Source organism: Lepisosteus oculatus, chromosome 11 (assembly GCF_040954835.1).
Source record: "Lepisosteus oculatus isolate fLepOcu1 chromosome 11, fLepOcu1.hap2, whole genome shotgun sequence".
Taxonomy (NCBI): Eukaryota; Metazoa; Chordata; class Actinopteri; order Semionotiformes; family Lepisosteidae; genus Lepisosteus; species Lepisosteus oculatus.
Genome location: NC_090706.1, coordinates 4,891,408 through 5,035,586, shown reverse-complemented (window position 1 = coordinate 5,035,586; position 144,179 = coordinate 4,891,408). Strand labels below are relative to the sequence as shown.

Below are 144,179 nucleotides of genomic sequence, written 5' to 3'. Positions count from 1 at the left end.
ACCAGTCTAAATATGTCTGTTCACTGGTGTCTGTGCCCTATTCCCTACACCATTCTGGCTCATCCCACAAATGTGTGATGTGTCTGGATAGTTCGTTGGAACGCTTGTCCAAAGACACGATCAGTGTTGCATAGGTTATGCAACAATTAATTTTACTCCAGTGTACAGTATCAGCTCAGCCAAGAATGACCAACGACCAATCAGAATAACCAAAATGCTTAATAATTATTAAAAAATCTATATTTTATTTTACAAATCCATGCATAAATAGTGTGATAAATTTCTTTTGATGCTCAATGTATACATTATGGAACTTAGGATGACAAATTTAGGGCCCAATTCACAGGTAATGGTTCCAGAAGGGTTCCTGGTTTTAGTCAGGATAAAAACATACAGACTCCAGTCTCATTTGGAGCCCTGTCTACCAGGCAAGACAGCTCCTCTATTTTCCAAACCTATACTGTACATTAAAGAATGAAAAAACTTTTAATAGTTGTTTCAGTTTGCTTACAGAGATATGCTGCCGACCAACACTCCTGTTCTTACCAACAAACATTTCAGCTCAAGCACATTTATTATATGCAAATTGCACTAATTGGCCCCATGTGAAAATCCTGCATTACAATCACTTTATAAAAACACAACTGTCAGTCACAGTTGAAGTAGCTACAATTTGAACTACCATTTTGGCTTTAAATTGTTTTTTTGGGAAACACGTTGTCATTGCTGTTTATTAATCGACTTCAACGAAGTAATCAAACCACCCATCACCAGAAGGGTATTTTTCCTGGTAATGGTCACGGCCACTGGGAGTCGATCCCAGAAGCACATGGAGCAAGGAGGGACAAAACTGTGGACAGGATAACAGTCCATCTTAGGACACACACATGTGTGTGCACATGTACACACTTAGAGACACTAACTTAGCAGGTCTTTCAAAAGTGGCATACATCAATATTCAAGAGTTAACTAGAGAGGTAATGTACATAGTGGCCTGCATATATATTTATAAGGAACACGTAATAGGTTTATTCCATGCTAAAAAGAGAAAAAAGAAAACATTTCGGCCGTGGAGCCTTCTTCAGGTGTGTCAAGAGTTCTTCAGGAGTGTCATGACACACCTGAAGAGGGCTCCGCTGCTGAAATGTTGTGTTTTCTTTCCTCTATTTTAATCATGGAGTAAACCTGTTACTTGTTCCTTTGCAGCCTATGCTTGCTGACGCAGCTACCCACCTGAACATATATATTTATATATACAGTATGTAAGTCTAATACAAGTGCAATACAGGACAGTTTAAGTACAGTATTAACAGTTTTGAATTGCAATATAACTTGTATTATTGGATATTTATAATATTTGATTAGAACACATTGTTTTCTAACCCCTTTGCCCGTGCATGTGTTTATATTTTAGATGATTGTAAGCAATATTAGCCATATATGAAAAAATAATTTGACCACATATGCTGCATTGACAGATATGGTTGATTCTTGTTCAGTTCATTATAAAAAAAAAAACATTTTAGGAAAGTATATAAGAATAATAGTATTGATGAAGGTTGAATATAATCATAATATGCAAGACCCAATTGCTTTAAAATAAACTAGGTTGAAACTCTTAGATAGCACTTAGATGCACCTGCATACAAATACATTCGCAGAAACTACTTTATTAAGTGTTGGAGTGATTAGTTTTCTGCCTTCAAAGGGCTGATTCTCAATTAAAATGAATAACACAGACAAATGTATCATCTTGAAGCATTCATCTCAGTTCAGAGACTAATAACCAAACTGTCTTTAAGTCTGTGAAGAGGATGAAATAAGGTTTAAAAATAAAATGGAAACAAAGGGTTGCTTTGCTTTTCAAACATTTCACTAAGCACATATTCTGTTTTGCATTACCTTTCAACCAAAATTAAAGAGACAGATAACTCTTGAGTTGCACATGCCTTAGAATACTTTATTTCAACCTGCAGTGCAGGATGAGTTCTATAGCCATCATATTGCTCATCAGAAATCAAGTTGTTTTTCCAATTGTCAATGATGGCAGGGAGCTGCTAGCTGTAATGAATAACTGGCTCATATTGTCTGGGGTTGGATGAAGCAGTTCCTCGGCTTTTAGCATACCCTGTTGCTGGAAGAGTGCCAGAGTGGGTAAATAAAATCAGAAATGGCAATGGCAAAAATGTATTTAAAAAAAAATCACTAGCATGGTGATAATCACAAAGTGGTATTTACACAATTACCAGTTACTTTTGTGCTTTCCAGAATTTTTATATATGTATGGATGGGATAAATATAAAAGTCATTTTTCACAAATAATTATTAAACCCATTCTGGCATAATTTCAGGCCTTAAAGGCCCATGGGGAATTGGGGGCAAGGGCCGCCATTTTTCTTGACCATCCGACACTGGAGGTGGAGGTGAAGCGATCAGCATCACACTCCAGCTGGCCTATTACCCCCGGAAGGATTAACCCCCGGTACTCATTCGGAAAGCAGGCTGAGGGGACCTGGGAGCTGTCTGGAAGGAATTAGAGCAAGCTACATCACCTGCCCCTACCTGGGATTGAACCCAGGACCTTCTGGTCAGGAGCTAGATGCCCTTGCCATCTGAGTTACAACAGCTCCCATAAAGAAGATGAACCCACTCTAATGTCCATTTTTATCACATTTTTGTCATTCCAAAAAAGTCCTCTAAAACATCAACATAATCTGTTTTACCTCATTGCAGACACACCTTACAATATACAAGTTACAAACAAGAGGAAGACATCTGGCTCACCTAGTGTGTCTGATTGCTAGTGGCCTATTGATCCAAAAAAATGTCTGTTGTTTCTTGAAAAAAGCCAGGGTATTAGCTTTTTTCAACAACAAGGCCAGAGTAGTCTGTTCCATACTACTCCTACCCATTGTGTAAAAACTTTTTGTGCTCTTGATTTCAAGTCCATGGTTTCTCCATTTTGTCCCCTTGTTTTCGTTTCACTTCTGAGTCTAGCAAAACCCACCGGGTTGATTATGTAGAAGCCTTCTCAAATCAAGTCTAATAAATGTGCAGTTATTTTAAGTTGACAGTGTAAGATATTATTTTGAGCCCAGAATCATACTGTAAATGGCAGGTCTTCTCAGGAAGAGAATGTTTTAAATGAGGCATTATTTGTTGCCTAACAGTCTTTAATTTATTTAGTCAATACTGCCTTTGATAGAATACTATTAAGACTAGAATACTATCCCCTGGAGATTTATATTAATAGTGTATTATACCTGTAATACTTCTATGCCTATACTACACAACTTTGGCATTCTGTGATGTGTGGTAGATTTATTTCCTTGGCATGCACCCAAGTCAAATATTAATTTAATATATTAGTCATTTCCTTTTCATCTTCTAAATGTTTGCCGTTATCTCTAAAACACCTTATTAAATTCTTTACTATTCATTAGTTGTTTTGGTTCAATTTCTGTCTCTTTTAACCTTACTAACATCCTGCTTTTCTTGTCTGCAGTTCATTGTATAATTCCTTAGCCATGTGATTTTTTTAAAATTGTTCAATAAATTTTTTTCTTTCTACCTACAGTATGTTTTCTCACCTGATTTATTAAATAATTTTTGCCACTACTTTATAGGCTTACTATGGGATATTACATTTTTTAGATGGTTCATAAAATATCTTATAAAACTCTTTTTAAAAGTTATCCATCTGCACAGATCTGGTATCTTTAAAAAAGTAATAAAAATAATAAAAATTAGTTAAATGGTTCTCAAAAGCTTTTTCTGCCCTTTCATCACAGGAAATAAAACTAATCCAGTGACGTACAACTCAAATTACATGTCTCATGAGTTGATATAATAAATATGATATTTTATTAAAAATAACCTTGCAGAATAATAGAAGAATTGGATGCCGGATGGCTAATGGTTTCTTCTTGCACAGTGTGTTGAAAAGAGGAGAGACTGTTGACAGATATATTCACAAGCTAAATCCTGCTAAACCTTGGTCTTTGTTCTTAACAAGTGCCATAATTCAAAAAAGCTGATGCACCGGATACTTTTCTGCAAATGTTTGTAACTATCCTGTAGTTAGTAGATATTGTATATCTGTTTTAACACAGTATAAGTTGAAACTTGATCCCTGATTATTTCTTCTTAATGATGACTCACTGAGCGGTTATAATACAATGCAATAAAAACGTTATTGGGTTTAACAACCGCAAAAATATCCTTAAGGCTTGGATTGAACCTGTTATGGTCACATTGCACTGCAAGCTAATTGTGTTTATGGACATAATTCATCTTGTGCAGTCAAACTACCAGATTAAAGGAATCTGGTCTCTGCTTTTCTGCTCAAGCATCTATTGTAGTGAGCTATAAGTTAAGCATTTTTACTTTTATTAATTTAAAATGTTTGTGTATGAACTCCTTGTATATAGTTCTTTGTGTTTAGTTTTTTCATGCCTTTCTAATTAAAAATAACCTGTTGATCACAAAAAACCTATACACACGTAAAATCTGACACACAGATACATTGAAGAAAACAATACAAGCACATACTGTAGATGTGTGAATGAAGTGTATCTAGGTATTAGGTTTGTCTTTTGTGAAAACTGTAGTAATTTTATTAGCAACATTACAGCAAATATGGTAATCATAATATTTAATGAAAACTTTAACTGACCCAGCTATGGTGAGTATACTGTATAACCCACCACTGGATCCACAGTGCTCACAGGCTGAAAATTACTGCTGTAAAGCTATGTCATATAGTTGCTGTCTTGTTATACTGCTGCCTGCAGATTATAAAATTCTGCCAGAGAGTCCATCTTGGTTCTGAAGTAACATGGGAAACGTTTATAAAAGTCACAGCACTGTTCTCTTGAAATTTTAGCTTTGCTCTTTCAGAAAACAGCAGTTCATTAGCTAATGCATTTTAGAGATGTGTGACTGAGTTCATTAATTTCTGAAAACCATCTGAATTGGTTAAACATGATTTACTGCATGTGTTTTACAGATAGCCAAGAGCCTCATAGGCCAGAGTTGGAATATTTTGGTCTTATAAAAATTTGACTAATAGAAAGGTTTTATGTACTGTAGTGAGCTTTTATATTATTTAAAAAAACACTTGGCACTATTAGAGAAAGGATGAGCTGTTTATGGTACTCATGAAAAGAGTAAACCATTTTGCTTTAATCATCTGAAATAGAAGGAATAGTTAGGAAGAGTATATGTATACTTACAAAAAAGACTTTATGAAAGCAATTGCACAGCATTTTATTATTAAGTTAAAACCAGATGTAATAAAATCTGTTGGGCTTATTTATTTATGAAGAATTTATAAAAACAAAAACATTTGTTTGGCACTGCAAAATTCTACAGTCTGAACATGAAAATATTTTTTTTAATTATGTCTGATCGCAAGCAGGTAAAGAGTAGGTTTAAGTTAAAGCAGTGATCCTTTAGGGTGAGACACAGAACCTTATTGTAACTAGCCTGTCACTGACATGATCATGATTCTGTTTTGTAAGCAAACAGAAGAGTTTTATATTTAATACAAGATCTAATGTTACACAGTCAAAACATTCAGTGATATTATTATTCAGATTTAATCATATCCAGAGTATCAATAGAGAGATTACACATTCTCAGTTTATCATTGTGAAGACCTAATAGTTTTCTGTATTTACGCAGCAAAAGCCTAGATGCATTGCAATTAAATTTCACTGTAACACATATACAGTATAAGAAGATCAGCATACTGTAGAATTGGTAAGCAATTTAGAGAGCATGGCAAGGTCTCAAGTAAATCATAACTATCACAAATGAAACTTCTGTATATTAATATATATATACTGTATTAATTCCAATTTAATTTCAGAATGTGAGATTGGGAGTCTGTTGGTGTTTCAAGCTTTAACTCACTCATGTCAGAATGTCATCCCTGACGGTTAACAATAATTAGATACAACTAAACTTTATTAAATCTGCATGTTTAAAATCATTCATCAATCTGTCATAGCACAGCAAGCCCCTGTACAGCTTACACGGGTGTTTAATAAAACACAAGCCAAAGAAGGCTTACAGAAACCAACTTTGTACATTTTCAAAATAGCCCCCATATTTAGGGGGAAATCTCTGTTCTCGTTTTGTACACTGAATTGTGAAATCTATCGTAACACTATCGCAACCAAAGGGCAGGTTTTGTTTTATGACTTTTCAATTGCTGTTCTCTGAATTAGAAATTCTCTGAAAAATGTAGAGGATCGGCAACAGCCAGCACAAACCCAAAGCTGTAAAGTGACAGACACCCCAAGCAAATAAAGGTGACAATGACATATAGCTCTGAAATTACTTTGGATGCTCTGTCAAGCACAAGGTATAAATCGGATGATGTTGTAAAATGTTCTCTCAGGAATGATTGCCATTTGAGTGGCATTTCCCATTTCATCAAGCCCCATGGATGGCTGTAACTGTGGAAATACCCTCATGGTCAAAACTTGGCCTGTGTTTATGTGCCTGTAAAAACACAATTTGCATTTTCAATCTTGTCCTTCTTCCTTTAATGTGGCTAAAGGGGCCTATATTGTGCATACGGGCAGCAGAGGAAGGAACAGGTAGCGAAATAATGAGCAGAGGCCTAACAACATGGAGAGTAAAAGCGCTGTTTCTTCTGCTTCTGAGGGCTCTGTACAAATCAAGTTTGGTTTTCATTTTCATTGAGAAAAAAGTCACCTTGGCTTCCCAAGTGAATTCTCTAAACAGTGCAAAGCAGAACAAGAGGAGAAAACTGGGGTTTGGTATACATCTGTTTGAGTATTTATAAAAAGGTTTAAAAGGTAACAAAGCTCATTTAATTGAAGTTCCACAACTGTTCACCTGGTAAGAAAAATTGACATGTATATCTGTGATGTTCTTCCATAAAAAGGTAGAATGCCTAATAAGGATTATTGCACTAGTAAGCATGAAAGCACATTTTAACAAGGTTTTAAAGTCTTAAAGACCATTGGACCTCCTTTTGATTTCTGGATACTTCTATGCGGGCATCAACAGCTTGTCTGTACTCAGACACACTTGTCTCCTGTTGGAGATGTCTCTGTCTTTTTGTAAAGAATGCAACAGCCCATGCGAAACTGAAGGGAGGGTACAATTGTCAAAGATACAATTGCACATTTTTCTGCAATGGCCAATTGTGGACAGACAAGTCTTTGAAAAAATCTGAATTTATTTGCAAAAAAAAAAGGTTAGAGTGGGGACCATCTCTCTAGTACACTTTGTCTGAGGCAAAACTTCTTGTCGCCTATTGTCTGAGGTAGTTGTCACGGATGTCGGAAGGGACGAACTGTGGAATCGCAGGAAATCGAAAAAAGACCCTTTGCGTAGCGGCGAGACGGGGGTTAGCCCGGGCTCAACTGTTTGGGAAATGCCGTATAGAAACCTAAGCCCTCAGGTAGCGGACGTGGGGCGACCTGGTGCTAGGCGTGTCTCAGGACACCGAACCTAGATGCTGAGTGAGGAAAACGTGACCCGGAAATATTAGTAATAATTTATCATTATTATAATTATAATTAAAATTAATAATAATTAATTAATTGATTATTATTATAAATATAAAACCCCAGACAGAGACACACCGGAAAGACAAGCAAAGCACAGGAAACTAGGGACAGGACAGAGTAGGAGAGCCCTCTGGCTTTAAAGGGTGTGACAGTAGTGACACCCCTGACAACGTGCATTTAAATGATGCTGTCTTTCTGGCTCACAGTGTGGAGTTGTTCTATCTGATTTTCTCCTTTTACTTGAAAAACATCCGTTAGCAATTAGAAAACAGGAGCCATCATGACAATTGTTTAAATATAGGACAAATATGTGGACAGTTAATTTTCTTCTCTAAGTGGCACAGGAATAAATTATCTTAACTCTTAGGTTAGTAATTGGGGAAATTCATCATTCTCCGGTGTAAGGCACGACTGTAAAAATGAGAAGTAAAGAGCACACTGAATCCCGAGTTTATATTGTAATGTAATGTGCTGAAGACTGAATATTTTATAATGCACTTCCAGATTCTGTATTAGAAATGGAAAAGGGGCTTACATAAGATAAAGGCAATCACAACGAGGTAAAACAAAAACCAGAAGGAAATTGGTTTGTCCATGTCCAAAACATTATAATACACTTTAAAGCCTTTAGAAAAACAAATGTTGCTGCATTATTGCAGAATAATGTAGTATTTTCTACATTGTAATTTTTCTACTGGATGTACAATGGGTTGTGTTGAATACATTTCATTGCTATTTGCAATTCTATTGTATCCAAAACTTTAATACTGGTACTGAGCTTAATTAGCCTAAGTTATTTTTGCAAGAATACAGTATTAATGTATTAATGTGGCCTGCTGAATTAAATTTCTGATACTGTGTAAAACTCCATTTTGAATAAGCATTTTTTCTTTTGAAAGCAGTTAACATTAATCAATATAATTAAATAAGCATTGGCATTGGCAAGTCCAATTGGAAAAGACTGAAGTAGAGACATGCAGTACAGTAGCAATGAGAACACTATAATATGTATGTGAAGAATGAAAATGTCAGGTTCCATCAAAATACAACTTACAAAAAATGCAGCTTTAAAATTCAGGAGGACAGAACTTGACAATCAAAAGATGTATGTGATTTATATTTTTTGAGTGGTTCCTTGCTTAAAAGTTACTTTTACTGCAATTTGCATATCTGCATGAGATCTTCTTGCATATACTTTAGCATGTTTCACAGAACAAGTTCAGTTAAGTTGTATTTATTCCTAGTGCAAGCAAGCAAATTGAACGGAAAGGACACAGTGTTGTCCAATCTAATTTTCCAATAGAATTCAAGTAGAGGTTAATTCTATGCTAAAAAGTAAAAACAGAAATGTTTTGGTGGTTGAGCCTTCTGACTCCTGATGCCCACACAGTGATGCAGCTCTCTACTCGAACCTTATTAGAATTCTCTAGCCCACACAGGAATTGAGGACAGGGCCTGTTTTTTTTTTTTTTTTTTTTTTTATACACACTTTTAGGGGGATTTCAAAGGGTAGAATATAATCTTATTGGACACAATCAGGTCCCTAAACATGCTGGATGATGGATGATCTTAAATGTACAGTATGTTTCAAGAGCATGTAACTTTGACGAAGAGGATGCTTGAATCTGCAAGTGAATACATATCATTTGGGTGGGCACATCTGAAAGCAGTTTACAACAGGAACCCACTACAATAAGAGCCACAAGTGTAAAATTAACAACACCAGCTTTGGTTTTTTCTTTCCACTTTTATGAATGTATATTCACAAAATGAGAATTTCCTTGGGGAAATCTTTGATTAATATTTTAGCCTGTGCCTGCAGATGATGACATATGAAAAGGAAGTTGATGAATAGACTAGAAACTTTCCCTTTTTTATTCATATTTCTTAACTTTTAAAAAAATGAAAAGTTTCATGTGTTAGGGACAAATTTCTTCACACTGAAATTTGACCCATATTCTCATTTTCTGCCCACTGTTATTCATGTGAAGCAGTCTTCTGCTGCTAAACATTAGGAAGCTGAAATTGTTTCAGGAGAACCAATTTCATCTTGAGCAAGCCTTACAAAACAATAAGGTTGGCGGGTACAGAATTAGACTACCTTAGAACACAGTACCTGGCTTTTTGCCTTTACCAAAGTAATTAGTAGATTGAATTAAGATTAGTGATCCATGTCTAATCAACGAAAGCTCTAAAATCCAGCTCCCTTCCCTTCCAGGCATTAAACTGAGTCAATGTAGATTTAAAGGTAAAAATTTCAAATGTAAGAGGAATTCTACAGTAAGTTAACCAGGGGTTCTCAATTCCAGTCCTGTTTCTTAAGTTACATGTTAGCTGAACTAAGGGTTCAATAAAGTAACTGAAAGCTCAGCAGCAACACAAACCAGAACACTGGAAATGAGAAGCCCTGGTTTAATCAGCTGAGGTTTTGCATCATAAGGGAATTGTGGAGATGTCATTTTGGGGAGAGAGAGTACCCACAATGTTTGATTGCATGTCGTTTTGCAATGCTTCTGCCCGTCTGTTGTAGAAGCTCTTCCAGTTGCTATTTTATCTTTTCTCTTTTGGAAAATATTGCTAATCTTTACAGCTTTCAAACATCAAGCCACCTTCCGTAACTCATTTGTTGTTGCAGATGAAGCGAGCACTTCATTGCCTACTTGGCTTCTATAATTTGTGGTTTTGCATTTTTAATACACTGCGTGGCCGTTCGCTTTGTTTGTGGAGATTAACAATGTCATAACAGCAACGGGGATTCTCGTCCACAAGTGGATGGGAGTGGATTTTATTTTTACCTTTTTCTTGCTGCAGCCATGCAGCATCTCCTTGGACTGGTGAATACTGGCATCTCAAAAGACCGAGCTTTCTGCAGAGGGAGAGTTCAATGCATTCTGGTTCCCGAGAGGTGACATCACCTTCTTTAATTGGCTTGGTTCCAGCTGAGGGCTGTCACATGTACAGCTGCAGGAACGAAAGAATAGAAAAGAGCAGATGCAGGAATATTCGCTGTTATGTCACATCAATATAATACATTTTTTGAAGAGCCCATCAACGATCAAAAAACGGTTTGATGGCTCGTTAACAGTATGAATGGTCATGTCTTCAATCGATCAGCTGGAAGTATTGAACCATATATTACATTTTTCACTGGAGATGCTGTACCTTTGTTCTGATAGGGAAGCTGAAGGCTCATGATCTTAATGAGCTCCAGCTAGGTTAGAATAACGTTAGAGTAAAATCTAGAATGTGGAATAATGCAGAACTAATATAGTCAAATATTTTATATGCATATGTACTGACTTCCTTATGGAAAATAATTGGCTGGGTTTTGAAAATATTCATGTACTGGTATATATATATATTACACTGGTATTTAGTCCTGTATGAAAATGAAAATAAATTGTAAAGTGTAGTCTAGCCAAATGTTGGAGATACAAGCAAAATGCACATATATGTAATGTATAAAAACAAGATGACAAAGCATATTGTTCCATATCGCCATCATCACTGAATGTAAAGATGTATTTAATTCATAGTTTACAACATTTAAATACACGAACAAATACACAATTGTAAGTGTCTGGGACATTACCTGTAGCATCTTCACACAACTGTATTTTTTTCTGTGCATGAAGTCATAATGCAAAAGAGTACATTAAAAAATGATTTCCAGTAATGCCTTATTCTATTTCAAGACTATGCTGAGTGAGATGTTTTTTATTTGTATTTTCTGCATGGGATGGTATAGTATCTCCTTCCTAATGATATTCATTGCAAAGGATAGCAGAGATACCTTCTTTTCATCTGTGGTTGAAACTTTTTTTATGCATTAGTTAAAATTTAATCATCTCACATTGATGTTGTTCATATAGAAGTCACCCCAGCTAGATCGGTTCAATACACGATTCACTAGCTGGTGCATATTCTGCTCAGCGGTTCGACAGACATAGTGAGATTATTTTCACAATCCTGCCTTTAGTCACGAAAATTAGCACTGAGTCTGATCGGCTGAAAAAAGGCAGCTGCCACCTGCTTCATCAATCTGTTTCACCTTTAACAGGGCTGCTGTATGCAGGAGGGAGACAAGGTAAGACAGAAGGTAACAGTAGTTAGATATGTGATGAATTTGCTTTTGTCACCCAGAGCCTGTGCAGGTTTAGAAACTCCTTCTACTATATAGGTAATGAAGACAGATGTTAAAACACGTATTGAACTGGATCTCTTTTCCATTAGCCCTCTATCAAGGTTAATAATTGATTGTTCAAAGGTGCAGGGTGGGGGGGTTGAAACACAGTGATCCTGAGACAATTGCAAAGGGATTGTTGAAGGTATAAGACGCACTCAATATTCATTTCCCAAATCTCAATATATTTCTGTCAGTTTCAGAGAAGGAGACCTTTCCCCAACCCCTCCCCGTTTAATCCAAAAAAAGGGACAGAAATAAAACACAGTATTGAACTTGTGCTTGCATGGCATTGATTGCATTATACTGCCATCTACAGTAAAACTCAGAATTTCTCTTCAAAGTGTACAGTATGTTTTCACATCAGAACTTACAAAAGACACAATGCAATATGCTCAACACCAACTAAAATAAAGAAAGAGCTATACTTAGAGAATTGTATTTGAGATCAAAGAATCACATAATGGTGATGGCAGTTCTTTTGTCACAAGATAAGACTTTAACTGCTGCTGTTTACTATTTTTTGTGTTTTTTTATACACATTCTGATTTTTAGATTTTCACATTTTGTGCTGTACATGATTTTAGGTGTTTAAGATGGATATTTCTTTCTGAATATATGGTAAAGAAAATTTTGCAGTTAAATCTGGGTCCACAATCAAATTAACTTTACTGAAATGTAATTTTGATTTGTTGGAAAGATCCTGTGAATTATTCACGGATGCATCGAATTAAAAAAACATGAATCTTGAATTCACATCACCCCTCTCAGAGATAAATATCAAATGTTAATGAATTCCAGTTCTTATTTCTTTTTCTTTACTACCTTAATATAGATGAACTCTTATTAGAGTGCATTAAAATGCAATTGGCTCATTCAGCCCCAATCAGTAGACAAAATGTCCAAACGTTTGGATCTTGTAGGGTCACTAGTTACTGATTGCAACTTCAAGTAAATGGATCAATACATAAATGGATGATTTATGGTTTGTTCATAATGAGGGCCTTTTCCCCCAATAGTTGCGACCTGTATTTTCATTATTGTTTCCAAATTTTTCATCTAGCAGGTTTCCCCTTTCACAAGATAACATCTTGACACCGTGTTCCTCGGCTCATAATTGTTGCTGTAAACCATTTTATGCACTGCTGTCTGCCATTCCCACTTCAATAACACCCGTATCATTGAGTGGCACTGCAGCTAATGACTAGTGCTTTTCTGTTCTCCCTCTACTGCCGGGGCTGTGATGGAAAATCCTTCTGCTTGTGAAGAGAGCAAAATCAATAATCTATTCTATTTAATGGGCTGAGTGTCACGGTAACTAGATAAAAGTGGATTAGGTAACCGTTAGTTGGCAGAGCCCAAGAGCTGGATTTTTTACCTATTTAGTGGGATTGTGGAATTCGAAGCAAAGCAGGAATTTCCCCTTACTATGCCGGTTGTTATCACCTGTGACCAATGTTCCCTCTAGTTTGTAATGGCCTGTGTGTGCAAAATTTTCCCAAAAAAATTCCAGAGACAAAAAACTTGTGCACACTAAACTGAGTGTATGTAAAATTGTAAACCTGAAATTATTTTTGGTTAATATAGTCATTCTTATAGAAGCATAGAGATCCAAAAGACAAGGATAGTGATTCAACGAGCCCAGTAATAGAGACTGAGTGTCGAGCGAGCATGAGCAGGGAGGTGTGAGACTACGAGAGCATCGATATTTTTTTAAGATTTTTTTTTATTTTTTAAATTCAGTTTTCCCTCTTATATTTTCCCTACTCTGAAACTCAACAAAATGTAATCTTCATGTCAAGAAAAGTCTTCTTGTGTTCACAAATTCTTGATTTGAGTTCCTTTATTTATTATTGCACTAGTTCCTCTGAAGACTTGCGCTGTAACTTGCTGTTAAAAGCTGATTTTAAATGTTTTCCTTCCATTATGAAGCTTTGATCACCCATTTCACAAAGTGCAGCTGATGTAGATTTCAGAAAATAGATTTTAAACCACTGGCTTTGATGCCTGTTTGCTTTTTTACATTTCCTTTCGTGTTTAAACCCCTGAAGCATTCAGCTGTTAATTAATCTTTGTGTTGAAATTATAGAAAAAAATTGGTGTCCCGCTTAATATAAATAAAAAATAAAGGTCTGAGATTCTTTTGCATTTCTTGAATTTCAACTTCCGCAATGATCCACAGTGTCTCTGAATTGACAGGATGTGTGCAAGTACTATTTTACATTCATACAAATATAACACCTGCACAATGAAATCTCAAGCAATTAAATGTAATGAAACATTTTCACTAATTGTTTACTTTATGTTAATTCTTCAATACACTGTAATTATACAAGAAATGTATATAAAAAGCATCAGATCTACTAAGCCAAAAGACAGGTCAAGTGGTCCATTGGGCTTTGAATGACTTTTCAGCCCACGAATGCTACATCACTGTAAGAAACTCGTATCAAATGAATCTTAAATCTCTCTCCCCTGTTAGTTCCACAGCAAACTCAGTGACTGACAGGCTTCGGTCTCAGTGGTCCTAGTTGCTGCACCAATTTATTTGGTGCTGTCAGAGCTGGGAGTAGCACTCTACTGAGCCCTAGAACTCCAGAAGGTATGGTCGTGTTCCCTACAGAACTTACAGAATATGGTTCGAATTGCCATCACAGGTGTAGCTCAGAGCACATAACTTGCACAGTTTGTATCAGCGTCAAATCTGGTAGCACAGAGGATAGGAATGCTCCAGAGAGACCAGGAGAGTGAAGTCAATATGTTAAACACCCTCTATAAGCCCCATCACACTTCCCCACTAAAGTCAACTGCACTCACAGAATGAGCGACAATTAACTGATGGACAGCAATAGTGCATGTGAATTGACACCGGTTTCAGTAGCAGAATCCCCATCCGTTATGTATTTACTGGACTATCATATTGTATTTAGGTTTGGATTATCCCAGAAACCTTTCATAAGCATTCATATGCTTAAGAGTCACCATTTAAAACTCACCTTCTCCTCTGGCTCAACCTGTAGAGGAAACACAGCGGAGTTGCTAAAGCTGAGCTGTTTTACCCTGAGTGACAGATTCTATTTATTGGGTCCCTTTGAAGCTGAATTAGAAGGCAGAGTCCTGACCAGGAGGGCTCTTGTAAGGCTCAAAGATGGAGAGACTAAAAAAAGCAACTTGGCAGCATGCCCTGCTTCAGCTTCTATAAACCCATACATCAGTTATTGGGGTGCTTGGACTTGTAACTGAAATTATTGATGGTCTCTTCCAAGCTAACTTAATGAACATTTGTTTTAGGTCAAATGGAGAGTGTAAATGTTTGTGCCTAAGGAGAATGTTATTGATATAAGTCATGTATTGATGACATTTTAGAGCCTGGCAGTCAGTCATTGCAAGGCAGCAACCCACAACAGCTTTGCTCGTAGTCGTCCATAACCACTTAATACATCGTTGTATACTGCATATAAAAACATTTTCTTTCTCTTATCACTGATACACAACAATGTATATACATAGCTGTATTCCCAGTGCCATCATTAATTATTTTATAGATTATTCCAGGTTGGTGATATTATTATTATTATTGTACCTTTGTTTATGGTGATCTCCATTAATGGAAGATGATTACAATTCTTTCAAACCAGCTGAATGTTTTTTTTTTACAATACAATAGAAAACACAAAATAATTTTAAGTATTACATTAAACACGAAGGCAATTGTGGAATAGTAAACATATACAAAATAAAACAATTCACTATGTATTTTAGTAACAATAGAAAAAAGCTTTCAATAAAAGTTGGAAATAGGTATCAATCAGCCATTAATTAGAATATTTGTTAATCTGATTTTGCAAGTATTGCTACACAAGCCTTTTTGTGTGAACTATTAATTGTGTGCAGTATGCTCTTTTTATTGTTATAATTTAATGATGAGCTGCCCTGTACACCATTTTAAGCTGTCCTACATCATATTAACAATGTCCACGAGTTAAATTTGCATATTAATTCTAATTGACAATTTACACAATTACAGTCATGATAAAATTAACTGAAGTCAGTCATTCTAAAATCATTTCAGAACAGAAAACAGTTCAAAAAGCAATGCTTCACAAGCTTTTAGGAAAATTACTGCAGAAAACAAATACTTTTAGGTGAAAGAGAAGGCTCAAATGATTGAGCCATGCCCATTGCAAACTTTGATGTTCATTACAGATTAAAGATGAAATTCTGGAGAACAAAAATAAAGCTCACTTTTAGCTAACACATTATTTGGTAACTAATAAAAGATGGGACAGAGGATATATGATTAAAGGGATTAATGAAGCTGTAAGCACTGATACATTATGTATTAGGCTTTAAAATACACTGTGGCAAAACTTTTCAGAGAGAACATTGTGTTGCTGCCATAGAAACAGCCGCTGATAAGAAGTTCCTAATTAAATTGAAAGTAGGCTATTCTAGTAAAGAGTAGGATGGCAAATTGTTTATTATTTTTCATTTTAATTAAAGAAAAGCAAAAACAATTAATATTATAATTGCATTAGGGCAAGAACTGAGACTTAACTCTACACCTGTCTGTGTTAAATATCTTTTTCTACTTACAAGCTTTGTATATTTTTTTTTAATATTGTGGGACTGAACAGTTTTCTGCCTCTTTGGTTGCCTATTCACTGGCTTTGTTCAAGAAACAAGCTGCTACCACTGCTAATGCAGGATTTATTGTGTAAATCCAGAGTGTAGTGAATTCACAACAAAAACAATACAAATGATGGGAAACCATGAAGAGTAAAATACAAACCAGAGAACAGAGAAGTGGAAGCTACACGGAAACACATTTAAAACTGAGAATAGGTGGCATTTCTTCACCATCTGATCCTGGGATCAGATAACTACAGGATCATTTGGGTAAAAAGACCTCCTCTGCTTCATAACCCTCATTATTTTAAGACAACACATAGTGAGTATGTGGTTCATGGATACAAGTGAGAGTAAATAAAAGAATACCACAGGTGCTCCCCACATCTATGATTCTGTTTACTATTTTCTTTTACTTTTGAGAGACATGTCTATAGCCTGGGGCTGACACAAACTCTGTTTAATCTATTTGGCATCAATCAAACATACACTACATGCTGTATGTTATGTTTTATTTCTCGAAATACCTAAACACTTTTACTACTAGGGGTGTGTCGGAGCTGAGGCTGAGGCCGGGCCAAGCTGCTGTAATAAAATCACCATCGCTCACTGACAGTCCTTAACCTAATGGCCTAGCTGGTTTCCTCTTTGTCTAAATCTTAATGAGGTTCCTTCATCCTGAACTGGCCGCTGCTCCATCCTTCCGAGAGCTCCCATCTCTTTCCCAACGGATCACTGTCTCCCCAGAAAGTGAGTTTGCCAGTGGCAGCTAAACTTTTAAACCTATGTCCTTCTCCGAGCCAGCAGGCCAGTGCTGACAAAAAGACTGGGCTTAGTTCTCTGCCTATAATGTGGAGAAACCTAATAAAACCCATCTACATTACATTCCTCTCTTTTACCGCGTCCTGCAAATACCTGCTCTTCTTCCCTCTCTAGAGTGTCCCTAAGTTGCCTTCTAATGGCTTAAATGGATATGAACAGTTCAGTCACATTAACCTACCTTCACCGATCCATAAGTTGACCTGTTGCAGATGATGTAAGACTTCGAATGACAAGGCTGTTGACTGCTTCCTTTGTTTCAGTGTGCATGTTTCTGTAAATACCGCTACTTAGCACAAAAATTATATCCCTGTACTGCCTCAGAGCTCAAGAAATCAATCCGTAAATCAAAAACTTGCAGTTGTTAAAAAAATAAATACCCCTAGCAAAATATGTTGGAGTAATTGGACTGCAGTGTTCAGTTGCAGTACATCTGTCACAATCAGTGTGCTTCATGTATACTGTGGAATAAATCAAAACAGTCTGACTTTCTTGATCTTCGAAGTCACAAATAGCAAAATGAATGCATTTACATATTTAACATTTACATATTTAGATAAAACATGAAAAGTATTGTAAAACAGAACATTCTACACTAATTGAAATAACACTCATTGTGTTAATTACTCATAACTTTTACCCACATGGAAGTTGGACAACTCTGCACTGCACTGCAATATTTGACTGTGACACGACCCTGATTTATTGGCACAACAAAAACTGTCAACAGCTGTTTAAAGGGAAAAATGAACTCCAAAATCAAGTAGTTTTCCTTCCTATTTCATAGCCAAGCTGAAGAGCTTAAAGAGGTCACAGGAACAACCACTTGCTTAATACCACTGGATCAATATGTTCTCAAATGATCCAAGCCTCTACTTTCACAACACCTTTTGTCAAACTGCCCCACAGGTTCTGCTACATTTCAGTAAAATGGTTGCTTCTTTATTTAACTTAGAATCTGTCCTTTTTTAGTCCCCTTTTTTCTTCTTGAAACCTGCAAAAACCCGATAATGTTATTTATACCACAGAAGAAATCCAACAAGTCCTGTACAGCATGTGTCTTTCAGTCTCCTGCACTTAAATGCCATGGATAGCTGCTTAGGTGGTCCAGTTACAGTAGGTCAATAATTAGTTGTTCGCAGTGGTTACTGTGACAGTTCAAGATGGCTTCAAAGTCATCAGATGTTGTGGTTGTTCAGTGCTGCAGCTATGCACTTGATTTGCCTGCTTAACGATGCCTTTTTGGCAAGTGTGTATAAACAAAGAGGTGATTTTGTTAACCTGTTGTAATAGCATCCTGTTTTCATTACAGCACCAACTCATTTTTTTAAAAAAATGATTTAATCACCACTTTCCTTTCTTTGTTATTTTTTCCCCCCCGAAGTGAACAAAATAGTCATTCACACAGAAGCCTGATACTGTCCCTATTGCAGTACATAAGGAAAAAAAATCTCTCTATATATGTCATTGTACTTAGCATTAGAAGATCTGTGACCTGGAAAACTACAGGAAATGGAATCGAAGAGTGAGACTCCACTTTTTTCTCTGTCAGGCTTGAAACAGATCAGTAACACAATGTGCATCCCATCCCCATAGAAACCAGGAGAGGACAAAAAAAATGGAATGTGTCAGGGTCAAACACTGATATTTCCTTTTCAAAAAAAAAAGAAAATGGGCTAAGTAAAGATTATATCACATAGATCTCGACTGGGAAGGAGTTTGGTGACTGAGATTGGGAAGGGCCTTTTTTTCCTGTAAGTTGAACTTTTGCACTGAACCAGCAGAGCACCCAAGGGCTACTGGAAAGTAATCTGTTACCCTCTAAAGCTGAAGAACAAAATATGCTCCGGTCCAAAACACATTTAGAAGGTTTTTTTTTCATTAACAGCTTACATTTCGCGTTGTGTTTTTCAATCAGTCTGCTTTGCACTGATCAGTAAGTTCTCCCCCCTCAGCTGAAGCTTAGAACAATATAACTGTGGCTTAATTTAGAATCCTGCGCACTAAAATGTTTAGTCTATTTTTGCTTTTCCAAAACCAGAAGAATAATACTCAAAATGTTCTCATGGCTTACAGTGATATTCTGGATTTTTTTCTTTGACTCGTACTGGCAGGCGGCATTGATGTAGCACAACCACAATATCTGCTGAGCCAGGATTCGGTCCAAAGCTATTTTTGTAAAGTATAATGTCTTGTGAATGTCACCCATGGTCTACCAATTACAGAAGAAACATTATTAGAAAGAAGAGGTGGATTGTTTTCAAATAAAAATGCAACAATATTTGCGAGGTATAATCGCTTTGCAGACGACTGCTTTGTATTGCGTACTGCAGGTGTTAAACCTTTTGAGCAGACCAAAGACCTAACATCAGCTGGAGAAAATTTAGAACAGTGAACATCACTGTCGGAAACACAGAATTCAGACACAGTTTTAAGCCTTTCTGTGGCCTCATCAGGATTACTGTATTTCAGGCTTGCTTCTTTTAATAATCCAGGCCCATAGGCCAGACACTGTATGTAATCTAACTCTGTCTCTAGAGTTTTATTTCATCACCACAGCTATCAGGAATCTTCTCCCGGGAGCCACTTCAATATTTAACAACAACAAAGTCACAGAAGTTCGATAAAGTGCTGTAACAGGCTGCATGGTGGAATGACTATGTAGGTGTTAGTTACAGGATTAGTGGATGAAGAGTACTGTAGCTCTGAGAGAAATAGCAAGCAGTATTTATTAAGTGGGTCAATACATGAGAGAAAAGTCAACCACAGGGAAAAGGTTCATGGGGTTCCTACAGCTGAGGTCCCTACACAAAGCCAGATCTTGTAGGATGCTGGGAGATTTACATAACCATTGAATCAGTTCTGCAGTATTTCTTCTAAAACTTACTGTGGTCTATATGGTAAAGGTGTAGTAAAGCTCAGTGAAATCGTGTTAGATATCGTAATGTAGACAATGATACTGGAAGAAATGTGTAAAACCATGAAACAGCAAAACAAAAATAGCGGTCTGTGTAAACATAGCAAAAGCATGGGGATACTGAAAAAGTATTGTACAAATTCAACAATATTCTTTGTCAAAAGTCCCATTAGGTCTCGTAGCAAATGTGGAGTAGTGTGTTATCTGTTTGCAGCTCTAGAAAACTGCAGTCAGACACATCTCTATAATGTTGACATTCCCTTTAGGGTAACAGTACATTATGTTTGTTAAATATAAATCTGTCAAGATACAATGCAAAAGTAAATTACTTGTGCCCAGGCAGCAGAATCACATTTTATGGTACATATTTAACCCCTCACATTCTACCCCAAAAGACATCTGTGAGATTGATTACATACTTTAGGGTCTTTCTTAATCAGCATGGGGTGTATTGTGTGTAGAGCCAAAATAAGCTTGTCAATAGTGAAGTCTGTTATTTGCAGTGTTGCTCCTAATGCGCTGCTTCTCTGTTTTTTATAGCAGAAAAAACTTTTATCTGCAAAAGTAACTTTAAAGATGCATTATCCTGGAGCCATAGAAAGCAGAAAAGAAAAGCATCCAAAGAAAATTTTACAGTAATCCAAAGGTCATGTCTGTTTTCTTGCATTGTAAAGAAAACTCTTTGGAAAAACCAAAGCCGCAGTCAAACAATTGCATTTGATGTCAGCTTTTGCCTTTGCAGAAGTGGTTTCTAGGTATGTACAAAACAGCCCCACCTCCATTTGATAGTTTTGTGCAGATTTGCAAATATGTAATACATAAAGCAATCATGGTGCGAATGAAAATGAATATTCAAAAGCTGTATTACCTGTTGCTTAAGGTGACATTTCTACGGCTCTATTACTTCTTGACAGATGGTGTAGCTTTCATCTTCATGTCATCTATGCATAAAAGCCAATATGCTTTTTGCCGTGGGGGTCATACTTATTTCAGCCAGGGATGAATTAGTTTGGTCTTTGATTTGTGAAGCCCAAACTTAGTTCATCTTTTGAAGAATGTATACGCCTGACATATTCTTTCAAATTCTCCTGCAACAAAATCTGTATATTGAAGTTATTCATTTATACATATAGAGTATATGAAATCTACAGTATGTTATTTTAATGCCTTTAAGAATCAAAGGACTTGGAGTCTAATTTTATAGTCTATTATAAAGAAAGCTACTTCCATAAAATTATATGGCACATCTTTGATATTGTAGTACTGTAATATATATCAAATAATACTGAAGCAGCAACTGAACATTTACCAAATGAGCTGTAAATGATTGTTTCCTTAAGCCAGGATCCAACCACGATTACAAAATTACTGGTTTTAATAGAGCTGTTGCTCGCAGGTTTTTCTCCATAAATCTTGGTCTCAACTTGATCCTGAGCCGGATTTTGTTCTCCTGCCTATCTCTCCCTTCTTCTGGAACTGTTTCAGATTGTTTTGTCCTGCAGTCATTCAATTTAGCTGCCATTCTCTGTTTTGAGGCACTGATTAAGCTTTGATCTGTCCGTTGTATGATTAGTGTATTCTGGATCAGTTCAAATGATTTCTAAAAGATAATCTGTGATGGAACTAGAATTGCTGATGTCAGAGAAAACACACTATGCAAATGCTAATTAATAATGCTCCATGCATGCCATATTTTGTGTGCCATGATTGTTGAGACTTGCTGATAGTTTTGGTATTTGAGACTACAGTATATTGTTTGGTTGTACAGTACTGTACTTGTTTTTCAGTTTTTGGAAGCTTATATTTATGGATACAGAGTTAGTGTAGTTCTGAATTAATTAGCTATTTACCAAGCTATTAAACATCTGTGTGAGCTCATGCAAGCTAAATAAAATCACAGGAGAAAGTTAAGCATTGCTGAGAAATCTAAAACTAAGCTTTTACTGTATACTGTATGTCATTTCTATATTTTCATCTTTTATTTTATTTGAATGTGCTGTGTATTCTGTAAACTATTTATTTGCTAAATAAGATATAGTACCAAAACAGTACAATAATTGTTTTAATTTTTTCATTACTAAGCATTCATAGCAACACAGTAGATACAGAAAGTTTAAACTGTAGATAAACCATACACATGCTATACACAAATGTATCTACAGGCAATGAAAGGGTGTTTTTTAAGTATAAGCATGTTATCAATACAAAACATTTTAATTATAAGTCTTGTATAAATCTAATTAATGTATAATTACATATTTTAATTAGAGGCTGCTGAGAGTTTTGGAAAGTGAAGTCTCAGCAAGGTCTCTTGATTTCCTCTAAGGTATAATGTATGCAAGAAATCTATACTTCTTACAATTTATTTTTCTTTCTAATGAGATATAATTTGTTCTTGAGCATCTGCTGTAAAGCATCTGTTCATTCCAAAGTATGAGATTAGGCATCCTCTATTCAATACATTGTCACTTACAAATTGTCATGAAATCTGTCAAAATCTATTACCATTTTTATTACAAATGTCAACCAAATGTTGCTATGAAATCTGTAATTTTCACAAGCACAGATGGAAAATATGTTTCTGACAAAATAATGCTTCTTTCTGATAACATAAAATCACAAGACATAAAGTAAATCAAAATATATATATACAGTATATGTGTGTGTGCAGATGTATGCAGGTATAAAGCTAGCCAGGTTTTTTGAATGTATTCCTAACAGAATAATAGTTCCATGCGATTGCATCAAGTCACAAAACACAAAAAAAGTCTGTTGCAAAACATATATACTGTATATATATATTGCCACTTCCCTCACCAAGAATGGATACAGAGATGGATTTATGCATAGTTATAAGACTGTTTCTCAAGTTTGTATTGCACTTTAACAGCTGAATATGCGCTGAAAAAATCATTAATAAGATCATTAGTAAAAATCATGAATAGGATGAAAAAGCATATAAAATGGACAATGACAGTATAAAATGGAGTCATGGACAATGATATAATGTTGTGTCAATTGGCATCAGAATCACTGTGTGAAATTTCAGTTGTATTGAACATGATACATAAACAATTATACAATTACTATATATTTATTTAGTTAAGAATTGATTAATATTGATTAATATTCATCGCACTGCTTAATGGTGTGTTCAGCTTCTAAAATGGGTAACGACCTTGACATATAGTTTTGACCAATGACCTGTTGTAAGCTTTTGATTTCTTTGTCCACAGCAATAGCTGTTAAAAGCAAAGGAATCAGTAGCAAACATGTACAGTATATTTCTGTTGCCTGGTTTTTATGACACTACAGAAAAATATAGATAATATAAATCACCCTGTTAGGTTTCCCATTTTTTGCTCTCTATAAAGGCATGCCATAGAACGGCATAACATGTTCTTTGCACTTTTAAACTTGATTCCTTCAATCTATTCCAAGAAATAATTTACAGTACAGTCACTAATTAGGCATTTATTAGGCCGTGAAGCATAAATAAACATTACTCTGTATGTGTTAAATTGTGAATGTAAGTTATACTGTAGGTGTTTTGAGGAACAAAAAACTGTTCTCAGGGCATCCCACTAGATAACACTGATCATTATCTCTGTGATCCTATGCCTCTTTTATTTAAGCCTGGTTAAAGTCTTCCACAACCTGAGTATTTTCTCATAACAATCAAATTAAGCAACTGAGGCTTTTTGCAGGAAATAGGAGGTTAGAAGAGAGAGCCTTTCCGTATTTGTCTAAGTTTTTGTCATTTACAGCCACTGCCAATAGAATGGTGTTCTGGTGTTCTTTTTTTCTGAATTCTGTACTTCGACTAAGCACATTTGTTCCCAATAATGCTTCAGAATTTGACAGCTAATAATAAGTCTTCTAATCATCTTCTACAGGTACATCTCGTTATGCAAAGCAATTCTATTTTTATTTGGAGGATTATCGGGTGCTCCCTGCCCAGTTAACATCCAAAAGCTCCCTTCAGGTCTGGTTTTAATTTAAAACTTTGGAGTTGTTTCTGTATTATAGTGCACTTTTCATTGTGTTTGAAATACTCTGTGTTCATGCCAACAAATACATGGTTTTATCAGGAAAATGACAAAACCTTTTGCTATTGCAAATTAAATGTAAACATTTTAATTAATAGTCATGACGTAAGTAAATCAATTATGTTAGTTAATCTTTATCATCAAGAGGGTTGATCCACAAGGTTGCGCTTTCATGTATTTGGCTACCATGGGAAGCAAGCTGTCAACCCAAAGTATAGGACAGATCAGAAAAAACATGGTGTGGATGATATAACTGGCATCCAGCATATCTCCAACATACCAATGGCACAAAGACATCTCAGTGAGCAGGGCGAATCGGTCCCTTTCCTTTCTTGATTTTCACAGGCTTGACGTTTAAGTTGATTAGATTACCTCATCACCTGTGCTCAATCAGCTCTCTCCCTAATGAGGCGATTATGTGCATCTCCCATGTCCCTCATCCACATCAGGGTCAGTCGTGAATGATCAATGAGTCCAAATGACATCCAAAACATGTAATCAAGATCCCAAATGCATGCACTTTGTTTCTATACTAACATGAAACAGAGTAATACATTACTTCTGATGTTCAGTGAAATATAAGAACTAAAAGATTGAAATTAGTTCAAAAAATGTTTAGTACTTTTAAACAATATTTGAAATGTGAGCTGCAGTTTGTTTAGGCTGCTGTCATTCTAACTAAACTGAATGGACTTGCACATATACCAAAGCAAATTAGGAGTGCAGGTACCTGCACTTTCTCCATTAGCATAGTCACTTTGTTTTGAACATGTCCATAAAAATGAATTTATGAATGTGAATGCTTAGAGACACAAGAGAATGTGCAAAAACATATTTATTCATGACAGTGTTTTTCCCTCCGCTGTGGGAGTAACAAATTGGTAGATATGTGACCTGTGTGTCCCCTGGCTCACGTTCCTTCATCTCAAGGAATTTAACTGTGACTGTGCTCAATTATCTACCACATAATGGCCAGTGCATTAATGCTTAAATTAGCCACTGGAGCAAATTTTCAGAACTTGGGAGCTTTACTGCAGAGTAGGCACGGACAATGTGGAACATATTGGCATAAAGCAACTGACAATTGACTAATCATGGGAGGTCACACTTCTGTTTGACATCTCTGTAGCACCATCTAATTGTAATTCAGAGCTCTTCTTGTCACATACTTCTCTGCTACGTTAATCATGCATTGCCACTCCTTTATAAGGTTGCATTTTACTCTAATTACCACAGCAAGATTCCCTTTGTTAAATAACACAATAGCCTTGATGGACAAAAAGATGTTTCAAGAACTTGCCCTCTTGCATACTGTAGACTCAGAGGACATCCAGACTCTATTAAAATATTGAAGTTTGTTAAATAAACATCATTTTAGCTGCAGCAGTCAAAGATACGTGTCTTTCACTAGCTAACTAAACTAGCAATATTATCTCATCTCGGAACTTCTGTTTTTTATACCATATGCTAGAATTTCCCTTGGGACCATACTATAGTCAGACTGTAACAACATCAAAGTTCAATTATATTTGAGGAATTGACAATGTGAAGCACATATCCATGTTGACAATACGGCAACCTGCTGAAGTCCTTTGGGGCATTTTTTATATAATATTGTAGTTGTCAAATTATTTCCATCACTTGTACTAAAGTGACATTTATAAATTAGGCTAAAATGAGGAAGCAGTGGATCTTAAATTGGAAAATGCATTGAAGTGAAAATAATTCTGCAGGTCTGCATTATCAAACCAAATGACTTGAAATGTCAAATACTTGTACAGTGAGATACATTTTTTTTCCTTTGATGATATCATGTTCACTCATTTCTTCTTTATTCATTTCTGAAAACATATATCTCGGTTTTCCGCCAATTTTAGGTTATTATGTTCCATGATTCCTATATGCCTAAGATGTCATTAGAAAACCTGTCATATCTGTCAACATTACTTGATGTAGAGATTTTTTTCTTTACCTATGTTTTTAAATATGGCATCCTGTAAAGTCATTCTTGAGACAGGAATGAAGAGCTGTGTGTCACGGGAGCCGGTCCTGACTCCCGTGAAATGCGCAGTAAAGACTCTATGCGGATGGTATCATCTGGAAGTGGCTGGAGAAGGGCAAGAGGGAAGACATGGCGAGGATCGGGACGGGATGACAAACAGGGGCGGTGATGGCAGTGATCCAGTGCTGGGGGGGTGTAGCGATCTAGTCCAGAGGGACATCCAAAAAGGGGAATCAGGGTGCAGTCCAAGGTCCAGGTACCAGGAGACCCATCCAGACAAACACAGGACACAGGGATCCAGCAACATAGAATGTCCAACCATTATGGGACCAGGGGCTCCGAGCCCTGGACTCAGATGGTCAGGAGGCCTGGGGAAAAGGCTTTGCCCTTGGGCTCCTGCTGAGCCAGGTGGATAGGAGGGCCTTCAGACGTCTGTCATCCAATACTGAGCCCAGAATAGCGGAGACGCCAGCCTTAAATAGTAGAAAAGGTAACGGGACACAGGTGAAGGAACTAAAACTAACCGGAATACAAAAGGGTAGGAGTGCCCTCTAAAGGAGGGAAGACGATCGTGACACTGTGTCTTTTCTTCCCCTAAAACATAAATATAAATCAGATTCAATATAATTGTTCAGTTTCTTTGAAAAATGCATAAAAAATGGTCAGATAATGTTTTGCTGTGTATAGAGTATTAATTTATTTTTGGAGAACATTTGATGCATAAAAGAGAGACTTAATGAAAACAAACTGAAGTGCAAATTGAGTATTGAGTATTACATCACCTTAATTGGCACCGACTCTTTCTTAGCTGGGAACCCTAGATATAGTCTTAGACTCCCTACTGACATAAGAACACGAGTCACCTAAAAAACCTCAAGGTACACAGAGACACACACCCCACCAGGGGTTCGTTCCTATCACACATCTTTGGTGAGGGTGTTTGAAAAACAACCATTGAAAATTCTCTCTACTATTCAGTGTTCTGTGTTTTATACAGTATATACTACCTCTATACTGCTTCATTGCAGGATCCTTTATTTCCAAGAAAATATAAAGCAAAAGTAGACAGTCATATCAAAGTGTCACGGACTAAGGATTATAGTAATAGAAAACAGTTTTTAGCAGCAGGGACAAAAAGTCTACACTCTGTGTAGAAAACAACTATTGAGTGCTTTCAGCCTTGCTAAAAAATGAATCAGGCCCCTAGTTTTAATTCTCAAAATCATGACAGTACAACGTAAAATGTCTTGACCTCCAAAGGTTTAGCTTTAATGCAGTCTGGGAGACATGAAAAGAAATGAATACTATCATTAACTTTGCAATGTGAGAAAGTAAATACCACCATCTAAGCCTTAGGACTTTGGTATTTCCAAGAAAATGCTCTTAGGTTTTCATTAAAAGACTCAATAGCTCAGTCTAAGGCTTCAAAGATGATATCACGATGACATAGCTCAGGTTCCTGGCTAAACATAACGCTGGCCAGCTACAGTACAAACTCCCAATGGCAAAAAGTTCCTCCTCAATGAAATGAAACTGGACACTGTCAAAGGTTTCACTATTACGAAGATGATACAAATTAATTGCAGTTGATGTCTTTTCCTTTGTTTTTTCATGTGTTCATACCATCAGTTTGGTCCATAGTCTCCTCAGGGCTGTAACTGTCTCAAGATGGATTCCCAGTTTGTGTATTGCTTTGCCAGATCTCCTAATTCTTCAACTGAGTTTATAAACCACTATGCTTGACTACACATCTGTTCTTTTACTAATAGATGAGAAAATGGCTTAAAAATCTTCAAAAGCAACTACTGTAGGAATTTATGAGTTTTCTCCAGATACTTAATTTTGCTCACACCTTCATTCTTGAAAAGAGTAGAGGTGTTACCCCGGCATCCCCAGCCAAATTTCCCATTTGGCCAAATTTCAATCATGGCCTCATAATAATCCCCATCTATGAACTGGCTTCATTAATCTGTTCTCCTCCCCACCGATAACTGATATGTGGTGAGCGTTCTGGCGCACTATGGCTGCTGTCGCATCATCCAGGTGGGGCTGCACATTGATGGTGGTGGAGGGGAGTCCCCGTTACCTGTAAAGTGCTTTGAGTGGAGTGTCCAGAAAAGTGTAGAGCAATTAGCAATTAATTAATAAAAATGGTTAACATTTATCTAATCCTCATGGAAATGTTTAAATGGCTGCGTGAATACAAATGGAAATTATAGTAAAATCATGGTTGGATAATAAATATAAATATGTTTACTTTGCCCCTTTGAGGAAAATCACATTGTTATTAATTTATTGGTACTTTGTTACCAAGTTAATGTAAATCTGAGTGTGTTTTTACATCTTTAAAGTAGCGGGAAAATGCTATAATCTATTATTCTCTAAAAATAAAATAGCTGAATTTGCTGTTAACTGCAACAAAAAGAAGAGGTAGGAGGGCAGTGGAAATTAACTATGTCATAATAAATGTGCTTTTTGTAACCAATATTTGACATAATGGTGCTAGCCTCATGTTTTATTAATGAGAGTGGCAAGGCACAGTGAATGCTCTCTGGACTTGTTTTGCTTTCTTTTCTTTTACAAAAGGATTGACACAGCTAATGATTATTGAAACTCACCTCTGGGAGTCATGGTCCCATTTCATTTGCCCATGAAAGTTTTCAGCAGATGTCTTTTTATTTTAATGCATTAAAAGTTTTGAGAGGAACCCTTAGCAGTCTATCATTCAAATTAAAAAACATTCAAAACATTAGCCCTTTATTTATTTTGGGTACAGGTCTTGTAGTTCCCTTTTGCTATTCAGTACAGAATTTATGAAATAACCAAAATACTTCCAAGATGATATGCAATACAGAGGGGGAAGGTAGCAGAATTAATTTAACAAGAAATTTGTCTCACAGTTTTTACACATGCAGTATCAATGATGAAATTCCTTACACAGAAATGAACCACAGCTCATAACCTGTAACTAAGGTACTGTATGTCATTTTGATTGTTTTTTTTAAAGTTCAAGTTTCTCTACACTGCATTGACGATTTGAAAGAATGCTATATCAAGACCATATCTGTAGGAGGTAGTGCTGTGATCTCTTTCTTTTGACCCTCTCTTTTATGTTTATTTATTATCTCATTATGACAAACAGCTTTAAGTTGATGGAGGCTAATTATTGCTGGAAGAATTAAAATTACAAAAAGGTGATACTAGAGTGAGATACCACTGTTTAACATGTATCAGCCACACTGGTGCCCTTAATGAGATAAAACTGATGGAAGTAATCAGGACCCTGTTAGACCTTATCAGATGTTGATTAATTGGATCATAATAGAAATGCATGACTCTCTTTTGTATGAAAGCTGTTGTATGATGGTGCTGGAGCAGCTGCTGAAAATAAATGCAGCTTATTGGATTAGATCTTTGCAAAGTCTTTGCTTGTTCGAGCAGTCCCATTAGGCACTCTGGAATGCATGTTAGAGTTGAAAACATGTCTCTATGCTAAGATGCCTATGTTTAAAGCTGATTAATTTCTTGCATAATGCTGATTTCACTTGAATAGCTAAAATAAAGTAATGCTCAGGTATTTGCATCTCCATGGGAATTTGTCATACAGTACACCGACAGCGTACAAGCATTTTCAAGAGCATTTTCAAAAGGAAATGAAGGCAGTAGTCCTAGGAAAAGTTGCGGACACAGCAATGGGTGCAGAGATAAGATGAAATCCATATTTCTAATGTTTTACCCAGGTCTATAAAATGACAACTCTGATACCCCTCTACTAATTAGTATTATTATTATTAGTAGTAGTATATTATTACAGAGGTAATAATTCCACCTCTGTTTTCTTTTGCTCAATCTGAATAATTATGCAGTTAGATGGCTTGAGGTACAGTATCTTTGGTCTTTGCCACCAAGAGTGATCTCTGTGGCTTTTCATGCACATATGAGTTTGCAATGTTGTCATTGAGAGCTGCGTCTGTCCTTTATTTGCAACCAGTCCTGCTGTAGGCAGAGGCAATGGAACAAAATGGGGGGAAACTCCACAGACCTCCATGTTCTACATGAATATGCATGTGGTCCTTACTCATCCTGTGGTGATTTAAGGGTTGTAGGGGCAGACCAAACTGATTGATGATTGAGGAGTATAATTTGCAGTTGTTGACAATAGCAGGTCATGATTTTGTTTAGACCTACATATAACTATCCAAGTTCAGTCTACAAAAGCCACAGGTTTTTTTTCCTGCGAGGCAGATTTCATACTTAAGGGCCTCATTTTCTTTCCTTCATACACCGTTTCAATCTATGTCTAAAAGGTTTTACAATTCAACACACCTGATCGATCAGTTCCAATTAGGCTGATGTTGATTCGAAGGAGTTTATCACTTATTTTCAATGCAGTATTTAGTCTTCTGAAATTGCCTGCAACAGAAGTATTGCTTTCTAAATCTAACACAAACTCACACACATACTGTAACACAACCACGAATAAAAAAGTGTGTACATCTTATACGTAATATTTGGAATTCCCCCCAATTTCACTAGGAATAACAATACCCAAGAATTAAGTGTAGTGAAAGGATTATGGAATGTGTAATCAAAATTTGACTTAAACCACTTGATTTTTATTTCATCGCAGGGAACGTCTACTAATTAATTAATAATTTGTACAGTACGTTGGACTGCCTTTCATAAAATAGTGAAAAATCTAACAAACGTTCTAGATTTGGTTCAGTTGTTGGCATCTGCTGTTCTTCAATTCAATCACTGTCAATCATTCTGGTCGTCATCTTGATTGATGCAGGATCCTGGTTTTTGTCACAGATGTAATGGCTTATGTGTCACAGTACACCTGCCTAGTATGAAGTTCCTAAGCTGCCAGTCTCTGAACATTCCCAGTTTCACAAATCCTTACAAGCACTACAGTCTCACATTGCTTAGAAACCTGCAAATATTTTGGGGGGCTTCATACTGTAAGACAAACCTGAGATATTGAGTTATTGTTTTCTTAACTGATTTCAGAGGCTAAAGGAAAGATGATGTAACAGAGGCCCAGACATTGATTTTCAATCTCTTTTTCATTCAGTATTGAAGCAGTGAGGTGAGATTTCAGCTGGGCATTTCAAATTGTCATTGCATATAAAGTGATATTTACTGAAGTGAAATGCTTCTACTGGAGGATTTTAAGGGCTTGAAAAACCTTAAAAATGAAAAGATGTAACAATTCTCCCTCTAAATGTAGTAAATTTAGTAGATTTGGATTCATTATTTGAATTGTGGTCACATATACATGACTATATGTATGTACCTTCCAATTTAATACAATAAATACAATTTCCTTTCTGTTCCACTGGTTTTATTTATATTTTGGCAGAGAAGCCTTTAAAAAAACCCTCCAAAAATGGCAACATGCATTATTCACCATTGTCAGACAACATGACAAGTTAAATTTTCTTCTTCTGTAACTAGTTCCTGTTCAGTCACACTATATGTCACATTGATGATGATGCATTCACTGTGCAGTAGACATAAACCTGAGTTCAGTTTTACATACACACGCCACCCGTCTAAGAGAATGAACTCCTTTCACAATAAGAGGTCAATTGGAGCCACACCAGGGACATGCATCTGTAAAAACACTAATGACAACACAGGCTTGCCTGAGGAATTAAAGAGTGTTGGTCTATGGGCACACTCTTAAAGCACTACAAATAGGATTTGAATGATATGTCACTATTTATAAAGGGTGTATTAAACTGCATTAAACAGTCCATCTTTCCATGATCACCAAGCTGCTTCTTCCCAGAAAAGTCAGCAGCAGCCCAGAGCTTGTCCTGAGACACAAGGTAGGATTTGTGTCCTTGTTCACGAGACACAAGGTAGGATTTAGACCTGGACAAGATGCCTGTCCCTGCTAATTTGTTGTACTACACTATGCAGTTCATAACAATCAATACTAAATAATACCTGATTTAAACATGCAGTCCATTAAAAAAATGGCATATGATGACTCATTTCCCTCTGTGAAAAAGATTATGCACTTTTAAAATAAAACAAATGACATTCCAAATGGCCCAATTTGCAGTATTTTTTTTAAAAAACAACAGCTATTTGTATTTCCCTTACATTTCATAGTGCAAAATTCTGTATTTAGAATTCAGATGCTTTTTAAAACAAGAAAATTACGATGTGTATGTAATCATTATTTTTTCTAGCTTCATATAATAACTTCTTGCCTGCCAAGACTGTTCAAATGGAAAACAATTTCAAAGTGTATCAGAAAGCAAAACTACATCAGACTTTTAGCAGGTTCACATTACATATTAATACTTTTAAGGTTTTAAGGAACCATTTTAACAATACAAAAAAGGGCTAAAATTCCCAATTTCCTGTACATCTCCTTCACCATAATAAAGTATTGATTGGACGATGACAATGACATGTTCCCTCATCACAATGTGCAAGACTCAGTAAGCACATTAGTGAGACAGCAAGCTATCAGTAAGGTTCATTCATCATTTGGTATCAAGATTGATATCAGTTCTGTATATACAAACCTCACTGCAGTCTATGGGAGACTTGGAGTAGGTGTTACAACTAGATCCAGTTAAAGCAGTTGAACTGGTGATACATCTAAGGTGCATTCTACCTGTTGTTTGCCAGGGTAGTCTCTGGCTCCCCCACAACACTGCATTGGATACAAGAAAATGAATGGATTGATGTTTTGCGCATATATTTTAGTTTCTAGTTTTATTAAATAATGATATCACATCATAATTTACTTTTTCTAAAAACTTATTTTTTTTCTGAACTGTCCCACCGCAATAGCTAGCAGAAAATTGAATTTTACCCTTTTGTTCTTTAAAACAATTACAGGGACTACATTTCTGTCCTGAGGTTAAGAATGTGACCGTACTGGCACTTCATGAGGTATTTTAAAATCATTAAATGTTGATTTATATGAAGTATTAGTATATTGCAAACAATGCTGTAAATATCCATTTAGATATACTGGATTCAGCCCATTTAATTACAGTTCAGCTTCACTAGAGTTTGCAGATGCTTGTGAGTTAGAGCTAAATCATTTTTTTCAATTAACACCTGTTACAGTTTAGGTGTGGGGGTGAAGGGGAGAGGAACTGGAGGTCAGAATGTTGTATCCAGCTTGCTGCAAAGATTCTGTAATCACTCTCCAGTTCATGACAGCAAGATGCAGGAACTCTTAATTAGCAAAGCTGTGTGCTTGTAAAGTATTGTTTATAGTGCTGTGCAGGCGTTTTTAAAGTTTAAAGTAAACTGAAATGTTGCAGCGATAGTCTAAGGGTTTATCAAGTATTTCCTTCAAGCGTGTATTTTTGTTGTGTATACACTGTACAGCAAAAATGCTATTTTCAGTCATTGGTAAATCAATCCCATTTAAAACAAATTGTATGCATTAAAGCTGTACATAGCCAATACTAACAACTTTTGAATGATGTATATTTCCCCAGATTGGAATAAAACTGGTTGGCAGGCCTGGTATAATACAAATGATTAACATTTGTATTATACTGTACCACTTTGGTAAGCATGTGTGGTGTGCTTTAACTATTTGTTACCTTCTTTAGATGTTTACCATTTCACTCAAATAGAAGACATATAAAATATTAGGTTGCCAGAATCCATGTTAATTTCAAGAGTTTGCTGCAGTGAAATGAAATGCTTGGGATAACTGTATTTTGCCTGCACAGAGATTTAATGCAGGATGCAATGGGTCTCTGAGCTTTTTAGAGTTTGCAGTGTACACGCTGGTGCAATTATAATAAGAAGGAGTGCTTGTTGTCACCTTTTCATAGAAGAGTACCCAACAGTGCTTTCTAACATGCCTGAAAATTCTGTTACTATTTTCTTCTACTGTCAGTTCCAGTTATGCAAAGCAGTGCAGGCTTTACATGTATGAGTCAAATGACCCTGAAGCTTTTATCTACCTTGAAGCCTTTCGCCTGCCTTGTCTTTAAGTTATCTTCATTGCATACTGTACGTGCTCTGTATAATGTCACAAATGCATCTGAAAATGGGGATGGGACAGTACTACCGCTGCAATACAGGAAACATACTGTAGAGGGACAGTATGGACAGACACATGTGTAAGAGTGGTAAATAGATCCAATAAAACTACCCTAAGGAACTTGTGTATTCCCATGAACATGCCCATAAAATATCTTATGTGCACCTCAATTTTACTCTGAACATTTCAAAACAAATGTTATAATACTCAATACACAGAGAGGCACTGGCATAAAGCACACCCACTGGAAATCTGAGAATTTCAGGAAGCAATATACAACAAAATCTGTTTAACTTTATCCATGCTTGTGCTCACTGTATCATGTTTATGGTATGCATTTCATCTATTTTCTGTGTGTGAGCACTGAATTACCACTTTTATGGCAGACAGGCAGAGAGTGTTGTATTACTACTAAACAAAATTATAATTATCAATTAAGTAGGCATGATGGGAGTCACATTTACAAAAGCTTAATGCAGTAAACACCATTTCAGGTCAGTACCTGGATGGGGGCCTCCTGGGGAAAACTAAGGTTGCTGCTGGAAGAGGTGTTAGTGGGGCCAGCAGGGGGCGCTCATCCTGCGGTCCATGTGGGTCCTAATGCCCCAGTATAGTGACAGGGACACTATACTGTTAGCAGGCGTCTTCCTTCGGATGAGACGTAAAACCGAGGTCCTGACTCTCTGTGGTCATTAAAAATCCCAGGGCATTTCTCGAAAAGAGTAGGGGTGTAACCCCGGCGTCCTGGCCACATTTCCCATTGGCCCTTACCAATCATGGCCTCCTAATAATCCCTATCTATGAATTGGCTTCATTACTCTGCTCTCCTCCCCACTGATAGCTGATGTGTGGTGAGCGTTCTGGCACATTATGGCTGCCGTCGCATCATCCAGGTGGGGCTGCATATTGGTGGTGGTGGAGGGGAGTCCCCATTACCTGTAAAGAGCTTTGAGTGGAGTGTCCAGAAAAGCGCTATATAAGTGTAAGCAATTGTTATTATTATTAATTACATTATGACATCATATTTAACAAATGGAAGTCAAGTAAAAATAAAAAATGCCCACGGGAAGCCTGAGGCAGACCCAGTTCTTTTCTAACAGGATTTTTATTTTTTTCGTGTTTTACAGGTGTAAATTGACCTAGCACAGAGAGGTAAATCCAGACTTTCTTGACATAGAAAGATGTATGTTCTGCAACTGTCCCTACAGAAAGATGATTAACTCAATTGACATCACCATTGTGTTCAGTCTAGGACAACCGTGGTGTCAATGCATTAGTCACTGCAGAAGGAAAAGACAGCATTGACCTCACACCAGCATGTAAGAGAACCTGCCACCCTGTTGATTCTGAGGTTTCTTTCTGCTTTTTTTGAAGAAAATCACAAATTTCAGTGGGAACAGGGTAAGGAGATGATTTCTTTCCCTTTTCAGAGTAACCGCTGACTCTGATTATTTAAGCTGCTTTGCGATGTATTGAGAAAACGCAAGAATGACAAGCCCACATAAAAATTAAAAGGGAGAATCCACGTCTCCAGTCAGACTTCACTTTCTGTTGGAGAACAAATTCAATTATTTATTTGTGCATATACCTCGCCGGGGGCAGAGTACACAATCTAAATGGTAATGCCAGTCTCTGGGAATGTGTGGAGCTTCAATATTTCACTGGCAATAAGTACAACCGATGAGTTTACAACTTCATTATTTTACCTCTTAAGTCATTTACTTATTCTGTGCTAATCCCTTGTACGCCCCAAGAAATAACAGGTAAGCATTATTAGTGTAATAAGATCTAAACGAGGTTATAAATACCAGAGAATTTAGTCACTTCTGTTGGCAAATGATTGCCAGTCGGATAATTATAAGAAACCCCATCTGAGATTAATAGAAGAATGTGTGTAGGGATTCTAGCAAATTAGTCATTATCCATTATTACTAGGGTCCTGGAAATTCTGTAAACATTTTTTGGAGTTGACCACGTGTTGCACTGTCTTACAATGCACTTGTGTTGTAATAACCCCCTATATTAGAGGTTTCCATCCACAGACCTTAAGAAACCTGGAGTCCTTAAAAAGGTGGTTGTGTTGAAGCCAATTCTGCCAAGCGAAGTCTATACTTGAGCCCTGAGGCCCACAACGTCAGCATTTATCCAGGTGTCTCTAGCTTTTAACAGACCGAGTGTTTGCAGCTCCATCCGGGATGGGATGCTAGTGACCCCAAAAGCCATTTATACAGGTGGGGCAACTGGAAAATGTGGGATAAACACACAGGGATACGAATTCACAATCCTGCAGTTCTGGTCGTGTGGAGCCCGTACTCCACTGTCCCTGTTGTTTTATCTCTTTTCTTAAGCTGATAGAAATTTAAAGAGACTCCAAACACCTGCTGGATTGTGTTGCCCCTTGGCCCTAAACCTATTTAATAACAGAACAGCAAAAAGGCTGCTGGGTGTATATGAAAACAGGATTTTTCTTCACAATGGGATTTGGTTCACCGATGGTTCACATTGGTTCTCATAATGAAAATGAATCTAGTAACACTAACTCAGTTTAACACACTCCAGGCCAGGGAAGGTACTGCTGTACTGTACGTTTAAAGGATTGGCAGGTAAAGGTATGAAAGCACATTATGACCGTCATCATTTGCAGTGTCAAAATTCTTAACTTATAATTACTACAATGTCTGTTTTTTGTATATTTTTAAATGTGTGTGTCCTTGTGCTTAAAAGTGTTAATTCTCTGCACGTTTCAGAGCAAATATAGTTTAACCTCGACACTGTTTTCACAATACCTAAATAATCATAATATAGCTGCTATGATTTTTAAAAATGGCAACATTTACTTAAACTATTACTCTTGAAGGCCATTAGTTTGCCTTGGTTCTCCACAGTACGTTATTCTCTTTTGCATTGGAATGAATGCTGAGTTAAATGAGGTACACTAGTGCATTGTTTTTTTGCAAAGAAACCAATCCATCTCCCCGCAAGAAAATGTTACTCTACAATATCCCTAGCCCAGGGGTAAATTGCTTTCATTTTGGAATTATCTTGCTCTCTTTTGTCTTAATGTGACAAGGCTACTGATGAGACTTGTGGGAAATCAATAATGTGCCAGACTGAACTCAAAATTAATGGGAGAAAATCAACATGGAAACCTTGCCTCATGGAATTGACAGAAAACAATTTCACATCTGGGGTTTATCATTTGAAATGTAAGAATTTGTATTGGCCCCACTCTTGGTTTGCTCGTGTTGATTGAGAGTCTTTGACGATAAGCCTATTGTAAATAGTTAATGATGTCTGGCAAGTAGAGAATGAGTCTTACCGATAATGCAGATACTGTGAATTTTTCACATTCAGAATTTGAGAAGAAGCAATAATAAACTAGTTTTAAAAGGAGCTGAAGACTAACAAGTACATCCTAAATCAGGAACAAAATGTAATAAATAATATCACACAATCTTCTAGCAAGTGAAAAAATGAGACAAAAAATTAGGTTTGTCTGTTCAAGAAGCTGCTTAGACTTCTCTGAAAGTGAATTGTTGCCTTACGTTTGAATCTTATTATGTTTGTAACACCAGAAGCAGTACTAATGAATATTCTTTGTAAATTTTATTTTTGCCTTAATGTCACATTCATGTTAAAATGCTGAAATTTTTTTCTCATTTCATTACAAAACGCATTGCTACTTGCACTAAAGAAGAGTTTTCGTTTTATTACCATTGTTGCTGCCTTGTTTAGGAGGTGGAGAATGCTAGTTGTACATGAAAATTATAATTAGCATTAGCAATAATTAGGACATTGAATCATATAAATAAGGGAATTGGTGTTTATAGTGTTATTTAGTATTTAGAATGACTTACCTCTTGGTTTATAACCAAAATATACGGTACAAGAATACATCTTCATCACAAGTCTTCACAGCCTTCAAAGCTTCATCATTCACTAATTCTTTAAGGCACTAGCACTATTTTTTTTTTATTCTTTACAAGGCTAACATGTGAACATATTAATTAGAGCCTCTGTGTCTCACAGAATTGCTTTCTTGTAGCCCAACAGGTTGGAAAGGAACTTTCACAGTAGGTCAGTACTTTAAGGCGTCATCTACCATCAACATTGTGGACTCCAGTTCAAGTGGTGTACTGTATCTTTCAAACTGCTATTCCTCTGAGTCGGTCAGGAGTAATGATCATTCATTTTCACATTCCCTTAAATCATTCAACTATATGGGAAAGGTAATGTTCCTTTTTTTATTAGATAATACAATTATTTAAAATTGAGGCTTTTAATTTGAATATGATATGAAACTGAGCTCAGAGTCAATAAGGTGCCCTAAAAGAGTCTGTGCCTTCACAGAAAGAATTAAAATAAGTATGAAACGCTAAAGGCTAAAGCTTCATCCCACTCTGAATTAGAAAACCGAAGTAAAATAATTCACTGTTTTTCAAGCAGAACTTTCACATTTTGTTATTCAATGTAAAGCAATCATATGCAAATGAATATTATACACATGTAAACATTTTTGCATCCCACCTGACTTCCTTACTCAGTCATGCAAGGTGCCCTCTGTTAATTAAAGAAAATGGTATGTAAAGGAAAATGTTTTTGTTTTGCTATAAGACATATTATTAGTGGGATTTAAGGTCCCTAAGGAAATCTCCTCAGTTAGCTCAATAGATGTGGTGCCAGATATAATTTCCCTGCTTGGAAATGGTACAGTACTCTCTATGGAGTGGTAAAGTATGGGGAAATTAGCAGAGCCAGTATAGGGAGATTGTAGATGGGAAGCATCGGAGTTTCTGCAGTATATTCCAAATATAAAGGAACACTTACATTTATTAAGGGTACATTAAGTACAGGTTACCAAGAACTGAGCCACTAAATAAGAACTATATATATTTTCTTTTTAATGCCATGCTATGAAATTACTTATTCTCCTTAAAATATGAAGGTTCCAGTTCAGGACGCAGCTCAAACTTACTTTGATGTTAGCGACTTAGCTGTTAGTAATTTAACTGTCTATTTAATGTACTGTATGTTGCTGCCTATTAGTGTCCTTTTCTGCAATGTCTTGGGGAAAAGTGAGACCTATTTGATTTCTCACTTTACATCCCTTTTACTATAAAGAACAATGCTCATTAATGTTTTTAAGGGTTTTGCCTAACAACCTTCATATAGAGAAACTATAGCAATACAGTTTTAAATAATAAAAAAGTGTGAGCTTCTCATCACCTTAAATGATCTATAGTGAACAAGTGCTTTAAGTATCCCAGCTTCTTGATAATAATGGACTGGTTATGAACTAGTGATATTTAACTGAGTGGTCAGTGAAAAGAGTGTCTGAGAGTGACAGAATTGGGATAGAATTTTAATGACAGTTAACCAAACAGACTCAAACTGTGGCTTTTTTTTAGGTCCCTGGGTTATTAAGGGAGTCCCATCATTGAATGCCACTTGACAGAGTTATTCTCATGTGTTAGGTGCTCTGTGAAAATAAAATGCTGTATTAAGGTATGGAGGTCTGTTAAAAATAAATTTTTTTAAGGTAAGCCCTGAATTTGAAGGTGAATGTTTGTTATACTGTATATACTAAATGGTCAAAGAGACATCAAGGAGTTGTATAACACATTTAATGGGAAACTCTTTGAAAAGACCAGTCCTGTATTCATTCAAAATCTAGATACAATATATATAAACATATAAATGTCATAGAATGCAGCCATTGGGATCTAGGATGTCAGGAGTATTATGCTGCATGAATTTTTAATAGTATTCTGTGGCCTTTGGTTGATAAAAACAAAACATATGAAGTGTAATGCTGGGACAAATATTAAAGAGAAAAAAATAAATCAGAAATTCATGAGGAAATTACCCTACAAAACAAGTCAGTCAAAGGTCATCAAAGCAAACAGCACTAACAAATTCATAAGAAACCAACAGAACAAGACAGGCATTCCTGCCACCCAAGAATCCTAATATTCTAGTCTTGGCATCCAAAATCTCTCCTGAAATGCAAGTAGCACGGCTCAGTGGAGCCACATATAAATGTAAATCAGGGTGTTCAACGGTTCCAGACCTGCATTTTCAAACAAACTCTTTTAATTAGCTCTGACAGTAAGACTTACTCAATTACCGCTTGCAAAGGTTAAGGCTTTACATGAGGAGGCCACATAAAACTGGGACTGGCTGTTTCACTGAAGGATAATAATTGAATTTACATGGTGGGCCTTGCATGGAATGAAATTTTTTTTTTTCCTAATGGGAGAATCCCACTTGCAAAACGGGATATTTACATTATGTCTACAAGAATTGGGATAAAAAAGTGTTTTTGACATGAAACACAGAGGTACGTTTTGGTGAGAAGAGGAATTGTGAACCAACAGATCATTAAAATGGCATTGAAAGAACAGAAAAATGGGACACATTTCAAGATTCAATTACTGGACAAGACAAAGGAAACACTGAAGTACATTCAGGGGGCGGTGAGAATACTTAAATATGTGTAAACCGCTAAATTTCACAAAAGCTACAGCAATGTTGTATGTTAGTAGAAATTCCACAGTACTGCACCAAACAGCCTTACAGCCTGCTTTCAGTGGCACAGAGCAGGCTGGAGACAGGAGTTCCAAAACAAGACAAGGGTTTTTTTGCCCTTTAGTTTACAGTGGGGGTGGTACTTATTAGCAGAGAGAGAAAGCGGGATAGAGAGAAGACGACCGCAGTCTCCCATAGTGGGACATGTGGCGAAAGAGCAGGAGTGAGGGGACCCTCTTACTGTAGGAAGCAGACACAATCAGGGTCAAAGGTGCAGCAGTGCAGTCCACCAGCAGGGGGAGCAGAACGCTACAGTATACCGATGAGCCCAACAGGCCCTCGATGTGTAAGATGAGAGGGACAAAGCAGTTTCAGATATGAATCGTGAGTAAACAGCAGACAGTTGAAGGCACTGCGGACCAACTTGTCCCTGACGTTGTAGTCACTCATCACCGTTTGATGAGGATCACCACTGGGAGCCAGAGCTCCTGTCAGACACAGACCACCAAGCATCAGGATTGCAGCTGTTTGCAACAAGTTGGATCTAGCAACAGATGTACCGCAATGACTGTTATTACAGAAGCCTTCATCCCTGGAGAACAAGCGCCTGTTTCTTCCTCTTTTTAATTGTCACCCTCTTTAAGTTTGAGGTACCTTTCCAAACTGTCCAAGTTTGTGTTTAGAACAAGCTGTGCAGCTGTGTCCAGAATATTCTCATTGAAAAACTAGCGTTTTCCCCATTACCAAAAAACTTCTTCACATGCATCGATCACACAGTAACGCCATGACCTGAAGAGTTACCCATGTGACAGTCCTTTGATTATACATTTATTGATTGTTCATTAAATAAATCTCACAAACATGCTTGCTGTCATACTGTTTGTAAGATTGCTAATTCATGGCTGTGGTATATTCACTAATTCCTTGTGATATGCATAATTCCATCACTGTCAAGTGAACAGCTGTCCTTTGTCACATGAAACAGTCTGTTATTTCTGAACTTAATGGCCCGGTACTGAAGGCTATAAAATCTGTTGTATTTAATCATCGGTCTTTCCAAATAACCTCCACTAGAAACAAGATGCAAAACACTTGTGCTTTGTTATCAAAGTAATAAGCAGGACAAATATGAGTTAAAATCTGTACTATTCATACATATTTTTTATTTTTTGGAGGTACAGCCTTTGCCACAAGCAAATTAATTTAAGCTTTCTAGGATTTATATTTTCATATATACACACCAGCTGGTTGAGATGCATTTAAATTGTATTCAATCACTGTTTTTTAATAATAAATGAACAAAATACAAAGTGACGCCTCCGATCTGAAGTCTCTCTTGTGCAAAAGATTTTTTTTAATGCTTCATCACGTTGCAAATGCGGCCTTAACATATTTGAGAATGACTTTTTCCATATCAAAGGAACATTATATTAATTAAAATAGCTTGTATCAATGTTTCAAGTCAGGAAAAGCAAAAGGTTACTGAAAATCTATCCGTATAGGGAGTGCTAAGAAAGGATAAGAAAGTGAATACTTGCTGTATTCCTTATCAGAATGTTCTGGAACTGTTTGCTTCCCTAAAATCAAACAAAGTTTACACAACATACTGTAGCTAAAAAGTATACAGTATATTCCTTCACAGAAATGTACTTTACTGAATAGTAAACTATAGGTTTTGTAAGACAAATTTATAGTGCAGTGTATTGATATTAGGTTGATTCAGCTAAGAGAAAATAATTAATAGTTGTATAAATTCCTTCACAATTTATTACAAAATAAAATCAGTTTTATATTTTCAGTTTTTAATGGTCAATGCTTGCGCTTTAACATATAATATTCTGGTGTGTCCTGAATCAGACATCAGCTGCAAATGCGTAATGAGGACAACAAGGATGTGTTGTTTTTTTTAAAAGATCTACATACAAACCTCATAGGAATAGTAAATAGTAAATAAATGTTTGTTTTTTTTCACTTAAATAGATTTTTGAATTTTCAGAAAATGGAGCCAGTTTACTACTTAAGCCAAAAAATAGTTTTACATGGTTTAAATATGTTTATGCTGTGAATTATTGTGATTCAACACGTTTTGGACAATAAAGTAAATATTATTGTTCTAGATCTGGACTCCCTGTTTGAGCATTCATTGGATTGGCTGTTAGAGTGACCCCTGCTGCTTTAAAAGTGGTGGTACATCTGTGATCTATTAACTACAGGTCTTGGGTGTTGGAGAACCACACTCATCACCTCCTAATTCCTAATGTTGTCATGCTTGATTTTATTGACAGAAAAGTACTGTTAGCTTATTTCTGCTGTCTTTGAGCAAGAGTTAACGTGAACTGTAGTTTTGCAAGACATTCATTAATTCCTTTAGCCAGGAAAGCTCTGTTTGTGGCACTTCAATACATTTTTCCAGGCTTATTTATACTGTACATCTTCTCCTTTAAGATAGTGTGGTGATTGTTGTTTTGTGGGGTTTTTTTTTGTTTTATAGTTTTTAAATCTACCTTCTGGACCAATATACTGAAGGAGTTCCCAAACCTGGTAATGGTAGATTTCATTTCAGCTGAGCTCTCAATTACTGTACATAATTGAACTAACCATTAATTAGCTAAAAAGATTATTTTTAACTCTGGGAATTTGGACTTCTTTTCATGTTGGTGGTCTGCCTTTAGTCAATTAAGTCAATTAAGATCGCCAACATTTTTTGTGTAGCAAAAAAAAACTTGCAGAGGTTCCACTCAAGCCACTTGTTTGATCAGTTAAGAATTCAATTAAGTAGAGTGCTCAGCTTGAGTAAAAACCAGCAGGTACGTGGTATAGCTGATCACAGTCTGGAATCCCCAGAGTACAGCACTGTTTTTCTGAGGGGAAGCATAACATTGAACACTGGGTGATAATAGCAAATACTCATGTATTTCGATGAGATTTCTGTTTTGCTTTGTTGGTAAATGACTTTTTAATGATGATAAAGAACATGAATTCGTTAATGTCAGAAACAGAACGGTTTCCTATGTGCAGAAAGGTCATCCTTTCAAGTCCCAGATGGGACTTTTACTGGAAACTAAGACTTTGCAATGGATTTTCTCTCCACATGTTTGAGTGACAAGTGGCTGAGTTGAGATGGACCGGAAAGAAATCCCATAATTTCTCTCACAGGGTTCAAGCACCCTCTCTTTATCAAACCTGTTGTCTGACGGGGGAGCTGCAGGAGACATTCAAAATTCAAAATCGGAATCAGGTACCTTCATTTTTTTCTTTTTGTTTTAATGACGATGAAGGGTGTAAAATTTAAAAAGAAAACTTTACCTAACATCATTAGAGCTTTGAATACTTTTGATCCTCTGAAAACAACATTTTTTTGGCCTGTTCAAAAAAACCTATACTATTCTGCCTGTAGGCACTGTCAGATATTGCATGCAAATACATGACCTGTATCTTGTCCTTCACGAAACAAGTAAGTTCTTATTTATCTATTATTTATTTCTTATTTATCTGCAATATGACATTTAAAAAAAATCATATTAGTAACAGATTACATGTACAGATGTACATCTGTAGGTTTTGGAAAAAAATACAATTTTCTCAAGAAAAACATTAAAATGCTGACAGTCTAAACTGCTATTACCTTTCTGAGACAAATGAGAGTAATTGCATTCATTGAAGATATATCACTGAGTATAAAGATCATGCATTTGTTGATTTATGAACTGGATAGTTCATAACTGATGTGCCTCAGCCGTTTCAAAATATCACTGCAGATGACTGAGATTCCCCAGCTTTCCCTAGAGCCTTAAAGTAAACTTTCAGTAAAAAAAAATGAACTGAAGTTGGAATGATATGAAGCATTGAAATCTGCAGCCACACTTCAGCGATGTTAGCAGTGTTCTTCAGCTTGGGAAACGACAGTAACACCACAGTGCCATCTAGAGGTGTTAAAGAGAAAAATAATCAAATCCCTGGTTGTGATTGCAAGAATCAGAGGTTGTCAGGGGTCCTGGTAGGATCAAAGTTTGAATTGATCTGTTTCAGTTATGGTGCAGTGCTACAGTGTCATGTTGATTGTCAGTTACACATCCTTTTATGAAACCATGCAATTACAGACCTCACAAACGTGATACAGCAAAACTCGCAATGTGAAACATTACGTCAGCACTGAGCAGACCTAGCCTTGCCAAATACTCAAATCTCTGGGATGACATTGAAAAAAATTCTAGTGAATGTTTAAAAAAGCATTTGTTATTAAACTAAAGTTGGTTTGAAATGGAGTCTTTATTTCTCACCCCTGGGCTGCTCTGTGACATGATGGTCAGCACTACTGCCTCATAGTTGCCCCACAGTCCTGAGTTCAATTTCAGATTGTGGTACTTGCTTGTCCATGTGGAGTTTGCTTGATCTTTTCAGTGTCAAACTGTGTTTGAATTATAACCAATCCAACTGAAACTCATTTTCCATGTCAACATGAAATCACAGCTAAGATAGAGACAGCTAAATCAGAAAAACATGAGAATGATAGAACAAAGTGAAAATAATGCCATAACATTAAGGGATAAGTGAAATGTCCTGAGAGGCATTAAAAATGCAACAAATGACATTGGTTACAATACCAAATAACACAAACATACTTGTTGTGTTATAATGCCTCTCAGTAGTGAAGTGTTTTTTTTTAAAAGTCAAAATGTCTTTCCAGAAGAACTCAACCAAAAACAAGTGAGCGTACAGAATTTTCATTTGCATTTTATTGAATTCTTTGTGCATTGTGCATACAGAAAGGAAACCCAAATTCTCTCTCCTCCAGCTGAGCTTTCTTCTTCGTCTGGCTCTGTGGCTAAGGATCTGCACCTGTGGCTGGAAGGTTGCCAGTTCATATCCCACATCTGGCACAGGAATCCTAGTCCACTGGGCACCTGAGCAAGGCCCTTAACCCCAAGTGCTCCAGGGGCGCCGTATAAATGGCCCCGAGCTTCTCTCCCCATCTGTGTGCCACATGGAGAGCAAGTTGGGGTATGTGAAAAGACAAATTCCTAGTACAAGAAATTGTATATGGTCAATAAAGTGATCTTATCTTGCCTTGAAAACTAAATGTACCAGTAACAGGGATTTCTTAGTTGGTTTAGGGGTTATCAATCTAGCCAGCAACTTCAACACACCAACAAAAATTCAACAGTGAAGACTGGGGCAAAAGTAAAATATACCCCAGGACTGCATTGTCATAAGCTGTTTCACAACCGGAATTACATCTATATTCACCTGGTTTCTCCACACTTAGTGGCACTTTTTGCATAAATGAAGGGACACGGAAGAAAAGGGTACCACATAAGACTAATAACTGGAAATGATACTTTCAAAATACTCTTTTCTCAGTTGCTCTGACAGCACCAGTACTCTCAGAGCATAGTAGAGACAAACAATAACTTAGCACTACCATATAAAATGCATTGTATGTCTTAAATCGTACAGTGTTACTTTCAAGTTATGAATGAATAAAAATTTATTGCATTTATGCAGCACTGTTCATCTCAAAGCACATTGCAAATTGAAGTGCAGGACCCACCAGGTGAGGAAATGAGAAATTAAATTAGTGGCAGAGTTTATGAAAGCCTGATTGTGCAAGCCCAAAATCAGACTTATCCAGGGCACTAGTATTACAATTTCTCTTATGAAATAACTGTCTATACTGACCAGGTAATCAGGACCACAGTTTAATGTCCCATTCGAAGGATTTCTGCTTCTGCAGTACAGTGTACCTGCACGCCATGATTAAAAATCTGTCTTCCTGGCTGGAGATTGCTGGCTAAAAAAGCCTGAGGATGCTTGTTGAGCTGCAGTTGAGGGGTTGTGTTTTGTGGAGACTGGCACTCATGTCTCATGTCTGCCAGCAGCAGCAAAAGACACAAGCCCTGACTGACAACTTGTAGGAGAATAATTGATTGACTGTCTAATATATCAAGGACAGTATATTCTAACTGGCTTACCAATCAATCATTTGACTCAGATTAGTAAAATTGTCTGAGGGAGGGCTCATTTCACATCCATTTTGAAGCCTCTTCTGAAATAAGACCAACTTCTTCTCACCTTCTTTTTGTTGGCCAATCCTGTTTCTGTTTTTTAGCCTGACATTTTTCTCTGGATTCTCAATGCCAGATGATCCAGTCACTCATAGCGGTGTTCAAACCTGAGAAGGGAAACCAGAATGAAAATAATATTTTTTTCCAAATGTTTCCAAGGGATAAGATATGATTTCTTTAAAATTAGAATGAAACTGTATATATCAGTGCTAGAACTTAATTGTATAAGATTTGTTTTGTCTCAATATCTTTTTTCAAATTAGAGATACCGCTGAGATGAGGGTTCCCTTGTTATTCATCAGGGTAAGACTTGCAAATCCAGTAACAAATTAGCATAGGTATTGATTCACCTTTTTTATTTCCCTTCAAATGGAAAGTATGCCCCAAAGGAGCAAATAAATAAAATAAATAACTTTAAAATAGCACAGTTTATAAGCATATTTAAAAGAATTTATCATAACTTTGATTTGTCCTAAAACAAAGATAAACCAAAATGACAATATTAGGCTAGAGTCCATGCTACATGAAACCTCATCATTTTTCTTACATTGCTGTGATGTTTTAAGTGTTAGATTCAACTGCTCTCTTATGCATGAAAACACGACTCTGCTGGGTTTGATAAAGAGAATTTACAATTTCGCTTTCTTGAGTATGTGGGTTTTATCATTCTAGAAACAGGATGCTATAAATAGGGACAGCTTATATAATTATTCCGAGCGTGCAATATAGTTTGTTTTGTCGAGGCATATCTAAAATTGTCATAAAAAGAAGCTGAAGACTTCTGAGAGAGAATTTTCGTCTGACAAAACCATGTTGGCTTTTCATAGTTGACTGCTACAGAAGTTAATTTCTTCGTCTCTGTGTGAACACGTCACTTTAAGAGCGTACTTAGTCCTCAGGTGAAAGATAATTTTATTTACACCCAAACCCTCACACAAAAATGTAACCAGCACCTTTCAAAAGTGTAAGGAATGAGTGCTGTGTCTTAGGGCTTATTCAAAACTTGTAAAAAGTGGATTTGGACACTAGCAAGCAATTAATCCCTGACCTAATGCATCTCAACTCTATCATTGAACGTTTAAACATGTCTGTGTGGAGAACTGTGAAAAGTCTGATTTAAGAACTTTACTCAAGGCACAAATGGTGTGGTTCTGTTGGATCTTCCTTTTCCTGACACATTGCTCTGGACACATTCCTGACCATAAAAGCGCCATTCATATTCATAGATTTAATGAGCTGCATACTATATCATGTTATTGCTGGATTTCGGAATTCTGTTTCTGTTTCTTCATTCTAAATTCAATGTTAGTGTCATCCCACTTTGAAGCCTGTCTGGCATTTCTGTCTGGGAGTTTCTTATAGGTTAATTAGGTCTTTTTTCATAATACACATTGTTGTGAGTTATCGCATTAAGTTATAATAAGGACCCCAAATAAAGGTCTGTGGGATGTCTTTCATTTAGCTCAGTGAAGGAGGGGATGTAATGCTCGGGGCATGATCATGCAATTGAAGGCAGACTTGTATCACCCTTGTCTTTTCTTCTTCCTTTATTCCTCCCACATTTCAGCTCGAAGAATAATGTGATCCCTGCTGGGCATCTCCACATCGACAAAGGCAAGCCTAGAAGTGATTTTTTTCTTATGATCTTAAACAGGTCCACTTGATAATAAAAGGTGATGCCACATTAACAGATATTTATACTTGGTACCAAGCTTAATTGCCATTATACTTTTTGACCACAATATTATAGATGCTGCTGTGTTCCTTGTTTTCAGTAATTGTTTTATAGTCATATTGGGAGTGGTGAAAGGGAACATACTGTACACTGGGGAGAGAGCTACTCAGTCAAGCTGCGTGTGCACAGTATGTTAACAGTATATTGTAGCTCTGTACTGAATAATGGTTAAAGAAGAATAGTTAAATTGAAAGACAGGCATGGAGATTGTTTTGGAATAATTTTAAAATATGTCCTGCAACACTGAATAGCTGAAGAGCTTCTTCTCTTTCTGGGTTAAAGTTCTATGTTCTTGCAGTACATTATATCTTGATTGTTGTTGAAAAAGCAGATTTCTCTGAAATAGATCTAATGTAATTTTCTTTTAAATAAAGAGCCAAGTTTGGACTGAATCCTGAAACTGCAATAGACAGTAGCAAGAGACATTACAGACACTTCCTAATCTGAATTTAATTTAATTATTGTCTAATTGTTTATACTGAAAAGGAAATGAATGTCTCTAATTACTGTGGCGTGTCAGACAAGTTGTCTATGAGTAGCCTTGTAGGCTCAGTACAATCAATTTTCTTATGACTAAAACAAGTCATTTGCATGCTGAATCAATAGATTAACTTAAAGTAGTGTTTCAGTGCTCTGTCTTTTCCAGGAGATTCCTGATAGGAAGTACAAGATCCCTCCCACACATGTACAGGCACACTCTTTTTTAGGCTTAGCCTTTGGAAACCTTAAACAAAAATGTTTACCTTTATTTAACTGAACTTCACAGTAACAAGCCCAATAAATCGTGGTGAATGATTGTTTAAAAATGCTGCCCTTCTTTGTTCTCCTGAATAACGCAGTACGATACAATAGTACAGAGTAAAAAAAGGACATATATAATCCTCAACAGCTACACACTCTCCTGGATTTGGATCAATCACTGCTTTAATAGAATCAATTAATGTATTTGTTAAACATGTCTTTAGTGATATAAATATGTTAACAGTGTAATGATATATATATAATGTTTAAAGAAATGGAAAAGTATTCTAGTGTCCTAATGTTTTAGTACTAACATTCAGTCATCAAGCATGTTGCTGAAGTGTTGTTTTAATAACTGAAAAAATAGATTTCACATCTGAGTGCTTGTCTTCTATTCCATCCACTTGTCAGAGGCAGTGATGCCTCATCTGTAGCTAAGCTCTAAAATGATGTCCTTGAGAATCAGCTTGCAGTTGTTAGTATCTCGTGTTTGTTTAGGAAATACACCCTGGATCAATCAAGGTCACCGGTCACACGTATTCTTTTCAGTCTTGGCCGAGCCACAACTGAACTCTGTGGAGTTTTGAGAGATGGGAAATCCATCAGTGAAGTGAGTTCAGAGGTTTTTTTTTTCCCAAGACAGAGAGGGGACATGACACAGAGTGCACTCATATCTTCCAATTACCAAACAGATGGGACACACAAATACTCCGTGCTGTCATTTCCTGTTCTTTTTTGCTAATTCCTTCACTCAAGTGTACCTTTCTCGTCTGGGTTATAGAAAATTAAAGGTAGTGATTACCAGTTTCCCCAGTCCGTAGTGCCGATCAGTCACATGTTTTTACACCACAACCTGCAATGCAGGTCTCCAGTTTCATGATGTGTTTTTTTTTGTTAACACTAGCAGAAACAGAGCATCGGGGCTTCATCACTGGCTTGTATCTTTGCCTCTGTCTCTCTCGATGAGTCGTATATGAGAGACAACTAATATTTGAGCTTCTGGCTCACAAAGTTCCTACTTCACCACCCTCTGGATTGATAGATGAAACAGATCAGAGCCTGTGATTATGCCATACAGTGACAAGCCAAAATGGGGAGGCAGACACATACATGAAAGCTGACAAGTTACAACACCGAAACAAATTTAAGGCAGTGTAAAGTAGTCTGACTCATTTTATCCACCCTTTTTCGAGATACTCCCACAGCATATTTATTGGGTAGTCTCCAAGCATTTTGCCCCAGGCCATTGAAGGTAGGTGTATGTGTGTGTGTAATCATTTAAGTGCAGCAGTGCAAAAGAAGAAAAAAATGACTTAATTAGCAAAGAGATAGTTATAACCATTACATGCCTGTTTATTAACTTAATTTGTGGCATTTCTTTCTCCTTTCAAAAAGACAATAGAGTACTACCGTTCATAGCATCAATTCGAATTTTACATCGTACACAAGCCCTCAAGCTTTCTGATTCATTTCTCAGATGGAAGTGTGGGTAATTGTGGTGTGCAGAGATAACAAAGTTAGGCTTCCCAAGTGGAAAAGATCAAGTTATGCATCCATTCTTTTTCTCTCTGCCCCACCTCAAGAAGGTGCCATTTTACATTGTTCTTGAAGAAGTAAACAGTTGTGCGTTGTTACTTGAAATGTTCTTATCTCAAAACTGTACAGAAACGAAAAGACATTTGTGGAGAACTGCAGGAGACACATGGACAAGCATTCAAAGACAAGAAATAGGTAACAAAGGAAAATGAAGATTTCACGTACAGAACAATGGCTGCTAAAGAGTTAATTCTGCTTCACTTATATAATCTTGAATCTGCTGTACAGTCAATCAAATGCTCAAAAGAAAGCACATCTAAGCTGTAAGTTTAAAGACATTTCCCCTGTATTTCTGCACTGTTCATTTTTTAGAAAGTTGAGACCTTTTCCTTTCCCTTTAGTGTTATTCATCTGCTGGGAGAGCAGAAGGCATAAACAGCCTATTGAAGATCTCTGTCTGTCAAGCTGAGAATAGGAGAGTGTGTCCTAACAAGTAAGCTATGGGATTCTGAATGCATTTGCAGCTGTACAGTATATGTGTAGCTGAAATGCATAAATTTGATCGGAACTTCAGATGAATGTGTACTTTGATGTTAGAAGCGTTAAAACCTACTCCGATATTTCTTCAAAAAGCCAGTGAATGGCAAATAGCAAGGTGCTGAAAATTAAATGGACAGTCAGTTTTAGGAAGACAAGTATGAAAGTGTTCTGAATACAAGTATTTCTCTGAATCTGACAGATGTAATGGATATTTTAAAAAAATCCTTATTTGGTATTCTCAGTCAAAAAACTGGAGATGTGCAGAAGGTAAAACTATCATTTTAACTTCATAAAAAATCCAATGTCTTTGTCAGACAGAAGGGAATTACAGTCCTTCCTTCTGGAATATGAAAAGTAGGAGCGCCCCGCTGTTGTAGAAATGTCATTTCTTATATGACACGAAAAAATGAAGACATGTTCTGGAAAGCTGCTTAAATTAAAACTAATTAAGCAGTTCCCGAAGCATTAAATGTGCTGAGTTTCTGAACTACAACAAATGGGAGTTTAAGTCACTTCAGCCATTAAAAGTGATGGCACCTACTTATATTAATTTCCAGATTTCACAGTGACTTCACAAAGGTCTGTTACAGTTAGCGCTAAGAAAAATACATTAACTTCGACTTCTTTTGAGACAGCAACAAGCGTGAATGGCACCACCTGGTACCATCAGCCTGTGTTTACTAATGAATTAACCTTTAGACATTGTCTTTTTCTATCCCCATTATTGAGACATCTTAACCCTATTTCAATAATTGATTGTGACTTGTCTCCTGAAGTGCACAGCAATGGCATGGTATGCCTGTCAACCATGGGCCACATTTCACTTTACTAGATTGAGGCAGAAAAGGGTCTTTCAGAACTGGTTACTGCCACAAAAATGGCTGAAGTGTATTAAATCCTTTCTCCGAGGTGACAAAGCCCTGTGCCTCCCAACAGTCACCGCACAGAACGCAGTGTTGCTGTCCATGGTGCTGAATATGTTCCATAAATGGCTTGGCCATGAGGATTGCAAATATTTCCATAGTTTAATTCGCACAAATCAACTGTGGAATGAAAACCGAATGAAATGTTGATCCGGTTGTGTCTTTGAAAAGGGGAAAAGACAACATGGATTTAATAATGCTGTCATGAAACATAAATGACATAAATAAAACTCTTGCTGCGATGCACCCCGTTCAGCACCATCTTGACAGGCTAGGAACAGCAAGTGTGGAGAAGACCTGCACCAGTTTTGGAGTCAGACAATGTTATGATAAGCGTTTGAAAGATGACACATCCTCCTTTTGTTTTATCTTTTCCGCTGGTTACAGAGAAAGTCATTTTCAAAATTGGGGAGTGCTCCTGAATTCTGTCAGCAGATTCAGTCAAAGTCACCATGAGGTTATAGTGTTCTATAAAAGCAAGTCATAATCAAGCATATGTCTAGATTTATAAGGTTCAGTTTCTACAATGCCCCCTTTGATGGAACTTGCCTGCAAATAAAAGCGTTTCAGTGTAAATGGTTTTAAAATAGATCTCCATCTCACCCTAAGAGGCAAGAACATTCCAGCTTGAGAATAATGGTATTGATTTATTGATTTATTGTTCATCAAAAAGTAAGGGAACAATTTTCCATGCAGTGAAACTAATATGATCATTTAATGCTAAAGAGACACGTGGAAAAGAAAAATAGTCCTCTGGTAAAAACACCTTTTTGTCCAAGCAAGAAGTGATTTAATATTTTAAGAAACGTAAACCACACCCTAGCAGAAAAATAAACTTAGTAACGAAAGATGTGTTTTGATGCAGTCAGCAAAAAGATGAAAAGCGACAGCAGTTCTTTTATTGAAAAGAAAGCCAACACTCCCCGTTGAGCACTGGGCACAGCCTTTTTTCTTCGTGCAGGTGCAGCCCATCAATTTGCTGCCAGTTTACAACCAAAGCAGATGTTTGGATTTGGGAAGAATAAGCTCAACTGCCTATGCACATATGTTGTCATTTCACCAGCCTGACTTGGTGAGTCTTCTAAGGTATGCTGGAGTCCCAGGGGGCATATTAAACCTGTGAGTTATCATCCCTTTGAGTAGTGTACTTTTCCATTTTCAAACAATGCATACCGTTTCTTTCCCTTTTTGTTTTTCAGCAATGCTTTTACTGAGTATTATGTCTCATGATAATGTCTTCCCTCTTGAAGATGCACTTCCAGAAGTTTTATACAACACCTTTGCCCTCTGTTTTGTTGGGATTTTGTTGTTAACTCAAAAGCTCTCTTCCTCATTCACACCAAGGAGAGAATGGTAATAACCTGAGCATTGATTCAGGTGAATATTAGGGACAAGATCTATCACTGATTTTTCTAATCCATTTTTCTAAGGTGAGTAATCTTCCATTCAGCATGTGATTTGATTTCATGCCAATGACATCATAAACCACATACTAAATACAAAAAAACACGTAAGAAATTATAAAATTATACGACTTTCAATAACACACAGAGCATATTTGAACTGAAAATTAAATGAGAAATGGGATTCTTAGTTCTATATAACAAACATGAAAGCAAGATCATGAATTCTGAAGGCAAATTAATTATGCTAAATCAGGCAGAAAAGAGGTGAATACACAGTGCTTAATAACATTTGTTTATAATATAATTGTAAATCCTTAGTTTCCCAAAAGAAGCCAACTTTCTGTTATGATTTTACCTGATTGCACTATCGCAAATTTGGTTTCTATCTATGAAATTAATTCATAGCTCATTTTGTGATTTCACTTTTTGATGATGATGACGGCAATATTAATATCAGAATATTAAAATTAATTATGCTAAATCACTTTTATATCTATAAATCACTTAGGTATAGTATGTACAGTAATATGGTGTTTATTTAGAGTCAGCATTTTAGTACATACAGTAATAGAGTTATGCATCAATTAACCTGATTATATGGTACCTGTTAGTCATTAACGTTAGTCATTAAGTCAAAACAATGCTGCTTTCTCTCCTGCTTTCTGCTGGTGTGTTTTGTGTTGCATAGGTCCAGTTCAGAGGAAGCAGGCTGTCTTTGGCTGCTGTATTTCCAAATCAATTTCAAAACTACTTAGAACCTTTTATCTTGGAAGGGAAAGATGCTCATTATTGTACACTACATAAAACAAAGGAGGCTTCTGCAATGATACTGAATGTTGTTTCTGTCAAGTGATGATAAAACTTACCAGTAAGTTATGCTTGTCATCAGTTTGTGCGTGTATTTTTTTAATTCACAGTTTCTGGACAATATAAGTCTTAAACTCTTAGAATTTGAATCAGTGCTGGGAATTTCATCACCTGGTATGTCCTCTGTCTTTAACAAGCGTGACATCTTTCATAGGATGTTGTGTTACAGTTGTACAATGCACATATATAACCTCATGTTAAAATATTGTTTACCATTTTGATCAAGAACGTACAAGAAAAGATGTTGCACTTTGTAATTAGTTACAAAAGATCAACCAGAGGAATTCTAGGACATAATGGAAATGCATACCTTGACAGGTTAAAAGAACTCTTTTTAGTCTTGAATAGAGAAAACTACCTTAGTCAAACGTTCCTCAAATCCACTGACAAACTAAAGTCAAACTAGAGAACCTTTAGAATCTACAGCAAAACATAAATAAAAGTAACAGGAAGAGAATTTAAAACTTCGAACAGAAGGCATTTTTTACACATAGTGATATGACATGCTGCAATATTGAAGGTAACACTCTTGCTTCTTTCAATTAATAGCTCAGTGAGATGCTTGGATGAATTAACTTCTATATTAAGAACCAAATGAGTTAGACAGGCCAAATAACCACCCTTTGTTTTTAACCGTTTTGATATCCTTATGTTTTTAAAAACTTCCAAACTTTTGTCGAGGGTTTAAAAGTGTGTGTGTTTCATAGTGTTTGAGAAAAAATGTTTCTTAAGAAATTGTTTCTTCACATAGAGACAAAAGGTTCTCTTGCATTAACTACATGTTTGTTTTCTTATCAGTGCTGCAATGCATAACCTTCCAAGATATCCAATCCTTCTTTTCTGTTCATGTCCTACTTATGTACTCATTTGATATGGTTCCAGAAATCACTCCTGGTAACCACTGGCAATTTCATTCTTTCTTAGTCCAGTATAAGGGCCTTCTTAAAGCATTACTCTGAAGGTTCGAAAGACATTTTAGAGATTAAAATCAGTCTCGAAATCAGCTCTCATCCTGTACTGGAAGTTTACTTCATGCTTCATTAGGGGCTCTTGGACAGTTTTTGCTTCTAATCTGATCAAAAAAACAATGAACTATACTGCAGCTGAAAAAAGAACAAAATTGGTGAGTAAAGCTTGTTGCTTAGTTACTCAGAAAAGTACATTTATATACTTCATCCACAAAATAAGGCTACAAACAAGCTGATATGCCCATAAGTAGGGTACAAGTATTGATAGTGAAACAAAGTAAGTGTGTTGTCTTTATTAAAATGATGAGGTAATAGTGAAAAAAGGCAAGGACAACTAGAATGCTCAAAGTGATCAACACACCTCCAACAGAGCCTCAATCCAGTAGGCCTTATACAGGAGTAAGCAATTTATAAAAACATACACTATGTGAATCTATCATGTTGGTAAATCAATTCCTTCAGTTAGGTCAGGAATGCCCAAGCACACTCCTTAAAAGATTCAAGTCATTTTTTAAAATTCTTAACTGTGCAAATCACCTGCTAGGTTGGTTCGTGTTTAGAAACTGACGATTAAGTGAAGGTGACCCATTGTTGGATTGTGATAGTCCAGGACTGGCCAGCCCTGCTGTAACTTTACAGATTAATCAGTTCTAAAATGTTTACATTTCTCATCACACATATTATGACCAGACAGACTTTCTGAAGGGCGGTGCAATGTTTCTGGTGTCTTCCTTATTCTGAATCTAACCTCTCAGCAATAAACCTCTTGGACGGTGCACTGTTCAGATGCAGGGAAGGAATTGAATTGCCTACACTGGAGCTGAATGGGTTGTTGTTAACACATGTTGTTTTTGCCATTCGCTGGCCAGATAAATTCAGCAATGTTCTTTTTCAAAATTGTCTGTTATTTCATTAGAATTACTGTCTTAGGCCTTTATACAAAAAACAGGAATACTCTCATTGACATATAAAGGTCCTTATTTCTCTGACTCCCCTGCCATTCCATCACAGAATTCAGATTTTACTTAAGATCTCATCTAATTTCCAACAGATCTCTAAGGAGGATATGCTTGAGGTTCTGAATAAAACGTCTTTGCATGCTAAACTACATTGTAGGATCTCTGTTGTGCACATAATCTATCATTAATTTATTATTTTCCATTAGCTCCATTTCACTCCCACTACACTTTTCATCCCAACTACAATACCTGTAACAAATTAATTCTAACTAGTTTCATTTGGAGACATAAGCAGCCAAGGGTTCAGCTGACAGTCTTATGTGTTTCAGAGCTGTATAGTGTGGCTGTGCCTAATTTTAAATACTACCAGATGTTTTTGTCATCTTCAAGCCTTGTTTAATTAACCTTATTTTCTTATTGTTTTGTGTGAGAATTTCCATTTTGTATTTCTGTATGTTTTTTTCTTTTGTTTTCTTCTTTGAAGCTAAGACAGCTTTTCTCAAATATCTACAGTATCAATCAAGAAAAATGCATCCTAATAAAGGCACTGTGCAGCACTGAATTTTGTGAATATACTGAATGTTTCTTACACTGTTCCCTGTCAGGACTTTTTTACATTTAAATTGGATTGCCAATTACTTCTATTGATCTTAATATCCATCTTAATAAAGTAAGTTTAATTCTTCAAAGTGGAATTCCATACAGTATTTAAAGTATTTAAAGTCTCTCCTTCCTAGCAAAATAAAATGCATGAATGTGCCTTATTGTAGTTTTACGCAACTTGCAATTAAAAAATATATATTGAATTTCTATTCCAAAAAAATAACCAAAAGGCTATATTGCAGAAAGCTAAATGAATAAGCAAATTAAAATGAGGCTGATTAACAACCTTTTGTACAGAGACAACACAGGCATCAAATAAATTGCATTTAATTTTCCATCAGCTTGCCATGGAAAGCAAAACTGAGCAAGCTGCCAATTCGCTGGCATTAAAGATAGTGCTTAATGAGCATAAACTACAGGAGCCCCCATAGGAACTGGGAAATGAAGAATGCTAGAGTTAAAAGGCCAGAATGAATTTTTTATCAGCCTGTGATCTGAAAGTTTTGTTGTCAGCACCAGAGACGGGACCACGGTCTGCATTCAAATAAAACCTCTGAAAAACTAGTCATTTAAAACACGCTCATGCAAAAATGTCAACTTAGAAAAATGATCAAGATGTAGCTTTAAAAAAAAAACGGCTGTGCTACTGGCCCTTGTACATCAAATGCAGGTCTAAGTGTCAAATTAGAGTTACTTGTACTTCAGGCTGACATAGCATTTGACACAGCTGTAATATGTTATACCTTTTGCTTTCCATACACACATTCCTTCTCCTCATTTCAGCTCTTAACCTTTAGAGTTAGCAAGGCAGTTTTAAGGGAATAGGATTTGGTCACAGCATTTGAAAATCACCGCATAAATTCACAAACACGGGGGGAACTGAAATAGAGAGGTGGGGGGATTCTTTTTTTGAAGTTAAGGGTTTATTGTGGGTTTTGTTTTTGTTTTAGCTTGTGCAAGAATGCATCCCCCAGTGCACTCCAGGCCTTTATAGCAAACGGGAGAAACTGCTTTAAAAATTGGATCTCTCAAAGTGAATTCTGAGAAAAGACGGGTCCGTTCTGCCTGACCTTGGAGGTGGTCAGCTTAATCCCCAGCTGAGCAAAGAGAAAGAGGGAGCTTGATGCTACAGCTGGGTGACCTTATAGTGTCATTCAGAAGATGGCATGAATCTTGTACATGGAAGAAAGGAGAATAAACAGGTCAAGGGCTGCAGGGTTGTTCAGTATGGCTGAGGTAACTGCAAGCAAGAAGATAAAAATTCTGGTAACACTTTACCATGAATAGCTGTCAATATTTAATTCAGGGGAATAGGGGACGTCTTACACATAGCCCATGAATACATTGTGACTTAAAACACATTATCTCCACAGGACTATCTCCACAGGACTGCCCCATTTGTAATGGTATTAATAATATGCACACATTGTAAAGCATTACTAAAATCCCTCTTGCCATCAGAGTTCTGAAAAGCAGTACAAGAAAAAGTTTGCAAACCCCTTAAAATGTGTCCGTATTCTCGTATAAAGTTTCCTTCTTTACAATCCCTGACAGATCCGTACTGTATTTAAAATGAAAGGGAAAAGCCTTCTGTTGAGAAGCTGTTCGCACCTTGAGTGGAAAAAGAAGACTGGGAAATTGGAGGAGGAGGGTGTTGCTAGTCATCTCCTCACAGTCTTGTTGATCAGTCTAGCTGCTCCTTCAAGCCCAGTGCCCCAGTCTTCCGGTTCCTGTATACTGAAGGAACTAAGCTCAATATCGCCTGTCTGTCTAGCAATAGCCTGTCACACTGACCTGCGATTTAATATCTTCAAAGTGCTTTCTGTGATATTAGATAAATATATTTATCTCCATGTCTTTTTTTTGTAATATGATGATAAAAAATAGAACTTTCATTACAAAAAAAATAAAATCGGGGGTTAAAAGCCAAAGGAATCATTTAATATTATTTCTAACCTGAACTATGCTGAATAGATTACTAGTGACTTTTATCATCATTGCTTTCCCAGATATTGTTCAGTTTTGTGCCATGGTCCATTGTACCTATTCAGTTTCTACAAAATCCCAGCTCTCATTATTATGACATTCCTCTGAAGTTTTGCTTTGAAACTTTAAACTGACTAATTCAGTATTATTCGCTCATTTCTGAAGTTTACAAAAACACATCCTAAACTGAACCTTTCCTTTAGTTTTTTTTTCTTTTCTGTCACTTAAAATAGACACATCAAAAATTTCCCTAGACAGCTTATCATTCTGAATGATGAATGCCAAGGAAAATATTATGCACAGAAAGAAACCCAGGGAAGTAAAGGCAGTGAAATGTAAATATTCTACTGAGAGCATTACAGTGCCTTTATTTTCAAAGGTTCTCTAAAGTCAAAATGTTAGAATGGCACAAATGCACAAAGATTTAAAAATGCAGTTGGGTTGAAGACAGAGAGCAGTAATGGGAATGCTGTGTAGGTGCCCTTACAAAGCAAAACCTTTTAAAAAAACTCTGACAGGAGTGGAGACAGTAGAATGTTCCTGCAGGTTGCATTTTAGAAAAGTTTTCATTGTCATCTGCAATGATACAGTCCTTTATGGAACAAAAAGCCTACTCTCCTTCAATTAGACCTCAGAAAATGGAAGATACCCCTGGTTAACAATGAATACAAGCTAAAGATCTACAGTATTTGACCCGATCTTTCCATCACAACTATATAAAATTATTTGCTCTTAGCTAGGTGAACCATAGCTTTTCTAGAATGGGTATAATGTATATGGTATTGCTAGAAGCCTTAAAAATCAATGCAATAATAATCCATACTAGAAAGTCTAAAACTTGTAATTTTACCATGATTCATAGAATAATATTCTACTGTGATAGCAGCAATTGTGTATGTAGTGCATTGTTATATAACCCATCTATGGGATTATTTCAAAGAGAAGTACTGTATAGATTATTTCTTTGCAGAAGTCTTTTTGTTTATGTGTTTACTTGACATTCATTATTTTCTTTTCTTTTCTGAACTATTATTCATTTGTGCAACTCATTGAGGCAAATAGTAGTTCTGAATTTTAAATACACATTGCCCAACTTTGTACTGTAGCTGTACAACCTTGTTTTACAAGAATTTGCAGAGCATAGAATATTCTGACACTACCACTTATGTGCAACTCTCTAAATAATGAGACTGATCCATGTAGCTCACATATGTTTGGCCAGTCTATCCCATTTTGCAATTAGATAATTGAACTAAAGATCTCATCCAGGTAGCTTGTTTCACACTCCCACAAACCTTTAGATAAAAGTGCCTTCTAGATAAAAGTGCCTCAAGTTTAAATGCACTCCCACTTGAAAGTGAAGCAAGTTCCGTGTGCTCATTCAAATATTTAAGACTGCTTCTAAATTGTTTGAAGGCATACACACACAAAATAAAGAACCTTCCTATCCTTGCAGTGGAAAGTAGTTCAATGCAATTGAGTAAAAATGTGACATACCATTCCTTTATGAATAGTTGAAACCCATAAGAAATAAGGGTATGCCTGCTTACTGGCTTCCAGACTGCTTTAGTAAAACTGGAAAAAGAGCCTAGGTCTGCTGGTGTGCTTGAGACATTAGAAAATAACACTTGAGAGGCATAGTGACTCAGGATAAACAAGCTACTATTGCTAAAGGAATATCTGTACCCCTGTGCCCCTCCTTGTTTCTGCAGTTCCTGCTCTGGTGCGTGGGGGTTCCATGTGTCTATATTATTGCTTTTCCTGAAAGCCTTTGTTCATACTCTCACAGACTGATGGAGAGATTGAAACGTGTTTTAGTGCTCTCAGCTCCCTCCTCTGTGACGCTGTCATGCAGGACTCCATATCCTTCATGAAACAACAAGTCACAAGCAGCTATGGCCCAGATCTTATTGGATGCTGTTCAAGCTCCTTAAGTTTAACGTCTGATGCAGTAACGGCATAGGTAGACTCCATGAATGGAATGCTGAAGCAAAAGCACTTGGGATTATTTCTAATGCAAGTACCTTCTTATGGTGTGTGACATGTGTGGGTTAACAGTTTCCCTACAATAAAAAGGCGATGATCTTCTATGGAGACAGTATCGTTCATATAATTTGCAGCACAAAAAATGTGCACTCGCTGCCTGTGTGTAGGCTCTGATAATAAATACATAGAGTATTCTCTTTTGTTGCATTCCAGATTCTGGGGCTCTTTTCATACACCTATGACATATCCTAATTCAGCAGGAACGAGAGTGGTAGTTTAATTTAACGGTTCACTGCATCTGTTAGAAACAGGCCATGAATATCTACACACAGAATGAGTGGCACGGCGTATTTTTGAGTCTTACAAACAAAAAAAAAACCACAGTAAAAGACTCCAGAGAATATGTTTAGGCTCCCAGTAGCGAGAAGTATACATTGTGTGTTTGCAAGGAGGCTAAAGCCTTGTTATTATCCTCATAATGCAATCACCTGGGTGTTATCAGTGTATTAATGACAACAGAAGGCAAGCCAATTCCCTGCCTTAATGATGGAGCTGGCGGTGTTAGAGTATGATTAGTTACTGATGTAGGTTTGTGACTCTGCAGCAAACTAGTTTCAGAATGACAGATGAGTAGAAAGAGTATTTAGCCAGCTTCCAGATTCCATAAAAAAATATAGATGGCATACAAAACACTTCACCTGCAGTACATTGAGCTTTGCCAAGACTTCAATTACTGTCTTATTTCTGGACAGACTGCTTGCCTGCATAGGTGTTGCTTGTGTTGTAATGGGAAAATGACTTCTTCTATGAGGATGATACCGACATGAGTTGAAAATAATTAGTAGAAAATTGGAACAGGCAATCTTCTCTTTTCATAACATTTTTAGTCTTGCAGAGAAACATACAGATCAGGCAACCAAGAGAGACTTTAGTGCCAACTTTATACAACTGTTTAAATTTTAAAATATGCTGCTAGACATTAGATGACCCCTTATGAAGATGTATTTCCATATAGGAGTTAAAGTTTGAATCTATCAGTCCCCATTCTCATCTTCCAAAATAAAACCCAGCTCCCTCTCTTCCAAGGACAAAAACATAAAATGACTTATAGAGCAATACTGCCCCCCACTGTTCACAAAATATTTAAAATTGTATTTCCTGTCTTCTCAAGACAGGTACTGGACAGTATACTGTATGCTTGTCTGTGCTGATTATTTTAAGGCTTCAGCACACAAGCTTGGTATTTGAGTATAAAAAGTATTTAAATTATAAAAAGATTCAAGGCATGGATTAGATTAAACACAAAATAAAGACCCCGTTACAGACTGTGATGCATATTAAATATTTTCAGGCACTTATAAATTATGTTTTGAAGGAAGGAAGGCAGTCATTTGCTTTTGTTGTTTTTATTAAATGTTTTAAATGTTTACTGTAACCTAGAAAGGTATAACTATTTTTGTTAGAGTGTTCTGACAATTGTCATCTCACTAAACACTAAATACTAATCTTGTCTTCATGTTAAGATACAGTACACCTAGGCCCATAGTTCTTAGATAGATAAGATACTTTATTGATCCTGTGAGGGAAATTGCAGTGCAACAGCAGCTTAACACACACAACACAGCCACAGTGTAACGAATGACACAATAATAATACTAATACAATACATACAATACAATCAGTACAGTGAGAAATGCACTAAGAAGAGTTACTCACAGTCCAGAACACACAAAGAACAAACCAGAACAGAACACAAAAAGTTGTATTGCACAATATGACCATAAATATAAATGTATTGCACAGGTCCCTGGCATATATTGCACAAAAACGGTTGTAAACTGGAAAAACAAAAATTATGTTCTTGTGAAAAAAATACTAAAATGTGCAAATAAATAACAGGCCAATCAATCCTATTTGCCAATCTGAGGATCTCATCCAGCCATTTCTTAAAAGAAGCCAGGGCAGTGATTTCAACCACATGGCTGGGTGACCTGTTCCACACTCCCACAGCCCTCTGGGTAAAGACTTGTTCAGTTGTCCATCCTCTATTTCATGTTTAACGCATGTCTCTATAGATGTCCTTTGGGTTGACTTTGTGGATGTCCTTGAGGATTATGAATACTTCGATCAGGTCCCCTTTAAATCTTCAACCTTGAAAACTAAAAAAGTTCAGTTCCTGTGCCTGTGTCGGATATTCATTTAAGCCCTGGAATGTATCTAGCTGCTTTTCTCTCAATTTTTTCAGAGCAGTAATATGGTGCCCAAAATGAAGCATAATATTCTACTCCTTTAGACACATATCCTAACATTGTACCCAATTTGTTTAATGCTTTTCTACATTGTCTACTACATGTAATTGTTGTGTCACTATAAACATCTCATTTTTTTCATAATTAAAAAAGCATTAAGGTTCCTTTAATCTGGAACTTGGTAGCCAAAAACAATATACAGTACTGTGTACTTTTTCTTACCAGCTGAAACCGCCATGAAGTTGACTCAAAAGATTTACTGAGCTAAAGTTTGCTTCATCGCATTTGAGCCTAGCATGCCAAGAAAATTATAACTGTAATGAAATTTTATCCCATGAAGCCAACTGCCTGGTAAAACCTGGATACCTCCCAACTCTTCTTTGATTGGGCCTGTTTTTTGTTTCCCAAAAGATGCTGAGTTGTGTTTAACGTGTTCTTCAACTGCCTTTCTGTTATTTTACACAACAGAATCTCTAGTCTCAGGAGCTCATTAAATAACACCAACACTACAACTCAAGTTGCCTGTTCTTGGAACGTTTTTTTTTGTCAGTTTCTGCTGCTCTGCAGATGTTCTCGTGTTCTGGTATCTGAATGTTCAATGGTGACTTGACCTCAAGTAACTCAAAGTATGCCCACATACTTGGTGTTGGCTAGGTGAGTTTAACACTTTAATATCCGATAGAAACGTTTGCTGTTTAAAACCGTTCACATCGTCAGTCAGAGTTAAATAAGATTATCTCTTGGCTGTACGCTTAAAGATGAAATTTGCATGTCCTCTTTTATTGAGTTCTGTGTGCGTGAGAGAGAGAACAAGTACTCTCCATTATTCCTGTTGGTGTTTTTTCTTCATTTGCATTCCTCATTTGCATTCTGAAAAAAAACGGCTCCCAGGAAAACACCACAGTCTTTTTGAAAATGTTTTGCATGACAGGAAAAGCGAGGGAAGAAAACGGGAAGCGTGCAGGCACAGCCTGTTAGTAATTTCCTTCAGGAAGTTGTTCTCCCAGTTCCTTTCACTCGTGATGCACGCTTGGCTGGCTTGAGATGCAGCTAAGACGTTGAGATGAGGCTTTAACTCTGGATGAGTCCTTTCCAAACTCAAACGTTTCCAAAAATAACCTCCAGCATCTGCAAAACCTACGCAGCGTCTCATCTATTTTCTTTTTTAAAAAAAACAAGCATTCCAGAAATATGTAAAATTAAATTCATAAAAAATATGGTTTGTATTATTTGCCAGTGTGGGACATATAGTATACGACAGAATTGTGCTCTTAAGGCCCAACTGGTCTTTGTTGAGAAAGCAGGTAAATCCTATTGATTGAACTGAATGGCTGTACAGATGAGAAAAACAGATGAGAACTGCTAGCACCTTAAACCCCCTAAGACTAAGCACATGGTATACTGCTGGCCCCCATATGTCACCGAGCAGTACATATGAGTGATGAGACAGTGGAGCACTAAGAGGAGTGTTATCTGCTGTGACAGGCTTTACTTATAATGGACATTTCAAAATCTGCCCTGTCTTGCACAATCTAGGAGACGCTCTAAAGACTAAGTCATCCATTTACTGTGGCTCAAGATGGCAACACAATCATACTTTGCTCCTCCACTTATTTTTATCTTTGTCAGGAGGACAACTAATTTGTGTGGGCCAGTGTTTCCCTGGAAAAATCTTTCCCTGCACTGGCTTTCTTTCGTCCTGTTTCCTCTTTCTAATTAATGGTCAAGATTAAAAAACAAAGAAATGAGGAGTGCTGTATACCCAAAGCCGCCAATGGCTGCCTCAGGATTCAGAACTGCTTTGCAGGACAGCTCAACATACCACAACAATTTTCACAGAAGATTTTCACACCCTACGCCCTTCGTCAAATAGATTTTGACACAAGTCATGAGCACTAAAGTAACTCACCTCTGGCTTTGAAGCACAGCTTTGGAAGCAGACACAATGCAATTTTGAGGGATATATTGTTAAAATGTATATATTTTGACAAGCCGTGTCATCCAGAGCTACAGAAATGGGATTCTGTTAGTGCTTTTTACTGTGCCCACAGGCAAAGGGCTTCAGCACTGGCTTAAAGTTGAAACAGCACCAGGACGAGGCAATATTAAGGATCTGCTGAGCCCTATGGGAGTCATCGTTCCCTTTTTACCGCCAGTGAACTCACTCGGGTGCCTGACCACACATTTACAGTAGGCTACTAATACAGGAGAGGAGTCATGGCATCTCTACGGAGTATCACAATGTAAATATTTCTGTAATTTACAGTATGATCCAGTGGGTCTGTGACCAAACACTGGAGTAGCTGGCTGGAAGAGAACCAAAAAGTAGCAATCCCTACAGAAACAGCTCTGTGATATTACTACAAAATGTTTTATTTGTTCTATTACACCATTGGATAGGACATTTGTGACCAGCTTCCCTCAAGTTGTTAATTAAGTCCAATTATTTGCCTGCACATACTGAGTTCTGTTGTTAAAGTCCCCCCCAAACCAGTCTCAGGTTAGAGGTCCGGTGCAGAAGCCTGTCACGATATTAGTTCCCCCTCCTTAAGGGTGCTCCAGCCCTTTTACTTAAGACTTTATTCTCTGCACCTGTTCCCTATTCCCAGCCCACCTTAAAAGCCAGGCGCTGACGCTCATCCGGGCTTTGCAACTGATTTCCATATCGTGCGAGTCCGGGACCTGAAAGCGCCTGGTTCCGTTAAGGTTTTAACCTCTGTTCCTGTTCCTGTTCCCTGTCCGCCGGTTCCGACCCGGCCTTCGTGGTTTTAACTTCGTGTTTTGATGGATCTCCTGGTTTTGGACTTTCTCGTGTGTTTTTGGATATTCCCTAAGGACTTCTCTTTTGGATTGTTCGCCTCGGCCACGCCTCCCCCGTGCACCAGCGCACCTTGGACACGCCCCCCTGTCTTCAGCCCCGTTTTCCTGCATGACGTTTCCCTAGTGTTTCCCCACTGCGTCGGACTGTGTCGTCCGCATAGGGTCCGGAAAGAACTGTTTGTTACAAAGCCAACAAACAATAAACTTTCTGTCCTTTGGTGTGGAACGTGGAATGGCATCCTGAGAAATGAGAAGAAAGAACATATCCAGCAATTAATTAATATTCCCCTCCTCCACTTTCCTGCAACAGAACAGCTGTGATGAGGTGTAATGTGGAATCAGTTCTTACAACATCTTGTTATGAGACGGTCATTATTTCATACCTTCTGAAACACAGCTACGACAACAAAGGCCCTGTTACAGTACTAGCAAGTGTTTGCAACTGAATAAAAGGAACACCACATGAGATCTGGTGCCATAATTGGGAAGTAAATTTCACGGCCAGCGCAAATAGGTTGCCACCCCCAACACTGGGGTCAAGCTTCGCATTGCTAATGTGAATCCAAGCTCTTGCTTTGTGAATGGAAATGGACATGACCAGTTAATTGTGCATTTTTCAGCAAATTGTTTTCCGCAAGGAAAGAGAAAATCCAGTGGAGGCTTGATGCCGGGGTTGAGGACAAGAACTATGACATTTAAGTGTCTTTTTCTATCATCTTAGCTGTAGTCACTGAGGCTGAGCGATGCGTGGAAACAGCATCAAGAAGCAGTGCAGCTTGAGAAAAACATTAGCAGTCTTCATTGGGGATATGGGCTCCAGCAATCTGCAGCTGTCCCCAGTCCAGACTGATAGCAATCACTTTCATCTCCTCCACTTAATCAAAGTCATCTCTGAGACTAATTATAGTCACAGCTACAAGCCAGAGCCCTTGCTGAAAATAATGATGGCACTGCCTCTTAAAATGGAATTAGGGGTGCCTCAGATTTTCACGAAAAAAACATCCGCTAAACCACAATTTGATTAATTTACTTTGTACAGGGCTTACACAGTGTGTGAGTGGCACTTTTTTAACAAGAACATTTTTTTTTCTTATTGCTCTCCTTATTTTTCACAATCTTTTCAATTATTTTCAGCCTGGAGAAGCAACAGAGATTAATCAAGACTCTATTTTATTTTTTTTTTAATTGTCCTCTTGAAACACATCCTCAGCACGATTTCAACAGCTGACTATAATTAAAATTCTCATTATTAGGGACAATGATAGTAATCAGAATTATCTCCAAGTAGTCCCTAAAATAACTGACTTTCATTTTTTTGCACCTTTCAGGGTGTTAAGAAAGTACTAGAAAATCATAAACTGATTCTGGGTGAAGCTTAAATAAAGTTAGAAACACCAGCTCTTTTCGTATATGAACCATTGAGAGATTTTGCTACAGTAAATGTATACAATAATGTGAATAATATGGGATGGATTAAATTTGCATTCATTTTCTAAGATTTTCTCACTGACATTAAACAGAGGAATATATAAAAATAAAATTAAAATTAAAGCATGTTTCTTTAACTTGCAATGTGTTTAATTAGGGCTGAAGAGCAAGGCAATAGACACTAATGCCTGCAGGATTGCTGTGTGGAACAGCAGCTGGATTTAAATCTCCTTCTGTTAAAGAATTAAAAAGTTTACCACTGAGACACAACCACAGTTACTTTCCAATGAAAAAGTTGCAGATTTACTTGTCATGCCATTTGGTGGAAAACACAGATCATGCAATCTGCAAAGAATACAGCGTGTTGTAAGTTCATCTGAAAGCCTACACTCTAAATGCATACTAACACATTTACCTCTCAACACATAATGCATGTAGAATCCAGGACCTCAAGGGTTGGCACCCATTTCAAGACATGTGGACAAGAATTTGAGGATTACTGAAGGCAAGGACAAGCTTCCAGACTACAGCTTTGAGGACCAGAGGTAAACAATGTAATAATTGATTACAGTTCTAGAAAATCGTTAATAAAGGCCAATGTATCTTGCTTTAAATGTGCTTTGGGTAATTTTATAATGCATAGGTGAGTAATTACTATGGACTGAATCTTTTTGTTGCACAAATAAATGTTTTCATGCCTATAAATGTAGTATATTCTGAGTTTAATATAATGATTAAAAAAAATGTTTTGCACCCGTGGACTCAGGTCAGCTGGGTAGTGGGTTCTAAAAGTCTGAGCTGGAGAAGAAAACCAGCAGGTATTCTCCTGATTGAAATTCACCACGCAGCTCAGCCTGGAGCTGGAAAAGCTGTCGAGTGTCTAAACTGCCTAGCAGCTCAGGCAAAAAAAAAAAACAGACAATCCGAGTTTTGGATTCCAGTCATCTCTGCCACTGAAATGAAAGTGGTCATGAGTAATTTGGGAGCACCTAGCTCTGATAGGGGTTTACCGGACCGCTGAGCACCGGGGTCTTCACGGACCTGTGAGAGTCCACATTCAACTTCCTTTGCCATCTGCTCCACATGACGTTACACCAGGGATCTCCGACCCTTGTGGTGGAGTGCCCCAATCAAGCCGGCCTGATAGGTCACCTGTTTTTTTAAAGATTATGATTGTTTTTACATATTAAACCAACCAAGCGAAATATCTCACCAGGGAAGGGAACTCCAGTTCATAAGAGCTGAAGAATAGTTTGATTTTTGATTTTGATTTTGATCTCTAAATTACTTAACTGAATAAATCATTTGAAATATATAAATAGCTGAATTGCAGTTCTCCAGGACCAGGATTGGAGATTGCAGAACGCATTGAAACACAAAATTGAAATTGTGCGGTAAGCAGGTGAGTTAAACCACATCTGGCTGACAGACTGAGGAATCCAAGAGCAGGACCCAGCGTAAACTCGGAGACTGACGAGGAAAGTCAGGAACTGCAAAAGCAGGATGGGAAGTGCAAGCCAACTCAGATAGCCAACCCAGGGCAGAAAAACAGTTGCAGGTGGCACTGATCTGTATGCAACTTTAATGGGTGATCCAAGCTGTGTGTTTTACAGGATTTCATGCTGGAATTGTAAATTGACTCCACTGATTCATGGCTTCAGTGAAAGCAATAGGAGAGACGGGGAGATTTCCTTCTGAGATGCAGGTTAGGAATGCCCAGACACTGCCCGGTGTGGAAGGATAACTCAATGACAGAGCAGCAGATCAGTGGCAGAGCAGGAATTAGATTTCCCGGACATGATGGAATTAGCACCTGTTAATTGCAGGCAGGTGGTTGGGACAATCAGTCCCAGTGAGTCCCAACAGCCCTGGAAAGTGTTCGACTCCTTGTGAAAATGCACCTGGTTTTTGAGGAGACTAAGAGAAAACTCTGGCTTATCCAGGCATAACAGAAATATTTATAAATACTTAAAACATTTATCTCTAGAAAACATTTGGACACACTGTATCTCTGAGACAAGATGAACGAATAAGGATAGCATCTGTTGGCGACTGACCAAAGTGACTTGCCAAACTTTTTGAATTATTAACCTAAAATATTCTGCACCATCACAGCAAAATTGTACATTTAAAAAAATAAGGTGTAAAGCGGGTTAGTTTTATTACACTGTCATGTTCTTCAAAGATGAAGACAATTGGTCTGCAGGGATGAATAAAGGGATTCTCCACAGCTTGCACAAAACATTAATAATCCAAACATTTCTCCCCTTAAATTTATAAATACTCTAGGTTTCTTTATGAATTGCATTGGGAAGTGATGTATGTTTGGAAATTCAATAAAAAGAAGAGAGTCACATTGGCATATCAGGCAAAACCAGTAAAACATACAAATAATGCATTGAACACTGCAAGGCATTGGTGATCTGAATGTAAAGCATAAAGAGATAAAACTGTAGACCAGGCCACAGATTCGTCCCAGGGTCAATGCAATTCAAATGTTCGACATCCATATGAACTGAGCTTAGTGATATCAGACAACACTGTGTTCAAAGTAAACTGGATGAACTGGATGGTTTCAACACCTCTCCAGCATTCAATATTTAGTACTGATGTTTGCCAATGGAAATAGGATTCTTGTTGGACAACATGATGGAAACCCTCGTTAAAATATTACCATGATCAGTAACAGCATTTTCACAAGAGTGTGGTAAAGTACAATAAAATAATGAGACTTCTCAAATCATGGGAAAAGTGATGGAATCAAATTGAAGCACTGGGAAAGCAAATAATGTGATAAATGTACTTAAATGTGCAATATTGCCATGCAGATCTACTATGTTAAACATCTATTCAGAAAATAGTCCTTCCTTCACACGTCTTAGTGGGGTTTTCTCAGAGAGATAATTTCAATGATCTCCTCAGTTAAGACTCTGCCATCAAGGAGACAGATATCAACTGGCAAAGTCAGTAAGCAGTTCAGACTACTACCCAGGATCACCTCAGAGAGAGAAAGAGTAAGAGCAAAACATCTTAGGACTTTGAAACCATTCAATGACAACAGGAGCCGGAGAAGAAAGACCAGATCAATAACCCACCCAATCCTACTTCAGAACACATGATGACTCCAAGGCTAACAATCTTAGATTGGCCTCATCTGCCTTCTCCAGACCAACAATGGACCATTACCATGGGCTATGGGAAATGTCAAGAGACAGAAGTGTTTTGATGGATGATGAAAAATCTTTTTCCAGTTTGGCGGTGAAAACAGAGATGGTTGAGAAATGGTTTTGACCTATTTCATTAAGATCAACGGGAATCATTTCAAAGTTTTTTGTAACAAAAGTGCAATTAAAATCATTGAAATTCTAATCAATAAATATAAGTATTTCTATAATGTCTAATGCTAGATAATATACTTATAAATCCTTAACTATTAATATGTTTTTGAAAGGGAACTGACTGTATTCTCAAAATGTTTTGAATGTCTCTCCATTTGCTTTTCTCGACTTTTTAGTGTTAATCAGGTAATCAAGATCTTACAGAAGTATTTTTCTTCAATTCTTCAGCAACACTTGCCTTTTCTGTCCCTCTTTAAGAACAGGTGAGCTGCTCAATGTGTTCCTCTCTCTTGTGCTTGTGGATAATGGATACAAATTCCATTACAGTGATTCCAATTTCAAACAAAAGAAAGCTATGCTAATTACCAAAATGTGAGAGTAGGATTAGGGTGAATTTTTAAGTAATAGAATTAAATCAAGCAGCAGTTTGAGATGAGTTTAACTTGTTATTCCTGACAGAAACTATCTGAATGTATTATTACTGTAAGTACCCTCTTTCTAGCGTATGCACAAATATTCAGATATTACACAGCAAGGGCCAACATGTACATTCATACAGTATCTACTGAGAATTAAAATAATTTAAAACATTTTGTCTTTTTTCCTTATTTTGCTTGGTATATATCCTCTACAAAAAATTGAAGTTACTTCAAGCAATTTTTTGACAAAACTTCTAATTGAATTCTGATGTAGTTCAAATATAAAAGTTTTCCTCAGATAGAAATTCACTAAAATGAAAGTGTATTTCTGATGCTGCATAGATTTGTATGTGGGGTGTACATATTTAGGCTGTAAATCCAAATCCAAATATACAAATATCTATTTTAAATGACTCACTTTCTCGGATTTCTTTTGTTTGATTAGAAATAATAATAGTAAACCATGAGGTGGCTCCATTATACTAACCTTTGCCACACTTCCCTGCTATGAATTTATCTTTTAAGGTAATTACCAGTTGTTAAGCACAAAAAAGTAAATTTATACCTTACCCCATCTGTCCAGCTTTCTGTAGTTGCCATAGCAACATGGACGGTGGCTGTTGAAGGCTCCTTATCAACAACAGGGCTGAACTGCGGTAACTTTACTTTAAAAAAGCTTTGTGTTCCAGAATATTATATTCTCTTCTCAATTATTTTAGATTCCTGGTGCACTGATGCTCCGTAAGGCTTGGGTCAATGTCTAACAACTCAAAGGTCACTGTCACATTTGTAAATCCCTTCATCTGTGCGAAAAGAAAAAAAAAGTAAGAAATTAAACTTAGTATGAGGTTCTGATGCAGGGAAATTATTTTTAAGATTAAATTTTAAGATAAGATTGTTTGTACTCAGATTTCTTTATCCTTAGCACAGCTCAAACCGACTGGTAGTTATTAAGTAGTCTTTCTATCAGGTGTTATTATTCTTGTTTTCTTTCTGATTTCTGATGTCTCCTTGGTTGTTCTTTTTAAAGAAAAGCACTTTTAAAGATGCTTAAATTCTTTCACATTAATTTCATTGCATTGCAGCTATTACAGTATGTTAGAAACATCCCCTGTGCTGTTCATATCCACTGCAGCAATATGTGTTACTTGTGCAGCCAAGGGATTATTAAGTGGATTTGCATTAATTGTACTGCAGTATTGGTGAATTAATAAATTATATTTACAAGTTTCAGTTAATTTGGAGTACATAAAAAATACTCTCAGAACTGGGGAAATTCTTTTTGGTGAAAACCTGAAACTCCTGTTTCAAATACAGAATTTATTCAGACAGCAATTACTGAAATTCATGCCACTCTTTTCTAAATTAGTAATATGTTGATCATATTGCCTGATAATGAAAGTATGTAGAAACTTTACCAAATGACCCGATCACGATCTCAGCTATTCACCAAAATAACTCATATCTATATTCTTAGAAAAGCAAATGAATAGGAAGTCATAATTACTAAGCTGAATACCCACACCCAGCCTAGTGTATATACATTAAACATCTTACTAGTAGACTATCATAATACTATTGTATAAGGAAAACTGTGTGTATACATTTAGTATCTTAAGGATCTCTTCATATCAAGGTACAAAGACATTGCTGCTCACAAACCAGATAATATACAAATGTATGAGAAAACATTTTCTTTTTTTTTACCCATTTTCTTTCTTTTACCCATTTAAAATAAAGGAAGGATTGTCTTTTTTAAGGATAGATTTGCTTCAGCAGACTGATGCAAAGATCCTCTCTTTAGCTGTGTATCAAAGACACAGTACACAGTACACAGTACAATTTTTTTATATTGTTACAGCTGTTTTTAAAGATCATAATCTTTTAATTTTTCAGTAGTTAACATCAATTCAATTTGCAAACAATGAGAAATATTTGCTTTACCTTACTAACTGTTCAAAGTAAACATAAAATCCATCATTTATAAAATCATTTCTGTGGTTGGTCTAACGTAACAATCTGAAATTCATCTTCTAAATTGTAGTTGGGTTAAATTATATTTGCAGATGTCACTGTAACTCTGGGAATAAAACTGAAATCGATGTTACAAATAAACATGCACACACAACTAAAAAGACCTAGTTGTTAACTCCATATTAGAGATTTCAAAATTAATATGTGCATGAAGGTAGCACATCACAAATACCACTGACATAACAGCAACTGAGGAGGTCATTGCCGAACAGAAGGCTTAAATATTTTATGAGGTTTGTTTTTTTCAATCACTTTGAAATTGTTAATGGCGGCAGGAGACATAAGGTGTTAATAGTTTTATTTCATTTCCATCCCATCTTCTTTTGAAAGCCTCTTCCAATAAAGGGAAGAAAAATACATAGAGGCCTTGATTAAAACCTTCTCTGGGACCATTTACAAAGGTGTCAAAATACATAATGGGATATCTTTGTAGGTAATGTTGTGTTTAGAAGCAGCTACAGGGTAGGTCTGCTCCAGCATCCTCTGAGTGGCATTTTGATTAAAGCAGGCAGTCATAGTTCATCCTCCACCGATGTACACCACAGCTTCATGCAATTAAAGTGTATATAATAACTGTGCTGGAGAACTCAGAGAAAGATATAAAGGGTTAGGCTGTAAAACATTTTTTGCACCCTGTTATAATGATTACTCATTTATTCTTTCACAGGGTACACAGTGTATCCGACAACTAGGGCCCAGCAGAGGATACACCAGAAAGGGGAAGTCTCACAGGAAGCTATTAACCCCCGCTGATCTGTGTTTCAATGTTTAGGAGGTTGCTTAATCAAGGGTCTTGGCAGCAGAAAATGAAATTGGACTCAGGCCATTGAGCGTAATGAGACACTGTGCTAAAACTGCCGCTATTATGGAGTGGAATGCTCCCCCAGACTGGTGTCCATTTAAGTACATGTATGCATGGAAATAAAAAGATGTACAGTGAATAAAGTACAAGATCTTAAATGGAATTCCTGTTCCAAAATCCTGTTACTGTGAAGGGATACACCATACTTTATATCCTTGTAAACTGGTTAGTCAAGGTGCTTAGTGATTGAACTTTATGACGATTTTGAAATTTTGTACGATTTATCTAGGTTTCAATTAGCACACTGAACAAAGTCAATCGAGAATGATCTTATTGATTCTAAGTTGTTGAGTTCCTTAGCCACCAGCAGGTGGCATGTGTGTATGATTCGTATGAGTCCGTATATTACAATTATTACAACCTGAACCATTGTACGTCTGCACACCTACAGTATCTCTGCTTCAAAACCTGACACAAGACTGTGCCTTTCAACAAACTTGATCTTTCAAATAGCAAACTAAGCAGAGCACTGATTATGCACGAACAATAATGGGTTTAGTTTCTGTTTTGAAAATGTGTCCCATTTCTTCTTCTCATTACTTTTTCTACAATCAGCATTCCACTGTCAGTAGGGTCTAGTACAGCAGGTACTAATGATCTATAGATGTCTTGTTTCTTAATTTAGATTCAAACAATTGACTTATTTCTCACTTTAAAAAATGGAATATCTCTTCTTGCTAACAAAACGTTAACAAGTTTAGATGCTGTGTGTCTATTCTCCTTTTGTTGTGCCTGTAACAACTCCTTCATGTATTACAAACCCCTGCAGTGTAAGAGTGCCATCTGTTGGAACATTTTCATTAAATGAAACAGTTTTTACACAGGAGATGTAGATAATGCAAGGAATTGGGTTTCATCTTTAAAAATCATGATTTAAATTGCTTGGAAATTAAGAATATTACTTATATTCTAGCTCAAGCTATTATATTTTCTAAAAACGAATTTATTTGCGATGTGTTGGAGTATAATTGGGTTGGGGGTTTGGATAGGTTTTAAGATTTGAGTTGGAGATTGACATAAATACTTAAAGGTTAATTCAACTGTATAACAGTCATTCGGAAGTACTAGGATGATAGGAAAAGTTTCAGAAAACAATTTTTTACGAAGATGTAGACATTTGCATATTCTTCCACTGAGGTAGCCAATAAGGTCCGCAGAACTACCATAAAGAACGGCTGTAGCACAGATCAGTGTCACATTTATGGGCTTTGTCCTTAATGAGAGGGATCCAAAGGAGGGAAATACATCATAGGTGTAATGGTCTAGTCACATCTGTCAAAAAGCACTGACAAAGACTGGTACTGTATGCATATCAAATTTTATTTGATGTATAATGTGTAATGTTATCTTAGTGTTCAGTAGCATTTTGTATATTAAGGCAGCTTATACATTTTTAAGTCACACTATAATCAAAACCATCAAACAGTACAAATAAACTTAAAACAACAGAATTGTCAATCATTTTTCTGATATATACACACACAAGATTTGTCTATGAGCCCTTTACCCACACGGGTAGAATGTGATGGTGAAGAGAGGTTCCGATCGCTATACTGGCAGTTTGTCTTTTGACAAACTCCACTGCGACTTACCGTAGGTTATTTGCCCTTTGCTAGATTGCTGTGCCCTTTGCTGGTGTCAGAGTAACCCTGAAACCTGTGGCCACAGTACGCTAGTGACATGATCCACAGGCTCACAGTGCTACAGTAGGTGCTGTCCCTGACACCTGCTCGATACAGTGAGCACAACTTGCAAATTGAAGCTTTAGGACAGGGATTTTTAGGACAGACTTCCTGGAGGTCCTAGAGGCTTGTGGTTTTTGATCCAACTTAGTTCAACACAGTTGGCCGTATTATTTTATTAAAGGCCTAATCTTGATATTATTGATATTCTTAATATCCTTGTCTGAGGTGCTGTACAGCTAGATATAAAAACCCCAGCAAAGCTTCTATACACTCTACTGCATCTCTGCTTAAGAAAATAATTTGGCTATTGGCTGTACTAGCAATACTTCGTGGAACAAAAGCCAGAAGACATCAGGCCCTTGAAGAACTGAATCTGAGAGCCCTGCTCTAGGAATAGACAAGCCTAGAGACAGCAAAAACTACAGTGCTGAAAACACATGCTTTGCTTTGTGTCTTGAGGTAGGTTTACTTCTTTATTTTACTCTTGTGGTTGACAGCTAATCTAGGGACTCCTTTGTTTGCCCAGCTTAGAAAAATATATAGAAGCGCAAGGCCAGACTCAGACAGCCTCTCTCTACCTGGACAGAATGCCAGTCCAGTACAGGACCACAGGCTGCAGAGAAAGGAATGATTTAGAGTGCCGGTCTGACTTAGTCAGCACGTCTCTAGATGGTAAAAAGAAACTAGAGCTCCCAAGCAAAAATAATGCAGGGAAAACATATAAATTCCCAATCAAATTCCACATTCTCAAGAAATACCTTGCTGCCCAGGTTAGGAGCATACAAGTACAGATACAAACATTATTGATTGAATTGCAGCTCCATTTAAGCACTCTAAATATATACCAACTTCAATGTGATTGCTTAAGACTCAGCAGGTCAAGAATATTCCATTTATATTTGTTCAAATCTTAATTTGTTCTCCTAAATTGGTGCTGTTGAAAATAAACCACTGCTGTTACTAAATAAAATACTAAAATACAAAAAAGACATTTTTAATATGTTGCTATTGGCTGTGGTTGCCTTGGTAACACAGCACAAGCCACGGTGCAATTATTTATTAATGTTAATAAGCCAAAAATGATGCCAGCATATCAGCATAGCAGATTTTTTTTTAAAATAGTTTATATGCAACTATAATTTTTCCATTTCGTCTTAAAAATAACATGCCCATTCTCCTCCCCCCATCTTGAAAGCAAACAGCACTCAAAAGATTTTTGCCACATGTAAGATAGAATATGATTAATTAACGAGAGCTTTCGTTGCCTTCTTCTGAGCAGGAGATAACGCCTGTGCATGTCAGTATTATTGGCATTCTTGGCTTTCATTCCTATCTAAAAATTATCCGATGAATGTGAACAGGAGACAGATAAGGTTGTGCAGTGCAGTTCATAAATCAATCTTAGCAAAAAAGACAGTAGATATGAATGGCCTTCCAGCAAGTAAATGAGAGACCAAGTGACACTACAAAGTAATACAATTAACCGTGGTTTGGGAATAAGAGGGGATACCATTCATCATGTGTCAAAACAAGCACTCAAAGCCTATGTGTTGGGAAGCCAAAGTTCTCAAGCCAAAGAAGCTAAGATGAAATCTGTACCAATTTGACTTTTTTTTTTCCCTTTATCGTATATGCATTTTGAGTGATGCGATGAGCCATGAACTAGACCGAACATTAAAAAAGACCCAAAATATGTATGGTAACCTCTTTTTTAACTAAGGGACATGATTTTAGATGTGTAGACGACATACATTTCATACTCTCTATGTTAGCATAGGACTCTCAGTGCCTACTGCACAATGTTAACCTACCACCAGCACATTTTTTGTGGTGCTTATTTGTTATGAACGGGGGAGAGGACAGCATGAGAAGCTGAAGGGGTCCCACTAAAAACTTTCAAAAACTCGTCATTTATGTAGGCAGATGCTGTTAGAATGGCACACTCAGCTAATTGAATAGTTCAGGTAAGGAAATGATAACATTCTGGAATGAAAACCAATACTAGAATTGGCTTGCATTGACCCAGGCCATATCTAACTTGAGCCCCAACACACACATAAACCCATTTTCTTGGGTCCTGCAGGATCACCACAGACTTTTGACAGTGATGTTTTTTTTTTAAAAAAGCAATCTGTTTACAAATCTACCACTTTATGATTGTGTTTGCCTTATGTGAGAGATTATAGAAAGGGTCAAAGCACATTAAAACATCAGTACATAAATAAATCATTCCTGTTCAAAAATGTTCTGCTGTTTAGCTTTTTCGTCCCACTCCTGATGCTTAAAGCAGGCTCGGCTCACACCAGATGACAAGCGTTCCAGATAAAATAAATTCAGGAAGGGCTTCCCTCCCGGGTTCAGACGTGTGCTGTCAGGCATGCTCCAGCACACTATCTGACAGCACACTCAGGAGCACAAAGTGCCGGAAACGCAAATGTCTGATCTCACCTAGGCACTGGCTTTTACAGCAGTAAAAGTGCTGTCAGTGCAATACAAGCCCCAGGTATCGTGACAAGAGACAGCACAACCTCTCTACATCACTAGCAGTTTGCTTTATTGAGTGAAATAATAACAGGAAAAAGCACCAAAAATATCTTTCCACTCCCTGTCCCTGGCTCTCTGTGGCTGAGGTGTTTGCTTGCTTCCTGGTGCAATCATGGTGTGTTGTTAATTTGTATTTTTCATAGTATTTCTTTCCATCTTTCTTTTTGACTCCGGTTTAACTAAGAGCCTCTTTGCTATTAACAAGATCTGAAGAAATGTGGCAGATGAGAGCAGGCCTTTTGGAAAATGTAGCTCATTTAGTTGCTACCAGTTTAAAGATCTGAAGATCTTATCCAGGAATTTTTTGAAGGATTCCTTGGGTCGTGCCTTGCCATCATAGCTGGATAGATTGAGTCTGACCCCTACAATCTGTAGTGTGAAGAAAGGCTCCTTGTGTTCAGTATTAAATGCAAGCGTCTTAATATCTGCTTCTTCTTAGTATTTGAACCAAAGAATTGGTGCAGCATCTGAAGCTGCTGGAAGCACTGGAAATGTGATACCTTGGAGATATACTGGTTGTCACATTTTAAAGACAACAGACTGAACCTGTGTGTGATATATTAAAGCCCACATCAACTATTCTGCATAGCAGCGTAGCTACACTTTTGCAGGGCCAATGTGAATGTGATATTAATATGCATGTTTTTACCATCGTTACACTTACATCCAAGATACATGCCTTAAATTTGTCTACAATGGGCAACGAGGAGATGTTATATTAAATATATTCTAACAGTACTACTTGCTTGGTACTTAGAAAGAACCAAATTGAGAAACTCCTATTTGCCAACGTCTTTAACAGCATGGTTATAATTCTGAAAAACTGCCTAAACCAATCAAGAAAAAAAGTAACGAGATGAATATTCCTTGCATTGTAAAACTGTACAATGCTTGTCCAATTAAACAGAATAAGGTACTTAAGGAAGAACAGTCTCACTTAAGAAATTTAAGGAAGGACACAGTGTTCATGAACGGAATTGGGGGGATATCTGTAATTAGTTTTATTCCATGTAAAATAACTCTGTTCCCTGCCTCCCTCTCTGTCTTTTTGTGCAAGCCCTGCTCATGCGGATCATTCTCATTCCTGCACTCCCCCCAGTGTTGACAGCAGACGGTTCCAGTGAAACAATTTGACACCGTGTTCCTGTTCTTATTATTACAGCACTAACCCACTTTGTGAGCCGCACTGTGGCTCATTCTCTCCTTAATAACACAGGTACCCAGGAGTGGCAGAGCAGCTAATGAGCGTCTTTTTTTTCTCTTCTTTTTTTTTCCCACTCTACTCTTTCTGTTCCACTTTCCTGCTTCTGCATCCCAGAGAAGCCACAAGCTCACCCCACCCCCCCTTCCTTCCCACCACCGGGGGGAAAAAGAAAATCAATAGTCAATTCCATTTCGCAGGCCAAGTGTGACAGGTACTAGATGAAAGTGGATTGGATGCTTGTAAGAAGCAGGACCGTGCAGCTGAGGTTGTCTTTTTCTCAGGCAGCTATCAAATGCATTGAGCCAAGTCTTGCTGTTTTTCCTGATTTGCGAAGGAGGCATTTAGACAAACAGATATAAATATATGGTACAGAGCCCTTGCGGATGTAAGCAAGGGGAAAAAAATAACAAGGCTGCAGATGATGAATGTAAGAACTTGCCCTGAACAAGAAACAATATGCCCTTGTTAGCTGCACTTCTGGACCTGTGTGAACTTTGTTAATCACGTACACTGGAGACAGAATTGATTAACAGCAGCCCTCTAACACACTGGTTCCAATCTATACGAGCTCCTTCTGATGCGTAAACCCTGCCTGCGTTTGCCATCCGCCCCCATAAAACCATATCTCTTACTCGCAGGAGGGCAGAATACCAATTGGAATGATTCCTCTCACTGGGGTTAAATCTCAATTTGTGTAATAAGAACATAAGAAAGTTGCCATCTGGCCAATCTGGTTCATGTGGTTGATGTTAGTTTATGGTCATCAAAGATCTAGATCTTGTCAAATTGCATATCGAAGGATCTGTTTCAAACAACATGGTGGGGCAGTTTGTGCCTTACTGCCACAGCCCATTGTGTAGAGATGCTCTGTGTGTTCATCTCTAAATGCTCATCACCCTAGTACCTGTTTTTACCCGTTTTGAACCAGTCCTGAAGAAATTATGTAGCATGCAGGTTGGCATTGGAATTGTCACATTTTAGGGGTGTCAAATTGAAACTCAGTGCAATATTAAAGCCTGTGTCAACTATCCTTCATAGAAGCCTAACCACAGACAATATGAAAGACATTGTGAATCCAATGTACAATCGGACTTAACAGGCTGCAGAGTTTATAAGTACTGTACATTGCACAGGCTGTGTATGCATCTGTACATACTATACTGTATATATCTTAAAAGTCAAGGCTTTATAGTATGATTATTCTATTTTTTCCTTAATTGTTCTTAATGGATGAATGCAATATAAACATGAAAAGATATTTAATATTTAATGAATTGATATAATTAAATAATAATGTTACTCTGTCAACAAAATATGGTATCAATATTTATATCTAACACATAATGTGTAAAACAATGAATGAATAGACTTGTCTTTTACAGCGCTAAAGTAAAATGTAAAAAATATTACAATTTATACCATACGTACTTGCGTATTTGAGCAATGATTGTAAATACTGTATTTAATTCTTCATTAACAGGTCAGAACTAATTAATCACCTATTAAATGTTTACAAACATTAATACACTTTGCAATAAAATAATTGTTTAGAAAGAACCAACACAGTGCCATTGTAAGAATGAGTGATTTTCATCATGATACAGTGAATGTGCTTCAAAACAGCCCAGGATAGGTGATCACACATATGGTTCATCTTCAGTTGGAATTTTTCAGCTCTAAATCAATACTTTGTGATTGATCTAAGGAACGTGAGCAGCTAAATAAGTCTGGCAGACTCTGTAAACAGTCACTCCTGCAGGAGTGCATATCATATAGATTTTGTTGTTGTTGTACATAAACAATTATGCTTTTGATTTAAACTCTTTGAGCCACAGTTATGATTCATATCAAGACATAAAAAGGTAAAAAATACTAGTTAAAACATCCTGCTTCCCCTATATTAGCCAACCCGTTCATGTAGATAGAAAATAAATATTAAAAAATATGATTTAACAAGATTGAACATTTTATTATATCAATACCTGAATCCAAACCTAGGTATTCTTATGGGAAATTTCATAACTCATTATATTTGAGGGAAAAAATATTTTTATTGTACATAACAATTACAATTACCGTTTTCCTTTTTTATGTTTTGCTTTTCAGTTTTTAATGTTATAAGAGTTTACATTTTGCATTATCTTTGTGTTTTTATCTGTGTGTAAATGCATTTCTAGAACTAATAAGATATTGAAAAGACTATAGAATCCCATCTGTATTGTTGATCATTTTCATTCTATGAAGATGATATCCAAAGAACATTTGTAATGGAATTACACATTTCTAATCTATTTGTCCACTACTTACACAGAAATCACTCCACTCATCAGAAGCAAACTTCATTATGAAAATAGAACATTTCAAATAATTCTAAATGCTTAAAATTATTGTACAGTTATTTCCAATTGCTTCTAACTTGGCCTGAAGTATTGGTCTGAAAATTATCTGTCACAGCTTTGGATTTAAGTTATTTATTGCAAGTTGAAGTAAAAGTACATTAGAAATATCTTGCTTGAGACACAAGACAACATTCATATTCAGAGAGGGGTGTCAAATACAGTGCACACATTCATTGTTGTTTTAAAAGCTGCAAAAAAAATCATTTGATCATTTTTTGATCAAGTTATCTCTATCAGCCAAGTACCAAATTTAATTCCTCTAAAATCCAGATTCATTTCCTGTAGTAATACTGTATTTGTGTTTTTGTGAACTGTCAAAGAGAAGAACCATGATCTGCTCGAATGAAAGCAAAGAACAAGAAATCGTTTTGTGCTCTTGCTCGCCATCCTGTGGTAATGCCGGGACAGTGCATGTTTTTTAAAAAATAATCTGATAAAATGTTTCTCTTCGAAACTCCATGCAGGGCATACATTATTAGCTGAGCTGACAAGTTCCAAAAACCCAGATCTGGTGTGTTACAATCCTTATGAAAAAAAATGTATAATTATTTCACAATCCCATACACATAGACTACGGAGATAGAGTATAAATCATCAGCTTTGGTTAGGCTGCAAAAAAATAGTGGGAGATACATTTAAAGCACTGAATTCCAACCCTGGTCCTAAGGGACCACTGTGTGTCTGTTGCTATTCCAGCTCAGCTCTAAATCTCCAACGTTGATTAATACCTTTAATTAATCTGCTTTCTTGATGGGTCTTTTGATGAGCCTGTTTCTGCACTCAGTCTTATGTTCAAGACTATTCAGTTTAAAGGTATTTGTGGCGTGACCTGTAACCACGTCATATCAGCCTGCTTCTTCTTATTTCTGACTAAATGGCCCTTAATCACTGATCACTTTGTGTTGAACAAAGGTGAGAATACCAGTTAATCAGACTCCTGTAGTTATGGTTTCTCTCCTGCAAAGTCCAGTTGGTTACATTGTAGTTAAAACGCCGGAATTAGAGCAGTTCTGAAACTCTGAAATTTGATATCAATTCTAGATCCCATTTGACCCTTTGAGAACTGAAAGGAAATTTTACAATACGCCCTGTCTCAAAATCTGGTTCAAAACCCAAAAGAGACAGTGGTCCTAGTCCTGGTACTGGAGCAGTCCGTCCCTGGGGAACATTTTTTTTGTTCTGGCTGAGCTCTTCATTATGTAAGCATATTGAACCTGTAATAGAAGTTTTTGTGTTTTCAAAATCAGCTCCAGCTCTTAAACACCAAGAAGTCAGAAACAAATATTTCCCTGCCAGAAGCTGGGTTTCAGAATGTTCTTTATTTACAGTAGGGTTTGTTGTTTCAAGCGGAGACTTGACACAACGGGACTGCACAGGGGGAAGAATGCTTGATGTGAACTGACAGTGTCATTCTTAACGGTACATGTGCTACTGTACATTGCTACAAGTCATGAGCAATCTGCATTGTTCAATCAAGCTCTGCTTGCAACGTTTCTAGGAAATAATACATATAAAGTAGATTACTTTCAAAATTGAGACCCTAGTGGAGATAACACACTTTAAACAGCAGATTCAATTAAGTGTTCAATAAGCTTCATTAATCAAGAGCTCAGTTGTAAAAAAACCCAGAGTCACAGGGGATGTTGTTTGGGAAACATTGTTCTAAAGGCTGGAGAAAACAACACAATAGAGGTTGTGATTGTTTAACTTAAAAGCCATGCTCCACAGATCACTTGTTCTTGAAAATAATGTTCTGGGTGCCGGGTGCTCTGCACCTGTACACCAACACTTGAATGAACAACAGGTCCTGTCTAGGTGCTTTTTTTACAGGTATGCATAATTCAGTACTTACAAACAGGTACATTATTTATATGTAATCTAGTTCTTTTAATTCGGTATACAGAGCCGAGGGGTGAAATACCAGCTGTATTCACACTGCTGCGCCTTAAGCAGACAGGGATATTCATCAAATATTTATGTTTAGTACATTTGGTGTGTGCTTATCCCGCTGAAAAACGTTCATCCAAAAAGGAAAGTACCCGTGGTAGGAAAAAAAAAGTTATTGAATATTTTTAAGACGATGTTTGTTAACATGTAATGTTCTATTTGTTTGCACACATTCACTGATTTGGAAACCGAGTTGAAACAGTGTGTCTTTTTACAGGAAGCTGATGCAAATTAGATAACGACCGCACGTTGTTCAGAGCTGGTGCCAAATGCCAAGAGTGAAACAGTTAAGCTTCTCCAACAGACTGCCGCTCATCGCTGTGCGTCTGGTGCTCTCTCGCGTAATACTCGAGAGTGAACACCCCAGAGTCTGATCGCGTAGACTCGGGACTTTCTGCTGTTCAAAAGAGATCGTCGTTACTTTTTAATTAGTTGAAGAGAGGCTTTACAAAATCATCTGAGAGCTGAGGGAATTGCTGAAGAAACGGTAAAAGTGTAGAGATTTACGCCTGTGTTGTGTTACATATGGTAAGCAGCAAGTTTTTTTTTTACTTGTTTTCTTGATTTCTTGATGTGTGATATATAGTTCTTGATTTTATTTGTCAGTTTAACCGAAGGGTAGAGGAACCCGGGATACAACATGTTCTCGGTTGTCAAGTAGAAGGTGTAGTTGAGAAATACTGATGTCCTACACGTGTTTTGGGTTGCATTGTTGTCATGGTGTTTTGTAATTTATAGTAACACCTGCTGAGAACGTGGGAAGACATTATCGGACTGTTTTGTGATTTCTTTATGTAAGTTTTTAGACTTTTTTTTTTTGGTTATACCTTTACTAAAAGCATCATCAAAGAAGACCGCCAAGCTAACTCTTCGGGAAACGCATTGATATAATTCTGAGTAATGGTCTTTTTAACCACATAAACTTCTCGTCGCCGTTTCAAAAATAACCTGGTTGTCTACGAACGCCAAAAATAATGACAAATTCAAAAGTCATGTGAAGTCGATAGCAACGAACTGAAAGCGGCGCACTAACTTGCGATCAGAAAAGAAAAAAACCTTACTGGCGTTAGCCACAATTTGGGAGTTAGTACGCGGCTCTGAAATAAAATCCGCAAATCCGTTGCAATGGACCATTGGTGTCGCTCAGTGTAATTATATAGAGTATTTAATATTTTTTTTAATATTAAATATTAACAAATCTTAAATGAATGTTAACAGCTGCCACAAGTATTTTGCATTTAACTGAGCCTAAGAATGTGGTGTCTTTCTGCGCTGAAGCTTTTACTGTGAACCCACAAACTGCAGCAGTGTATCTGCTCCATGTAGTCCACACCAGTCCCAGAGGCCAGCCCTCCTACGGATTGGTTGTAGTTCCAGCGTAGCTAACTCTTAATGGAAGAAGCTCTTTGTTTGCACCATTTACAGCAATCCAATTAAGTCAGTGAAGTGTTTGATTATTTAATTGATTACTCAGGTGAAACTCAAGCCAGTAGATACAGTATGTGGGGCTCCAGTACCAAGGCCAGGACCACTTGCTCTAGTAGTGTAGACAAGACCTATCCTTGCCACTCAAATAAATAACTGAAAAACTAGTAGTTCTGGAAATAGGTTTTATTTAAAATCTTTATATGGTGATTGAAGGTTGCCTTTTAGCTCCTGCGTTTCATGCGATACTTTAGATCTCCAATCTTTTGTGTTAAAAAAACTCTCCCGATTCCAACCAAGCAGCATGTTGGATCAGTTTTTAGCTGTTGTGAAAATCAGCACATGTGTGAATCCCCAAGATCAGGTTTGGGGACCCTGTGCCCTAGACTGGCTCCACCTCCTCGGTAATTTTATACAGTTGCCTGCTTGTAACCCAAATATTAACTGCCTCTGCAGCTTAATACTAATTTGAACATTGAAAGTTTCGCAAATAAGCATGTTGAGCTGTTTACAGTCTGACGTTCACTGTGCAGCCAGGGTTCCCTGCTCAAGAATGAGCCTGAAATGATTTTTTGCCTTGAAATGTCAGTAGCCTTTCCAGTCAAGATATGAAGCACAGCACTTGCAAAATGTCGAGGCAGCGCCAGCCTCCTCACACTGGTGGTGATGAAATGGGCTTGCACCAAACAAGATAGACTGGATAGACGTTTTTAAAAGTTGAAGCTTTTAAAAAAGAAATTTCCGGGACTCCAGTACCCCTGAGTCTTATGACAGAACTACTCCTGCTTTGAAAATGTTTTCTATTTCTCTTTTAAAATCTGTAAACAGAACTCTTTTCTACTGGGCACCGATATCTGAATTTACTAGAAGTTTAGATTGTTAAAGCCGATTTTTTTAATCTCATCAGAAAAGGCTTTGTGTGTGGCGTTTCCTTCCTCTTTTCTGAAATCTTTAGAGTGTCAGTGACAGCGGTCTTAGCGCATTTCCTCATACTCTGCTTGTTCACATTCGATAGAATAATTTTCAGTGATAGCTCTGTGTGGGATGCAAAGGGTTGTAGTCGTGTACAGTATAAAGATATAAAAAAAATTCAGAAACAGACTGATTCAAAACCAAGAAAGAAATAGTCATTTTATCTTCTTAAAGAGTCTAGCACTATTTTCCTGTACTTCTTCATTTTAAATTTGGTCAATGAACAATTGAATCAATTATTGTTATTAACATTCAGAATAGGGACTCTGATTTCAAAAGTCCTGTTTCTTATCTGCCCTGTTTATATAATTATCTATGTGGTTAATATTATTATTCACTGTGGAATTCCAGGAAACACTTCTATTTCTTTTTCTAATTTCCGTTCTTTATCAGTTCATGCTGTAAGTGAACTCGGGTCAACTCGAGTACAGCGCATACAAGAGCCATGGCTGAAAAGAGGGGTAAAACTGCCCCTCTTGATTTTGTTTTTAATCTGGGTTCACTCCCTCACTGCCAATGCATTCAGGATGATCTATGTGGCGCTTAATAAGAAAAGACAGCACAAAGTGTTTGACGAAGAAACTTAGGTGTTTTTTTTCAGGGTAGATATTCAGTCGACATATATGAACAATGGAACAGGTGACAGGATTATTAAAGAATAGAAAGTAAACGCAACGTTTTGGCCGTGGAGCCTTCTTCAGGTGTGAGCATATATGAACAATGTTCTTTGGAACTGGGTAGGGATGTAATATAGACTATGTAGTTGGTCTCTAGGACATAGCTGGGCACGGATGTAAAATACAGTATGGAACTGGGCAGGCATGTAATATAGAGTATGGAACTTGGTGGGGATGTAACCGTGCAGTCATGTATTATTGAGTTCACAATAATTGAGCACTGCAAATATCTAGAAATGTAATAACATTGCTTAAAAAGGTTCCTTTATTTTTAATCACTTGCCACCATATTTCATTATGAAAGGTTATAAATCCCAAAAGTAAGAAGTAGGGTAGTGTGGGAGAACTGCTTTGTCACGGTGTTCCAGCAAGAACATATTGCCACACGGAGGATGTGTTGTAATTTTTTACCATAAAAGCCAAACGCAAACACATGTATGTGTATTTCTGCAGGTTTTTTTTTCTGGGGGGGGAGATTAAGGTCATAATTTACTTGTCTTGAGTGGTCAAGCCATCGTATGTCTTGCAATCCAAGGTGATGCAGTGCCGTCTGGATCATTGTGTTAGCTTCCTCATCAGAAACCTACAAACAAAAGGTGACTTACCATAATCGAACCCTAATTAACTTCAGCATCATGAGCACGTCGTCTGTTCTGGGACAGTCAGGGTCCTGGCTAGGTCTAGGAGTTAGTCTTGTGGATTGAAATTAATTCATGGAGACTTTCTGTTTACTAACTCAGCTGAAAGCCAGCATCAAGTGTTGCCTTTGTCTTGTGTGTTGAGCATGTGTGTCAATGGTATCATTTAATCCTGGTATTGGTTTATATAGAAAGGATCCACAGTCCTATGGTCTAGAACAGAAGAAAAGACCAAAAGGTCGTTCTGGTTGTGTTAAACGTAATCTCTGTACTTTTACAGTGGAAGATTTAAAAATGTTTATTAATGCCAGTAAAAGACAGGTGGTGACTGTCGGTCCTCACCGTAAATTAAGTCACTTTGGTCTTTCTTTTCTGTTTAAACATCTTAATACTTCCTGTGTTTTGGCTCCCTGGAGATTTCTATTCATCTTCTCTTCTACATATCCTGAAATCTAATCACAGATCTAATCACCCATTATTTTTAGTTTGAGCTCTTTTCCCACACTAGTTTGTGTGGAAAAAGTAAAATAAAAACTTCATTTAAGTTCACTGCTGGCAGATATTGTCTGTTGACCTCTTCCTCATTTCTACCAAATGCCTTTTTAGAAAACCTAATATCACTGTTGATCACAATTTTAGTCTCAAATGTGCTGCTTTCCAGGATCAAATGGGAAAATAACATGCATGAGCAAGCATTTGTTATGGGAACATCTAAAAGTTTTACAAATCCTCAAAGACATAAACAAAGTAACCCAATGGACTTCTGCAGAATCAACAGTGAATCACAAACCAAGGAGCAGAAATAGTAATTCTGGTGCAGTGCAGATAAAATCGAGATCTGGGGAATCTGTAACAAGACAGCCATGTTGTTCAAACCGATACCCTGGCAATATACTAGCAACCACCTAAGCCAGAGGGACTGAATGGCCTCTGTGAGTTATTGCATCTTGGCCAATAACCAAGGTTGGCCCTTGTGGTGCAATGGAAGATGGGTTCTGATGTCCAGGTCAATAAAGCTTGCTTTCCTATGCAGCATACAAACCACCATCTTCCTTGCAACATGTGTAATTCAGCCTATTTTGTAAACCATGTATATGCTTGTTATGGTTTCAGCACAAGTGTAGGATAGATATATATGTACTCGACAACTTACATTCCATGCCTTTGGTAGATAGGTGTGGAAGTATATACGTCACAAGTTAAATTTTCTTTTACATAAAGATACGAAATTTGCTAAGGTGTGCCTGCTTTTTCGTCTTTGTTTCACACTGTTGGGTTTAATTTAAATTTTGATAGATGATTATATGTTTATCTTGGCCGTTCATCGAGTCAGCTACTTTTCCTGCATGGTGAACCTATGATGTCTGTTGATGCTTTGATGATAAAAGAAATGAGCCAGTGAAGAACAGAAGATGGAGAGGCTCCCAAAATTAATTTGGAGGCAGCTGTTCAGTTATTTTGTTCACCCAATAACTAGTAGCTTTAAACTTTTTAATCGTTTAATCTTAATGGGATTAGATGGTTGTTGAAGGCAGGTGGTGGGGTTATATGGACCTGGATTCCAAGCGGCCAGAAATAGCAAAGATGAGAGTCTAATAAAAATATCAAGATGACATCAGTACGTTTGCAGGAGAAAAGCTGGATGATTGTCGTCAAAGAGACATCCGTGGAATAAAACTTCAAGTTATTGTCGTCACCTCGTCGTAATGATGGTTTTATCCTTTACCGAAATGGTAAGAAGTAAACAAGGATAAACTGTTTTTCTAAGTGTTCCAGATTATGTTTTTATGCTTTGACCACATCAAATAATATGTAAACAGGGAAGGTAAATCTATTTGTACTCAAAAGCACATAACACCCATACACCAGCACTTAATTAATTTCCAATTCTAGTTCTATTGATAGAAATAGAATATTCTTATAATATAATTTTTCTATTACTCTAATAGAACTCCATGAACTTTTTTTAAAAAATGGCTTTAATGCCATAGGTGACTGTCACATGCTTCTCAGTGAACCCTAGTATAACGTGATGTGAGGAAAGGAGACAGAATAACATGTAATGTAACTGTATTTAAAACATTTGGTTTGTTTTGTTGTGAATTGCGATAGGTGTCTGCTTAAGTTGCTCATACGTGTAACCAGCCATTGAGTACACAGGAGCCAGTGGAGTTTTGGGGAAATAAACCATCTCATTATCTTGATTCTACAAGCATTGTTATGCTGAGGTTGCCTGGCAAAAATAACATTGAGCAAGATCCTCTGAAGTAGGAATACAGGGACAAAGGTAATCTTAGGGACAGTGGACACTGAGATATCACAACAAGAAGATGTGAGTAAGAGAAGAACACTGCAGCTTGCCAAAGAAAACAAATGACAGACATTAATTGAGTTGTTATAAGAGCCAAGCTGCTTCAGTTAATGTTTTGAGAACTGTTCATTAATTTGGAGAAAGTTCCCTACAAATAGATCCAAATTAAAAATGGAATTTTGTTTCCTTTTTTCAAAACTGTTCCACAAGTAAAAGATAATTAGAAGCCCCATGAATAATTAGCTTTCACCTTTGGAGAACAAGGGCAGATTCTGAGAAGAGAACTGCACTTTGCAAGGTGTAGATAAAAAGTGCAACTAGGGGAATTCAACTGCCGTTTCTCCCAATCTCCACTTCCACTTCTCAGTTGAAGAAACCGAACCGAGAAAGATTCTCGGTTCACACAATTTAAATACTAACCAATTCCTCTCTTTACTATAAAAGTATACCTTTGGTTGTCTATTCTCAGGCTGAGGCGATATTAGCTTCATCTTGCTGAGAAACAGTGCTCCTTGTGCCGAACAGCAAATACACTAGGAGGCTGGCAAATTCTGGTATTGTGGGTAAAGTTACAGCCAGATAATGATCAGTTTAAATTATTACTTGGTAGCATACACTGCTGTTCAAGACTGTGGTTTTTATTGCATAATATGTGTCTGTTTCAAAACACAGGTAAAAGCATGATGAAAACCATCTTCAGACATGCCAATTGTTGGGCTTCAGAATGTACTTACACAAAGAAACAAGGACCGAGTCCTGTCCAATCTGGTATCTGGCTCACAAACCATGGAAACACCTGCTAATTCTTGTTACGGAAGATGTAATATAATTTTCGTCATTTCTGAAAACAGGTCTAAAGTGCCAGTTGGATCAGTCTGCATGAGTTCACAATCAAGTTTTTTTGTACATAATTAAGTTGAGTGATATGTAGTGATTACTTGGGAAAAAAAGATAGCCACAACAGGTATATATCTATGATGAATATACTGTATATGCAGTTTTATCCAGTTTGCTATTCCTAAATTCTCTTATGATGGAAGACTGTCTTTCTGGCACAGTGGAGTTCTGGAAGGATCATGAGAAACAGAGTGTGAATCCATACAGCAGGCAAGCCACGGGTGGCAGACATACAGCAACATATAGTGTATACAACATTTACTGGTGATGTAATGACTCATGCATATTTATATATTTTCTGATTTTAAACTGGGTACAGATTTTGTAGTCCTACTGTAAATGTCCAGATCACCTAGAGCAGTGGTTCTCAAACTGTGGTACGCGTACCGGCAGTGGTACGTGGAGTGCCGCCAGGTGGTACGCCAAATGACCCTGGAACTGTGTCGTGTGCGCTGAAAAAATCGGAACGGGTTTTCATATTTTGTATTTTTATACGTGTCGAATACGCAGCCTACGTACTACGATACAGTGCACGCTAATATTTCAGTGGACACAAGAGATAATCTGTAATTCTATACCACTCTATAGGAATGCGTGCTACGGACTCAAGTGACCAATTGTATTTAAAAAAAGCTACTGTATCTCCAGCAAATAGGGAGGAAGGAGAATGTGCGTGATTTTGGAACAATGCCAACGTTGTAAACACAGGAATGCATAGAAAAGCGTGCTACGAACGCTGGTAATCTTGTGAGCACAGGAAAGCGTGAAAAATAACAATCAAATATTTGAGAACTGTTCTAAGTTTATTTGAGAAAAATACACCGAGTGTCTCTGTGTTTCTCTTCCATGCACATGAAATAAATACTTAAAATAAACACTGAAATAAAAACGGAAACGTGGAAAAATGCAAGCTTGCAGATTGCTAAAGCAGGTATGCACCACACTATTATGTGTGGAGAAAAAGCTGCTGAACAGCTCGACCTGCTGCCCCCCCTGAAAGACACAGTCATTCATAGAATTATTGAAATGAAGGATTATATGAAAAGTACGCTGACAGAGCGCGTTAAGATGAGTAGATGTTTTTCACTGCAATTAGATGAGTCTGTAGTCGATTTGGCCAATTTGTTGGTTTACGTTAGATATGAGTTTGAGGGTACGTCCCGTGAGGACTTTCTGTTCTGTAAGCCGCTACCAACAGGAACTACAGGAGAGCACTTATTTCAGTTTCTGAATGAATTTATCGAAGAGAATGGCATCGACTGGATAAAATGTGTCGGAGTTTGTACAGACGGTGCTAGAGCAATGACAAGCCGACACAAGTAGTTGCACGAATTAGAGAGGTTGCTCCAGAAATTAATGGTTTCATTGCAACATCCACCGCGAGACCTTTGCCGTCAAGACAATGCCTGACGATTTAAAATCTGTTAAGACTGTTGTGAATTGTATGAAGGCTCGAAAAATTAATTCACATCTGCTTTGCTCGACTAAACAGGCTCACCCCTCTCACTGAAATGGTGCTTTTTTATTTTTATTTGTTGTTGTTTTTTTTTCTATAAAACACTTTGAGAAGCCACCTTTAAAGGCGCTATATCAAATAAAGTTTATTATTATAATATTTATTATATGTATGTGTGAGTGTGTGTGCACGCACGCTCATGTTGGTCATTGAGAATTTCTGGGGTTCCTATGAGATGATGACTTGTAGGTGGTACTTGGATGCTTTGGTTGGATTAGGGGTGGTACTTGGTCCAAAAAGTTTGAGAACCACTGATCTAGAGCAAATGGAAAATTCAAACCTGACCATAGCAGCTACTGGCATTCAGCTCTTCAGAAGTACACACACAAGACGTGATTCTCTTTGCCTTATTTCTGAGGAATTCTTTCATTTATAATTTATGCAAGTTGACTTTTTTATGCCTACTCTAAACTGAGAGACTAGCTGGCCATGTGAAAAAAGACAGCTAAAGAGGAATATACTGTTCTTATGCTGCGATTGATCCAGCTGGGATTTCTTGCATTTTGGAGAAACTAGAAGTTTTTCCTTTAAAGAAAATCTTGTTATCGTTCTGAGTGGAGCGTTGAGCTTGGTGTTGGGAAGATGGTGTAACTCCTGTAATTAGAGCTGAGGCTTTCATTGAAGACTTTGATAGGGAAGCTCAGTCAGAAAGTTCCTTATGCTTAGTGCTTAAAAATATAGCTCACCGGATATTTGTGCTCATGTGAAAAACAAAATGCCTATTCCGCTCTGTGGAATAGCAAGCAAAGAAAGTAAATAAGAGGATGAGAGTCTTATAATGCCAAATATAAGTAAAATATTTTCTTATTTTATATCTGGCAGATAAATTGTACTCTTAGAAGAATTAATTTATTTTCTAAATAAACTCAAGGTGAAACAACATACGTGTTCTAAATGTGCAGGTCTGATCATAAGAATATTCGTTCTATAATCAAACTAACTGATGCCTTCATGACACTGTAGGTTTCATAGGACACCTGTCTTTCTATGGAAAATGTTTTTAAAAGCTGAAAACAAATGCCTGTAGAATGCAAAATAGGGTATTCTGGTCAAAGACGCAACCTGCAAAAGTGAAATATATATTAACACTACGGCGGATTTGGAAAAGACATTGAGTCTTTATATTATGTGACAGTTCCGTGTCTAATTTCAGTATGTTTATATATATGTAACCACACTTAGTGATTGAAATTCCTCTAAATCCACATTGCAAAATTACTACCCTGCCAGTGACAAATACAAAGTGATGTGCGTGTTTTAGAATGCTTATTTGATCTTACATGTATCCCTTTCATTCCACCTCAGCTCCTATACATACTGTAAGTAGCACCTGTTCAGCATGGTACTTCCTCAGTAAACTGCATACTGAACAATGGCTAGAAAATAACAATAGGAATGTCAAGCCAAAAACTGTTTCCTGGATTTCAGCTGAAGTCTTTGTACCGTATGTGCCTTGTGTGCAAGGAACAGCCAAGAGTAACTGAAGAAATGCCTCGTGTGAGATTGGCACAGAAAACCAGCAGAACACAGGACATTTCTCAGCTGTGTGGTTTAGTGTGTTGGCTTGAAAATCTTTATCTGTAAATCTTCTGTGCTTCAGGGTGAAGAAAAGGCAGCTGAGATCTGCTCAAAGTGATAAACGTGCGTGAATTAGGTAGAGGTACAATATCTTGGGGGTCCACATAGTTACCTTTTCTAATTTAAGATGGTGTACAGTAGAAATAAATTTTAAAAAAACACTGATGACTCAAGATGACTTGAGAAGACAGGACTGACCACTTTGCTCCAGTCGCTAAAGACAGTGGCACTGGATTGGTATGACAGAGAGTTTTCAAGGACTGAGCCTTGTTTTCAAAAACAAGCATTAATTAATTGACTGATTTGAAACTTGCCACATATAAGTGACAAATTATAGGATGTAACCCTGTTTTCAAACCATGTGGATAAATTCACTGGATTTGTAGATTTACATATAGAAAGAAATTAGAATGCATGGTTTCCACTTAAAACAAGAAAAAGTAGTGAAATTTAAAATTGCACCTACAGAATTCAAAATATAATGCTAACTTTACAGGGCTTTAGTGATCATTAGCTTTTAGTTCATCATAAGGGTATTTTAGTGAGTGTGCAGAGGGGAAAAATCTAGATGGGGGATGCTTTACAAGTTTGATCAGAAATTCATCTTGATGGTAAAGGTAAAAAACCTGAAACAAAGAGGTGTTTCACTACACAACGCAAGAAAACGTTAGATGTTATCTGTTAACCTCTAACAAAAAGGCGCAGTGGATATTTTGCATTGAATTGCTTAATTAACAAAGCCTAGTGAGCAAAGTGTGAGATGCGTAGATGATAAAATCCATAGAGAAGTGCACAAAATGAATTTGTTGATTGCTTTTAGTTTATTATATTTTCCCCAGTCTACTAATGTCAGCATATGTGACATTTCACCATTGCCAGCTGGATCATCCCAACTGTTATTTTCAGTATCCTGAAAATATGCCAGTAATGTGCTGACCACAAGTAAATTAATGTCTGGTCTTAATCTTCCGATTACAGGACTCAGTTTAGGACTTATTTTTAATTTGGAATTTGAATGTTCTGGCCAAATGTATATATTATAAAGAGTTTTTGAGCACGAACTATATTACTAATAATAATAATAAAAAAAGGACTTCAGGCAGCTTATCTTTCACCAGTAAATACCTATCATTTTATATTCACACAAATCACAAAAAAATGCATTTAAAACTGCGAACAGGTGTGAAACAACCTGCTCAACCATGCAATTAAAGCATAAGACTCTGGCTTCCTTCAATAAAGGATGAGATCCTGAGATCGATCAACTACTAACAAACAGGAAGGAAGGACCAATGATGTTCTTTCTTTTGTAACCATACTTGTGTTCTTATGAAGTTCAGTAATACCTAAACTGTGCTGCACTCCTTGAATGTCAAACAGGAAGAAAATCTTGCTCTACCTCCTCTTCTCATTTTATTAACAAGGCAAGTGTTAATTCTAAGTATTCCGGCCTCATATAAATCAAATTGTTGTTTGGGCTCTGGTGTTAATTAGATCCCTTGGTTTCTCTCTCTTAGAAGCTGGTGATGCTCATGCTTGAAAATTCCATCTGTGGTTGAGTGGTGGTTGAGCCCACATGCTTAACAGCTGTCAAATGCCATGCCTACATCTTGCAAAGAGCAGTTTTTTGCTCTTTGAACATGGAGTATGTTTTCCTTGCTGGTTTTTATATCAAGCATGTGCTAGATGTGTAGTGATTTATTTCTGTAATTTTTGCTTTCTACCTTTTAACAATTAAAGTGTGGGAATGGTGGAGAGGAGGATATGGAACTACATAATAACAGGGCTGTCAAACAGTTGAAAAATATTGCAAGTAATTTTGAGAGTAAAAAAGTCATCGGAGTTAGCAATGCTTTTAATCGTGTTTTGAAAACTAGAAAATCTTCTGTTCTTTCACCAACATAGTAGGAATTCAACTGTCTTTGCAAAATATTAATCAGCACAATAATATATGAGATACTGTATAAATAATTCAGTTCCTCTTCCTTGCCCTTACAGTAAATCCATGGACCTTGCTAAATGCTGCATTCTGAAATCAACACCCATGTCCGTCTACATCATTGCATTTGTACATCACTTTGCATACAGTAAAAATGTCTGCCATCTGAATAAATGGAAATGATTATGCACAAATGGTTTCTCTTTGTGACAAGTAACAAAACTAGATGTAATGGGGATTTATTTACTGTAAATTGACATATCATCTTAAATACCTAAGTGCCATGCCTAACAATTTGTTTTGCCACAGAAATGGGCTTTTAAAGTGTTGGATGATGTGTTTCTACCTGTAGTAGAGAAACAGGGAGAGCTTATGAGAAAAGGAGGTGTGTTTAGCTTGTACCTGTAGACATAGCAGACATGATGTCACTGTTTGAGTTGGCAACTGAATCTCTATGCAAAGAACCAGGGTGTCACGTCACATTTGCTTTTGCTCAGTGAACTGTACCTTTTATCCATAATACCTCAGACACATTAATTCACCCTAATTGCTCTAGCACAAATAAATGTGTACTAGCACTGCTAGGGGTATGCTTGCAATAATAATAATAATTGCTTACACTTATATAGGGCTTTTCTGGACACTCCACTCAAAGCGCTTTACAGGTAATGGGGATCACCTACACCACCACCAGTGTGCAGCCCCACCTGGATGATGCGACAGCAACCAAAGTGTGCCAGAACACTCCCCACACACCAGCTCTCAGTGGGGAGGAGAGCAATGCACCAGCATTCCAGATATAAGAGATAAGCCTGCTTAATTCTGGTTATAGAAAATCAGTGCAATAGAGCTTCTGAAGAGAAATTGCAGAAGTTACTAGTGAGATACTGGCAGCACTTATAACTATGCAGATTATGTGACTCAAATTGGATCATTGCATAGCATCAAGATATCAATATACAATGACTAATTCACTCCCAAAATGAATTCTAGGCCCTTCTCTGTCAGCCGAAATTAGTTTCTAGGACTCAGTTAACCTTATTTTCACAACTTCATGTAGGAGTCAGATGATAAGTTGTAAACCTACCTATGTTGTTTCCTTCTCCTCCCACTCCACATTCTAGGAATTCCCACAGTGTGGCTGTGTAGTGCAGTGCCCCAGGCCACATGTTGAAGTTTTAAGAAAATACGTAATATATCTGGCAGGGAGACTTACGTGAGGCATTCTGGGGATCTTTAATCAAGATCTTGAATTGATAATGTTACATTAATGATGCATGCAAAACGTAAACATATCACACACTGAAAATAAACCCTAGAGAGCAGCTCTAGAAAGCAGCTTTTATAAAAGAACTAGACTCTCCGAATTTTTGCAGGTAAATAAGGCAATCTATGTATCTGTGTGTTAGCACTGCAAGGGATAACTGTAAAATCCAGTCATATAGGGTTTTAGAGAGATCTGCTTCTTGTTCTGTTGTTAGGTAACGTTTTCCTTACAAAAGCAGAGATGGGGTGGAGGAGACTTGCAGAAAGAAAACTGCAAGCAAAAGTGTGGCTTACTGTGACTGTGAATGTTGTAAATTGGCATCATGGAGAATTACGAGTTGGTGTACAGAGGTGAAGTGGCTTCTGTTTGACCACTGCTTGACCACAATGGACTTTTTGACTCAGTGTTTGTAAGCAGTTGTCGGCAGTGCATGACAGCAATTCTTTAAGTCTGCAGGTTAAGGAACATTACCACGTTAAAAAGATGAAAAATAACACTAGCAACAATTTTGCTGTTTTTGTTATTGTTGTTGGTTAAAAAGTTTGAAGGCCCCAACTTAAATGGCATCTTAAACCTCAGGCTCTTGACTTTAGAAGATAATGAAGTTACAAAAACATGTGTGATGGGGAGATAAAGCGAGAAAGTGAGAGATGTAGATTAGCAGAGGTTTGTTATTTTCTGCCTCCTTTGCTATCAAAAGAAGATAAATAAGATAAAAACAGTGTGCAAGCAAAACAACCTTTACCCCGCTTGAGATGGGGTAAACCTTTCTTCTGTGATCACAAAAAATCCAAAATTTGATTCACAGTAACAGCAATAATGAGAATTTCAGTGTCTTAACATGTATTTACTATTGTAAGCTTTCATAAGTAGTGTGGTGTGTAGGTGCCACAAGAGTGTAAGAGCAATGTAAATGTGCCTAGGTGACCATATTTCCTTTCGATATAAAAATCTTGTCTGTTTTTCGTTACCTTATAGAAGTTCTTGTAGTGCCTTGGATTGTGATCATACCTGACACTCTGCAGAGTTTTAATGTATCAGGAGTGCAATTAATTTGATTTTTTTCTCATTGTTTAGGCTTTGGGACCATGGCCTCTGTGCTAAACTTGGATGTTTTGGTTCTGACAATAATGGTGTTTAGCACCATTAAAGGTAAATAGTTTTTGTTTGTTTGTTTTGTTTGTCTTGAGAGGATGTACCATTATACAAGATGAAGTAAATAAAGATGAGTACCTCAAACACAGTCAAACTGTATCAACCTACAGAAAGTTTTTCTTTTTCTATTTTCAGCTTTTTTGTACATTGAGTGTATATTATTTTGCAATAACAATATACACCTAGACAAAACATTTTAGCTGCAATTTAAACTTCTGTTTCCCTAGTTATTTGATAGGAGCTGTGGTGACTAATTTGTTTAAATCAAAATTACTGTAAGACTCGTCAAAACCTCTGAGGCCTTATCCTCAAAATAAAGCCTCTTATTTCGACAGAAAAATACTGCAGTATAAGTACCAGAGTACTGCAGATAAGATACCAGAGAATACAAAATATCACTTGAATTATCACCCACACAAGCATATCTGAAGTCTGGACTCCTGTGAGAGTTCATTTTCTTTTTATACAACAAATACTGGTGACTTTGCTGCATTCTTTCATTTCACTTCATCTCCTATCAATGCACAGTAATAGTTTATCTGAATTATTCAAAAAATGGTCCTTATCTGTTTAAACTTGTCTACTCTTTATTTGCTGTTATGTTCTTTCATAAGTGCTGTTATGTGAGGTTATGTGCTGTTAAAGTGAGGTAATTCTTGCCTTCTGCCATAAGACTGTACAACGCATCCACCTTGCGTCTGGGCAGAGGCCACATTGACAGTGACCTGTTTCTGGACTGAACAGTAAACTGCTACATCTGTTCTTTTTCTTTTTCCCATTTACAACCGTTTTTGTGCAATATATGCCAGGGACTTGTGCAGTACATTTATATTTATATTGTGCAATACAGCTTTTTGTGTTCTGTTCTGGTTTGTTCTTTGTGTGTTCTGGACTGTGAGTAACTCTTCTTAGTGCATTTCTCACTGTACTGATTGTATTGTATGTATTGTATCATTCGTTACACTGTCTATCTATTTAATGCTTGCTTTCGTTTTTAAAAGTTACACTTCTGTGTGAGAAAACAAAAAGCATCTCTGATACACTGAAACCTGTAAAATGAGAAGTGTTGACAAGAACCATCATACGAAAGAACCATTTCACAAGCTTCTGTCTGAGGAAGCGTTACACAATCAGAATTGAAGTAACTTTGGTTTTCCCTTCATGTCAAGAAGTCAGAGCAAGAAGTGTTGTAATCTGTTAACAACCTCTGTTGTTGTTTCCGAATTCGGAAAAAGGTCAGAGATCTTGTAAAGACAAAGCAGCAGGAGTTTTAAAGTTTGGTGGTGATGTCAGGAATCACACAATAGGTTTTCTCAATAACCGCCATATGCCAACAGTGTTGTTGGCACTGTGGAAATTGAAGTATAAATCAGAAGTGAGGAGGCGGCACAGCTCGTGGGTCACTGGTTCAAGTCTGAACTGCTGTGCCCCTTCTGTGTGGGTGTTCTTCTGGTGTTCCAGATTCCTCCCACCTACCAAAGACATGCTGGGTTAATTAGTACATGTAATTCATTAGGACATGTCCCTGGCGTCCTGTCCTAGATGCTGCCCTGCCTCACGTCCTGTGCTTCCTGGACAGGCTCCAGGCCGCTGTGACGTTTACCAGCTATAAAAAAAAATGACACTGAGGGGTGGTGGTGAGGGGACACATAAAACACAAGCATAGTGTCACTTCTCCATTTGTCAAGTACATAAATGAATTTTACAACAATCATTGAAAAAGGATTATTTAATGCAAAATAATATACATGAATACAGTTAAAATAAACTTTCAACCAGAATTATAGCCAGAACTACCTGAACTATTTTTGAAATACAGTATCTTTTATAATATATCTCATATCACTTAATGCATTCAATGGCATGTACAGTAACATCAGTATTGTGTGTGGGTTTCTTTTTTGCCATCAAAGAGTATGAATGGGATTATTAAATGCATTTATGTTATGAGCCTCTGGCCTTAAAACACTGCAAAACATGTTTGCAAATAAGGTTGATGATATTTAAATCTGTGATGCTAGTTGCAATATTTGGCATGACAAGCTTTTCTTTTCTTTCTGCCTGCAACAGTCACAGAAGCATCAGACTGTGCTGATATATCAGTTCAGTCATCTGTGGTTGTCTTGGGATCGCCGCTGAGAGCTTCCTGCGTTGCCAAAGATAATTGCACTCCGATTGGAAGGCCGGATATCCAAATGGAATGGCGCCTGAACAGCATAGTTATTCCAGAGAGTCAGTACATGAACCAAAGTGGCGGAGTTTCCACAGTGCTCCTACCCAATTTCACCATCCCCCGAGGATACCTGTCTTGCTTTCTAATCCTTGAGGGGCAGCATCAGGTGGCTGATGAAGTTGAGATCAGAGCAGGATGTAAGTACATTGTACAGGCAAGCCAATGCAGGCTTTTTCTATTTGATTTCCTTGCTGTCTTTGCATTTGTGTACAGTAACCCAGCTTGCTGGCGGGCCATTTCTGAGGGGGTGCTACAGGAAGATCGTAAACGTGCTTTTCTGACACAACCATCTCCAAGACCATTCATTCATCACCTGACCTCAGGTGCAAGGTATTCAGCAAATCACGGGAGCTACTGATGGCTGAGGCGTCCTTAGCGGACTAATCACACCCCTACCTTCAGGAGTCCTGGTTGCAGACATCTAGTTCAGCCTGTACTGCAACTATGTACCCTTCTGATTGACCAGCTGTTGGTGGAAATTTTTACCTGGTTCCTGGTTTTTAAACATACTGACTACACAGCAAGCAATGTCAATAAGCACAACGTTTAAATGTAACAATGTCAGTTGAACAAGAGAACACTGTAATAAATGTGTTTTTGCATTATCTCAGCTCTGATTTCTGAATTCACAATTATTTAGCATTGCTTGATGTTCTTGAAAAGCAAAACTAATAGTACACTATAACAAGTCTAGTGCCAAATGGAAGGATATCTGTTCTAAGTAATTTGTCTCTGCATCTCTTTCTGCCACATGTATAATGCAGTTCCCTCAGGTTTGTGATTTAGCATATTTTCTTTAAAAGCAAATATATGCAAACTGGAAACTTAAATCATCAATATCCTTTGGATGTTTGAGTTCTCTATCCAAATTTCTTCTCTTGTTCATTGTATTTCATTATCAGATATCAGTTTTTTTTCCTTTTTGTAAAGAGATTGTATAAATATTCCAATCACTTCTCTGTATTTTGTCTGTCCCGACCAAAGCATCACCTTACAAATGCCTTCTAGCCATAACAAGTATTTGCATTGCAGTATTTGTTTCTTATCTGATCTTGAAGAGTATGTTCACATGCAATCGGTCATTCATCTTTCAGACAATGTGTGGAAGCAATAAAAAGGCAAACAGAATGTTAGGATATGACAATGATGTGTTTACAGTTAGGCACAGGAGTCACTTCTTTACACAAAGGGATTTGATTATTTGAAACAAGCTGCTCACTCCTGTTAATGAATCCAATACCCTGTACATTATAGAGAAACAACTGGAACAAATCTTGGGATCAATTAGCTACTTGAAAAAAAAAACAAGCTCTACATTACATCCTCTAATTTGTAATTGTTCTTACAGTATATTGTTACCACTTGTCAGCACATGAATAACCAGCATTCTCTCTAATGAGAAGCCAAGGCTGTAGTTCTGTAATCTGGATAGAGGTCTACACAATAGAAAATTGTCTTGCATTTGCTTCTTATTCCAGATCCTCCTTCAAAACCAAGCAACCTGACCTGCATGACAAATTTAACCAAGCCACCTACATTCACTTGCACATGGAACCCCAGTAGCGAGACGTACCTCCCTACACAGTTTATTCTGCACACTGTTTCAAGGTAAAGAACCCAAAGCTACTACATCTTCCTAATCTCTTCTAGAAGGCCTCACAAGGGGATCTTTTCTCACCTTTAAATAAGTTCAGAAAATATTTGCAAAATCAAAGTAATCAAAGTGTGGCTGGAAGGTTGCCGGCAGAGGAATCCTACTCCGTTGGGCCCCTGAGCAAGGCCCTTAACCCCATCTGCTCCAGGGCCACCATATAAATGGCTGACCCTGCGCTCTGACCCCAAGCTTCTCTCCCTGTCTGTGTGTCTCATGGAGAGCAAGCTGGGGTCTGCGAAAAGACAAATTCCTAATACAAGAAATTGTATATGGCCAATAAAGTGATCTAATCTTATCTTAAAGTTTCTATGTGGGTATGTGGGATGTCATGGTAAAAATTGAGTAAATTCAGGGTAAATGGAGAAATGTACAGCAAAGCCTGATAAATACAGAAGCTGAACCCTAACAAAGCCAAAACATGGTAACATCATGAGAGAACTGCTGAAAAACAGGAGCAGATTTACTGTACTAAGCCTTCATAGGGATTCTTCTTAATAAAGGCATGTGCTCTCAGTTAATGATTGTAATTTTTTACCTTAAACTTTTAATTTGGACTAGCATGGATGTTCCGAATCACCTGTACTACAAAAGCCAAACTAAGCAGATGCATTGTTTTAAATTCCAACCAGTGTTTAACTTGTTGGCTTCTCATTGTTAGGCCTTTTGAAACTAAAACCTTTGTGCCACCTATTGGAACCAACTCCTACACTATTCCCCGCAAGGATTTTCACCTGTATAGCAAAATGGAGATTTTTGTAACAGCAGTGAATGCTTTGGGGAATACTACATCCGATTTATTATATCTGGATCCAATGGATGCTGGTAATCTTCTTCTTTTGTATATCATTTTCTATCTATTAAGAGCTCCAACATACAATTTCTGCAGAAAAATGGATAATGGACATTGATGACAATAAATTGATCAGCCTTTGTGTTCAGTTAATTGTCCCTAGGTGTCTGTCTAGCCCACCTCCAGGATCTTTCTAGAATAATACTTTTGGTCAATGTAATATATTTGGTGTGATTCTGAAACTGTTTCTGAAAAAAGTACAAACTAAATGGGTTTAATTTGCAGATAAATGCATTTGAATGGATCAGTATATGGCTCTAACATTTATGTTTGTTTGTTTCTTTGTTTTAGTAAAATTAGACCCTCCTGTTATACAGAGTGTCCAAACAGACAAGGTAAAATACGGCTGTCTGAAAATTGAATGGAAAATATCTGATTCCCTCTCTTGGCTTGAAAGATTCATTATTGAACTCCGTTTTAAGACAACGGAGAATGAGTTATGGACCACAGACATGGTAAGTTATTATGTCTTTACTAAATATATTTCAAACAAATAATAATTAGAAAACATTTTGGATCACTTGTTGTCTGTAATTATTATATAAATATGGATTTTCTAATCTGTATTACTAGAGCTACGATTGTTGCTCTTTTTGGTCAATATTGAGGGCTCATTATTCATGTATATAATCAAGCTATTCATGAAGCCATTACATTTCTTTCAGCTTGTCTGTGTGTCAGGTGTCAGACCAGAAACAAATCACACCCAGGATTAATAGACAATGCCCATGTGGATATCTGTTGAAACATCTTGCATAGCCATAGGGATTTAATTGTTTCAAAACTACCAAACCCAACATTGTAGTACTTGTAAATGCTGAATTTTAGTTTTCTTTCCTTGCTTCACCTCCCATTATGAACTAGATAAATTCAGAGAGCATGGAGGCAGTCGAACAGTGTGGTTTGCTTCATGGAACTGAGTATGAAGTCCAGATCAGAGTCCGACTGAGTGAAGGATACTGGAGTGACTGGAGTAACACCATTAAAGACGTCACTCCTGAAAAGGGTATGTTTGCTTTTGTGAAGATGAGAAGTGTAATTCTTTACACTTTTTTGGGCACTTTGCTCAAAGTGCTTTACAGGTAATGAGGACTGCCCTCCACCACCACCAAGTTGTAGCCCCACTTGGATGATGAGACAGCACCCTAAGTGCACCAGTACAGTCACCACACACCAACTATCAGTGGGAACTAAAACAGAGTAATAATGCCCCAAAGATGGGGATTATTAGGAGGCCATTACTGGTAAAAGCCAGGGGGAAATTTGTTCAGGACATCAGGGTAACACCCCTACTCTTTTTGAAAAACACCCTGGAATATTTAATGATCACAGAGAGTCAGGACCTCGGTTATACATCTTGTCCGAAGGACGGCGCCTTTTTACAGTATAGTGTTCCCTTTGCTATTAGGGCATTAGGACCCACATGGACTGCAGGGTGAGCACCCCCTACTGGTCTCACGAACACCTCTTTTAGGAACAAGCTTAGCTTTTCCAGGAGGTCTCCCATCCAGGTACTGGCCAGGCTCACACCTGCTGAGGTTCAGTGGGCTGCCAGGTGTGCCTTGCAGAGTGATATAACTTTGCAGTGACAGCAGATACTGCTTGCTGAGTTAACATAGCTGTTATAATTTACAGGAAACAGATTTAGAAATATGGCAGCAGAGAAATCTGAATGAAATAAGTAGACGTAGAGCAGCAAAACTTATTTTAAGAGTAAAAAGAAGTGAAAAGGCAGTTATTCGCCTCGAGCCTTTTTCTAAAATTAAATGACGAGCAGAACAGTGAACTGGCGCACATGCTCTTCCAATTTGATGATTAGACCCACTGGCCATTTTCTTTAATCTTTTCATTCAAGCCACTCAGATGAAAACATCTGACACAACATGCGAAAATGGTTTGCAAGAAAAAATGATGACTTTCAGATTGTTGGGGGCTGTCATAATTCCAATAAGGGGGCCGAACAGTGTTGTTTTAATCTATTTTCACAATATTGTCTGCATTTCAGCTCCCTCAGGAGAACTGGATACCTGGTGGAAAGTGCTGAACGAGATGGAGAATGTGTATCAGCTATACTGGAAGGTGGGGAGATTGAGTGTCTGATTCCTTCTAAACATTTCTTGCTTCCATCACACTATCATAAAGTGTTGTAAAGCTCCGCAGAGCTTAATGTGATAATCACAGTTCCGCGCGGGGTCGTGTCCCCCGCCGCCTGTTCCGTCCCCCACACCTGTGTCCGGCGTAACGCAACAGGGCACCAACCTCGTGAGCTAAAGGAGACCTCCCCCAGCCCAGGCAGCTGAGGACCCTGCTACGCGCAGGGAGGGCGCTGACGTCACCACACCAGCTCCGCTACATTAAGAAATGTCATCGTATTTGTTTGATCGTGGTTTTGCACATGATTTGCCCATTCTTGTTCTGTGCCTTTGTTTTGCTTTGTCATGGTGCGCGTTGTGGTAACTAGTCCTGCTTCGCAGTGGTTCTCCCTGATTTCTGCTGGTTTATCTCTGCAGGCTTTTATAGAGTGCGTAGTGGTGGTGTCTACACAGAAACCAGTTGGGGTTTAAGGCCCAAGAAACCTATAGCTGTAGAGATGCAAGAAGTCACAGCACAGCTCAGTGATTTTTTTTAAATGAGTTTATTTAATGGACAGGCCCATTCTAAAGAGCAAAAGCAGAGATACAAGTGTATCTTCTGCTGTGCTCTAAACAAAATCAGAGGTCATTTTATAATCCAATTACAGCTCTGTTGTGTTATCATAAATGTAAAGACAGACAAAACATGTACAGTATTGAACACAGAATGTAAAAGGGCGTGAATACATACACACATACAGTACTGTATATATAGTTGGTGTAGAACCTCTCACAGAATGCATTAGTAGTTTTACAAAAGCTGTTTGGGGAGTTCCCCTCATCCCAGTTGTACAAAGCTTATTTTGATAGTATGAAGAAAGATGAGTAGATTCGTAGGCCTCACAGATTTCAGGCACGTGTTTCTTCAGCCCACACGTAAAGAAAGCAATCATATTTAAAGTGTAATATGTTTGAATTCTCGCAGCAGGGGTTAGCTGTGACCTTTTAAAGACATACAGTAGTAAGACAGTTTGCTCTTTGACCTCTGAGCAGAATCTCTTGTTCTTTTTGTATTGTTTTTTAGCCGGCCAAGCAGTTCAAAGCCAACAGCCAACACGTATACTACAAGGTCTTTCAAGGACAGCAAAGAATTGTCTGCAATACTTCGGAAACCCAGTGTGATTTCCAGCTGTATGAAGCCACCAGAAAAGTGTACATTACAGCTGTGAACTCAGCTGGAGAGTCCAGGCCAACTCTGGTCAATCTGAACCTCAACAGAGGTGGGGATTTCTTTGGGTTTTTTTGCTCTCACAGGCACATTTGGATTTGGGAAATGTGTAAAGGGGTGCTGTTGAAATAGGGGAGATGATGTGGTGGATGTCATTTCTGAAAACATTACAAAACACAGTACTGATTCAAATTATGTTTGATCCCCTGTGGTCTCTATACTTAAACTGGGAAGACTTGGGTTGAACAGGTAATTTGTGTCAGCAGGATATGATATCAGTCCAGTGATATCACTGTTACGGCTTAAGAACCCTGAAGAGAGAGAGAGAATTTTTCAGTCAGGGTTAAAGCACACTGGGCTAGGGTTTATTTTCCTACATTATCACACCCTAGAGAACAGCAGTTTCAAGGAGGCCAGACAAAGATTGGCCAGGCTGAAATCACCCTCTGTGTAAATTATATAAACAGCATTCTCTAGTTAGAGAAAGTCTTAAAGAAACTATGGTGTAGTAAATATTGAGGAGAAGTTTTTTAATTGGACTGTTCTAAACTGTGAAGAAAAATGGGGAGCAGAGCTAACTGAAAATCATGTTTTAATTGTTTTTGTAACAAATGTTAATCAGCAGGATTTAATTAGGTGATCTGTGTTCAATACAATGTCAGTGAACCTGCTAAAAATAATTTTAAAATGGTGTATTTGTTGCAGTTCACAGTATGTTTCATTTGAGGCTCGGTTTATATTTATATATAGAGAGGACTTGGGCAGATGTGGTCCAAAATAATAAAACATTGTGGTCTAGCACAAACTATAAAAACAGAAGCAAGACAGATGTTTTTTAGAACTACTAGAAATATTCTCAAAAAAAGTATTAATAAAAGTTGACTACAGTGTATTTTGTTATGAGAATTATGCTCATGTAATAAAACTGGTTCAAGTCCATGTGTAATGATTAAAATCTCTAGTGGACCAATCTTCTAAGGTGCCTCAATAATTTCAAGACTCAAGATGACACAAAGGGCAAATGCTACTAAGAGCAATAGATCAGATGAACAAAATCCATATGAAATGTTTCTTGCCTGAAAAGCAATGACAAACTCTACTTGCTTATACCTTTCTGTTGTAGAATTAGTTTTATGGAATCCATGCATGCTTTCAGTGAAACTATTAGTTTCAGGGATCACAATGAGCATACAGTAAAAGGAAGCTGTCAGATACATTTGGCTCTTATAAACTTAGTTTGATGGATTTATTTTAATGCTATCAAAGCCAATGACATCCAAGGCCTCTGATTTGCAATTTATTTTTGATAAAGACCCAGGAACCTTCCATTCATTCTTGAGCTGAAGCAAATGGAATTGTCACTCAGCTGAATAGACAACGTGTTTGTTGTTCTAGAGTATTCTGTCTTCTACATTAATTGCTCAGTTTTGTCTGTTCACAATTAGCTGCATTCACCTGCATGACGCTGGACACAGAAACTGTTAATTATGACTGTTTGGTCTGAATTTAACTCATTTTCTTTTCCTTCAAACATCAGCTCTGGACCCTGTGTTGAGCATGAGTGTTTCATCTTATGAAGACATTGGGTTCTGGGTTCAGTGGGCTCATCCAGAATCGTCACTTCCAACGGATTTTGTGATCGAATGGTGTGCAGTGTCTGGCAAGGACATTACCTGTTCAATCTCTTTCAAAGTGGTGGCCAGTAATTATTCGGAAACCATCATCTCTGGTATGTACCTGAACGTGTAACAGCATACAGTAAACGTAGATTCTTTTGTGTATGGCACCTGTTACAGCACAACACGTGAAGATGATCTTTCACAGCTCAGATTAAGCCCTATAGTCTGAGCCATGATCTGTTCAAGTCATAACCGGCAGTGACTGAGGTTGTCTAAGGGATGGAATGCTGTTGGCCGAGCACCACAGCTGCTTCTTGGGATTGAGCTGGTCTGGGTGTCCTTGACTTGCCAAGCAACAGCAACCTCTCTGGCTTGCCGACAGCCTGACTAGATCATAGGGACAACCGGTGACCAGCTGACGGTCTATTTCCGTTTTAAATTTGCAACATTCGATTCCGCATTCAGCATTTCAGCATGAATTCAGTGGTTGGCTGTTCATGAGCAATCAAATTTGAATTCCTTTTATGTAGAGCATTTCATCTCAGAGGATTTAAGTAGAGGAGGGGCCACTTTCATCCACCACTGACATACAGTCCCCACCTGGGTGAAGGCTTCCTGCCGTTCCGCAAAGTGACAATTTACTTCACCTCATGAATTAAGGGAGAACTTTAAGGAAGCCAGATTGTTCAGCCCGGAGTGTAATTTAGGCAGGACACCAGGATAAAGACCCTAACTCTTCCAAGCAGTGCCACGTGACACTGCCCACATCACAGCAGCCCTGGCCTCCTTATGTAGAGTTTGTTTCCTGCTACAGAAGTATTAGCTTCTGACATGTGAAGCTATGAGGTATTAACACTGCTGTCAACCATGGTGAATAAAATCATCACCCTCAGAAAATCCAGTGCAACAAGCTGCACTCTTCTTACCATCAACACACATTGTGGGGATATGTCATCATAAAATATGATAAAACCCTGGATGGAAGAAGAACAAAAATGATAATCTGTGTTTTGTGTTTTCCCCACAGAAAACATTGAACCCTACAGACCGTACAAAATATCTGTTTATCCCAGATACAAACGTGGAATTGGATGTCCAATTGCTATGGAAGGATATTCAAAGCAGAAGGGTAAGTGCAGAAATAATTGGGATGTATCTGGTTGTGATGTAGTGCAGCAGGGAAAAAAATCCTTTTTTTTCCCTTTTTACAGTAAGTGGAATGTCATGGGCTTCTTCAGGAAACAACTTATTTTAATGTGCTTGTTGTCAATTTTTTATAATAAACAAGAAAGTTAAATCTATTATTGTAGTAAATGTTTTACTTTTTAAGGCACGCAACAAAGATCTCAGATATACACATTTTCCTATGGTTTGTGATGCAGAGCAGGTGCCAGGGATGTAGTTCTTCTGTTTGTCTAGTCTTAGAGGCTCAAGTCCAAACAGTTTTTATTACAGTCATGAGGGGAGCTGAAATGGTTTTATTAGGAACATGGGGTACATCCTTTGACGAGGATTTGAGTCCTCTCAGCTGTTCATAAATGTGACAGTCTGTTCATGTTGCAATGCCTTTTGAGATACCAAGTTGGTCTTGCAGTCCCCTCTTGTGGACAGCAAATAAATTGCAGCTCAACATTCAAAACCAGCTCAATAATGGGGCCATTTTTCCCTGCTTAGGTAATTAATTCACTGTGATGTGGGCAGTTTTCCCACCATGCCACATAGAGGTGTACAAAAGCCAATGTTTACATTTTAGTTACATTATATCATTATTTTTTATCACCTAGTGATGAATATGAGACAATATGCATCTGTAATATCTAAATCCATGTCCAAGACAAATGTTTCCATGGCAGTATAAAGGTTTTGTTATTAGTTTTCTGTTTCTGAGTCTTTACACTTTGCCATAATATTCTCCATCAAAATTTGATTTTCTGTATCAGTGGATAGTGGTTGTCTTTAGTTTTCTTAAATATAACCTGTATCCTGTAACCCCTGAAGGGAGTCTGAATTATAACGTCCAATTATTTTCTCCATCACAGCTCCATCAAGAGCTCCAAAAATGGAAGTCAGGCAAGTCAGAGACACTCAGGCTGAACTGACATGGGATGAAATTCCAGTGGATGAGCGAAATGGAATCATTAGGAACTACACCATTTTCTACCTGGATGAGAGCAACAAGATCAAAAGTAGGTTAACCGGAGACATTACTAGCAAATGTGTTGCTAACCGTTTCTTACCAGGTGGTCTTGAGGGCCTCTATTCAGATAATCACCTTCGGAATCATCAGCCTCTCAAGTTCTTTACTACGGTCATTTTGATGCTTAAAGAGATATACTGTGGAAAACCTCCTGGCCACTCAGGGATGAACATTTCAGACCCCGCGATCTCTTCATTGAGAGAGGACTGTACTGCATTGCCAAATAAAACAGTAACATGCATGTACTTACCAGTCAAGGGGTTTGAATTTCTAGCCCAATCTGTTGTGCACTGGACCACTTAGTTTAAAGCGGTCTACATTTCTGTGTAGGAGTAAAATGTTTATTTATACACATCTTTGCTCTTTCTTCAGATTCTTGGAGTATTTTATCCGCAGTTTTCCCTGCTTGCCTGCTTTTGCTGGTCTAGCTGTTTTCATACTGATCACTTTATCTGCTTGTTTTGTGTAAGAAGCTGAAAACTCTTTTGTTGCTTATAGCTGAATGTTTTTAAGAACTTGGCAGGTGGCGCCATATTCTTTGCAGTTTGTGTTTCTAAATTGAACAAAATCTTGATGAAATAGTGGTGCCAGATGGTTCTTGACAGCAGAAACTCATTCCTGGGAATTAAATCATCCCTTTGTAAACCTTTGATAAACACCCAGACAGTGTTGGTGATGTGTCTGATAAACAGCAACTGCCTGGAATCTACTCCCTGCTCTCCTGCATTATTTTTTCTTCATCTGTTACTTTTAGGTGTGACTGTCCAGACCCCACAAAGTCAACTGATTCTCGATAACCTAAAGCCTTCATCATCGTACAGAGTATTCATAATGGCTAGCAATGATGCAGGAAGTATAAATGGAACAATCATAGCTATCAGTATGAGAAAAATAGGTGAGAATACATTTTTACTCCGTCATCTAATGTAATTTCCAGTGTAAGTGATAAAAATATAATTAGAGAACTTCCTAAAGTGCTGTCATTATCAGGGAGTTATACTGAACATGAACTACAAGACTGCTTGGGCTAGCAGTCATTATTAATGTCCCTGAGACAGTCACAGTCATGCGTATGTGATGAGGTAAGGTTCACACCGTTTCTGACCTACTGTATGTCAGTACAATCCCTAACCAAAACTGAAGTGAAACAGAAGGATCTCCTCATCCTGATCAGCTCCCTGTTTAAAAGGGGCAAGAGTGATCACTGGGAATTTTGTGTATGTTGCAGCAAATGTTAGAGGGAGAATTAAGGTTAGAGCTGAAGCGTTAAGCAAAGAATACGATTGGCAGTGGATTTAGAGTTAAGGTTCCAGACCAGGCCATGTCTGTTAACTGTTCTAAATCAATAAGGATTTTTTTTCAAAACGGGATTTCCTAGTGATGTGGAATAATCTCACAATGCAGATTAAAACTGTATAACTGACAGTCAAATTTTATTTTGACTAGCTTGGAGCAGTTGACATTTCTGTATAGGAGCAAAACATTTATTTTTACACATCTTTGCTTTTTCTTTAGATTCCTGGAGTATTTTGTCCACAGTTGTCCCTGCTTGTGTCGGTCTAGCTGTTTTCATACTGATTACTTTATCTGCTTGTTTTGCAAAGCAAGAGAGGTGAGTTTGTTTAGGTGTGTTGTGTTAGATGTTTGTGGTGCAAACATGAAAAGTCTTCCATCTTCTATGGATTCTGTTGTCCAGTACCATTACTATTTAGCATTCCAAAATATTTGACATAGGAATCATCTCGCATCCAACTTCACTGTTATTTGAACTTAGTTTAAACAAAAGAATGAGTTAAAAGTCTGAATTTTCTTTGCAGAACTATAAATGTACAGATTGTTATGATTTTTTATGTTCTGGTTTCGTAATTGTGTTCAACAATATTCAGATGTTCTAGCTATCTTTGACAGTATGTCAGCATCAATGATTTACCTCTTGTATTTGTTGATTGAACTGTGTCGCTAGAGTGAATGACATTGATGTTGTTGTTTTTTGAAGACTCAAGCTGCGTTTGTGGCCTGTTGTCCCAGATCCTGCCAATAGCAGCATTCAGAAATGGACGCAGAATGAAGCTTTGAAGGTAAGTACCAGTGGAATTCACCATGAAGAGGCATTAATCCTCAGGTTAAGACATGACCTCAAGCCCTGAGTTGGGAGGCAGATTAGTCAAACTTAATACACAAATGCTTTAACCAAGTCTACTTACTTCAAATAAATTAATTCAAAAACTTAACTGAGATTATCATTTTTCAGTAGATTTAAAGTTACTTAAGATGCACTGTATTAAATATCTCTAAATGCTCTAAGTCAATACTATCACTGTACATTAAAATAAATTATGATTATTTTCTCTTGAAGGATAAACGCCATTTCCAGGACTTGCAGGATCCATCGCCTGTCAACATTTCCAGGTTTAGCATCTTAGATGTTTCTGATGATGTGACAGAAAAAGGGACTCAAAAAGCTGGCCTCAAACCTGAAGATGAATGTTGGCAGCCCTACAGCTACACTGGAGACCTAGGAATGCCCATCTGTAGCTCTTCCCACATAGAAAAGGACTGCGACCACCTGCAGCACAAAGACTACCAGAACTATATGGGAGAGCCTTATGCCACTGTCATTTTCAGTGAATACAGAAGCCAGCAGGGCACGACACCCGTCTACCTCAGATCTGATTCTACTCAGCCCCTTCTCCAGGACCTGTCCCCCAGCCCTAAGCAGTATGAGAATCTGTGGTTCAGCAGTGCCAAAGAGGAAGAGGTCGTCTTTCTAAGTAACCATGGAGACGAACAAGAGGAGAGAGTCTGCAGTGCATCTTGGGATGACTTCCCCCTCCTCAGTCGGCTGATGATAAAGGAAGCTAGCAGCCAGGAGGTTTCCTAATTTTAAGAAAAACAAGGGGCCTGTATGCACAAACCAACCCCCCCTCTTAAGGGGACATTGAGGCTGTTTTAGAAGTATGGCATGCTTCATAAGAGGCATGAAACTGCTACGGTTGGTCCGCATTTCCCTAGACCTTGTATGAACAGCAGGTGATTGAACTGGGACCGCTGATTCCCAGATCATTTGTGGATAAAATAGTCAAAACAACCAAGGCTCAAGCTGGAATGAAACAGACTGAGAAGAATATTTGAATTCACTTCAAGGACTTCATTGTACAGTTTAGGGCTATTGTTCAAGCAGGTGCTTATAGAAATTATACAAAAGTTAAATAATTTGCAGCATCTACTTTATTGAAATTAAACAGGGATAATTTTATTTTCCTATTCTGTTTACATACTTTTTGTTTACGGTATTACCAGTCCAAACAATAAGAAATTTAATTGCCCTTAATTAGTAATTGGGGAAAATCAAATTGCGCTAAATGCTAAGATATGTTGCCTGAGATACAGAGACTGGTCTTGGGACAAAAAAACTCATACTTTTACATGTTTAATAAGGTTTTGTATTGATTTCATTTTCTGATGTGTTATGATTTACATTTTCTAATGTTGTCTATGAATGTATTACTTCTGGAGTTCTTACAAAACACACAATAATATTATTCTATTAATTTTAGTCAGTTTATGTTCAAGGATATTTTATTCAAGAGTGAGAGTTTTTATTTTCAAATATTTTAATGCAGTTAATGCAAGGGAATAAAGTCATTGAAATATGTATGGTTTCAACATGTTATATTTGTTTGTTTTTGAACTTGCTCTAAGCAGAATAGCTACTGTGTTTATCTTTCATTTTCACTCTCTAGCTCTTACGACATCAATGAAAGTGCAATATCCGAGCACACTTTATAACCGTGTACATTGTCTTTATTTTCTGTTTGTTAACCTTTTGCTAAAGTCTACTTTATATCACCAAAAGCAGAAGCTAGAATTCCATTAGAACTTACTTTTTTTCCATTTGAAACAGTGCTATTACTTATAATCCTTCTTCTTAGAAGAAAAACATACTGATAGGGCCAACAATGGACCATATTTATCATAATTTCTGCAGCCTTTTTACGTCAGTATACACTGTGGTTTGCTTTTTGCTCATAAAAATGTAAGAAAATGTTTGCTTGTGAAATACAAAAAGGTGGCACTTGTATAATTTGTAACCCTTTTATTTTAAGGTATACGGTAGAAAAATGTGGAAAGGTGAAACCCTTAATGTATTCAGATTCAGTACTCCAGTTTTTTTTTGTTTTTTCCAATTTAGCTCTATTGCCTAATTGATATTCACATATGCTTAATTGGATTTATTTGCACCAGGTTTACATCTATTAATTTATTGCTTTGTAACATACATAACTTGTGATTTTTCAAGATATAAATGCCTTGAAGGATGACTGGAGTGTTTAACCTACAGTATGTACATACCTACATTCTTTTAACTAGAATGTAAACCAGATTTTATTGCCGCATTTATATTTTAATTACTGTTACAGTTGTTTAACTCTTTTTTTTGTGTTGTTTTTTGTAGATATTCTAGCAGTGTTCTATGTTATTTTGTCAGAATACCGATGAAGGTTAATGCACTTTTTACATCCACCAAGTCACTGTTATACATTTTCATTTTCATGTTCTGTTATTGCCGTTCATTTTATGAAGTTTATGTTCTGTTTCTGAGCAGAAAAAATGTTCCAGTTACTTTGTTTTGTTTTTTGATGGGCGATAGGCTAATAAAGCTCACTGATCTCATGGATAAAATGTTGTTTTGTGATTCCGTATTCTTATTTTATTATAGAGATGCATTTTTATTTTAAAATAATGTCTAAAATTAATAAGAACAGGGAAATTTCTCTCATTTAAAGTAACGTAGTGTAACGCATACGGCCACCATTGCAGGTTGTTCGAGCCGGCTTACCAGCGCGGTGACGTCACCGCCCTTCCCTGTGAATAGCTGAGACCACAGCCGCCAGGCTGATGGGAAGTTTCCCTTTAGCTCAACTGGCTGGGTCCTTGTTGACTAACGCCGGAGGCCTGGGTTCGAGTCCCCGACGGTGGGGGGCTGACCTGAGGCGGCAGCGGCGAGGGCGCCTACCCACGTGAACCCTGGAGCATTACAGTAATGACTTTGAACCTGAAATTCGCCGTAGGTTGTATGCGCGCCAAAAAGGCTTTCGTGACCACATTATGTTCAACTAAAGCGTCTACTAAATCAAACAGATTTGGGCAAACAGGTCCCACGTTCTGTTCGGCGGTGCACGCCAACAGAGACTTGACGCAGCAGGTGTGCCGCTTCAAAAGGCGGAGAATTGAACCCTTTCAGGTTACAGAGGTGTTCTTGGTAGCGGAGAAAGATAGATGGAGAGCAGTTTTTTATAAGAGCTAGGGGTAGCCCTTTCTAAAAGGCGCAGTGGGGGGGGCGAACCTGCCAGAGAGCTACGTCAAGGGGTGACAGGACAGTCCGAGATCTGTGGGGGGGCTAGGGGAATTCTACGATGTCAGTAATAAACATATCAAACCGCAATATCTCTCAAACACAACATAAACTGGAATGCTACAGAACCCTAAACAGACAATACACACTTGCCGAATATTTGACCAAGTTAAGAAACGGTAAAAAGAAACAGACCCTGAAGAAGTACAGGCTCAGTGACCACAGCCTGGCCATAGAAACTGGGCGACACAGGCAGACCTGGCTGCCCAGAGAGGACAGGCTGTGCTCCCACTGCCAGCGGAAAGAAATAGAGAAATAGAGACAGAGACGCACTTCCTACTGCATTGCCACAAATATTCTGGGATTAGAGAAACATTCTTCCCTAAATTCAGTAATCTGATCCCAGAGTTCCCACACCTGCCAGAATCACGTGTCCCAATCCTACTGGGAAAGGGAGGTGGGAATTTAGTTGAACTGGCAGCCCAGTATGTGATCTCCTGTCACAGCCTGAGGAACAGTGAGTCTGTCTCCCTATAATGCTCCATATGTTTACAGTATATGTAAATATTTTATGATATGTCTTTTTTGTAAATGTCTGTAATATGTCTGTAGATTTTACTTTATTTTTATTTTTTGTTTTGTTTCATGTTAATTTTATTTTATTTGCTTTGGCAACACTGCTTTTACTCATCGGTCATGCCAATAAAGCATCTTGAATTGAATAAACAGAAAATATTCTGTATACGAGGATCTACAGGCAGGGTCTTCAACAAATTGAAGCAAAACTTTTCACCCCCTATTGAACTTTGGACAGAGTCTACGCTCTCATACTGTGGGTCTGTTCTGAAGATAGTTCAGATAGGTTTATTACTCCAACAGCGTTGAACTGAAAAGCAGAAAACAGGACTCATTCAGGCCATGTCCTGTCACTTTCGAGTGTTATCTGGCATCGTTTGCTTTTCCATTGCAGGCAAAGTCGATCGAGTAACTATTCAGGTCTGAGGAACATGGCTTCCGCCGTGTAGGCTGCTGTAAGGGCGACTACAGCACGTTTTTTATATCACAGTATAACGTTTAAAGGACGCTCATTGGTGTTCGGATAGTTGTTCCTCATAAATAAAACGATGCTTTTAAGCAGAGCTATTAAATCTGCGTCGTGTCTACGAGAATGGAGTTTTATCTCAAGTATAACACAAAACATCTCGTTACTAACATCACCACACGGTGCTCGCTTTGCGGTGTCGGCACGACCTCTATCGCACTGTTTTCATTCCCGATGGACTGCAGCTCAACAGGAGTCTCGCAGTAAGTACTTTATATATATATAGTGACACAGTAACTGTGCCAGAGACTGGATCGCAGTTACAATAATTTGCCGGTTATTACTATAATATAAATATTCGCTTTGCCAGGTTTAATTCGATTAGAAGCGTCCGTACATTAAATAATGTTTAACATTTGTTGGAATGCATTAATCAATTTAGCGTGGATGCCTTTGTTTTAATGTGATTTATTTTAAATTTTACCTCGGTTTGGTGTTGCCACCCTGATGACAGTTAAATAATAAATCTCCCTCTTCTCCAGTAGAGGGCATTCAGGGAACAGTACAGCTCTGTAATAATAATAGTTAATGGGCCAGTAAAGTCAGGAATTATATGGGAATAAACATGTTAAGTGACATGCCAATAGCGTTTCAGTTGTGTTGCAAGATCGCCATTCATATCGCACAGTAAATGTGGATACCCATCGTGGGATATTTATGTTCAGAATGTCTGTTCCTTAGACGTTCAGGAAGAGATGATTGCGAATTACTAACGCCACCCTCAATATTTAAAAGAACGTTGTGTAGAGATATTTCAAGGAATAAAATGCAAGAAACGCGTTATTCGGGGTTTTGTTTTTCTTCCATTAAGTACCAAGTCTGATCGAACAGTTCAATCTAAACCGCCATCAGTTCTAAACTTAGGTTAGGAGGGTAGAGTAACCAAGCCAGGGGATGTCCGTATTGGTACTGGCGCGCTTTTATTTTCTACGTTGGTGTTGGTCAACGAGTGAGCAGACGGTCCGTCAGACAGCAGGTATTCATAGTCTTTGCCCACAGCTCTCACGAGTAAAAGAGTGTGGCAAGGTTTTTAATAGAGGGGGTGAGCTGGTCTGAAGGTTATTAACAGTAATTCCTTGTGTCTGCACTGTCCTTTTTATATATGCTGTGGAAACAGTTCACCTGCAACTGAAAAGCCGCACCAGTTATATTCACAGACTTCTTTTTTTATTTATTTCAGAGGCAATGTATCCGTTGGAAAGTTAGGTGCTGTGAAAAAAAGTAGCGACCAAACTTTGGTGTTGTGTGTAATGGAATTTGTTAACATGCAAACACCATTGTAGTTATTTTGTTCTTCTTGTCCTTTATAAGCTAAAATTAAAAAAAAAAACATCCTGCTTAGGACGATCAGGATGTGGCAAACCATAACGAGTTTCCTCCCTAATGCACACTCATGCACTGGCCCACTACATCAAACTTACAGATCACTGAGGTGCCTCGAAGTGCTGCATAAAACCACTCTGCTCGGAAGAGTTCACAAATAAGTGCTGGGTGCTAGTAATGTCTCAGTTTGACAGATCACATGTTGTTTTTTTCAACACCCTAAAAGAAAAATGTGTGACAGCACTATGGTGTATAACATATTAACAATTTGATCTTCATTGGAGAAAGTATTCGCATTTCTCATTAGGGTATCTCCCAAGGCCTAATCTCTCATCTTGAAATAAAAATGAGGTGCACCCCCTAAAGGCAAAGACTATTTCAGTATTTTACAATGTGATAAGTCTATTGCATTCCAGAAGATGTATCTTGTTAGTCGGTGGGTTTCAGTCTGTTTTAGCTTTTTTCTTTGTTGTTTTGTACTCACCAGATAGCAGCAGTGTTGTCCAGGCTGTACGAAACTATGTTCGTGCTGTCCGAAAAAGGCAAGGTATGTAATTGAAATGCTGATGGTTCCTCCTTAACGTGCAATCTTTATTGCACTAACACAAGGTGTGGCACGTGGTTTCTCAATTTTTCAAGGGAAAGCCATTGAAAGGCAACAAAAGTGTTTAAGGTCAGAACTGATGAAACAAGAGCAACATAAAGATAGATTTATGACTTGGGAGAAAAATGGAACTGCACATAATTGAGGCTTAACCCCGTTATCAAACCAAAGGAGGCGAAATACTCTTAGAATTACAACATTATAAGTGTTTTGCATTTCTCTGTCAGAAATCATATTCTGCTCAGTAAGTGTGTGTGGTTGTGGAAGCTGACATCACACATTCTGACCCAGCATGTCCAAGAGGTGATCATGCTGGGCGAATAGGCCAGCTGAATGGCCAGTCCGTCTCTCTCTCACTCACACACACACACACACAGGACGTTCTGGCAAATGCATGTGGCCTGCACTGTCATGCATACATGCAAGGGCATAATTTTGCACAAAGCAGGGCACAAGAACATTTTCTCTGTGGTGCAGGAGCCATCAATAATAGGTGTGATCTTCAGTAGTCCCCTGTTGCAGCCTTTCTGTCACACCTTCACATGGTCTGCTGGAACATCACAACACAACGTGGATGGTGACCGTCCTTGTATCTGTGTTGCACTCTCTGCTTGCCATCAGAACAGTGAACTGATACTTCTCGTTGAATGCAAAATTGCACCATTGTTGCATTTGTCTCTGTGACATTGCATGGTTGTCCCATGTTAGTTATTGAGTACCAAGCCTTCATCCTTCATCCTGGGGCCTCCATATTATTGTATAAGAGCTGATGTGGCCATCAGTCTCTCCAATGGTGCTGGGTACAGGACAGTGCCAGACACAGAGGTGCCCCATTACTGATCTTGTGCAGGGTGGTGTCACAGCTACCCTGGTTGCTGTTTGTGCAGACCTGTTTTTGAAGACCTTGGCCATTACTGTTCCTGCCTTCAGCATCCCAATGGTCTCTTCCTTTCCTCCTGTTGGCAGCTGTGGCATTTTGTCTTGGCTATAATTGGTAATTGGTTTCACATCCTTTTGTATCCACAGAGATAAGTCAGTGAAATAATTTTACTGATTAGTTTTTGAATGTATACATCTGGGGAATTGTTGAAATCAGAATCATTTGTTGTGTTTTTAATGCCTCTCAATATATACAGACTACAGTGGTCATTCATATAAGGATAGGACTGAAATGCTGAGAGCGTAAGAATATTTTATCTTCCACTGATTCTACCATATTCTTCCATCTGACTCGTTGCTTGTGAAGGAGTAGATTTAAGTTGCAGTATTTCCATTTTGATTGCAAGAGTTCTTGATCATTAAATAGAAACAGAAGTAGATCATGTTTTATTTCACACCTTTTAGACTTTATTTTGATAGCCATTTTACAGATTACATGACCAGATCAGTACAGTACTTGTTTTTGAAAGCTGAAATGTCTTGTGTGCTATCACACTGTAAAAACCTCTTCTCTTTTTAGAAATGGAATGTGAAGTAAAAGAACATTGTGAAATGTTTTAGGCACGTCTTAATGTTTTCAGATAAATCTGGTGCCTTTGTGTCCCAAATAAATTACAGAATATATTTGTGTTTTGCTTATTTTCCCAGAGGTCCCTAGTCAGCTGGATGACCTGCCAGCGACAATGTTGAAAATAGACTATGCTGCTGTTCACATGGCTGAAAAGTATGTCTTAGATTTTTATTGCAGTAGGTATTGAATCAGTCAGTATATAAATTGAACCGCTGACCATTATGTCTGATTCATGAATGAACTTATGTGCAGCTTTACTAACTCAACTACAGACTACAAGTCAATGTATGACAAAATTATGTAAATTTATTTTTATTTTACTAACAGCTTGAAATCAAAACTAACACCTAGTCTACCGTTTAGATTAATGTGAATATGCATATTAATTTATACTCCACTTTTATTCCGTGAAATCAACTCGTATATTTGTGAAACTTTATTTTTCAGGAGTCATCAAGGAGTTTCTCAGGCAGTGGGTTGGTTTTAGTGTAGGCTAAAAATAGTCTTTATCTAAATAATAAATAATAGGCCTGAATAGTACAGTATAGTTAAAATAGTACTGTTAAAATAAATGGCACATACTTCCCACCCTTGTATGTTTTATATAATTGATCTATTTTATCTATTGCTTTAAATAGAGATATCACTTCAATATCATATCACTGTGCTTCACTGCACATCAGTTCTGAATACCTGAAAAGAAAGTAATGAAGTAAAATGTTTTTTCCTATTTTTAACCTAAAATGTATTGACCGACAGGGCTGATGACACAGTTAAGAAGCTCCTTACATTAGAACTTGCAAGCCATGTAAGTACAGTTTATTTTTCTCTTTATGTACTGTAGTTGCGCGGCCTGTCTCAGGCAGTCTTTGTTTCTTTTGATTGTGCTGTAAGTAGCTCAGTTCAGTGCTACTGCAAAAGGAAAACTGTTTCAGTCAGGAAGTATACATTGCAGATTTCCTGAAACAGTAAAAGCTGAATGATTTAAACTGCAAGAGTTACGTTTTTTGTGTTTCATTGACAGAAAGAAAAACTCAGGATTAAAAAGGAGCAGCTGATGGCTAAGGTAAAAAGAAATGAGTCAGACCGAGGATCCACAGAAGTGCAGGGTAAGTTTCTCTTGTGGTATGTTAAGCCAATAGGAAACTGGCTATATTGGCAGGAATGAGAGTCATGTTGGACTGGTACTGGTCTGTTTTATAACAAGCAATCCACCTCTTATTACAACAATGACAAAGAATGCCTGATAGTCAGACAGATCTGCATGCTAAATGTGATGGATTTTCAGATACAACACTTTGTATAGACTGCCCATAAGCTGCTACTTTTTAGTCCTGAAAAATGTCATTCTTGCCGTTTTAATCATTCAGCGTTTACCGTTTTTGACGATCAAATGACGTGCTTGGTTTCTTGTTGTCTAAACTGTTGTATTAATAACAGTCCACGTTGTAACAGTAGAAGACATTGACACACTGTAATTATCTTGTACCACTTGATTGTGTTTAAGATGTCTACAGCAGTGTATTTTCTTTTTAAGTGGAAAATGGTTTTCATTCAGTCCTGTAAATCCTCCTGGTGCAACTGTTGTCATTAAAAACAAGAAGCACATTGGGGTTTTTTAGAAGTTGCTTGTATTTGCTCTAATTTTCCCAGGCATTTTACATTTTTCTTTATTTTTCCCACCTCAGTGGCCGTCTTGACAGCAAAGATCCGTAATTACCAGGAACACTTGCAGTATCACACAAAGGTATAGTGAATGAAGCCTTAGAACATCTCAATTATTTTCACAGTATAATTTTTTGCCACTTTCAGTCTGTTTTTCAGCTGAGGGGGAGCATTTTAGCACCTTCTTACCGCTTGTGTTGCTAGTGTTGCAGATGCTGCAAATGTTTTATGACCATCTTAATACTTTATAAAGGAAGTTTTTAAACCTTCCACTTGACAGTTTTTAAACCTTCCACTTCACAGTTTTTGGGGAACTGCAGCTCCAATTTCTCAGATCAGCTATTAAATCCCAGTAACAAAACTAATTAATTGAAGGAATAGAAAAATTGTACAACTGTCAAATTAAGCATAAAATCGTGAACTTTTTGAAAGACCTTTGAGTCGCCATGTTGTCACAGACCCCTGAGTGAGAGCGGGAGTTCACAAGAATTGTGAAGCGGAGCGGCCCTTCTTGATCACTAGTCACTGTAATGACTAATGTAATGCAACGTATGAGTGAAAGCACAAGCTGTACAGCAGATATTCCACCGCAGAAAGTTTTCATCATGTTCTGCATGCAGAGTTAAAAGTCCTGTTGGAACCAAAATTGAACTTATTAGGTTGCAGTCAATCATCACTCCTTCCTTTGGAAATGTCAGCGATAACAGTTTTGATGTTTTATTAAAACGTGTCAGCATCTTAAAGCAAAGTCTGAAAACATTTTCTTGGTTTGGATTGGCATTACATTTTGCCTTCTTTTTCTTCCTGATGGTCCAATTGCAATGTCTGGGCAGGACAAAGCGAACAAGAGACGGATGCTCATGGCCATCGACAGGAGGAAGAAGCTCCTGAAGTACTTGAGGCGCACTCGCTATGACCTGTTCGAGAATGTCTGTCAGCAGCTAGGAATCACCTACACCTTCCCCCCAGAGTACTACAGAAGAGTCACCCGGCGCTGGGCTGCCAAGAAGGCATTCTGCATTAAGGTCTGAAACTCAGGGATGTGTTGCTAGGTGTTCTTTGTGAAACATAAACTCCTCTGAAATATTTCCTTTTCTTTCAGTAAGGTGTTCACAACTCCAGTCCTGCCGGTGGGCTGCCGTCTAGTGGTTTGATAAACATCTTAATATTCTCAGCACCAAAAGAACTGGAGAACAGTGTTGAACTGTTCCATTTCAGTCAACAGTTGGATTGGTTAAGGACTTAACACTCTGGTGTTCATTGCACCTGAACTGTTATTAATGAGAGCAGTACCTGTCCCCTCTCCCACAAGCTAGCTATCCTGTACCCTGAGCAGCTAGCTCTTGCCAGGCATATAATTCAGATGACCCACCAAGGTCATTTCAGAGGATGCTTGTACCTGGACCGTAGGTCTCCTGGTCAAGAGAGGTGAGAGTAGCTGATTAAAGATCTGACAATTCCAGAGCAGGTTGGCATAAAAAAGAAAAAGTAAATTTAAAATTCTGTTTCTTTCAGGTGAATGACTGACTTTTAAGTTCTGTATACATACAATACAAGATTGTTTTCTTTTAAAACCTCATTGTACCTTTCACAAAGCTGCTTAGACTTAAGACCAGAATGCTTCTGGAGTAAAAACTTCAAAGAGCAGGATGTGGTGTTGGTGGTTTAATGGGAGGACATCCTTGTTTTCTGGCTTTTAATAACTCAGCATAATAGTATGAAAAAAAAGGATTCATCATGTTTTTTTTAGTGTAATTTCTCCATGTTTTTAAACGGCAAGTTTGGAAGAGTGAGATGTAATCACTGAGTGACTCCAGCCACTCGTCTCCTCTGGAGGTAATGATATGCACCTGTCTCTCCTAGGTTTTCAATGAAGTTCAGAAGCAGAAAGCCGCAGAGAAGAAGAGACAGAGGGAGGCAGCGACACTGAAGGAAGAGTCAGCAGACAAACAGAAGGGGGTGGATGGATCGCCCGTTTAGTGAATAGAGACCTGAGGCTGGACTTGGATACTATATTAATAAACCATACTTATCCCACCTACTGACTAAAAGCAAAAAAAAAAAGATGTTTTTCTGTAATTTGCTCATTGATATGAATAATTATTTCCAGTATAAATTTCTGAGTCTGTTTTTTAACATTCTTTTGTGCTATTCATGCCTTTTGGTGTAGAATGTTTCTCTTCCTGTGACCCCATTATTGTTTTGTGTCATATCTAGTAATGTAGGTTTTCTGATTTGATTTGGTGCAGTTTCAAAGAGCACAACAAGAGTACTTGTTACACAAAAAGTCCGATTTAACCTTTAAATATCTGACACAAAACCGAGCACCGTTTACTCTTTAACAGTCAGACACAGGTGGGGATAAAAGTGATAAAGGCATAGGCATATTATACAAGGCAGTCATCTTCCTTTCTGAATCATGTCACTTATTCTTTTAAATGACCTATTTAAGGAACATACACAACACTATGTACATTGATGTAGATGCTGGAATACAAACTTGCATAATAGTGATGAGTTACTTCCCTTGGATTATAGCTTTAAAAATGTTTAAGATTGTTAGCAAGTTTTGGTAAGCAATTCCTGCTTTTTTAGACAGCACTTAAATGTGTTCAAATATTGTAAGCTTTTCAACTGGAAGATAGATTATTTCAATCTGCTGAAGTCAGCTAATTGATATCTCTGGCTACGGTTTTAATAGAGATAATGTGGAATTATTTATACTCACATTGAACATCAAAATCAACTTTTCTCTAATACTTTATCAGGAAACTGTCATTTTACTGAGTAGAATAATGACTCAATTCAGTGTGCCGATTTATATTTTCCATGGGGGTCTAATGTGAATGTCACAGGTTAGCAGCATGTTGCCGTTACATGACACATTTCACACTAGGCTGCAGGACTGAGCTCACCCCACAAGTGTTCATTGGGGCTCTGGTCTTCTCTAGCAGGGCCACCGAGGCCTAGCTGTCCCTTTCTCATCTCGCAAGAAAGCTTGTGAGCTCAAGGATTTGTATTGCCCTGCTGGGATGTTGTCACATCATCCATCGGGATGAGCCTGCAGCAATGGAAGAAAGTGAGGACAAAGAATCTGATCAGTGTAGCTTCATGCAATGAGGTTCTGCCATCGGTAACTGCGGGTGGAGTTCTGTAGTAGCTAGACACCTCTCCTCAGACATTACGGTTGCTCTGAGATATGCAACAAGTGCCATATCACTCTGAATGCCAGAGCCAAATTAATGTTCATCTGGGTGGTCTCCACAAAACCTCAGTTAATCTCTAAAAAAGGTCTTTGACGAGCCACCTTCTCGCAGTTAAACTGTGGTTTAAAACGGTCATGAAAATGGAGCAAGTGTGCTTGGGTGTTCATCTAGGGGAGGTGTTGTGACTTGTGGTCTCCCAGATTGGGTTTTATCGCTGCCTGACTGCATTAGTGCATTTTCCAGCGTACTGAAGATGTCGTTCTCTTGATAAGCAAAGCATACTGGTTCCTTTCATTGTTTTTCTTGATATTCGGTCAATCAGCTTTCTTACTAATGAGGGGATTAAGTGCTTACGTACCAGTCAAAACCACTTGACTGTCTCGGAGTCATGAATGATCAGATATTTAAAATTACGCCAGCATTTACTCAATATCCGAAATCCATATTTTTGTTCTCCAAAACCATATGTGCATAAAAGGTTTCTTTTGATGATTAAAATATTTAGTATATCAACATACTGTATGACACCATATTGTCGTTAAATCTTGAGTGACACCAAAAAGTATAATTTCCTTTTTTTACTGGGTAGGGAGCCAATAGCTTACTTTTGGAAAGAAAACTAAACTGGTCAGTGAGTCTGTGGAACCATGGGACTTTTAAATTAAATTACTGTTTTTATTATCTTGAGTTCTTGTTATGGGATCTCCTTACATTGTGACATGGAACAGCTAAATGTATATACCACAACTTTTGGAGCAAGAACAGCACCTATATACTAATCTCTGCGTCAATGCTATTACATCATTTCCTGTGTTTAAAAGCCACCTCCACTCTGACAAAGTGACAGTATCGCCGAGGTATTTGGTAAGTAAGCATATTTTTTAAGTACCTCGTTTTCTGATTGGTTTTAATTTCAAAATTGACACGTAATGTGAAATTTACTGCAGATTGTTAGCATGAAATTGTGGATTATTTTAGATGACAGCCATTTCCCCTGTCATTCTAGAGTTTTATATACTATTTATCTGAAATTTATTTATACAATTAACTTGAGACCTTCTAAACTTTTTTGCTGTTACTGAATCTCTTCTATAGAGATATGATGATGTTTTCCCTGTGCTTTATCTGAACTTATGAACAATTTTGAATCGGAAAGGGAGAGATATTAGTAAAAGGTTCAATGGTATATTGTATAGGATTTATACATGTAGAAATTACTAAAACATAGATTAACAGGCTCGTGGATGTTGGGGAGTTCTGAGATAAGATATTTTCTCATTATTTGAAAATGATGCACAGTCTGGGGTATCACTATTCAACAAAAAGTGTTTTTTTTTCCGGTTTCCTTTTGATAAAGCAGAGGTGTGGGATTGTTGCCGCACCATGAACAAAACCTTAGTGTCTTCAAAAGTTTTATTTCTCTACACTATTCAGGTAGAATAACTGGAAGAGGAATGATGCAGTACAATGGGAATAAAAGCAGAGGTTTTCCAATTTTGCATTGACCAGAATTTGTATGTTCAATGCTAATGGCAGTTGTTCTCAAAGCAGGAAGTGTGCTGCTTGGCTAAGAGATGTTACAGCATTCAGAATTGCTTCATGTTGCGGGCAGTTTTTGTCACCTCAGAGTTTCCTTTTTGTAGAGCAAGCATTATGTTACTCTTGAAAGACTCCAGTGACAGGAAAGACAATCTCATAATGAGACTTTGCCAGATTAAAGGAGAGAAATAGTTTAGAAATTAGCTAATCAAATGGCGCAAGAGGACCTCCATGTTTAGCTGTAACAAATCTTTGAAGACGCCTATAAGCTCTACTGCAAACATACCGTCTTCTGATATCTGCAGTGGGTACTTTCTCTAGTTATTTATTTTCCATTGTCTTTTTTAACACCTGGATGTCACTGCCTCTTTCTCTGCCGTTTGTAGCGGTCACCATCTTCTGATTAAATGTCAACCCCTGCCGTCACTCAGCAGCCTGGAATCACGTCTTATGGCACCAACGTTCAGACAGGCGAATGGAGTACAGGTCTCTGCTCCTGCTGCAATGACATGCTGGTCTGTAAGTATGGCCCTTTAGCATGCCATAACCCAGAGAAGACTACCAAAGCCACTTGGTTCTTCTGTTTTTTTCATCTCGTGTAAAACAGTGGCCATTAGAAGGTGGTTTTGTGCCCAGTAACTGTATTTGGAGAACATTCAGAGACAGCGATGTTAAGCCATGTTTAGGTGTAGATTCTTCAAAGGGCTGGATGAGGGGGGTGTTTCGTCTACTACACGCTGTCAGCATGGGTTTTTATTCAGGGCACAGATCAAATTAAGAAGGGATGGTTCGCCCTTCTTCACACTGCCCCGGAACAGCCAATGAGCAGGGCAACGTTTTTAAGAAAAATGAACTCTGGCTTTTGCAACTTTGTAACTTATAATTTTCCTTCTAAACTTTGTAACTCTGTTACTTCTCATTTTTACTTCTATTTAATGGAAAAGACAAATGCCTCCTCATTCGTGTTACGCAGTACTACCCATCTATCACACATGGGAGGTTACAAACAAGAGCTGGCTGTTTAGTTCCTATATTGCGGATAGAAAATTGTTAAATAGCTCATTGGTTCCACTGTCTCCTCCAGATGTTTCTTGAATAGTCCCAAGCGGTTCACTTCAGCTAACAGTTTGCTTAGGCTGGCTGGGCAGTTTGTTCTGATGGATCATTAAAGAAATGATGAATACACTATCTCGTGTATAAATAAATAATTGTGCATATAGCATTTTACTAATGTCATTATTTGTTTTCCTTTTAGGTTTTGTGGGGTTTTGTTGTCCTATGGCAGTGAGCTGTTACACCGCTCATTTGTATGGAGAGAATGTGTGTCTGGGTTGTATCCCAGGCGGGACTACAGCCTTAAGGACACACATGCGGCTGACATATGGAATTCAGGTATATGACCCTCACAAACTTGACCGGAGACTGCGGGAAAGGCCTTACAGAAATTCTCACTATGATAAATTCGCGTTGTCGTTTTTTAGACCAACGTGTGCATTGAAACCCATGTCACTTTTTCGTTAGGAGTTAACTGGGGGGACACGAAAGTGTGACGTCGGCGTCTTCAGTTGGCCGGTCTGATAAGACGTTCGCATCATGTGAAGTGCATCACCATCTCTCATTGAGATGGGAGATTAACAGCTTCAAACAGCAGCTGAACTGCAGTCGAGTTAATGCTGTATTTATGGTGCAGCCCTGGTCATTGTCTCATCGTTTGTCGATCTGCTGCAGGGAACGATCTGCAATGACGCGCTCATGACGTGCTGCTGTGGCCTGTGCGAGAGTTGCCGGATGGCTCGGGAAGTTCGGATCCGGAATGGAGAAGTCTAGAGCGAACCTGAAGATGTGTTTTATGTTTTTCATTAAGTTCCTGTCTTCTCTGTCGCACCAGTTTGTGATCCACCTCGGTTTTTCCCGCACATATTTAAGTGTTCTGTTGAAAAAAAAAAAGCCCACTGTCCAAAAAGTGTTCCCTACAAACAATCACGTTTCACAAAGATGTAACTTTATTTTCCCCACTTGTTATCTTGTTTTCCAAGATTGCGGGGGGGGATAAATTGCTAATGTGTTCAAAAACTAACTTAATCGTGTTCATCTTCGATAACACGCCGAACAATGAATTAAGGAGCTGCGGATACCTCCCAAAGCCTGCGTGGTCTTTAACAGCAGTGCAAGCTACAGGTTCGTACATTCACGCTAATAAAGCAATAAGAGTTGAATAAGAGAGCGCGTCTCCTTGCTCACACATCAGCACACAGGACGGTGCGCTCAGGCTGAGCGGCTGTGGCCGCTTCAGTAAAGCCGCTCCTGATTGGCTCCTGTGTTTCGTGACCTGGCAACCGAGCGAAAACCCACGGACGCTTCATCCCACTGACACCGCCAGCGAGCAGGGCAAAGGACCCGAGTGAAAATAACCGGGTTCACAAACCATCATATTCGGCGACACGTTGGCAAGCGGCCAGGCACCTCGCTGAAACCCCCCGTCTTTATTTAAAGCGGACCCCGACACACGAACTGGCAGAAAAAATGTCGATGAGGACCCTGCCGCTGCTTTTTATTAATCTCGGAGGGGAAATGCTCTATATCCTGGATCAGCGGCTGCGAGCCCAGAATATCCCCGCTGATAAAGCCAAGAAAGGTAAAGGCGAATTAAAATGTAAAATCCAGTCGCTTGTCCGCGATCGGGGAAAGGCAAAGGCGACGATATCGACCTGTTTTCGCTCCGGTGCGGTCCCGTCCCCCTGTCTGTTCCGGGTTGCGGGGGCTGCCTGTCAGCTTCACTGTTTGCTGGAAACCACGAATAGGAAAAAAAGGGGGGGGCATTTGACGTAGCCTAAATCACAAAGGCTCATCAATAATAATAATACGTTTACCTAAATAGGGCTTCATTGCAAGCTGAGAGATTTCACCCTATTTTTTTTTTCAAATGTTTTCCCGTGCCAAGCATCGATTAGTGGGACTGCTGCCTGTGATCTGCCTGTTGTGAATACTCACAAGAACTTGATTTCCCCAAGAGAAATTCCTTGCGTTTATACTGGGATGTGGGATTTGTCAAAAATGCCGAGACAGCCGTTGTCTTTCCTCGCACCGCTGTGTATCTGATGCGTTAGTGTAGTGGGTGCAGACAACGTTTGTTGGGTAACCTAGTGTCTCCTGTTGAAGTGGTTATGAAACATGTTTCAAAATGAAGTGGTTTTGTTATTGATTCAATTTCTGTTACGCAGTGCTTTAATTTACTCTTGTATCTTAGATCCCTTTTTTTCTGCTCTCAGGAGAGTGAGATGGGGGGGTCACTTTCAACTAGTTTTTGGTTGACTGCGCAGCCGTGTTCATTTATCTCCTGTAAGCATCCATGATATGTGACAATGCTTTTTCTTCGTTTTTTGTGCTTAGCGAAACGCTTGAGAAAAGCTCACAATAAAAATAAAAAAAGCACCGTTTCTAAACATTTATTTTTGAACACATCTTTTATTTGTAAACGCTCCATGTAGCTGATTGGACAGATGGAGACAGGAAAAGAGGTAACTGCTTGTAAAAGTATGCATACCCTGCAGTAGATGTTTGGAGTGGGGATAGACACTTGAAAATGAACTGTTGCAAAGCAACAAGTGTATGGGCACATGCAGGAAAAGCATTACAGCCCTCTTAAAGTTACACTTATTTTTTTTGTAATTCAAGGAAAATAACATCTGTCCTTAACAAACTGAAAGAATTGAATATTGTTTTTTTTTTAAATGATTGTGAAGGTTGAATATACAGTGCATTGCAAGGGTATTCACCCCCTGTCTACATATTTATAAAAGTGAATATTTTAAAGAAAAAAAAAACATTAATGTTCAAACAGAACATGTTTATGAGTGAAAGAAGTTAAATATCTGTGAAAACGTTACATAAATCCCAAGAACTATAAAATGTCAGTTGCATTTGTATTCACCCCATTTGCTGTGAAAAACCCTAATTAGTTCCAGTGCAACTATTATTTTGACAGTTAGTCAATTCGTCTGAATATGTGTATGATAATAGTTATTCACATGATCTCAGAATAAATTTCTGTGTAACTCTAAGGCCTCACCATCAGATAGTCTTCAACTTTGCTTGAAATTCACCAAGGAGCTTTCAGAACCACCTAGGAAAAAGTTTGGGTGTTAGGAAGAGCATCCTTTTGAGCAGGGTGAAGTCGATAGTCAAGACAAGTAAGCTCTGTTGTGCCAGAAAGGCTCTCCAGAGCAGGTTATTCCTCCAGATTGAGTGGATGGGCAAAGAGGAAGCTGGTGTGGGTTGTGAAGCCAGTGTGGACTTTGAGAGAGCCATGCCCATTTGTGAACAATGTCGCAGTCGCTCCACAACACTCACCTGCGCGGCGAAGGCCATCCCACATCCCCTGTGGAGTCCACAACAAAGTATGGAAGTGATACTGCAGACATGACAAACATTTTTGTGTGGTCAGAAGTGGAAAAAGTTGGTCCCAATGCAAGCATTACATCTGGCCCAAACCCAATACAGTACATCACCCCATCTCAGTCAACACCTTCTCTGCTCTCAGGCAGGGTGGGGGCTGGATGATGTTCTGGAGCTGGATCTCACCAGCAGGGAATGGGAAGTTTTTCTAGATAGAAGGGAAAGGGAGTAAACATGCTTTAATCCACTAAAGATCTTGAACTGGTACAAGGCCATAGCTAGACTGAAGTGTGTTAACAAAAATATGAATGTCCTTGAGTGACCCAGATATACATTGGTGGCAAGGTCTGAAAATTGTGGTCTATCAGTTAATAGCTACCAACTTAACAAAACATGGAAAGGTGATGGCTGAAAATTAAACTATCTCAGTAGGCAAAATTGTTAGAGATGTATCCAAAAAGACTGGCAGCTGTCATTTCACTCGGGTGTTTTCATGAAGTACTGACTCAGGGGGGTGAATACTTATGTAATCACTATTTTTTACTTTTTTATTTCTGGTTGTGGTTTTCATTGATTAACTGAAATATGTAAAAGAAAATTTAACTTGCTTTGCCCTTTGTGTTCAGTTTGAGCATTAAAGTTTTGATTAAAATATTCACTTTAAAAATAATTGTATGCATCAGGTTTTGAAAAAGCACACTGAAATCTAACAATATTATGCAAAAGTGCACTTAGATTTTTAAATGTTTCATTTCGACATTTAGAAAGCACATTTTAAAAGACTTTTCAGAACCAAGGAAAAATCTGATTTTTAATTTTAAAAAAAGCTACTCGTTGTTAGATCTAATTTAAGTTATATGATGTAATTTGAGATACTCTCTGTATAATGTCTGCCATTTTCTTACCTGGGTAAACGCACACACTTACCTACAAATTCATTTTTTATTTTTTATTTCCTTTAAACAGGTAAATAAAGAGGCCCAAAGTTTAGTTTTTGTAGTCCTAGGCCTAATGTTTCCATATTAGTTGGTGCCAGTAAATGATGTATACTGTATAACTCACATTCTGATTGTGTAAATTAGTGGCAAATTATAAGGATATTATAAGGATATTTCTTGCTGTTCTGGAACATTTGCTATAACAGCAATAACAGTAACGCAAATTATATGAAAACTGAAATCTAAAAAATGATACTGCTTATTTTGTAAAGTGAAAATTACCCACTAATTAAAGAAACCTTGATATTTTTACTTCATTTGAAAAAGACAGTATCCTAAGTGATCTGTAAATGTAGTTCTCTATCATGTAAAACTGTATGTGGAAAAAATAGTTACATTTTGAATAAATATGAAATTCACGGATATGTTGTGACACCTGTAACGCACTGTTTTAGAAGGTTTTATGTTTTTTTAGTGCTCTATCACAAAGAATGAGCCTTAAATTTCCATTTTTTTTCTGTCTAAAGTGACACCACCTTGGTGGTGTTAGTTTGGTGTTGTGAAACCTAAATATATCTTCCCACTCTACTCATAACTTCCTCTGCTTGTCACCCAGCTGAGCCTGTCCATTTTCTGTGGTTTTTATCATCACATTCTGCTAAGCAGTATAAGTATTTCCCTGTCAGCCCTGTCACTGCTTTCTGCAAGCTTTCTACTGCTTTTTAATTCCATGCAACATGGCTCAGTACAGATCTTCCTAAACTGGAGGAAAACTGCTCTCTCATTCTGCTGTTGGTGAATTATTACGTTGTCCTATTAAATACATTTTTGCAAGTACATTTGCTTCTTTCATTTTAGTCTGCACATTCAATGAAGGTGCAGCATGAAAAATCGGCTAATTAATGGGTTTTCTTTCATCTATATTTACTTTTTAAGCATTGTGCTTGCAGATTATGTTATTCATCTGACCATTATAAGTAATCCAGTCTGTATGATCTAAGATGTTAGGTGCATAGATTTGGGACATTCTTCATGCACAGGCCTCCCAGAACCTAATGCAGCAACTGTTAAGCAAGTGGCCTCACACACTGTCACCAAAACAAGTGCTCGTTGTGATTAAACACACAATTAGGAAGATAATTCCTTAGTGATGGTGGAAAAGTAGAAATTGTAGTGTGAAGTTTGTAATGACTGTAGATTTTCTTGGCAGAAACCAAGAAAGGATATTCATAAAATAGTTAACAAAAACATATTAAATAAACTGTTCATAGAACATGATCCCAATATCTCATCTTATAACTCCAGATTCAAGATAAACATAAAGTGTTTTCCCTCCCATATGTACAGAGTTTGAAAGGCTTTAAAGCTCAAGTATTGCACGACAGACCATACACTGCTGAGGATTTAAAGGCAGAAAAAGAATAAGAATGTTCTTCAGTTTCCACTGTGTTGATATAGATTTTGCATGCCGATGTGCTTGAACACAGAGGAGGAATTATTGAAAGTATGAATGTCCTTTGCTTAAGTGTAATTTATTATCTTAATTTGAAGTCTGAAATTATTTTAGATGCATGAGTTAAGGTCAGATGAATTAAAAATCACAGTTTATCTGCAAGCATATATACAGTATGGAGAAAGATACATATAGAAGAAATAATATAATTGACTCAAATTATGAAATACTTTCATAATTTCCAGAAAATTACAAAGTGCTTAAAATTAAAAATCTCAGTGGAAACAATTTTTTTTTTTCTTAATTCAGGACAACCATTTCAGTGAAATACTTCTTCCTACTTTGTAGCATGACAATGTCTTTGTTTTTCACTTAATTTTAACAAATGTAATCTGCAAGCACGACACTTGATACGATTTTTTTATGCCTGTGCTTGTAATTTATGTTTTTCTTTTCACTTTTCCCTCTCTAGTTATGAATGACATCATCACTACCATGTTCAATAAGAAGTTTATGGAGGAACTGTTCAAACCCCAGGAGCTCTACTCAAAGAAAGCCCTGCGGACTGTGTTTGACCGGCTAGCTCACGCCTCTATTATGAGACTAAACCAGGCTAGCATGGACAAGGTATTGAGGAATAATATTTAATTGTACCGAAGAATGCTTATGATGGTTTCTCAGTGACTTAACCACGAACAGCACTCTCTCTGAGTGTAGGTTCATTCTGATGGCCCAGATGTTGCAAAAAAAGGATATGAATAATTGTGTACTGATCACAAGGTTGGAGACCTGCAGAAATGAGTGTGTACTATATACTCATTAGTACACCTTGTTTCCAGATTGTTTTCTGGATTAAAGATGGTATCCGTGGTTGCTTGTATATTGTGCTTACCTTTCTGAATTAAAAACACTTCACTTCACAGTTGATTGGTTGGATACTTGCAGAACTATTTCACCATTCAAAACAAAGAAAAATAAATATATTTTCCTTTTTGTGTGCAGCTTTATGATCTAATGACCATGGCTTTCAAGTACCAAGTACTGCTTTGCCCAAGGCCTAAAGATATACTCTTAGTCTCCTTCAACCACATGGATGCTATCAAGGAATTTATCAGAGATTCTCCAAGCATTCTCAACCAGGTGGATGAGACTTTTCGACAGCTCATAGAGGTAAGAGTGATGACTCGGATTTGATGGAAAAATTTAGGATTGCATCAGATTATCACCGAAAAAAGAATTGGTCATTTCTTACCTAACACTTGAGTCTAAGTGTTGGTTCTCATGAGCTGTGGTGTTTCTGTGTATTAATGAGCCTGCGTTGTTTTTTCTCCTCACCTTATTTTCCTTGAATAGATGTACAGCTGCCTTCCAGCTGGTGAATTTCAACTAGTCAGACAAACCTTGCTCATATTCTTTCAGGACATGCACATCAGGGTGAGTCATAAACATGTGCTGATGGATGATTCACTGCACGCCCAGCTGTGTGTTGCATGTATCTACTCACTCGGTTTGTGCTTGCACACAAATGGGTTGTTAATGATTAAAAATCATTAATCATTTATTTAAAAAAATCTAAAATCATGATATTGGTCAATTTGGTGCTTGATAAAAAATCAAGCTTATGCAAAGTCTTTGTTCAACTGAAGGTTAGTAGCCCAGCTTTCACACCTGACTTAATGGGGATCTTGGTAACCAATTAAATTATTATATCCAGTACATCCACACCAAAGAAATGTGCGCTCTGTTAGTAAGTGCAAACAAACAAAAAAATATGCTGAATTTTTTTATGTCTGCAGGTGTCCATTTTTTTAAAAGACAAAGTACAGAATTCCAATGGCCGGTTTGTGCTGCCTACATCTGGGCCTGTTCCTTGGGGAACTGAACTTCCAGGGCTCATCAGGTAGTGTATTCATTGACAATACCCTGCAGTAGGTTACGTTACTCCTTAATGTTCTAAATGAAGATCTTAAACCATGTGAATATCTGAAGGATTAATGGCTAAGGATTAATTGATATTCCTCTGTTATATACTGTATAATAGTTTTGAAAATCTTTGAGCTACATAATTTATCTTTGTGTTTGTAGACTTTGTTTTCCTGATTGGATTAGACAGTATTCTTTGCGGTTAATTAAAGTGTTTGTTTTGACTTACAACACACTTTTTTATCATTAAGATTAGTAATAGTCTAAGTGCGAGGTTTGTTTTTGTGATTTCTTTCTTAGAATATTCAATGGCAGTGGTGAAGAAGTGAAAAGCTTAGAGTTCCCTAGCGGAGGAAATTATACAAGTCCTCTGCGGGAAGGATCTTTTGACCTTTATGGTGAAAGAGTAATTAAACTGGGCACCAACATGTAAGTATCATTACTACATTTACTACTCAAATTAAAACTCAGTAATAATTAAACAGGGATGTAATAAAAATGAGCCTTGACACACCAGGCTCATTTACAGATACAGCTAGAAGAAATGAAGTGCCTGATTGCCTTTGGATGATTGATGTTTCATTCCAGCCCGCAGTGTAACATGATGTTACTTGCTAGTGGTTTTGAAAATGTTTATGCTGCATCTTGTATTACAGGTATAGTGTAAGCCGCCCTGTGGAAACACACATGTCAGGAACATCCAAAAGCTCTGTGTCGCACACCAAGGTGAGATGACAGAGCACACAGGTCCGGACCTGATGTCTTTTTCCAATGTATTTCCAGCAAATGTTAATTCAGAGGGTGTCCTAACAGAAACAGAAAGTACTTCTAACTGTGGAATGGCTGACATGCTCTTTCCAAACTTAATTTTTTGCAAATTTATTCTTGGAAATGCCCAGACATTATCAAATCAATGGAAATAAACTTGTCAAGTGTCGATCCTTTTCGTAATCTGGAATTGGCAATTGCTTGAAATTCAGATTGTGGCTATCTGTATCTACAGAATTGCCCTGATGATCTGCAGATGTACACCTTCAACACTTGAACTTGAGCCTTATTGCCAGTACTGGTACAATGGAATTCTTACTTACAGAAAGTCTCTCGATTGTTAAAAAAAAGTGCATCAAGGCAATATACAAACAAAAAGTAGACACTGTACAAGTCGACAAGTAAACAGTTCAAATGTAAACAATGACTGCAGATGTGCAATAAATAAAATTACAATGAGGTAGATGGTGTAGGTGTGGTCCGAAGGGCATGGCCAAATGTGTTCGCCAGTCGCGCTGCTTGTGGGCTTTTGAGGAATCTGGTGGTAAGTGTCCATATGCTCTTATATCTCTTGACTGAGGGCAGTGGGGTGAAGAGCTCATGTCCGGGGTGGTGACTGGCCTCTGTGATGGCCAGAATTCTACCATAGCAGCGGTCCTCATAGTGCTGTTTAATCTCTGTGAGACCACGGCCGGTGATCTTCTGGGCCACATTCACTGTTCTCTGCAGTGCTTTTCTCTCGAGAGAAGAGGTGTTGCTGTACCACACGGTGATCCCATTAATGAGGATGCTCTTGATGGTGCAGCGGTAGAAGTTCACCAACACAGGTAGTGGCATCCCCCATCGCTTGAGGCACCTCAGAAAATAGAAGTGCTGCTGAGCCTTTCTTCAAGATAATGTCCATGTTCACAGTCCAGGTTAGATCATTAGAAATGTGAATTCCCAAAAACCTAAAGCTGGTGGTTCCATCAATACTGAGTGGGCTGTGAGTCTGCGGCCTGTGTCTCCGAAACTCCACTATTAGTTATTTTGTTTTAAAAAACCTATCACTGACATTCTTTTGACATGCTACAGGCTGTACAAGCTCCACCAAGCCTAGCAAGAGAATTAGTGCTGATTGGGGGAGAGGCGTACTGATGGTAAAGGCCAATCGGAAATTTAGCCAGGACGCTGGGGTTCTGGGTAACAGCCCTACTCTTTTCGAGAAACACCCTGGGATTTTTAGTGGCCACAGAGAGTCAGGACCTTGGATTTAAGTCGAAGGACGAGGCCTTTTTACAATATAGTGTCCCCAACACTATACTGGGGCATTAGGAGCGCCCCCTACTGGTCCCACTGACACCACTTCCAGCAGCAACCTTAGTTTTTCTCCAGGGAGTCTCCCTTCTAGACTCACACCTGCTTAGTTTCAGTGAGTTATCGGTTGCAGGGTGATATGGCTGCTTTAAAGTAATTCCGGAGCTCGTCAGTAAGATAGAGTACAAATTAAAAAAGTGAAACTCCAAATGAAAGGTGAACTGCCTGTTGTTGGGAATATCTCTGTTTCTGAAACTAAAACGTTTGATCCCCCAGGAAAATGCTGCCCCTAATCCTCTTGCAAAAGAAGAGCTGAACCTGCTGGCCAGATTAATGGGAGGTCTGGAAGTCAAGAAGCCTGCAAATACTGATGGAGGGTTTCGGGTCAACTTGTTCACAACAGACGAGGAAGAAGAGTATGTTTTCTGATTTTTCTGTTTTTATAATCCCCGATCACCCAAATATATTAATTCCTTCACATTTACATTAAAAACTAAAACAAAACTTTGAGATGTCTTGAGATAGAAACTCATTTTGTATAGATGAAGGTGCAAGTTAGTATTTTGTTTATATTTTGTAACTGATGTGTGTTGGATTGTGAGAAATGTGTGTTGAATTTATATGTCTTATGAAACCACTCTGTTTTTACTATTTTACTTTTTCACAGGGAAGCTTTGATATCAAGGCCTCCAGAACTTTCATACCAGGTTATAAACATACAAGCTACAAAGGTAAGAATAGCATTTATTACACTTCAAGTTGGCTTTTTAAATTTTTTAACAACATGCAAATTGAACAGAAGTTAGAACTGGAGTCAAAACTATACTACTTTCTTATCCAAACATAAGGCCAACGCTTTGCCCTAAGACAAGCATGGGGAGAGTGAATCTGGAAAACACTGGTTAAGCAAATTCTGTTGTAAAATGGGTACTATTAATGTAGTTAACTAAAAAATCAAAGGAGTCAAAAATTAGCAGTTTTTATTGTATTACATTTCATACCCAAAAACAAGTAATCTAGAAGTAAAAGACCACAGGGAGACCAATTATGAATTGGTTTTGGAGAGAGACTTCCTGCAGTATGGTAATTCCATAGAATTAAGGCTGCAAATGTTCTTGATGTTTCATGTTCTGAGCTAAAGAAAAACAAAGTTAATCAAGATTAATCAGCCTTCTTGTTCTGTGATTGTGCTGTGGTTCCCTGTCGGTGACGATGTCTGTCAATGTCAGGACCAGCATGCGAACGCAGAGCTGGCTCGTATCATGGGGGAGTTCGCGGAAGAGCCAGGACCGGCCCAGAGCCCGGGCAGCAAGGGGGACAACCTGCTGGCCATGATGGATGGCCTGTGACATTTCCCGGAGGCTGCTGGGACAGGAAGACTAGAGGGATCTTGCAATCACCAAACTTTTATTTTCACTGTGCAGACATGACTTGCTGCTAGCCTGGTACCAAAAATGTGAAGAAGTCATTCAGACTACGAGTATAAGGGCGTTTTGTTCGTCATTTTCATAATAGGATTTTTTTTGTACTCTCGTGGGAAAGGTGACGGGGGGAGAAAGAGTAGTGTGCAGGAGTTGTAAGATGAAACCCAGCAACCATGAGCCACTTGAAACAAATATTCAGCCCCTCTCGGTGTGGTTTCCAGGAAGGGGTTGAGATGTTCCCTGATTGGATAAATCAGTTCACTTTGGGGAAGACTCCGATTCACACGGTGAGAGACGTAGGAGCGTGCCAGTTTCAGTTTAGATTGTCAAGTCTTTTGTTTATTTAAAATGGTTTCACTCAGTAGCGTAGATCAGAGTATTCTGACTAACGAGACCCGGGAAAGCCAGTCCATGAGCCCTTTTGACTGGTTTTGGTGAACATTGAAAACGAATCAGCATGTCGTGCAGCTGTATATCCAACTGCTGTGGTTCACGTCAGGGTCAGGAAAGTTTTCATGAGCTATAAAACAATAAGTAGCAACATATGTAATAAAACCAATAGAAAATAGAAACTATGGAACTTGTTATTCCGTAAAATTAACTCCATTATAAGCCTTTTCCTACTGGCGAACACATATGAATGTAAGTAATTACAAATGTAGATACTGTATTTAGAACTTTGTAAGACACTGTGCCGTCTCAACTTTGTTGCAGGCTGAATCCATCTGTACAGTTTAATAAAACTTTGCCTTCTTTTCCATCTGCTGCCGAGACCTGCTTGTTTTAGTTGGGTCTGTTGTGATTTTAAAGTATCTTCTTCATAACAGTCTTTTTGTCTTTTTTTTTTTTTTACACGGATGAGCAATCATGAAATTTCTAGTGAGGGCATTACTCAGTAGATCATGCCAGTAATGGGTAATTCTTTTTGGTGGGACCCTATTATTTTAATGTCAGGTCAGCTGTTTAACCTGTAAAGTACTTGTCTCAGTCACTGTGGTGGCTGGAAAGAAGACATTGAAGCAAGTGAATAGCTATATTGTATATTCAGTGGGTATGATATTACATTGTGAAAATTTCATATCACTGATGTAAAGAGATTTATTTTGCAAAGGGAATATATATACCTGACACCTGAAGAAGGCTTCACGGCCGAAACATTATATATATGTTGTTATTTTTTGTTGTGAACAGAAATACTATTGCTTCATAGGAACTTTATTTTTTCTACTTGATGAGATAGTATTTCTAAGATTCCTGGCAAGATTTAAGAAGTCTGTGTAAAGATGCCTCTGTATGTATACTCTCTTGTTTTCATGTCTATAGGTTTTGTTATTTCAGTGAATGTGTTGTAGAAAAGGGGAACTCAGCAAAGAACACAAGCACTTGTCTTTATCATCCAAAGGAATGGGTCCAAAATGATTTAATCGTATCTAACACTGGATTTTTAAGATTTTAAAGTTAAGTATACATCTTGGAGCTAGAAAATAAACAAGTGGAATGTGACTACTACAATGAGCAAATCTTGGACTGTTGCTCAGATATAAGAAATAGAAGATATAAGGCATTCTAAACATTTTAATGTGTCTTGTAGACTTTTATTTTTAGACTTTCATAACACAGTGAAAACATCAGTGTATCCTTCTGATGATCAAATGATTTTTATAGGGAAAAACGTTTTTTTTTCTGTTTTTTGATGAGGCCCTGAGAATACCTATGTTCTGTTTGAATCTTGTTTTAAAGAAGGTAAGTAAATCTGCTTAACTAAACAATCATTTATTACCTGTGCAATTGCTATTTATGTTTATTTCAATGACTCTACTGTGATTAGTACAGTGAGTTATTTTTTGTTAAGTTATATCGAGATGTTCAATAAACATACATTCATGACTTAATGTTCTGTTTTCGAATTGGCTTAGGATCCTAAACAGATGCTGTTTTCAGCATAACAGGTGACAAGCAATCCACTTTTCAGCACAAACTCCAAAGTATTTGCAGTAAACCACCGCTAGAGGGGGGTATGACTGCATAAATCTTTTTTCAGAGGCGTGACGTCTAATGAAGGAGCCTTCTTTGACATCATCAGTGTGCTAGAAAGACACATGCAAGGTAAATAAGTTTGGGTTTTAATTGTATAATTTCCTTGTGGGCAGATTTTATGATTCGCTTGGTTAATTGGCGCAGGGCGACTTCGAGAACGACGTAATGCAGTAGTGAAACTAGTTTGAAAATAGAACTGCAAATACTATATAACCGAGATGATTAGACTGTTGAAGTAAACTTACTGAACTAGGTCAAGCAATCATTTCCGCGACCTCGTGAATGTTTCAAGGCATTTTGCAAAGCATATTTTTACGTTTTAAAAATGAAAACGTGCATGTGTTTGGGTTTTTTTGTCTGTCAATGATAACCAAAACCCGCGTCCCGATATTCAAATTTTAAGACGTTCGAGTAGCATGCGCAGGCTGCAAAGGGAACAGGTAAAGGTTTATTCCACGCTGAAAAGAAGAAGACTCCACAGCCCGAAACGTTGCGTCTCTCTTCTTTTCAGCATGGAATAAAGCCATACAAGCTACTAAGGTAAAAAAAAAAACCTGTTCCTGTGCATTCAAATTGTAAGCATGGTGTTTTAAAGAACCTTTGACTCAAGTGATCTCCTGAACTAGTTTGCTCCTGGCTTACTACCAGTAGAGACATTTAATATGCAGCACGCACATCACTTTATTGGTACAGTTTAAACTGCGTTTCTTTAGGATTCTCCGGGGGTGGGGGGGGGATACTTCTGCCCTCCTTTAAAAAAAAAACCTGTCACTCGTTCGTACAGAGCACGATGGCGGTGTCCCATTCGATCAGGGAGCGCACCATCGCCGAGAACAGCCTGGTGGTCCTGCTGCAGGGGCTGCACGGCTGCGTCACCACGGTGGACCTCCGGGACGAGAGCGTGGTCCGGGGCCGCGTGGTCAACGTGGACGCGTTCATGAACGTCCGCCTGGAGGAGGTCGTGTACAAGGACCGACGGGGCGGCCTGCGGCGGCTGGACGACTTCTTCGTCACGGGGCGGAATGTCCGGTACGTCCACCTGCCGGACGAAGTGAACATCATGAAGACTATCGAGCAGCAGCTGGAGAAAATCCACCGGGTCAGGAACTTCGGTGGGGACCGGGGAGGGAGAAAGGAGTACCTGAAGAAGACTCAAACGTGACGGGCCGCGACCGAGTCTCGCAACACACTCGTTTTGCCTGGCAAACGCTCAACAGGTGAAACTACCCTGTCGAGGCTGCTGGGATTTCCTGGTCATGTGTTAAAATATCTGTATGAAATGTGATTTTCTTTATAAACCGTGACAGAAGCTATTGTGGTTTTGGATTTGGAGGCCATGCACTGCTGTACAAATGATCTTGTCCTTGTTTTTAAACGCCGTGACCGAGGTTGACGACAACGTGCGGCAGACTGCCTTTTAAGAAGGGCTATGTAGGGTGTCAAGGATATGTTTCGAATTCTGTAAATAAAACACCAAACTATTTTCATATGAAATCCGGAAAGTAAACGCTGAAAGTAAACGCTTGATTTTTTAATGCATTTTTAGGAGACGTTTCTTGCAATAAAACTATATAAAAAGTTGGATGTTGTGGGTAAAAATCAGCAAGGAAATGTCTGCCTTTTTTGCACAAAAAGATTACGAAAGTGTGTTTTGAAGACCCAGAAACTGTGTGAAAATTACAGCTTTTTGCAGGGTTTGCCTACTTTGGAATTAATCCTCCCTCGGAATTGATGACATTTGATTTAATAAAAAATCTTCTTCTTTTCTTGGTTTTATTTTATATCACAAAAAAACGGCTTAATTTAAAATAAGGAAGGAAACAACACCTTGCTGTGTTTCTGAAGGGAGGAGATAAGCTGGGTTTCAGATGCAGTCAAAGCTGTAGTGAGGTAAACACTTTCTTGCTTTGATAAAGCTCACTTGCTTTTCAGATCCGGTGATTGAGTTTGTCATCTTGTCCTACTCCTACACTGTCTTTCCCCTCCCACACCCTGAAACTCAGGCTGCTTAAATGGCTCATTAGGTACAGTGTCTTTGGTTCTGTGTAGCAATACCAAAACCCCCAAATCGATCAGAGATGTTGTGGGCGTCTGATAGACACCCACTGCTAACTAGGTTAGGCTTTTAGTACTTCCAGTAAAAAGGGTGATAATGCAGTATCATCATAAAAAAATATACAGATGTATAACATATAAACTCATTTCTACCAAGAAGAAATGCATTGAAATGTCAGAATATCTAAAGCCTTGCACAAATGTATCACATATGAATTGTTTGTATTTCTTATAAATTGTATTTATTATAAATATCCTGCTGTGTAAAATTTGATATTTTTACTTTTGGAACTTATTTGGAACACTGATGATGCCAGTGTGTATGAGAGTACAGTACAGAGATTTGAACCTGTGAGTGTGGCACACTTTTGTCAAATCAAAGCTCATTCAAAAAGACCAGCTTCTTTTTAAGAGTCGGAGGAATCTCAGGAGTTCCACACATGGAAAATACCGGAGGTGAATGAGCTGTGACCCGAGCCACTTTCTGTGCAATGTTTAAGGACAGCCAAAGCAGTCCTCATCTGATCTGCACGGCTGTTTGGAATACATACAAAGTTGTGCAATGGTAGCGACAACTCTGCACACATTTTAGTGCTTATCAACAGGAAGCATTAAAGCAGACAAATACGATATGCTATGATCCTGTTGACGAAATAGCAGAGACTTAAACAATCTGCTTCTTTTTCCACGTTTGTCTGTTTCATAATCGTAGCAATGTGCACGCACAGAGAGTAAAGATTCCTGATTAAGTGAGTGGTCTTAAATTTACTGTAAATTGAGAGATAAAAAGTAAAACACCATGGATTTTAGGTTAATACCATATGTTCATTTTTAATTTAAGTGAAGAATGATCATTTCTGCTTCAGGGATGTACACCCTAAAATTATATCATCCTGGAAGATACTGTAAGACAATGTTTTCAAGTATTGTGTTCAGGTGAGTTGCCATTTTGTTAGTTTTAAAGATTAAATTACAGTTATCAAAGTTGTTTTAACATTTTTATTTTTACAGTTCTACAAGTTGTAGAAGAGAACTAGGATGTCTCTCCTTTCTTAGTACCCAACATTATACTTTACATTAGGAGGGTCATCATTAGGGGGTCATCACTTTAAAAAGTTTGAAAACCTTACAAATACATCATGTACCTCACAAATACATCTAATGCGAGCCTTCTAAATATTAATTTTGGACAGTAGGTAACATTACTGCAGCAATTTCAGGGAGGCAGGACACCAAAAAAGTAGCAGGATGTTGAACGTTCTGTAGGTTGCGTACTTTGGAAGCTCTCTTGCTAACTCTTATTGTCTTTGGTGTTCAAACTCAGGCAGCTATAGAGATATAGTGTACAGAACATAACATCTAAACAATTATTCACCATTGCTCAGTTTCTATCAGACC

At 37.7% G+C, this 144,179-nt stretch overlaps 5 protein-coding genes across 7 annotated transcripts; all 5 read left to right on the top strand.

Moving 5' to 3' along the window:
* The first annotated feature begins 84,217 nt into the window (after positions 1-84,217).
* csf3r (colony stimulating factor 3 receptor) lies at positions 84,218-114,864 on the top strand. The gene is made up of 16 exons (XM_015348841.2): positions 84,218-84,487; positions 98,257-98,331; positions 100,405-100,704; positions 102,046-102,175; positions 102,880-103,043; positions 103,363-103,526; positions 103,936-104,077; positions 105,077-105,150; positions 106,228-106,423; positions 107,909-108,100; positions 109,018-109,119; positions 110,030-110,176; positions 110,942-111,082; positions 111,703-111,799; positions 112,184-112,265; positions 112,544-114,864. The coding sequence occupies exons 2-16, from the start codon at positions 98,268-98,270 to the stop codon at positions 113,066-113,068; spliced, it is 2,520 nt and encodes an 839-aa protein (XP_015204327.2). The 5' UTR covers positions 84,218-84,487; positions 98,257-98,267; the 3' UTR covers positions 113,069-114,864.
* Positions 114,865-116,523: 1,659 nt separating this feature from the next.
* On the top strand, positions 116,524-123,863 carry mrps15 (mitochondrial ribosomal protein S15). The gene is made up of 8 exons (XM_015348659.2): positions 116,524-116,848; positions 118,456-118,515; positions 120,160-120,235; positions 120,842-120,890; positions 121,107-121,191; positions 121,771-121,829; positions 122,581-122,772; positions 123,611-123,863. Exons 1-8 carry the CDS (start codon positions 116,668-116,670, stop codon positions 123,725-123,727), a joined length of 819 nt encoding a protein of 272 aa, XP_015204145.2. The 5' UTR covers positions 116,524-116,667; the 3' UTR covers positions 123,728-123,863.
* Positions 123,864-125,783: 1,920 nt separating this feature from the next.
* LOC102686673 (PLAC8-like protein 1) lies at positions 125,784-128,713 on the top strand. The gene is made up of 4 exons (XM_006631253.3): positions 125,784-125,817; positions 126,879-127,011; positions 127,748-127,884; positions 128,221-128,713. The coding sequence occupies exons 2-4, from the start codon at positions 126,900-126,902 to the stop codon at positions 128,317-128,319; spliced, it is 348 nt and encodes a 115-aa protein (XP_006631316.1). The 5' UTR covers positions 125,784-125,817; positions 126,879-126,899; the 3' UTR covers positions 128,320-128,713.
* Positions 128,714-128,812: 99 nt separating this feature from the next.
* oscp1b (organic solute carrier partner 1b) lies at positions 128,813-139,449 on the top strand. 2 transcript variants are annotated; one of them, XM_015348658.2, is made up of 11 exons: positions 128,813-129,127; positions 129,981-130,010; positions 133,751-133,905; positions 134,281-134,448; positions 134,632-134,712; positions 135,075-135,178; positions 135,502-135,630; positions 135,858-135,927; positions 137,542-137,681; positions 137,933-137,996; positions 138,495-139,449. In XM_015348658.2, exons 1-11 carry the CDS (start codon positions 129,016-129,018, stop codon positions 138,612-138,614), a joined length of 1,173 nt encoding a protein of 390 aa, XP_015204144.2. In that variant the 5' UTR covers positions 128,813-129,015; the 3' UTR covers positions 138,615-139,449. The 2 variants fall into 2 exon arrangements, with proteins under 2 accessions (XP_015204144.2, XP_006631315.2); XM_006631252.3 differs by lacking the exon at positions 129,981-130,010.
* Positions 139,450-140,614: 1,165 nt separating this feature from the next.
* LOC102693949 (U7 snRNA-associated Sm-like protein LSm10) lies at positions 140,615-142,492 on the top strand. 2 transcript variants are annotated; one of them, XM_015348660.2, is made up of 2 exons: positions 140,615-140,795; positions 141,511-142,492. In XM_015348660.2, exon 2 carries the CDS (start codon positions 141,517-141,519, stop codon positions 141,886-141,888), a length of 372 nt encoding a protein of 123 aa, XP_015204146.1. In that variant the 5' UTR covers positions 140,615-140,795; positions 141,511-141,516; the 3' UTR covers positions 141,889-142,492. The 2 variants fall into 2 exon arrangements, with proteins under 2 accessions (XP_015204146.1, XP_015204147.1); XM_015348661.2 differs by lacking the exon at positions 140,615-140,795 and adding an exon at positions 140,868-140,888.
* Positions 142,493-144,179: the final 1,687 nt, after the last annotated feature.

Bases quoted from the DNA above. Each gene is read 5' to 3' on its own strand.
- LOC102693949 (XM_015348660.2), top strand. From the start codon at position 141,517: ATGGCGGTGTCCCATTCGATCAGGGAGCGCACCATCGCCGAGAACAGC.
- csf3r (XM_015348841.2), top strand. From the start codon at position 98,268: ATGGCCTCTGTGCTAAACTTGGATGTTTTGGTTCTGACAATAATGGTG. The intron at 98,332-100,404 runs GTAAATAGTTTT...TGCCTGCAACAG, and splicing joins GGTGTTTAGCACCATTAAAG to TCACAGAAGCATCAGACTGT. The intron at 111,800-112,183 runs GTGAGTTTGTTT...TGTTTTTTGAAG, and splicing joins TGTTTTGCAAAGCAAGAGAG to ACTCAAGCTGCGTTTGTGGC.
- LOC102686673 (XM_006631253.3), top strand. From the start codon at position 126,900: ATGTCAACCCCTGCCGTCACTCAGCAGCCTGGAATCACGTCTTATGGC. The intron at 127,012-127,747 runs GTAAGTATGGCC...TTTTCCTTTTAG, and splicing joins CTGCAATGACATGCTGGTCT to GTTTTGTGGGGTTTTGTTGT. The intron at 127,885-128,220 runs GTATATGACCCT...GATCTGCTGCAG, and splicing joins GGCTGACATATGGAATTCAG to GGAACGATCTGCAATGACGC.
- mrps15 (XM_015348659.2), top strand. From the start codon at position 116,668: ATGCTTTTAAGCAGAGCTATTAAATCTGCGTCGTGTCTACGAGAATGG. The intron at 118,516-120,159 runs GTATGTAATTGA...TTATTTTCCCAG, and splicing joins TGCTGTCCGAAAAAGGCAAG to AGGTCCCTAGTCAGCTGGAT. The intron at 120,891-121,106 runs GTAAGTACAGTT...TTTCATTGACAG, and splicing joins CATTAGAACTTGCAAGCCAT to AAAGAAAAACTCAGGATTAA.
- oscp1b (XM_015348658.2), top strand. From the start codon at position 129,016: ATGTCGATGAGGACCCTGCCGCTGCTTTTTATTAATCTCGGAGGGGAA. The intron at 134,449-134,631 runs GTAAGAGTGATG...TTCCTTGAATAG, and splicing joins CTTTTCGACAGCTCATAGAG to ATGTACAGCTGCCTTCCAGC. The intron at 137,682-137,932 runs GTATGTTTTCTG...ACTTTTTCACAG, and splicing joins ACAACAGACGAGGAAGAAGA to GGAAGCTTTGATATCAAGGC.